The sequence below is a fragment of the Muntiacus reevesi genome, chromosome X (assembly GCF_963930625.1).
Source record: "Muntiacus reevesi chromosome X, mMunRee1.1, whole genome shotgun sequence".
NCBI classification, from domain to species: Eukaryota; Metazoa; Chordata; class Mammalia; order Artiodactyla; family Cervidae; genus Muntiacus; species Muntiacus reevesi.
The window spans coordinates 108,364,261-108,508,439 of record NC_089271.1 but is presented as its reverse complement, the minus strand read 5'-3'; positions in this window follow the sequence as shown (position 1 = coordinate 108,508,439).

The window sequence follows — 144,179 nt, the reverse complement described above, 5'->3', positions numbered from 1 at the left end:
GCGTGCTGCAGTCCATGGGGTTGCATGGGGTCACAAAGAGTCAGACAGGACTGAGGGACTGAATTGAACTGAAGAAATATACCACTAAATAACCAATAGGTCACTAAAGAAACATACAGTACTGTATGTTATACATGAAAATTGTTGAGAGTAAAGCCTAAGAGTTTTCATTACAAGGAAAATGTTTTTCTTATTTCTTTAATTTTGTATCTATATGAGATGATGGGTGCAGATGTGCACTAAACTTACTGTGGTAATGTATGTAGGTCAAATCAACATGTTGTACACTTAAACTTATACAATGCTGTATGTCAACTATATCTCAAGAAAACTGGAATTAAAAAAAAATTTAAGTATGCTTGTGTAACCACAAGGAACTACTAGCCGTTGAGAGTACTACCTCACCCCACACTGGCTAAGTGCATATGGGTCTTACTCTTAAAATAGCCAACTAGTACACCGAGTGATTTTAACTTTTGGCATAGGTCTTTGCAAATTTCTGTGCTTTGCATCAGAGATTCCTCTACTAAAAGATTATTTGATTAGCTCCATTGCTTCTGCCCTACCTCTTTAAAGTCACCTGGGATTTCCCGTCAAGACTGGTACACTTATCTCTTGGCAAGATACAATACCACTTAGCAGTTCTGTTTAGAGACATGAATATAAGGAAAGAACTGAACATGTCACATTATAATTTTGGAAACAACAGTACCAAAAATTGAATTGAAAAGCAATGCACACATCTCCAGATCACAACACAGGTAATTCTAATTTCTAGTGAGGTAAAAAGAAGACAGACTCTCAGCTCAGATTAATTTTACAACATTATCACTTCAACCTTTTCCTTTTCAGTGGCCCTGACCTTGACTGACTTTCCCAGTGGTGCACTGCCTGGTAGGACTATGAATCATGCCAGAAATCAGATGGATCAAAAGGCAGACCTGCCATTCCTCATAAAAGTAATTTGGGAAGCGTATGTACAATGACCATAACACTAATGCTAAGGGGTGTGAAACATTTTTTTTTACATTAACAGCGAGTTTCTTGATATACCATAAAAATCCCTCCAGTTATGTAAATGAAAATAGAACTTAAAAAAATGGCAGTCATAAAGGGAAAAGGAGAGTCGGGAAGAATATGATACATGCAGACATATAATGAATACATATGATTGAAAGAGAACTTTGTGTATGGTGTTAGAAACTGTTCTAGTTTCATTCTTTTACAAGTGGTTGACCAGTTTTCCCAGCACAACTTGTTAAAGAGGTTGTCTCTTTCCTCTTACACTGTTGGTGGGAATGCAATCTAGTACAGCCGCTATGGAGAACAGTGTGGAGATTCCTTAAAAAACTGGAAATAGAACTACCATATGACCCAGCAATCCCACTCCTGAGCATACACACCAAGGAAACTAGATCTGAAAGAGACACATACACCCCAATGTTCATCCCAGCACTGTTTATAATAGCCAGGACATGAAAGTAACCTAGATGCCCATCAGCAGAAGAATGGATAAGGAAGCTGTGGTACATATACACCATGGAATATTACTCAGCCATTAAAAAGAATTCATTTGAATCAGTTCTAATGAGATGGATGAAACTGGAGCCCATAATACAGAGTGAAGTAAGCCAGAAAGATAAAGACCAATACAGTATACTAACACATATATATGGAATTTTAAAAGATGGTAATGATAACCCTATATGCAAAACAGAAAAAGAGACACATATGTACAGAACAGACTTTTGGACTCTGTGGGAGAAGGCGAGGGTGGGATGTTCTGAGAGAATAGCATTGGAACAAGTATACTATCAAGGGTGAAACAAATCACCAGCCCAGGTTGGATGCATGAGACAAGTGCTCAGGGCTGGTGCACTGGGAAGACCCAGAGGGATGGGATGGGGAGCAAGGTAGGAGGGGGGATCGGGATGGGGATCACATGAAATCCATGGCTGATTCATGTCAATGTATGGCAAAACCCACTACAATATTTTAAAGTAATTAGCCCCCAACTAACAAAAATAAATGAAAAAAAAAAAAAAGTGACCTTTGATGGGTTTGCACTCTAACTACTTCAGCATCCTGATTTTCATACAGCACACACATTCCTGTCATTCATTATGGAGATTGAAAAAAAATCTTTTTTTTATTTCCAATATAAAAAGATTTCAATTTTTTGAGTTTTCATTTTAGAGCTTTATGTCTGCAGCTCCACCAGATTTTACCACTAGAAATTACCTCCAAATTCACATATCTGCCTAAACCGTAACCTATCCCCAACATCTGCCCATACTCAGCTATCCTTTCATTGAATTTCTAGAAGAGTTATAACCACTCCACTTAGTCATACCTTAGATGTTTTGCTTCAAATCTTTCATGACTCAACTCAAGCTTCTGGTAAGTTTTCCCTGATGCTAGAGTTATTATTTAGTTGTCCTTCTCCTATTTACATAGTACCCAATCTATGCTGTTATGCTAACATTTATCATATTGTAACTGGAACTTTGCAAATCTGTATCCAGAAACTGCTTCAGAAATTTATTATGGCAGTAAACTTCTTTTATCCATATGGTAGAGTAACTAGTATTTGGAAGAAATCAGGAAATGACTACATATTTTTTTTTTAAATAACAAAGATATAGACAAATCTTTGGGAAATGTAATGAAACCAAAACTGGCACAAAGACAGAAATATAGATCAATGGAACAGAATAGAAGGCCCAGAGATAAATCCACGAACCTATGGACACCTCATCTTTGACAAAGGAGGCAAGGATATACAATGGAAAAAAGACAATCTCTTTAACAAGTGGTGCTGGGAAAACTGGTCAACCACTTGTAAAAGAATGAAACTAGAACACTTCCTAACACCATACACAAAAATAAACTCAAAATGGATTAAAGATCTAAATGTAAGACCAGAAACTATAAAACTCCTAGAGGAGAACATAGGCAAAACACTCTCCGACATAAATCACAGCAAGATCTTCTATGACCCACCTCCCAGAATATTGGAAATAAAAGCAAAAATAAACAAATGGGACCTAATGAAAATTAAAAGCTTTTGCACAACAAAGGAAACTATAAGTAAGGTGAAAAGACAGCCCTCAGATTGGGAGAAAATAATAACAAATGAGGAAACAGACAAAGGATTAATCTCAAAAATATACAAGCAACTCCTGAAGCTCAATTCCAGAAAAATAAACGACCCAATCAAAAAATGGGCCAAAGAACTAAACAGACATTTCTCCAAAGAAGACATACAGATGGCTAACAAACACATGAAAAGATGCTCAACATCACTCATTATCAGAGAAATGCAAATCAAAACCACAGTGAGGTACCATTACACGCCAGTCAGGATGGCTGCTATCCAAAAGTCTACAAGCAATAAATGCTGGAGAGGGTGTGGAGAAAAGGGAACCCTCTTACACTGTTGGTGGGAATGCAAACTAGTACAGCCACTATGGAAAACAGTGTGGAGATTTCTTAAAAAACTGGAAATAGAACTGCCATATGACCCAGCAATCCCACTTCTGGGCATACACACTGAGGAATCCAGATCTGAAAGAGACACGTGCACCCCAATGTTCATCGCAGCACTGTTTATAATAGCCAGGACATGGAAGCAACCTAGATGCCCATCAGCAGATGAATGGATAAGGAAGCTGTGGTACATATACACCATGGAATATTATTCAGCCGTTAAAAAGAATTCATTTGAATCAGTTCTAATGAGATGGATGAAACTGGAGCCCATTATACAGAGTGAAGTAAGCCAGAAAGATAAAGAACATTACAGTATACTAACACATATATACGGAATTTAGATAGATGGTGGCGATAACCCTATATGCAAAACAGAAAAAGAGACACAGAAGTACAGAACAGACTTTTGAACTCTGGGGGAGAAGGCGAGGGTGGGATGTTTTGAAAGAACAGCATGTATATTATCTATGGTGAAACAGACCACCAGCCCAGGTGGGATGCATGAGTCAAGTGCTCGGGCCTGGTGCACTGGGAGGACCCTGAGGAGTCGGGTGGAGAGGGAGGTGGGAGGGGGGATCGGGATGGGGAATACGTGTAACTATATGGCTGATTCATGTCAATGTATGACAAAACCCACTGAAATGTTGTGAAGTGATTGGCCTCCAACTAATAAAATAATATTTAAAAAAAAATAAATTGAAAAAAAAATATATATATATTCTGATTTTCTTCTTTAATTAACAACACTACCAATTAACCACAAAGAAAACATCGAAGGCATCTTCAGCAACCCCATGCACATTACATGGTGTCAGCGAGGTTTGCTGATTCTGCTTCTCCAGTAACTCTTCTAAGTGGTCCTTTCTTTTCAGTCCATTGCTACTGCCTATGTTCATGCCCTGTAATCTCTCATCTGGACCACTGAAATTAACTTCTTAATGAGTCTTATGCCACCAATCCAGACATCATGCTGATTAGCATTATCTTCTTGAAATACATAAAAGGTACCCTGTTTCAAAAACTTCAATAACTAATACTTCACAAGAAAACCCAAGCTATTTGGACTCCCCTGGCGGTCCAGTGGTTAAGACCCTGTGCTCCCAATGTAGAGGGAATGGGTTCAATCCCTTGTCAAGGAACTAAGATCCTGCATGCTTCATCACGTGGTCAAAAAAAAAAAAAAAATATCAAGCTCTTGAACTTAACATACTAGGCCCTTCTTAACCCTTGCTTACCTGTGCAGCTCCACTTCCCCCATCACACCAAGGATGTGAATCTCTTCTCTGGACTAATTGTTAATTTTTCAAACACTTTCCACTGTTTCCTGCCTCTAGTCCTTTGCTTGTTTTGTTACCTTAATCTCTCTAGGACTGACTTTTGGACTGGCGATTTATGAAAGTGTCTTACCATTTTTCTAATTATCAAGGAGTTAGCAACTTTCAAATGTTCTCCAAAGAAGACCTGTTTCACACTCTGTTACAAAAAAAATCTGTTCTTAAATATGTTTAGAAAACACTAGGGTAAAGAAGATTGGCAGCTTTCTCAGCTGCAAAAACTTCAAAGATTCTAATATATATTGACAACATCAAGAAGGGTATTGAGCAGACAATTTTCTATTTAAACCATGAAACCGTTAAACTCATGAAACAATTTTTTAAATGAAATTTTATGTAGAACTAGTGTTTCATTGAATGTATTTGGTGAAATAGTGAAAATGTGATTTCTTCTTCTCTTAAATGAAGATTCTCTTATTCTCTTTGATTCTTTTAAAATGAATCGAAGTTTCCATAGATTTAAACCTACTTGATGAAATGATAAGCCTCAACAAAGCTACAACCGTCTCTAATATTTTTAAGTCACCAAAATTCATTCACATTTCATTTAAGAGAATTCCATTTTACAGCTCTCAGCAAGTTCAGTACAAAAGCAATCTCAGACAGTAATCATCTCTCAGATTAATCCAAAAACTTGGTAGAAGATACTTATAATGACATATATAATGTGTTAATGTTGCTACTGGGAGTAAGCTCAGAATTATAAAAACACAGTGCATGATTTCCATCCCTTATTTCATCAAATATATACAACAGCCCACTTCTGTTGGCTTTACTCACTCAGATGAGATTCTCAAAGCCATGTAAATTCATGCAGAGAGGAACAGAAGAATCAAATAAGATTAAATGAGGGATTGTTTGACCCCAACATATCCTTACATATGCTGATAAGCATCTCCAAACAAGAACAGGAACAAATTCCCTCCTAAGCTCTGTGTGCTTCTAAGTGTGTGTGTGTGTGTGTATGAAAATACATCTTGGTAGCTTTCCAACCCAACCTTTAAATAGCAGTCATTAAAATAAACTTTCCGGCTGGCTGAACCATTTCCTGTAAAGTCTCTTTGTACATGAGGACATGTCTTTCATCACTCTTTGTTCATAATAGACATGCACTCTGAACTCTGGTTAGCAATTTTGCTGATTTATACAAAACTCAGTACTCAATACTGTAATAACTTGTTTGGCTCCTTGCCAATGTCACTCCAGTGATCATTCTTGGGCAAAGTAATCCAGATCCTGAGACCAAACACTTTTCAGACAGGGAAAATATAAAGAAGGTTATATCCTGATCTTTTAAACTCAACTTAAAGTCAGCCATGTTGTACAAGGCCTTCTGATATTCATTCCCCCTTTCTTTGGCAAAGATTATGCAATGGCAATGTACAGGTCCCAGGCAGTGAACCATGATCTAAGACAATAAGTTAGCTCCCTACCTCTTTGATGGGGCTTCCCAGGTGGCACTAGTGGCAAAGAACCCACCTGACATTGCAAGAGACATAAGAGACATGGGTTCGATTCCTGAGTCACGAAGATCCCCTGGAGAAGGGTATGGCAACCCACTCCAATATTCTTGTCTGGAGAGTCCCATGGACAGAGGAGCCTGGTGGGCTACAGTCCATAGGGTCGCATAAAGTTGGACACCTCTGAAGCGACTTAGCATGCACACATGCATACCTCTTTAATAGTGATTAATGTTGAGGTTGGCACGTTCTGGCCAGTGAAATATAAGGAAAGTCTGCAGGAGCTGAAGGGTTAGGGAGTTCCAGAAAAAGAAAAATCTTCATAAGGATAGAGTAGTTCAGATTCAACTTCTTTCTTCTTGCTTTTGTATGTAACTGCAAAGACAGGATGCTTAGAGCTGTGGCAGGCATCTGTTGTGCATGAGGGGGAAAGCAAAGATATTCACAGAATAGAAGAGCCAGTTAACAGCCCTGAAATCATTTAACTGGATTAACCTGAAATTGCCTATCCCCCAATTCCAGTTATGAGATCAACAAACACTTATTGTTTAAGTTACTTTTAGCTGGGTATTCAATCACTTGCTGGACTAATAAATGGGGCTTCCACCTTGTTGTCATGCCAAGCCTTCTTCTAATACCTAGTTTGGAAACCAGGATGCAATATGATTCTTATATCAGAGCACCCTCTTCTGTTCACTATCAAGTATTTCAGTCCCTCCAGGTATGAGATTACACTGTTGTTCACTTATTTTACATTGTCTTCTTTATGCCAATATTTTTTCAAGTCCTTTAAGCATTTTCAGATCTGGGAATACTGATCTGATATCTGTATGCAAATATGGATCACCATAACTTGTGCCAGTCTACCCTGGTTTCAAACAAAACCTTGATTATACTTCCTACTGCTACAAGCTATCAGGGGCATGCTTGTCTATAGGAAAAATCCCAATCACTATCTTGCCAGGTGGAAGTCATGGATCACTGGTTTTCAATCTAGGGGAGTAGGTTTAAATTTTGGTTGAATATTACGATCACCTTGGGAGCTTAAAAATCATCCAGTATCTGGGTCACACCCAAGAAAAATTAAATGAGAACCTCTGGGGCGGGGACCCAGACATCATTCTCTTTTTAAACTACCCAAGTGATTCCACTGCAGCCAGCATTGAAATGCATGGATTTAGGAGGTGTGAGATGCATGTTAAATGCAACTGGGAAATTCATTTAAACTATAAAGCCTCTCCCCCCAGTTATGTTGAAAGCACTACCTTATATGTCTCTGTCCTCCAACCTATCCCTACAAACAACTTGAGAAAATTTGTTCTGCTACTTACTACGCCACACCTATCAAATGATCCAGAGCAGTGGCTGAAGAGTTCTGGGACTGTCTTTGGTCAGGCAAGAAACTGCCAGAAGTGAACAGCTAAAACTTCTCCTCTCTAGACTCAGGGAAACTCAAACTTTAAGGAGTCAAACTGAGGTCTACACTACAGAGAGGGTACTCATGACTACAACAGTGTTCTCCAAAATTGCTTGAAGATAAAAAATGACCTATTATACTTGTTATAGACTCCTAGGCCCCAACCCAGAACCTACAGAAGTAGAATTTCCTGGGGGAAAGGTCTAGTAACTTATGTAAGTTAACAAGTTGCCCCAGGTGATTCTTAGCAAACACATTTTAAAACACTACATTACTACATATTTTGCCAATTTTATCTGTTATAGATAACAGGGTTCAACTTATCAGGTATATGGTCAAACCCCAGAAGGTAGCACTGAATCCTGAGACTTGATGGAGGTCCTGAAAGCAATCAGAAAATTAAATCCCCTTATTTAGGAAAATGTGTGATCTCTGCCAGACCCAACAGAGCCTGACTCACTGCTGCCTGAGCTGTTTCTGAGTCTACACATACACCCCTGCTGCCCTTATACACAGCTTGCCTGGAAATATCCTGCTCAAACTGTGTCACAGAGCTAATGGGCCTTGCTGAAGCACTGAAAATCACTATGCCACTCTTTCCAGATCCCGTGCAATTGAAGAGGGCCAAGTGACCAGTTCCCTCATAGCTCAGTTGGTAAATCATCTGCCTGCAATGCAGGAGACCCAGGTTCAATTCCTGGGTTGGGAAGATCCCCTGGAGAAGGACATGGCAACCTGTTCCAGTATTCTTGCCTGGAGAATCCCACAGACTGTAGCCTGCCAGGCTCCTCTGTCCATGTGATCGCAAGAGCCAGACACAACTTGGCAACTAAACCACCAACCACCAAGTGACCAGTTCAGGTCAACCAACTGTGGGCCAGTCGTGTCTGACTCTTTACGACCCCATGAACTGTAGCCTACCAGGCTTCTTTGTCCATGGGATTTTCCAGGCAAGAATACTGGAGTGGGTTGCCATTTCCTTCTCCATGAGATCTTCCTGACCCAGGGATCCAACCTGGGTCTCCCACATTCTAGGCAGGCACTTTACCCTCTGAGCCACCAGGGAAATCCCTTTCACTTTCACTTTCACTTTCACTTTCATAGTGGTGGAAACAGTCACCTAGCGCACAGTGCTTAAAACCAACATATTACCTAATTTTAGCAATTCTAAAATACAGTCAGTAATGTATCATTCCTCCATGAGAAAATTGGCGACCCTAAAGTTGGAAATGTTTGCTGTGGTTTGTTGTTGTTGTTGAGTCTCTAGGTCTTGTCTGACTCTTTTGCATCTCCATGGACTGTAGACAGCCAGACTCCTCTGTCCATGGGATTTCCCAGGCAAGAGTACTGGAGCAAGACTGAACTAATAAAGACTTTTTCCCCTTCAAAAAAAAAAAAAAAGAGTACAGGAGTGGATTGCCATTTCCTTCTTCAGGAGATCTTCCCAACCCAGGGGTCAAATCCATGTCTCCTGCTTGGCAGGTAGATTCTTTACCACTGAGCCACCTGGGAAGCCCACATGCTGTGGTTACTGTTGAGTTTTAATAGTATATAGCTTAGTTTCAAGTCAGCACTTAGTTATTACTTACCCTTTAAGAAATATTATATTCTACATGGAAGTTATTTTGGAGAATTGTCTGGAATACAGTCGGCTCTGACACACAGACTCAGCTACACAAATTCCTCCTTTCAAGGAATTTGTCAGAGTCTGGAATCATCTGAGCTTCTCAGAGAACAGTTCTTGTCTCTTGTGGTATTATGCAATACATATCCCTGTGTTTAAGCAGTGGATACCAAATAAACCATTATAGCACAGTGATTGTGAAGACAGTCTTAGAAGCTGAGTTATCCCAAATCTTTCATTCTGTGTGACTATGGACATTTAAATTTTTGTTTAAAATTTTTTTGACTGCAGAAATACTGAAAGGCCCATGGAATCAATCCTAAAGGAACAAAGGCATGGATAGTATTATAATCTCCACAATTTACTGTGAAACTAGATTTTTAAAATCTGTACCAAACTTATCCTTACATTTAAGAAGCTTCCTGATTATGTGTAAACCTACCATTTATTATTTAAGTTTTAAAATTGAAGCTAACAAATGTTATTCTTGAATCAACTATGAGTAAACATAAATATGAGAAGACTGATTTTGATGAATCATTGACAAACTTGCAAAAATCAAAGTCACAAACTATAACACTATTTTTCGTTGTTATGTATTACTGGATCATACCAATATGTAGATGTAATTTCTCCCTCTTTTCAAAAGTTGCACTTGTATAAAAATGAAGTATTAATCCATGACCTTACAATAAGATATTTTACTTTTTATTTATTTATTTTGACTTGATATGAAAATCACACAAAAAAAACAAGTTCACTGATTGCTTTATTTTCTGGCCATTTAAAAAACTGGAAATAGAACTGCCATATGACCCAGCAATCCCACTTCTGGGCATACACACTGAGGAATCCAGATCTGAAAGAGACACGTGCACCCCAATGTTCATTTTCTTATTGTTTTTATGTAATGATTGTTACTGAAAATAATTTCAAAATTACCCAATTCAGGCATCAAAAATACTAGGTAAACCACTGCTGTGAGCAGGAGTAAAGTGCATTGTCCTTTTTGAGCTGGGAAGTGAAAAGCCTTTGCTTGGTTTTAACCCTCAGTGTGATCACAGAGGCTTCTTGTTGAGATGGCAGAGCCACAAGATGGAAACCAACTGGCTCTCTGAAGTACTTCTGGAATGGAACTGGTCTACAGAGTAGATGGAGCATATGTAAATGAGATGAACATATGTAAAAGTTTTGTATGTAAATAAGAATACATGTACGTATTAAGCCACTGAAATTTCAGGATTTATTATTACAGCAAAGCCCGGGCAATCCTGATAGATAGCTGAAGGACATCCCTTCCTCAAGTAGGAAGATATCGGCAGGTTGAGTGTGCCAAAGCAAGGAAAGCAACCCAACTTTTCATTTTCTTTGAGCAAGTCTGGAAGAGAAAATACTATGCAAAGAACATATTTACATTATGTAGGTATGTTTTAAGCATAAGAACTGCAAAGTCCTTGCTTATTATTACCCCTCAGTTTTGTGTTGGCCTGAGAAAATGATACCTCATCCATCCAGAATCATTCAGAATCATTCATTTAGAACCATTCTGAAAAGAGGATTCCCACATTGGGGGAGAGGATGTGCATCTATCTATAAAGACCAGGTTGGTGATCAACAAACTGTCATCCTCTCAAGTTTTTAACCACTCATTGTGTGACTTTGACCAAATCACATTCATGCCCTGAGGCTTTAAGGAGCTTTGGTGCAATTCATTTAAGCAGCTTTCCTGCAAACAAAACCAAATAGACTAACAACCAAACATGATTTTTTGGGAGGTACTGGGATAACTCACCAAATTAAAGGAAAAGAGATAATCCAATCTTGGGCAGGATGGGAATTAGAGTAGCAGTTTTTATTCCAATCCCAAAGAAAGACAATGCCAAAGAATGCTCAAACTCCGGCACAATTGCACTCATCTCACATACTAGTAAAATAATGCTCAAAATTCTCCAAGTCAGGCTTCAGCAATACATGAATCATGAACTTCTAGATGTCCAAGCTGGTTTTAGAAAAGGCAGAGGAACCAGAGATCAAATTGCCAACATCTGTTGGGTCATGGGAAAAGTGAGAGAGTTCCAGAAAAAGCATCTATTTCTGCTTTATTGACTATGCCAAAGCCTTTGACTGTGTGGATCACAACTAACTGGAAAATTCTGAAAGAGATGGGAATACCAGACCACCTGACTTGCATCTTGAGAAGCCTGTATGCAGGTCAGGAAGCAACAGTTAGAACTGGACATGGAACAGCAGACTGGTTCCAAATAGGAAAAGGAGTACATAAAGGCTGTATACTGCCACCCTGCTTATTTAACTTATACACAGAATACATCATGAGAAATGCTGGGCTTGAAGAAGCACAAGCTGGAATCAAGATTGCTGGGAGAAATATCAATAACTTCAGATATGCAGATGACACCACCCTTATGGCAGAAAGTGAAGAAGAACTAAAGAGCCTCTTGATGAAAGTGAAAGAGGAAAAGTTGACTTAAAGCTCAATATTCAGAAAACTAAGATCATGGCATCTGGTCCCATCACTTAATGGCAAATAGATGGGGAAACAGTGGAAACAGTGGCTGATTTTATTTTGGGGGGCTCCAAAATCACTGCGAATGATGACTGCAGCCATGAAATTAAAAGACACTTACTCCTTGGAAGGAAAGTTATGCTCAGCCTAGATAGCATATTAAAAAACAGATACATTACTTTGTCAATAAAGGTCTGTCTAGGTAAGACTCTGGCTTTTCCATAGTCATGTATGGATGTGAGAACTGGACTATAAAGAAAGCTGAGCATGGAATAATTGATGCTTTTTAACTGTAGTGTTGGAGAAGACTCTTGAGAGTCCCTTAGACTGCAAGGAGATCCAACCAGTCCATCCTAAAGCAGATCAGTCCTGGGTGTTCATTGGAAGGACTGATGTTGAAGCTGAAATTCCAATATTTTGGCCACCTGATGTGAAGAGCTGACTCATTTGAAAAGACCCTGATGCTGGGAAAGATTGAGGGCAGAAGGAGAAGGGGATGACAGAGGGTGAGATGGTTGGATGGCATCACTGACTCAATGGACATGAGTTTGGGTAAACTCTGGGAGTTGGTGATGGACAGGAGGCCTGGCCTGCTGCGGTTCATGGTTTGCATAGATAGGACACGACTGAGTGACTGAACTGAACTGAATGCACTTCCCCGGTGGCTCAGTGGTAAGGAATCTGCTTGCAGTGCAGGAGACCCAAGTTTCATCCCTGGGCTGGGAAGATCCCTTGAAGGAGGGCAAAGCTACCCACTCTCTATTCTTGCCTGGAGAACCCATGGACAAAGTGCCTATCAGGCTACAGTCCATAGGGTTGCAAAGAGTCGGACATGACTGAAGCGACTTCACATGCATGCACACATGGAGATTAGCTCAAAAGGAGCTCATGATGTTCCTCTCTAGGGTACTGCTATCTGATGACTTACTTCTACCCACTTTCTGTCTCTGTATAAGTGAAGTACCTCAGTCGTGTCCAACTCTTTGCGACCCCATGGACTGTAGTCTGCCAGGCTCCTCTGTCTATGGGATTCTTCAGGCAAGAATACGGAGTGGGTTGCCATTTCCTTCTCCATACCTCTATGCAAAATATAAATTCCTGAGATAGAGAATCTCCTTGACCCATCAAGTCATGTGATCAGCCTAGAGATCCTAGAAACTAGTCTAGTGGCCCAGCCTAGTCATCAAAGGGAAATAGGGAGCAGGGGAGGTTTTCAGGGCAACAGAAAGTGATTGAACCGTGTCAGTGCTTAAATAGATAGATAAATAGATAGCACATATGACATATGGCATACATACTGTATATTATATATGACAAATATTTATGTATGTATATACACACACACATACACTGTGTGTGTGTGTGCATGGAAGTATTTGGAACTTTTTTGTCAAATGAAAGCTTACATGGAAGCTGTAGTCAGTGGCCTCTCAGTCACTTTAAAAAAAAAAAGCAACTGAAAACTACTTGACTGGATTTGTTCAATATCCTTTCCAGTGTCATGTTATTTTAACCATTTTGATGAAAATCTTTCTGACTCCAAGTTTTCTGTTTTTTTAATATGCCCAACTCTATTTTTGGAAGACCCAGGGTCATGACTGTGAGCATAAGAGACTGTCATGGCCTATAAGAATGCAGTGTTTTTGCCTCCTCCTTTGAGCCCTGGAAGTCAACTGTCACTACTGCTGTCAGTATGTCTGACTCATGTACTGTTCAGCTTGCCTTCAATGTGCTGTTTCTGTGGACTCATGAGCTAAATAACAAACTGTTAAGAGTTTAGGGGAGGAAAAGGTGGAATTAATGTCATGAAAACTGCCTGAACTTATTAGACCATCTATATCTTAGTGCCACTGTCATTATGCATTAACCATGTGACTGTGAGCACACAACTTTCCCTCCTCGGCCTTGTCTCCTGCAGTGCAGGTTATATTATTCGTGCCTGGCACAGTGCCTGGCATATGATAGCTCCTCCAAGTATGTAACTGAGTAGAATCTCAAATCCTTCTAGTTCTATGAGTCGATGAGTTTATATGCCAAAATGTTTACCTTAGCTATTATGATTGCAATATGTCTAAAACTGACCATAAAGTTTACTAAATTCTTACTCTAAATTTCTATGGATGTGGGCAGCTAATATCTAATGATCACACACAACATGTAATACATTTTGTATATAAGATAGTAAATACATTGTAAATAGTAAATACATATATAAGATAGTAAATAAATCTAAAACTATGTGAGAAAGGTGGTATTATTCACATTACAAGATAAGAAGAGTGAGGTTCAGGGACCTGAACAGATTTTCTCTACATCCAAGGTCTTAGGAAGTACGGATAGACCTCATTCTTTAACTTGCAGAAAGTCTGCAGAAACAAAATTAAATAATATATGTGAAGGGGATTTCAAAAGTGAAAATGAAATAAAAGCAGAGGGTAATTACTCTTATTATATGTGAGATTGTAAATTAAGACAGGAAACTTTCCTGAGTGATGGCCTGAGGGACTCTACTATAAAATAAAGGGCATAGGACTATCTGAGAACTCTCTGACAACTAAGTTTTCTTACACTCTCATTTATTTATTTTTTGCATCTAAGGAAGCTGAATGACCCCTGAGAGGAACCTTTGAGTTTACAAAAGACCACATACAAATATGCAAGTCCTGCCTGCAGCCTACTTATTTCCATCATGCACACTACACCCTAGCAATAAGAAGAAAATGACAAATCATTCTCCATCCTCTGCCAACAGACTCTGACAGATATGGTGACACTGTGCTCAAATAATCAACTAATCAAATTCATTAGAACTGAGTTAATTTGAAGTTTGCAACAAAATCACCTCTGGCAAAAATTAATTTTGCAAAACTATTCCACATTAAAATTACTTGCAAGTAAGCCCTAACTTTGCCATTTTTGTCTACCTTGAGAGATCTCCCTAACATTTGAATCTTGGAGAGCAGAAGATGTACTAAAAATCTTTCCTTCACCAGCTGGCCTGGGCTCTTTATACAAATGAGTGCATGTCTCTAACAGGAGGGAAAGGGGCAGAGTACAACTTCTGAAAGAGTGACATAGCCCAGGGACACAACATAAACCGATTAGAATCAAATGCATACAAAATGGCAAGCCAGTACTTGATTCTCAATCAGCAAGCTAAATGACACACCCAGAGGCACCATGACAGTCTATAACTGTCAAAAGACCAAGGAGCTGGTTGTAGTTCAATTCCTGGAAATCTCCACCCCTTCTCAAAAATAGTTGGAATAACCCTCCCACTCATTAGCATATGAAACTACCCAGCCTACAAAAACTAACCACACCACATTTTGCAGCCACACTCACCCTCTGTGATGGCCCACACTCTGTGTGTGGAGTGTGCTTCTTTCCAAATCTGAATAAATCCACTTCTCACCTATCACTTTGTCTCTCACTGAATTCTTTCTGTGATGAGACATCAGGAACCTGAGCTTCATTAGGTTCTGAAAATAGGTATATTGGGTTTTGGCTGGGTTCAAGTCCTAGCCATGTGGGTTCAAATTACAATTTGAGGTAAAAAGTTTCACTGCCACCACTAGTGACCTGATGGCATGCAAAGGCTGGAGATAACTTTTGCTATGTCATTTTTTAAAACCATGCCGCAACCTTTTTCTAGACCTGTACTGTCCAATACGGCAACCCCAAACTCTCCAAATGTGGCTAATCCAAAGCAAAATGTGCTCTAAATATAAAATGCACATTAGATTTCAAAACTAAGTAAAAAAAAGAATGCAAGATATCTCACAGATACATTTTTTGATTATACTGATTACATGTTATAATGGCAATACTTTACAGATATTGTGTAAAATAAACTGTGTGTGTGTGTGTGTGTGTGTGTGTGTTAGTCATTCAGTCATGTGTGACTCTTTGCGATCCCATGGACTATAGCCTGCCAGGTTCTTCTGTCCATGGAATTCTTCATGCAAGAATACTGAAGTGGGTTTCCATTTCTACATCATTAAAATATTTCATTTATTTTATTTTATTTATTTTATTTCATTTTAATTTTTAATGTGGCTATCAGACAATTTAAAATTGCATACAGGGTTCACATTGTTTTTCTATTGGACAAGGCTGCTGCAGAATAATGTATACTTACTTGCCTTATTTCAACTTATTACTTTTGTAGGACAAACACAACCTTCTAAGAACAAAATCCAAAGTCAAACAAAACAGAAATATATCCCCAATTTATTGGTATACATAAAGGAGTTTTACAATGGATAAAACAAGCAAATAGGCTGGTGTATGAAAACCAAACCCTGCCACATAATATTTTGTATAATAAAGAGCATTTACTTATGAACCTGCTGTTAGTTTGGCCTTCCTCTTAATTGTGTTTATCCTTCTATTTAAATGTGTCCCAAAGAAAATAGAAAATAAATATTATTTGACCTAACTAGTATTGCCCATATAAAACTGTCTTTTAAATTGACTTTTACTTCAAGATTCTGGAATAGTTTTTACCTTAGTTTATAAAATAAGAAATGAGCTGGTGTCAACCCATTCATTTTTATATGATGAGATGGAGAAGTAGACAAAGTAAGCAAATGACACAATATCACCTAATTAATAAATGATAGAGACACAATCTCAATTAAGTTCTGTACCCAATCCGAATTTCTTCTTATCAACATGGCACACTTAAAAACTATTTTTCAGTTATTCTTTTTATTACCATTGAAACATAAGCTTAGTTGTTTCGAGAACATCAAACAGTTGAAAACGAACAACTAGTTAATTTTCTCTTATAAAAATTCATGTAAAAAAAGTCCTCTTCACTGTACAATATATGGATAGGACATGAAATACAAAGAATTTTCACACAATTAGACATAGATTTGGAAGTAGCCTGGATAGCATTCTTTCCTGCTGATTCATAGCCTGCAATTCTAATGGGAACAGTGCAAATGTAGTACATCTGCTTTGCTTGCCTTTTAAAATTTAAATGCATTTTTCTCCTCAAAATGCTGAGGTTGTCAAGGTGTATGACCCTTTTCTGCTTGACATTCAAATGAATTTAAAACTTCTGCACACATAAAAGCATGCATTTCTTGTTTCCAAATTACTTGAGTGGATCTAGGTTGCATTAATTCATTAATTTTAACATGGTAGCTCTACTGGTAAAGAACCCGTCTGCCAATGCAGGAGACATAAAAGAAGTGGTTCGATCCCTGGGTCAAGAAGATCCTCTGGAGGAGGAAATGGCAACCCACTCCAGTATTCTTGCCAGGAGAAGCCCATGAACAGAAGAGCCTGGCGGGGTATAGTCCATAGGGTCCCAAAGAGTCAGACACAACTGAAGCAACTTAGCATGCACAATGCAATTCATTGTGATATCATTGGTCAGTGAATTAATGAAGTCCCTATGCCCAGAAATCTTAAACTTTCCCAAATTGAATGCTTTTCCTTTCCAGTAGTGTATTTCTTTTATTCTTCTGAATAAATCTACCATTGATATCTATAATTTTGAAACATTTCAAGAATACAAAAAATACAAATTATATAGAACCCAAGTTATCATTATTGTTGTTCAGCTACTAGGCTGTGTCCAACTCTGCAATACCATGGACTGCAGCACACCAGGCTCCTCTGTCCTCCGCTACCTCTTGGAGTTTGGTCAAATTCATGTTAATTAAGTTGGTGATGCTATCTAACCATCTCATCCTCTGCCACCACTCCACCTTTTGCCTTCAGTCTTTCCCAGCATCAGGGTCCTTCCCAAGGAATCAGTTCTTCGCATCAGGTGGCCAAAGTATTGGAGCTTCAGCTTCAGCATCAGTGTGATGCTGAATGAAAATTCAGGACTCCTTTCCTTTAGGATTGACTGGTTTGATCCCCTTGCTGTCCAAAGGACTCTCAAGAGTCTTCTCCTACACCACAGCTCAAAAGCATTAGTTCTTCAGTGCTCAGCATTCTTTATGGTTCAATTCTCACACCCATACACGGCTACTGGAAAAACCATAGCTTTGACTAGGTGGACCTTCACTGGCAAAATGATATCTCTTCTTTGTAATATGCTATCTAGATTGGTCATAACTTTTCTTCCAAGGAGAAAGCATCTTTAATTTCATGGCTGCAGTCACCATCTGTGGTAACTTTGGAGCCCAAGAAAATAATGTTTTCAGTTAGGAGTGGAATTTATAGATCATATGGTAGTTCTATGTTTAATTTTTTTTTGAGGTTTTATTTTTTATTTTATGTTTTTTTGGCGATTTGTTTCACATATGATAATTTACATGATTCAATACCATTCTCCCATATCATCTCGCCCTCGCACTCTCCCACAGAGTCCAAGAGACTGTTCAAAAGACTGTTCAATACATCTAAGTGAAAGTGAAAGTGAAGTCACTCAGTCGTGTCCGACTCTTTGTGACCCCATGGACTGTAGTCTACCAGGCTACTCCATCCATGGAATTCCCCAGGCAAGAATAATAAAGTGGGTTGCCATTTCCTTCTCCAGGAGATCTTCCCAACCCAGGGAGCAAAGCTGGGTCTCCCGCATTGTAGCAGACGCTTTACCATCTGAGCCACCAGGGAAACTCTCAATACATCTAAGTAACCATCAACGTTGTTTTCCATAGTAGCCACTCCATTTTAAATTCTCACCAACAATGTACAAGGGTTCCAATTTTTCCACATCCTTGCCAATATTTGTGATTAATATTATAGTCATCCTAGTAGGTATGAAGATGCTTTAATTTGCATTGTTACTTTGATTTATATTTCCCTAATTACAAATGATATTATCTTTTTGTGTACTTGTCAACATGTATACCTCCTTTAAAGAAATATCTATATAAGCTCTTTGCCCATTTTTAAATTGAGTTGTTAGCCTTTTTGTTGTTGTGTTGCAGGAGTTTGCTTTGTATTTTTAATGAAATGAAATGTTAAAAATCTAGTTGAAACTTCCTTTCAGTTGAATTATAGTTGATTTTATCTAGTATAAATTCTTCCCTAATCCCATAATCTCACTCCCTAAACTCAACCAGAAGTGACCACCACAGTGGATCCTTGAATAGCATAGATGCAAACTGCATGAGTCCACTTATACAAAGATTTCTTTTACTAAATACATACTGCAGTCCTACACAATCCACAGTTGGTTGAATTCACAGGTGCAAAACCACAGTTTTATATCTTAATTTTATGTTTTAAGACCTGTATTAATATTTGTAGATCTACTTCATTAATTTAAATTTGCATGTGGTGTTCTATCATATGTTTAACAACTTAATCAGCCATTTTATACTAAAACATTTTGATAATTTTAATAACAATAGTTATTATTATCACTATCATTATTTTATTATTACCAACAATATTGAACATTTGTGTGTGAAAGATATCTGATAGTGCTAGCTAAGAATGCAGACTTTGGAGCCAGACTTCCTGTGTCTTAATTCAGGTATTAGCTAAGCATGCGTGTGTGCACGCTAAGTTGCTTAAGTCTTGTTCCACTCTTTGTAACTCTATGGACTGTAGCTCACCAGACTTCTCTGTACAAAGGATTCTCCAGGCAAGAATACTGGAAAGGGTTGCTATGCCCTACTCCAGGGATCTTCCTGATGCAGGGACTGAACTCACATCTCTTATGTCTCCTGCATTGACAGATGGATTCTTTACCACTAGTACCACTTGGGAAGCCCATTAGCTAAGCAAGTTACTTGATCTCTTACTTCCTTAGTTTGCTATCTGTAAAATAGGGACAATAACAGTGCCGATCTCATGCAGCTGTTGTGAAGGTTAAGTGAGAGAATTCACTAAGCATTCAGAACAGTTCTTCACACATAATCATCCCACTATAAATTTTACCTGCAAGAGATACCTAGAAAAAGAATTGCTGAGACAAATAGTATCTTTATCTTCAATTTAACAAGAAACTGGCTATTATCCTTCAAAGGAAGTATCAGGTCTTCTCATTTTACCAATCTGATGACTATGAATGCTACTGTATTGCTTTAATTTCCTTAGCATCTCCTCATAAACACCAACAAATACAGACCCACCACTGTTCTTTTATATAATGTCTAATTATATATTTTCCCCATATTTTCTTTGGGGTTGTCTAGTATTTTCTTAATTTTTTGTAGGAGTTTTTTATATATTGTGGTTACTAATATTTATCCATAATATGCTTCACACAGTTCTTTTCCAAGTTTGTGGTCTAACCTTTTATTTTCTCAAGATTTTTTTTTTAATTGTACAATGCTTTCAAATTCTCATGTAGTCAAATTACAAATCTTTTCCTTGGCAGTTTGTGCTTATTCTGCTTAAGAAATCCTTTCAGATGTGCAGATCATGGAGGCATTCTCTTATATTTTTATCTAAAGATTTTAAAGTTTGCTTTTTCTTTTTTTTTAGTTTGCTTCTTTTTAAACATTTCTATTTTTAATACATATGAAATTTATCTTTGAGTATGCTGTGATTTATTTTTGAGTATGCTATAGGTAGCATATGATTTTTTCCATATGGGAAGCAACTGCCCTAGCAGCATTTATTGACAATCTTATTTTTTCTCCACTGAGTTTTACTGCCACCTCTGCTATACACCAAGTTTCCCAGTGTTCAATTTCCTCCCTTCAGTTGCTGGGCTCTCTAACTCTATAATTGTCCTGTCTATCCCTGCATTGATAATACATTGTCTTAATTACTATAGTTTATTATAATTTGTGATACGTAATAGGACTCAATCATCTTCAAAATTATCTTGGATCTCATTGGTTCTTTTTATTTCCTGGGGCATTTGTGCTTTATGTTGGCTGGGGCATGTGGGATCTTAGTTCCCTGGCCAGGGATCAAACTTGTACTCCTGCAGTGGAAGCTTGGAGTCTTAAACACCAGATCACCAGGGAAGTTCACACTGGTTCGTTTTAAATTCAGATGTTAATATATGTTTAACAAATACAATGTATTTACTATGTGACAGGTTCTCTTCAATGTGCTTTAGAAACAGTAACTCATTTGTTTTTTGCAGCAAACAACACTATGTGGTACTATTATTATCATCTGCATTTTATAGATGAAGAGAATGAAAGCACAGAGATGTTAATTAATTGCCCAAGGTCACACATCTTTTAAGTGAGAGGCTGGATTTGTAGCTAGTCAGTTTGGCTCCAGAGTATGTGATCTTAATCACTATGCAGTGTTCTCTCTTATGTGGATTTTTCAATATCCATGACATGAATCCAATTATAAATTTAATTAAAATTGTACTGAATTCATATATTAATTAGGCCAGAATTAATATCATTTTGATAGTGAGTTATCACATGTACAAACTAGGAATAATTTTCCAGTTAACTGACTGGCATGTGCCACTGGTTCCTGTACAATATCCATACTACTTTCTTCCTAAGCAACAAAATTCCAATTTTGTTCAGGGTAGCAATACAGTTAGGGAAAAAAGTACATTCCACAGCCTCCTTGCAGGTAAGGAGAACCATGTAACATAGCTATGGCCAATAAAATATAAGTGCAAGTTGCTGGACAAGACTTCCAGGAAAGCTCTTTGAAAAAAGCCAGACTCTACTGGCACTGACTCTATGGACATGTTGAATAAGCTCTGGGAGTTGGTGATGGACAGGGAAGCTTGGCGTGCTGCAGTCCATGGGGTCACAAAGAGTCAGACATGACTGAGCGACTGAACTGAACTAGCACCAACTTCTGTTCTGCTTCATCCTTCCCTTTTTCAAGTTGATGCTATGCTGGATACTGAGCAGCCATCCTTTGAATATGAGGATGATAAAAGTCACACGCTAAGGATGGTAGAATGGAAAGCTCAAGGTAGCGTAGGTCCCAGAGAGCATTATGCAGTCAGCGTACCAGCCCTAATCAACCTCCTCCAGAGTTCATTTTATAGGAGAGGAGTAACAGATTTGCCTTCATTTTTTTTTTATTAGTTCACTCAATGTTTCCTGTCACTGAAAACCTGAACACAATCCCTAACTGATACAAAAAGTCTTCTTTTATGGCCTGTGAAGGTTAATTTCATGCATTAACTTGTCTGGGCTAAGGCATGCCCAGAGATCTGGTAAAAACGTTATTTCTCAGTGTGTCTGTAAGGGAGTTTTCCAAAGAGATTAGCATTTGAAACAGTAGTCTGAGTAAAGAAGAATGTCCTCAAACAAATGTGGTAATCTTCATCCAATACCTTGAAAGCCTGAAGAGAACAAAAAGATGAAGCAGACGTGAATTTGCTCTCTGCTTGAGATGGAACACGCATCTTCTCCTGTCTTCAGGCATTAATACTCTTAGTTTTCAAACTTCACGACTTGCACTGGGCTTAACACTGTAAGGTTCTCAGGACCTTAGGCCTGGGCTGAAACTATACCTTCAGCTCCTCTGAGCCTCCAGCTTACACGCCTCAGATAGTGGGACTTAGCCTCCATAATCATGTGAGCCAATCCCTCAAATCCTGGAGGAGGAAATGGTAATCCACTCCAGTATTCTTGCCTGGAGAATCCAATGGACAGAGGAGCCTAGGCGGCTACAGTCCCTGGGGTCACAAAGAGTCAAACACAAATGAGTGACTAACACAACAACAATCTCTCATAATAAATCTCTTTCTGTATGCATTCCATTACTTCTATTTCTCTGGAGAATCCTAATACACTGCCTTCAATCATGTTTGTAATTTTCTCAATAAAATCTTCCAAACTTTTGTTAGATTTATTACTAGGTGCTTATAATGTTTTGTTGTTACAAATAGGACCTTTTTATTATGAGAGCTTCAGATTGGCTGTTGCTAATTCAGTATACAGCAAAGTTATATATTATTTCAAATATTTTATCCCAAAACATTGCTACTTTCTATTTATTTCTAATAACTGGTAGAGGTCACCAAAATTTCTGTGTACAGAATTTTAACCTGTATGAATAAAGTCAATTTTATTTCTTCCTTTTTATTCTTTCTTCTCTCTTACATTTTAAAAACTTTTTCCTCCTCTTATTGGGATAGTTAGGCCTTCCATTACAATGTTGAATAACATTTTTTTTTTTTTGGTAGATTCCCTTTACTAGGTTAAGGCAATCTATTTGTAGTGTATTAAGAGGTTTTTTTTCTTAATCATGAATGGGCATTATGTTTGATCAGATGGTTTCCTATATGTACTACTGTTTTTCTTCTCTCTTAATCTTTTAATCTGTTAGCATGATGACTTAAAATGACATTTTAGAGGCTGAAATATACCAAAGGCTTTGGACAGATAGCAAGCTTCCTCCTGCTTTCACAATATCCTCAGGGCACTAGTGAAAGGTATTGGAGTCTATTTTATCAGATGGGAAAGTTCTTGAAGGCATTTTGCTTCATGGAAGAATTAAAGCTTCTCTCCCTCCTGTAGATTCTGGGTCACATGTCTTGTGCCCATATGTGTTAGAAACCTACCTTCCTACTAAAGCATACATGATCCAGAGAAATGGGATGGGGAGGGAGATGGGAGGGGGGTTCAGGATGGGGAGCACATGTAAATCCATGGCTGATTCATATCAGTGTATGGCAAAAACCACTACAGTATTGTAGAGTAATTAGCCTCCAGCTAATAAAAATAAATGGAAATAAATAAATAAAAACAACAACAAAAAAAGAAAGCATACATGGAACATGGAGAACTTTATAGGCCACTGCAGTATCAGCTCATATTTAATTTAATACCAAACTTTAAAAGTATCTCTAAATTTCTGGTGCTTGGAGTGTTTTTAACTTACCAAAAAATAAGTTTTTGTCGTGATATATTAATTTCATATTCCTATGTGTTTGCCTCAGGGCAAACTAAGCCCATGCACCACAACAACTGAACCCACATGCTGTGCTACTGAAGCCAGTGTGCCTAGAGCCTGTGCTCCACAAGAGAAGTCACCACAGTGAGGAGCCTGCACACCACAACCAGAGAGTAGCCCTTGCTCGTTACAATTAGAGTGAGCCCGTACACAGCAATGGAGACCCAGTGCAGCTAAAAATAAAATAAATAAATAAATTGAAAGAAATGTGTATGTCAAATCTTTTAAAAGCATTGCCTCTTTTTATTCTAATCAAAACTCAGTAAGATAGATATTGCCATCCTATGTGATAGAAAAAGAAGTTTTTCTTGAACCACCTGTTCTGTAAAACCAGATCTGTGTGTCTCCATAGCTGTATTCTTTTAATAAATCTATCTTCTAATATGAACATTTTATTTTATTTTCTGCCTAAAGTACCCAAGTGCTGTTATCAGTAACTCACTTTAAGTGGAGTTGGGAATCATTATTCCTGAGTTATATCTTCTGCTAAATTTCATCAAGTATTTTCATGATTAAAATTAATTAAATTAAGAAACTATATTCCTGGTGGTCTTTGATACCAAAAATTTCATCTCCTATCTTTCCATAAAGTAAAGGATTGGATGGGATGCAGATCATATTCCTGGATGTTCCTGGTAATAGTCAGGGTCTTACAGGAGGATTTGTAGTTTAATTCATAGTCCAGTTCTCCCACATCACTATCAGGTTTTTGTTTGAGGTCTGCCAGAATGAGTCTCTGGTACTAAAGCTGGAAGCACTGGGGAATGGTCCTCAGAGGGGAGCTTTGCCCTTTCACTGCTCAGAGCTAGATTCTTTCTGCAAAGTCAAACAAAAAGGCTGGAGGTAAAGAATACAGAGCAGCAAGATGGATGAAAAGTACTTTTCAGTTAAGATTCTGTCTCTTCAGAAACTTGAAACAAAAAATAACTTTTCAGGATTTTTTAGAAAGATATGACACTTAAGATGTATTTTTAATTACAGAACAGAACTATATAAAGCAAAGAATACCAAAATTAATTTAAGTTTTAGATAGAGAAGATAAGGAAAACTTTTAATCTGAAAAACAATAAAAAATGAAAAATGTCAATTTTTTAAAATAAACCTTAATAGAAATAAAATAAATTCAATCAAGAATATGACGCAATGGTTTGATTAATATTATAGCCATCCTAGTAGGTATGAAGATTGCTCAGATGATGGTAGAGTGAACTGGTACATAATGATTCAAGAATAAACCTAAATGTTGCCTCTTATACATGTCATCTATGACTTTTAGCTAGCTTCAGTAATCTCAGCTAAATCAATTGTTCAGTGGTTTACTAACACCAGCATCAAATCTAAAGGATCTTTGGAAGAATTAAATTGGATGATATATGCACAATGTTCTTGCTTACTCCACTGTAAGCAACTGATAAATGTTTTTCTTACACCCTTTCCCTCTCCTTAGTGTAAACAAATACTTTTACAAATAAGACAGCATAGTATAATTGACAAAACACCTGATTTGAATTTAGAAGAACTGATAAATGACCTTGGGAAAGTCAGTTCACCTCTTTGACCTCAGATTTGTACAATTCCATGGACTGAAGAACCTGGTGAGGTAGCAAAGAGTCAGAAACAACTGAATGACTAACACACACATATCTTAGGGGAACTGTTGGGAATATCAGATAAAAGAAAGCATACTCTCTAAACTCTAATTCTATCCCCAACTCCTTCCCACCTACCGTCATATAAAAGATGAAATATTATAGGATAGATCACAGCAGAAGCCTAGAAATACTTTTCTAAAATCCTTGCTATTTATTATCACTGGGTAAGGGTCATGAAGATCCATGAGTATTTTTCTATGAGCACCCATCCATACATACATGGTTTCTTTTCTTCAACAAATAGATTAAAGGTAAAAAAAAAAATGAAGATCTACATTAACAAGATGACAAGAAACCTTGAGGATTTGCAACCCAACTGCTGTGTAACCATAAGCAAGTCACTTTGCCACTTGGGCTCTGTTCCAGTTATCTATTGCTCCAAAATAAACCATTTCAAACTTCATGGTACAAAACAAGAACAATCCTTTATTATTATTTCTCATAATGCTGGAGATTCACTGTGCTCAGCTAGATGGTTCTTGCCTGGGATCTCTCACATAACTACAGTTAGATGAGCAGCATATTGAATTTGCCTTTAAGACTTCTTCACTCACATGTCTAGCAGTAGTATATAAAGGTTGTTGGTCAGTACCAAAAGGGAGTCCGTTAGCTGAAACTCCTTCAGGTATTTTCTATATGTGACCTGGGCTTCCTGTGAGTCTGGCAGCTGGGTTCCAAGGGTGAGCAGAGAGAGAGAAGTGAGAGCGAGAGAGAAGCAGCACCAGGTGGAAGATTTTTTCCATCTTTTATGACAGTTTCAGAAGTCACAGAGTATCACTTCTGTCATACTTGATTAGATGCAGCAGTCACAAAAGCAAACCTAGTTTCAGGATGGGTCACAGCTTTCACCTTTTCATGGAAGAGTGACAAGACTCTCTGAAGCTTATTGACCCTACTAATAAATATACTTACTACCCCTCATATAATCATACATACATATTAATACCATAATAAAAGGATACCTTTAGAAAGTATGCAATTGACTCTACCTTACTCTTGTTAAGAGAGTAAGCAAATACTCACCGCACACCTATATACCTGGTAATTTTGCAATGCCAACTAGGTAATAGTAGATTTTCAACCCCTCATGGCATGTTAATTTAAAAGACTATGATTCATTTTCTTCACTAATGATACAGCTCAAAAGCAGTGTTTATGCAGACCTCTCAGACAAAACAAAAGAGAACATGTTCATTTGTAACTGTCAAATTAATTGCAAATTATTTTTCATTCAACTGAGAAAAAAAGAATCTCCTAATGACAGCAAAAATATGCTACATTGCAAAGTCATGGTGAAAGAAAGGCAGGACTAGATAAATTGAACCACGTGCCACATCCTGACAAATTTAGCAAGAAAATGGGCAGGCTAGTTGGACTAATATTCTTTCTTTTTTATATACTTAATTTAATATTTTATTTTGAATAACATAACAACACAGAGTTGTTCTCAAAATATTTGCCTAAGAACAAACATCACCGTCATTGAAAGAAAATATATAATCTACTCATTGAACATAACAATCATCCATATGTGGTACTTTATGTGACTGAAGGAAATATCGTTATTCATGTATTACTCTTTTTTAATATGACAACTTTCATTTTGTGTCTGCTATTGCAGCAGCTGGAAGCTGGTCCTAGAATGGAAAAGGCACTGCTGTCATGCTTTTTCCCTAAACAATTTTATATATGTGACCTTCAAATATATATATATATATATATAAATATATATATATTATGTATAGTTTATATATATAAAGTTTATATATATAGTTTAGATATATATAGTTACTATATATATAAAGTAACTATGCATAATATATTCTTCATCTTGACTTGAGTTCATGTATTCATGCTATATTATATAAGGCAATGAATGTTGACTTGATCAGGTGGCCTAAGTTGATGTTTTCACATTTTCAGTAAGTATAAACTCATTAGCCATATCAACTAATACTCCTGTAGAAACAGTCCTACAATCACTGATTAATTATCTTTACTAATGATTTAACTGTTGGAAATTGTATCAGTCAGGCTGTATTAGGGTACTTTCCAGCAGAATAAGGAATGCCCCAGATCTCAGTGGTTTAAGGTAAGAAATACTTCTAAATGCCCATGACATGTCTAGTGTGGGGTAGCTGGACTCTATGTATGTTTTAGTTGCTCAGAGATTTAGGCAAAATTTGCTGGTTGTTGTGTCAGATGAAAAAAACAAAACAAAACAAAAAGCAACTTTGGAGGATCTCACACTTCCAAAGAAGGCTCAGACACATTGGCCAGTTCAGGTCAGTCCTGTCCAACCCAAAAGAAACCAGAAAATGGCTCTGTGTACCCAAAATGGGGAAGAACTAGAAACATTCGGCGAACACTGTTAATGAGTAGCATATTAAAAACTTAAAGATTAAGATCAAATAAATTAGATCAAAAGAGCCAGGGAAAGGAGAGCAGAGATGAATGACTGAAGCAGAGAATCAGAAGGAAATTTCTAGGTAAATTCATCAGATAGAAGCCCTATCCAAAGCTCTGTGCAGTATAATAAGTATGTCATGTACTCTTTATCGCATAGGCAGAGTAGAGCCTTTGGAGCACTGGGGACGGACCAGCATAAGCACTGAAAGGATAGCTAACCAGGTAGTGTGTCACTCTCCTATAGGGCCATATCATTCCCCACATTTGTAAAACAAATACCAAAATGATTCTATAATCAATAAAATATAAGCCATCATATTTTCATTGTGGAAATAATTCTTCAATGTTTCATATTTAACTAGTTTGCAACCTACTATTAGATACTATATTTGTTTTGCTTTTTTTTTGGACTTAAGTAAAGACAGTTGAGGTAGTAATCATATTAGACACAGCAAGACACTCCTTCTGGTTCATTTATTTTTCCATCTTATTTGTGTTTGTTTTCCATTCCCCTCCTCCACAGGAAAACTATTCAAATCTACCTAATAGAATCCTTTTTGTTTGTATGATTTTGCAAAAAAGGCATTTTTCTTCTCTGTGGATGAATTCTGGATTTATGAAAATTTTTACCATACTTTATTTTGTCTCTTTTTTCTCTCAGTGCTATGTTTTCTGAACCATCCATGTATCTATCTATATTTAGTGGAGATCTTACTACTGCATAGTATTACAGGCATGCCATGTTTTACCTATCAACTCACCCAGCAATAAATATGGAGACTGTCCCCTATCTCCTCACCCCCAAACATCACTACAATAGACATCCTTGCATGTATTTCCTTATGGACCTACATAAGCATTCTTTTGAATACACACACATGCAAGTGAGACTGCTAGGTCAAAATGGGAATATATACTTAATTTGACCAACTGCTGATCAAACTAACTGCAGATTTTTTTGTAGAATGGTTATACTTTAGTATATCTAATCTTCTCTCTTCTACCTTATTTTCTCCTTTCTCTCTCATATACATATATGATATATATATATATATCATATATATATGTGTATATATATATATATATATATATAGAATGTGTGTGTGTGTGTGAGAGAGAGAGAGAGAGAGAGAGTGCGCATCTGTTATTTAGGTACCCACATGCATATGAAAGTATCCAGTATATTGACTGTAATGTTTTATTTTATTTTTTTACAATACATGCTCATTGATTTTATTTTATTTTTATTTTTAGAATTACTTTGTTTTCCATTTATTTTTATTAGTTGGAGGCTAATTACTTTACAATATTGTAGTGTTTTCTGCCATACATTGACATGAATCAGCTGTGGATTTACATGTATTCCCCATCTTGATCCCCCCTTGACTGTAATGTTTTAGAAGCAGTATAGCCCTGTTGTGGGGGGCTAGAGTCATATTGCCTCCATTCAAATTTCCGTTATGTCAATTACTGATTGTATGACTTTGGGAAGTTACTTACCTAGTCTGTGTTTTAGTTTCTTCCTGTGTAAAATAATAACACCCAGCAGATAAGATGGTTGAGGAGGTTAATGGAATACTTAACAGAGCTTCTGGTCCATAGTAAGCACTCAATAAGTAAGTGCTTATTATTATTATCTCTACATACTAATAAAGCTCTGACTGTGATACTGAGTATGTTATTATCTTTCTGTTTCAACTCCAAGAAGTTTATGAGATATTCTTGCCCCTGCTAGCTACATACAATTGGTTAATGCATAGACTGCAAGCTCACCAAGTACTCTAGACTGTTTGGGCTTGCTGGGTGAGGAAAGAACTTTACAGACGTGTCTACTTTTAAGCCAGGTAAATAATATATTCTATTATAGGCCTGACTGGAAGGTGTTCCCTCAATCACCTAAATGTCCTATCATCTATGGACTTTCCTGAACTTTCACTACAAATATCCCAGATTGTGAAAATGCAAATAAATACCTTCTGAGGATCAAATGACATATATAACTCTGAGACTATAAGACTGTTAAAGACGTTTCACCACTGGGCTGGGGTTATACTTCTTACATGAATAACACATTAAGTAGAATCTTAGTTTCCATTAAGCACTAGGGACAATGAAGATAGTCAATAAAAGTCAGGCATTTGAATACTGTTAATTGAAAGATTGAGTTCACCTCTAAGAACTACCATGTTAAAAATTGTCTGGGTCACTGAGGAGAATTAAGATTCAAGATTACATCTGGATCCCATGTCTATTCTTTTATATTTAAAAGAATATTAAATGCTTATTCTTGAGCAGTGATTTTTCAGTTGGTGATTTGCTGACCAGGAAACATTTGGAAATGCCTGGAGATACTTTCAGTTGCCACAATTGGGAGATGCTATTGGCATATAATGTATACAGGCCAGAGAGGCTGCTCAACATCCTACCATGTACAAAACAGTATCCACAACAAAGAATTGTCTGGCCTTAAATGTCAGTAGTGCTAAAGATGAGAAACTTGGTTCTAGAGTCTGAGATGCCTGAGTTTAAAATCTAGTTACACTATTTATGAGCTGTGTGATCGTTGATGATTACTCAACTTTCTTCGCCTATACAGTTTGGTTCATCACTGTAATGTTTTATCTGGCATACTGATGGTATTCAGTGAATGCTAGTTTCTGTTTTACCATTATTATTAAAGTAATTCAAGCGTATAAATAATCTGTGAAGGCAATTAATTAAATATGCACAATGAAATACATAATGTTTTAACTACTATATGGGAATTATGAAAATTATTACTCTTTTCCTTTATTATCCTAACATATTCAATACATTAATGTTTTGGGTATTATGCTGTCAAACTTCCAGAGGACTTTAGTACTCTTGCTCTGAAATAACAAACAATCCTAACATTGAACAAAGATAAAAACTGGTCATAACATAGCATAGATGCCCTGGAAAACTTAGAAGTGAAAGGGTCAAAGTTTCCCATTAGCTTTCTCCGCAAATAGGATCATATTCTTGTTTTCATATTCAACTTTTTCTCATGAAAAGGAACTTTGAAATATGAACCTAAAACTATGGTTTCTTTTATCTTTTTGATCAGAAATATTCCAGCATTTTTGTGAGATAATTTCTTTCAGAATCACCAGTTAGTTTCATCTGCCATGTCACCTTACATTTTATCACAATAGCAAAGATCAATATGACAGAAGTAACCAACTCAAAATCACTTACTCTAAGGAGATTCCTCAAACCACAAGATCAATCCATCTTTTTTATTCCAATATGTGGCTCTGCTTTATTTTTTTTAAGGCAGCACTCTATTTCATTTACTATAATTTACAAAGCTGCCTCGGAAGTAATGAATGGCCAGCCAGGCATTTTTTCAAAGGGTGCAATTGCCTTGAATTGGAAAGCAATTTTTTTTCAAGGAATATGAAAGATCAGTGCCTTTCATTCACTTATCACCTCTTTTTTTTTAAATTTTTTTATTTTTCAGTGGATTTTGTCATACATTGATATGGATCAGCCATAGAGTTACACGTATTCCCCATCCCGGTCCCCCATCCCACCTCCCTCTCCACCCGATTCCTCTGGGTCTTCCCAGCCCACCAGGCCCGAGCACTTGACTCATGCATCCCACCTGGGCTGGTGGTCTGTTTCACCACAGATAATATATATGCTGTTCTTTCGAAACATCCCACCCTCACCTTCTACCACAGAGTTCAAAAGTCTGTTCTGTACTTCTGCGTCTCTTCTTCTGTCCTGCATATAGGGCCAGCGTTACCATCTTTCTAAATTCCATATATATGTGTTAGTATACTGTATTGGTCTTTATCTTTCTGGCTTACTTCACTCTGTATAATGGGCTCCAGTTTCATCCATCTCATTAGAACTGATTCAAATGAATTCTTTTTAACGGCTTAGTAATATTCCATGGTGTATATGTACCACAGCTTCCTTATCCATTCATCTGCTGATGGGCATCTAGGTTGCTTCCATGTCCTGGCTATTATAAACAGTGCTGTGATGAACATTGGGGTGCACGTGTCTCTTTCAGATCTGGATTCCTCAGTGTGTATGCCCAGAAGTGGTATTGCTGGGTCATATGGTAGACCAGAAACTATAAAACTCCTAGAGGAGAACATAGGCAAAACACTCTCTGACATAAATCACAGCAAGATCTCCTATGACCCACCTCCCAGAATATTGGAAATAAAAGCAAAAATAAACAAATGGGACCTAATGAAAATTAAAAGCTTTTGCACAACAAAGGAAACTATAAGTAAAGTGAAAAGACAGCCCTCAGATTGGGAGAAAATAATAGCAAATGAGGAAACAGACAAAGGATTAATCTCAAAAGTATACAAGCAACTCCTGAAGCTCAATTCCAGAAAAATAAATGATCCTATCAAAAAATGGGCCAAAGAACTAAACACACATTTCTCCAAAGAAGACATACAGATGGCTAACAAACACATGAAAAGATGCTCAACATCACTCATTATCAGAGAAATGCAAATCAAAACCACAATGAGGTTCCATTACATGCCAGTCAGGATGGCTGCTATCCAAAAGTCTACAAGCAATAAATGCTGGAGAGGGTGTGGAGAAAAGGGAACCCTCTTACACTGTTGGTGGGAATGCAAACTAGTACAGCCACTATGGAGAACAGTGTGGAGATTTCTTAAAACACTTATCACCTCTTTTAATTCCTGTTTATTGAGGGCCTATAAGGAGTTAAAGATGATGGTTTAAAAGAAACAGCCGAACTTCAAGGCACTCATTACCAAGGGAGGGAGGAAGGTACACAATTGCAATATGGTAAATTTAATACAAACATGTCACAGTGAAAATGATGAGGACTGGGTGCTGTGGTTGCACAGGACATCTAGATTTAAGGAGTCAGGTAAAGATTCCTGGAGGATGCTGTTCAATCAGCATTCACAAACGTGTAGCTTTCACTCCCCAAGTGCTTCTTAAGACATCTCTTATCATCATCACCAGCAAACGGTATATAGTTCTATGCAACTGGCCCATCAGTAACATATGCTTCAGTTGCTCCCTTCCTACTTCTTGAGGTACTTTCTTCACTTGCCTTTGAGAACACTAACTTGTCTCATTTTCTCATTTATTTTTTTCCTCTCATTTCACTTAACTGCTCCTTCTCAAGATCATTTGCAGATTTCTCTTTATCTCCTCAACCCAGAATGTAATTGAAGTGCCTCAGAATTCAGTCTTTAGATATCTTCTCTTTCTCCCTCCCTCTGTTGCCCCATTCACTGCCATACCATTGAATATCATCTATATGCTAATGATACTCAAACTCATGTGTCTAATCTGCATCTTTCCCTGATGCAACAATTACCAATTCACCATGTCCACCCAGATGTCTTAATAGGCATTTTGAATTTGCTATGTCCCAAACTAAACTCATAGTATCACTGTTCCTCCACCCACCCCCAACCTTCTCCTTTTGATGTATTCTCCAACTCACAAAGTGGCAACTTCATTCTTCAATTACTCAGGCCCAAAAGCTTGGAGTCATCCTTGACTCTCATCTCTTTCCCACAGATGATCTGTTACAAAATCCTTCCTGCTCTATCTTCAAAATAGATCACATCTCAAAATGTATCCACAAATGATCACTTCTTCTTACCACCTCCATTGTATCACCTTGTCCCAGCTCCTATCAACTCTGGCCTGGATAATTGCAACAGCCTTCTGATTGGGCTCTGATATCATCCTTATTCCCCTACAGACCAATTTTACCACAATGTGGTAGACAGAAGTCTAAGTTGGTCCCCAAGATCCCATGCCTTATATAAACCCCTCTCCCTCTGTGTATAGGAATAATCTCTCCTTTGATTAAATAATGTTCTATAAGATTCCATTAGAGTGTACTGAAGTGGAGCTTAAAAGTCAAAGATAAGAGTTTCTGCTGTCTTGGAAGATAGTAAATAACCCTGGTATGAAATACCTGTGGAGGTGTCAGTTGAAAAGGAACTTGAATGGTCTTTAGTTCCTGAGAGTGTTTCCTGGCTCCAACCTGTATAATTCAGAAAAATCTCTCCATCTCAAAATCCCTAACTTAATTGTATCTGCAAAGGACATTTTGGCATGTAGGGTAATATATCCACAGCTTCCGGGGATTCAGATTGCACCAGGGAAACCCATGTAATATAGTATTTTACTAAGTTAACATCTCTCTCTGCCACTGAAATATAAACCACTAAAATGAACCAGAATGGGTGAATTTAATTCAGATGAACATTGTATCTACTACTGAGGGCAAGAATCCCTTAGAAGAAATGGAGTAGCCCTTATAGTCAACAAAAAAGTCCAAAATGCAGTATTTGGGTGCGGTCTCACGAATAACAGTATGATCTCTGTTCATTTCCAAGGCAAACCATTCAATATCATAGTAATCCAAGACTATACCCCAAACACTAATGCTGAAGAAGCTAAAGTTGAATGGTGCTATGATGTCCTACAAGACCTTCTACAACATCAAAAAACGTACTTTTCATCATAGGGGACTGGAATGCAAAAGTAGGAAGTCAATAAATACCTGGAATATTTGTTTGGCCTTAGAGTAGAAAATGAAGCCGGACAAAGGCTAACAGAGTTTTGCCAAGAGAACGCACTGATCATAGCAAACACCCTCTTCCAACAACACAAGAGAAGACTCTACACATCGGGTCAACACTGAAATCAGATTGATTTTATTCTTTGCAGTTGAAGATGGAGAAGCACTATACAGTCAGCAGAAACAAGACCAGGAGCTGACTGTAGCTCAGATCATGAACTCCTTATTGCAAAACTCAGACCTAAATGGAAGAAAGTAGGGGAAAGCACTACACCATTCAGATATGACCTAAATCAAATCCCTTACGATTATACAGTGGAAGTGACACATATATTCAAAGGATTAGATCTGATAGACTGAGTGCCTGAAGAACTATGAACGGAGGTTCATAACATTGTACAGGAGGCAGTGATCAAAAGCATCCCCAAGAAAAAGAAATGCTAAAAGGCAAAATGGTTGACTGAGAAGACCTTACAAATAGCTGAGAAAAGAAGAGAAGCAAAACTCAAAAGAGAAAGGAAAGATATATCCATCTGAATGCAGAATTCCAAAGAATAGAAAGGAGAGATAAGAAAGCCCCCTTAAATGAACAATGCAAAGAAACAGAGGAAAACAATAGAATGGGAAAGACTAGAGATCTCTTCAAGAAAATTAGAGACACAGATGTACAGAACAGACTTTTGGACTCTGTGGGAGAAGGCGAGGGTGGGATGCTTTGAGAAAACAGCATCAAAATATGTATATTATCAAGGATGAAACAGATCACCAGCACAGGTTGGATACATGAGACAAGTGCTTGGGGCTGGTGCACTGGGAAGACCCAGAGGGATTGGGTGGGGAGGGAGGTGGGAGGGGGGATCGGGATGGGGAATACATGTAAATACATGGCTGATTCATGTGAATGTATGGCAAAAACCACTACAATATTGTAAATTAATTAGCTTCCAACAAACAAAAATAAATGGAAAAAAATAAATAAAAAAGAAAATTAGAGATACCAGGGGAACATTTCATGCAAAGATGAGCACAATAAAGGACAGAAGTGGTATGGACCTAATAGAAGCAGAAGATATTAAGAAGAGGTGGCAAGAATACATAGAAGAATTATACAAAAAAAAAAAAAATCCTAATGACCCAGGTAACCACAATGGTGTGATCACTCACCTAGAGCCAGACATCCTGCAGTCTGAAGTCAAGTGGGCCTTAGGAAGCATCACTATGAACAAAGCTAGTGGAGGTGATGGAATTCCAGATGACTGTTTCAAGTCCTAAGAGACGATGCCGTGAAAGTGCTGTACTCAATATTCAAGCAAACTTGGAAAACTCAGCAGTGGCCACAGGACTGGAAGGTCAGTTTTTATTCCATTCCAAAGAAAGGCAATGCCAAAGAATGTTCAAGCTACCACACAATTGCATTCATTGCACATGCTAGCAACGTAATGCTCAAAATTCTCCAAGCGAGTCTCCAATAGTACGTGAACTGAGAACTTCCAGATGTTCAAGCTGGATTTAGAAAAGACTGAAGAACCAGAGATCAAATTGCTAACATCCGTTGAATCATAGTTAAAGCAAGAGAATTCCAGAGAAACATCTACTTCTTTATTGACTATGCCAAAGCCTTTGACTGTGTGGATCACAACAAACTGGAAAATTCTAAAGAGATGGAGTATCGAACCACTTCACCTGCCTCCTGAAAAATCTGTATGCAGGTCAAGAAGCAACAGTTAGAACTGGACAAGGAACAACAGACTGGTTCCAAACTGGGAAAGGAGCACATCAAGGCTGTATATTGGCACCTTGCTTATTTAACTTATATGAGGAGTTCAGTTCAGTTCAGTTCAGTTTCTCAGTCATGTCCGACTGCGACCCCATGGACTGCAGCATGCCAAGCCTCCCTGTCCATCACCAACTCCCAGAGTTTACTCAAACTCATGTCCATTGAGTCGGTGATGCCATCCAACCACCTCATTCTCTGTCGTCCCCTTCTCCTCCCACCTTCAATCTTTCCCATCAACAGGGTCTCTTCAAATGAGTCAGCTCTTTGCATCAGGTGGCTAAAGTATTGGAGTTTCATATGCAGAGTATATCATGCAAAATGCTGGACTGGATGAAGCACAAGCTGGAATCAAGTTGCCAGGAGAAATATCAATAACATCAGTTGTGCATGTGACACCACCTTTATGGCAGAAAGTGAAGAGGTACTAGAGAACCTTTTGATGAAAGTGAAAGAGGAGGGTGAAAAAAAACCGGCTTGAAGTTCAACATTTAAAAAACTAAGATCATGGCCTCCAGTCCCATCACTTCATAGCAAATACATGGGGAAACAATGGAAACAGTGACAGTCTTTATTTTCTTGGGCTCCAAAATCACTGCAGATGGTGACTGAAGCCATGAAATTAAATGGTGTTTGCTCCTTAGAAGAAAAGCTATGATCAACCTAGACAGCATATTAAAAAGCAGAGACATTACTTTGCCAACAAAGGTCTGTCTAGTCAAAGCTATGGTTTTTCCAGTATTCATGTATAGATGTGAGAGCTGGACCATAAAGAAAGCTGAGCACTTTAGAATTGATGCTTCTGAACTGTGGTGTTGGAGAAGACTCTTGAGAGTTCCTTGGACTGCAAGGAGATCCAACCAGTCAATCCTCAAGGAAATCAGTGCTGAATATTCATTGGAAGGCCTGATGCTGAAGCTGAATTTCCAATACTTTGGCCACCTAATGTGAAGAACTGACAAAGACCCATTGGAAAAGACCCTGATGCTCGCAAAGATGGAAGGCAGAAGGAGAAGGGGACAACAGAGGAAAAGATGATTGAATAGCATCACCTACTTAATGGACATGAGTTTGAGCAAGTCTGGGAGTTGCTGATGGACATGAAGGCCTGGCATGCTGCAGTCCATGGGGTCGCAAAAAGTCGGACATGACTGAGCAACTGAATTGAACTGTTGTTTTAAACTGAACAGTTGAACTGATTGTGTTGTTGTCAATTTCTCCCTTTAGTCCCATCCAGTCACTTTGTGTCTTTTGATTGGTGAAATCAATCCATTTAAAATTAAGGTGATTATTGATAGATAAGGACTTAGTATTTCCATTTTATATTTTGCTTTCTGATTGCTCTATATCGCCACTGTTTCTTTTCCCCTGTGTTTCTGTCTGCCATTTTTGTTTTATTGTTTTCTATATTTTTCTGTTTCCTCTGTTTTATGTTTTGTGTCTCTGCTCTACATTTATATTTTATGGTAAGTTTGAGTTTTGTATAAAATATCTCACAGATAAAAGTCCTTTTTTCTGCTGATACCATCTTGTCTCCATTTACCCATATGAATTTCATCCTATTCTTCTTCCCTTTAATGTTTTTGCTGTCTTAAATTATCCCTTTATACATTGTGAGTTTATTAACAAACTTACATAGCTTTTTCTGCTCTCTTTAACCTTCATAGTAAAATAACATGTTTAAAAAGCTATTTTGATGAAGAGTTGCAAATTCCTGATTCTCTGTATCACCTTGCTCAAAGTTTTATGTATTTTTGCTGTTTTGTTTCAGGTAGAAGAGCTCCTTTCAATACTTCCTGTAACTCAGGTCTAGTGGAGATGAATTCCCTCAGCTTTTGTCTGGGAATGCCTTTATTTCTCTATCATATATAGAGGACAGCTTTCCTGAAGAGAGTTTTCTTGACTGACAGCTTTATCACTCATTATTTTGAGAATGTCGTTCCACTCCCTCCTATCTTGTGGGGTTTCTCTTGAGAAATCTGCCAACAGCCTAATGCGGGTTCCTTTGTAGTTTAACCATTCTTTTTTTCTTGGCTGTCTTTACAACTGTTTCTTTGACACTGACTTTTGAAATGTCACTATGATGAGTCTCAAAGAAGGTATTTTTGCATTGAGATAATTTAGGTTTTCTCTTAGCATCATGGACTTGTATATCCAGTTCCTTCCTCAAGTTTTGGAAGTTCTCACTTCTTATTTCTTTAAATTATCTTTCTGTTCCCTTCTCCCTCTCTTTTCTTTCTTGGATACCAATTATCCTAATGTTGTCCTTCTTAAAAGGTCAGATAGCTCTCAAAAGATTCTCTCATTTTTTAAAATGTATTTTGGTCTTTTTTCTTGTGCTTATATCATTTCCAGATTTCTGTCTTTAGGTTAACTAATTCTCTCTTCCATATGGGCTGCTCTATTCCCAATGGTTTCTAATGCACTTTTTTATCCAGCCTTTCTTTTTTTTTTTTTTTTTCGCTTTCAATCTCCTTGGTAAAGTAATCTTTTTGTTCATTAATTTTATTGTTGAGTTCATTAAACTGACTTTCTGCTTTCTCTTGTATCTCACTGAATTTCTTCAGGACAGCTATTTTTAATTATCTATTGACTAGATTGCAACATTCTGTGATTTTAAGTGTGGTTTCTGGAGAACTGTCATTTTCTTTCTTTCTTTTTTTATTTTGGTGTACTGTACTATGGATCTTCATGTTGCCTGATGAATGGGTCCTCTGTAGGCACTTCAAAGTTAAATGACACATTAGGAGTTAAGAGTCCTTTCTTCTGTTTTCCAGTAGGAGGTACTATCACAGAAGTTGGGTTTTTTTTTTCCTCGCTCTCTTACTTGAGCTGCTTCTGATTATATTTGCGAGTTGGCACTTTCTAGCCTCTACAATGTCCATAGTGTGGCTCTGTGCCTTCCTTGTTGCTTCTTGTGCCTTCAGGGTCATTGCTGCCTTGCTTCTGCCAGAGTCCCTGTCATCACTGGGATGGTGACCTCTTCCCTCATGTCCTGGATCCCCTGAGACAAGGGTTCCAGTGTGCGGGGAGGGGGACAGTGGTGGGGTAGCCAGGGACACACAGACACGTCTGTCACGTCAAGTTTTGTAAGGTTTACAGGTTCCAACATGGTGGCTTGAGGGAAAGGATTCCAAGCCTCAGTGCAGCTACTGCTCAGTTGCCTGGGACTGTGGGTGCTTCTGCAGTCAGGAGGGCAGAGTCACATGTACTGCTTCCCCTGCTGTTACTAGGTTCTCTGAAGCTGTTGACTCAGCAGCAGTGGTCAGAGGCCCTGGATTGCAGGCACCAATTCTGCTGTTCCCTTAGTTCTACCTTCTCTATGTTTCCTCAGTTTTAGTCCACTAATCTTTAGATGTACAGATGTGTGGAATTTTCCAGCATCCTGTTGTGCTGGGAGAGGCACACTTGTTGAGTTGTAGATGCTTTGCTGGCTGCAGACTGAAGGAGAAACAAAAGTAACTTTTCACTCTGTCATGTTTCTGACATCACTTCTCTTTTTATTTATTTTTTCTTATTGTCTAGTTTTTATAATAAGCATATATCAAGCTAAAATAGAATCAAACAAACATTTAAAAAATGAACCAACTCTATGCAATTGGAAAAAAAAGTAACAGATAAAACCTAGATAAGGAAAAATAAAATAGAAAGATAAAGATAGAAACTAAGAAAAATGATAAATAAAAAGTGATAAAAAAGATTAACAACAGATAAAAGTGGTTCTCTGAAAAAAAATTAATTGGGTAGATTTCTGGTAAGACTGATTACCACAAAAATGATAAAATATAGATAAATAATGTAAAAGGAAAAGCATATATAAGCTTTTAAAAATAATGATAAAATATTTAAGAACCTAGAGTAAACATATAAATCATTGCAAAAAGTATAAAAAAGTATAAAATATCAATGTACTGTAAGAGGAAAGAAAAAACTAAATAGATCAATATCCACTAAATTAATAGAAATGGTAGTCAAAGAACTCCCTTCAAAATTAATTCCCTGGGTAAGAGTAAGATAATTTTATAGGTGAATTGTATTGAAGTATAAAAGAATAGCTTGCTCTAATCATCTACATTTTTTTTTCCCCGCAGAGAATAGCAAGTTGACAAATTATACTGGGAATCTCTAACCTTGATTCTAAAACCAGGTGATGATAGAAGGACAACCTAAGCCCAATTCAGACAGGAATGCAGATGCAAAAACCCTAAATAAAATATTAACTAAACAAGTTTAACAGTGTAAGGTGGATGCAACACATAATGATTGACTAGGATTTTCCCCCTGGGAATAAAATGATGATATCAACATCAAAATAACTGCAAATAAAAGCATTAATAAACTGAATGGAAAATATATATATATTCATCCATGGGCAAATAGTTTCAAAATCTATCTAGGATAAAAACAAAATTCTCAGCAATGTGGTAAATCATAGAAACCTCCTAACTTGGTAAAATTTACATGGAAATTGCCTATATCAAATATTAAATTTAATGGAGAAATATTATATATAACCCATTAAGATCAGAGACAAGATATATGTTCACTATCAGTATTAATGCTTAAAATATCAATTGAAGTATTGGCAAATTTTATAAGAAAACAAATAAAAAGTATAAGAACTGAAGGGAAGAAATACAACTGTCAAAAATTTAAATCTTTGAAAAAAGATTAGAAAAAAATTTACTTAGAAATAAAAAATTACCAGGTACAAGGTATACTAAATACAAGACCATAGTTAAAAAAATCCCAGATCTCAACACTCATGGAATTTACTATAAATGAAGAAGACTGTCTAATGCCCTGTGGTGGAACATGACATAAAAAGTAAAGCAGAGTAAGGAGGTACAAAAAATGAAGTGGATCTTATTTATAAAAGAGTGGCCAGAGAAGATGATATGTGAAGAAAGACTTGAAGGAGGTATAGACTTAGGGCAGAAAAGGGGCATTTCAGGCAGAGTGAACAGCCAATATAAAGGCCCTAAGCTGGAATCTTGCCTGATGTGTTCCGGGAATAGCAAAACAGCAAGTAAGTCTGGGCTAGAATAACTGAAGATTGAGTACTAGGAGATAAAGTTGGAGATTTGGAATGTACTTTTAAACTAGAGCTTATAGATTTAATGACATATTTGATATAGAGTATAAAAGAAGTTATCAAGGATAGTTTCAAATTTTGTGGTCCTAGTAAGGGTGAATGTGGTGGTTTCACTTACCAAAACTGGTAACAGCGAGGTTTAGAGACCAAAGAATTATGCTTTAAACAAGTTAAAATTGAGACACTTACTATAATTCTAAGAAAATAAGTCAACTAGTCAGGTACATATAGCAATCTGGAGTTTAGGGAAACTTGGAGTTATAATAACTGGAGTTATTGGTAAACTTGATAAGAGCTGTTTTGATAAAGTGGTGGAGTTAGAAGCCTGAGAAGAATGTATTCATAAAAGAATAATAGGAGAAGGGGCCAAGAAATATTAGAAATAGTGGGAGGGGTCAAAGGAAGATTTTTGTTTAGTTCACATTTGATGAGTTTTAATGTGAATATTGTGTTATGTGGGTATTGCCTAATAAAGGAGGGCCATTGGTGAAGACTGATAAATTAGTAACTCCTTTGCTTATTATATGACTGTATTCTACACATTATGACCAAGTGCACATATATATACACTTTTTCTACTTTATATATATATATATATGTATGTGTGTATATATATATATATAATTTCAATTTGTCCACTTACCTCTCCAACTTCCCTGTTCAATTCATTTTGATTCTTTGAGTATCAGCTTGCTGAATTCTCATTCCTATTAAATTTTTTAATGAGCGATGCTTTTCAAGAGCATTCTTTTATTGGAAAGTGAGTGTTTTGCATATTCAGGTGGTTTCTACTTCATGGTTTTTGAGAATATGTGTTCATCTAGTTCACACATTGGCAACTCTGTCCAGACTTTGTATTATTTGTAATACATTTTCTTTACTTCTCCTTCAAATATTGCATTGTACATATGTATTATCTACATAGCTCCTGAAGGCATTTGAATTTGCTAATCCTGGCATAATGTGCTAGTTCAAATGGATAGAGCTGCTTCAAGATAATTTATTGAATAATCTATCAAAACAATATAAAATGCTACCTTCATCTAGATGAAATCCTTATATACTTGGGTCTTTCTGTATTTGTTACTCTTTTCAGGAGATTTCTCTGCATTTCCTAATCTAGTATCAAACCTTCAGAATGGTTTTATGACTAAATTATTTTAAAATATCTGCTAATGTAAGTCATCATTTATTGCTGCTCAATTTTAAGATTTTATTGATTAATTCACATGAGTATTTTTCTAGGGGACTCTGACATCATTTTGTCAAATTTTAAAAATACTTTTGGAATTTTAATTGGAATTTCATAAAATCTTGAGTTAATTGAAGAGATCTGACACCTTATTAATTCTTATTCTTGGAGTTGTTTTTGCTTCTTTTTTTTTAAGAGTTACTAGAGATTTTATAGTCTGTCTTTAAAGAAAAAAACAGGTCATATATCCCTTTATCAGTCTACTGAATTTTTTATATTATTGTTTTATTTGACATTTAATATCTTTATCTAGATTTTCCCAGTTTTATCTTTTTGCAACTTTTTTTTAGAATTAAATGATTAATTTGTTTCCATATTATGTTCAATATTAAACTATATAAGAATATAAGATTCCCTCTGAGTACTTTTCTTTTTCAATTCATCACTATACAGGAGACCTAGAAAACTAATGTGGAGGGTATGACCACCTGTTTTGCTAGAAAATGTGTATTTCCAAGGAAACAGTAACATGAGAGGACTTAAAACAAGGGACCAAGAAATCCAGGTTATGTTCAGTTTAAAATGATATCTTGCAAACAAATGAAGAGACAGTCTCTCCTAGTCATTTAGTAAAGTAACAAGGAAAAAAATATAAAAATTAATAGTCCTGAAAACCAAAACTGACTCACCACTATCAGTATCTATAAGGAATTTCCAACTGAGTTGGAAAGGGAGGGAGGTGAAAACCTAGTGGTCTTTCCATGGGGAACCAAGGTAGAACATCACACCTCAAAGAAGAAAGTAATTTCACATCATTATGCTATGTACTCTGTTTCTCAAACCTGGAGCTTCTGCTTTTATGAAAGACATTAAGTTTGGGAGTGTATCTGGCTTTAGTACTATAAAAACATTTGAACTTAAGAACTATGAAGAGAAGGTTCCTATATTCTTGTATAGAAGAGAAGTAAGGGGAAAATAAGAAACAAACAAACACAAATTAATTTCTTATGAGCAACATATGCTATAAATTCAAACAATGGAATGCTACAAAGTGACAGTAATAAATGAACCATAACTACACACCTCTGTGGATACATCTCAAAGCCATAATGTTAACTAACACAACATTATGACTCAACCATACACCAGTAGAATTTTTTAAGCTATAATGTGTAGCAAAAGAAGTCACACAAAGAAAATATGCCATATACATTTATGCAATGTGCAAAGAGAGGCAAACTAATCTATGCTGTTAGAGGCCAGGACAGTGTGCACAAGTGACTGAAAGGGAGTACAAGAGGGGCTCCTAGGGTATTGATCTAAAAATTATTCTTCTAGTTCCTTTTATAGACTGTTATCAAATTTAGTCATTTCCTGAATCTTTAGGACCATGATCCCATTTTATTTCAAAATTATATGCTTTAAAAACCAAGACCAACTGTTTAGTTTTCTGGTTGGTATGGATCCTAGGTTTGGGAATCAGAGTACATACCATGATGAAGATGTGAAATTGCTTTCTTTCTTGAGATGTGATGTGTGCCTGGTTGCTTTTTATATAATTATGTTTCACTTGTAAAACTTATTTGGATATATAATTATGTACTGTACATTTTTTCTGTGTTTATATTGTACTTTAACTTTAAAAGCTTAACAGCAAAAATAGTGTGTATTCATTAAAACTCAGAGAATTCAGAAGATACACAGGGAGGAATTTTAATTTTAAAAAGCCATAATCCTGCCACTAAGGACAACTACTGAGATATTTTTATTTAATTCCTTCCAAGTATCCTTTCCATGTGTACATACACATGCTCAAATGTATGTGCGTGTATGTGTACTATATATGCATATAAACTAATTCAAAAAAACATGTTTTGAGCGTCAGACCAGGTCTTGGCAAACTACAGCCCATACGCCAAATTCAGCTACTTCCTATTTTGTAAATAAAGTTTTATTGAAACACAGACTTCTCAATTTCACACTCATTCACTTACATATTTTTATGACTATTTTTGTGCTATAATGGATGAGTTATTAGCTGTGGCAGGGACTGTATAGCCCATAGTCTAAAATATTTAATATCCTACTCTTTACTATATATATATATATATATATATATATATATATACTGATTTAGACTCTAAAGACCTAATTGTGAACAAAGCAAAGTCTTGACTTTCTAGGACTTAATTGTTTGATGAGGAATACAGACATATCCAAGTAGGTTTAAAATATAATGTCTGTTTGTGATATGTACTATGAAGAAAGACAAACAAGAGTATAGGGAGTGCTGAAGGTCACAGTTTTAGACATGATGGTCAAAGGAAAAGTGGAGCAGGTCCCTAAAGAAAGTGAAAGATCGAGGCTTGCAAATATATAGCATAAAAACAATTGAGGCAAACGAGAAAGCACATGAATTGTCCATAAGATCTACATGCACCTCGTGTGTTTAGGGTAGAACAAGGATGCACATGGAGTTAGAGTACAACAAAGAGAAGAAAAGCAGGAGATGAGGATAGAGAAGCAGGCAGCTGCCAGGACATGAGTCAGGACTTCATTCCAAATACAGTATATAGGTTAATATTGTGCACTAGTAGTACATAAAGTGAAAATATGAGGTGTTGGAGTGTAACATATCCGATTCAAATCCTAACTTTGATATTTGCTATATGAATGATCATGAACATGTTATATAAACTCTTTAGGTCTCCTTTTCCTTCAAATGAATAATGCAATTAATAATATCCACTTCATATGATTGCTATAAAGTATGAATGGCCTCAATATTTAGCACAAAACAATCATTCTGATATGCAGATGACACCACCTTTAAGGCAGAAAGTGAAGAGGAACTAAAAAGCCTCTTGATGAAAGTGAAAGAGGAGAGTGAAAAAGTTGGATTAAAGCTCAACATTCAGAAAACTCATGGGGAATAGATGGGGAAACAGTGGAAACAGTGTCAGACTTTATTTTCTTCAGCTCCATCACTGCAGCTGGTGATTGCAACCATGAAATTAAAAGATGCTTACTCCTTGGAAGGAAAATTATGACCAACCTAGATAGCATATTAAAAAGCAGAGACATTACATTGCCAACAAAGGCCCGTCTAGTCAAGGCTATGGTTTTTCCAGTAGTCATGTATGTATGTGAGAGTTGGACTGTGAAGAAAACTGAGCGCCAAAGAATTGATGCTTTTGAACTGTGGAGTTGGAGAAGACTCTTGAGAGTCCCTTGAACTGCAAGGAGATCCAACCAGTCCATCCTAAAGGAGATCAGTCCTGGGTGTTCATTGGAAGGACTGATGCTGAAGTTGAAACTCCAATACTTTGGCCACCTCATGCGAAGAGTTGACTCATTGGAAAAGACCCTGATGCTGAGAGGGACTGGGGGCAGGAGGAGAAGGGGACGAGAGGATGAGATGGTTGGATGGCATCACTAACTCAATGGACATAAGTTTGAGTAAACTCTGGGAGCTGTTGATGGACAGGGAGACCTGGCTTGCTGCGATTCATGGGGTCGCAAAGAGTCGGACACAACTGAGCAACTGAACTGAACGTAACTGAATCATTGTATAAATAGCAATGAACTTATCTATATCAATGAAGTATAATGAAAACATAGACACACACTCTCAGAACTACAAATACATAAGGAAGTAGAGCACAGTAAAAGGGAAGACATTAAACTATTAAGAATCCAACTTTGACTCCACCTTTCATAAGTTGTGTGATCATTTGTAAGCTATTTAATATTTCTGAGCTGCAGTTTCTTCATCTGTAACATACTGAAAATTACGGTATTTGCCTCAAAGAGTATGCTCCGAAGATTAAAGGAATGAGCACATGGCAAGTTCTTAGGACATTATCTGGCATATAAGAAGTGCTATGCACAGGGGAGGCACTAGCAAATACCGTGCCTTGGTGCAAACTAGGAAAAAGTCCTCTTCATACAGGACATTTTTCTCTCATCTGTTAGCAAATCATTTTAATATGTTGACTTGGCTAGAATAAGACATTTTACTATTGTTGTTTTTTAAAATTATTTGAAATAAAGTGTAACATGGCATTTTAATTTGCATTTCTTTAACTATTCATGAAATTATTTTTATTTATAACCTGGCTGTTTATGAATAATTTGTTGTCACATCTGCTAATTATTTTTTCATGTTTTTTTGTACATTATTCTACTGTGGTTTCTCTTACATTTCCTACTAATTTGTAGTGACTCTATTAGGGTATTAACTCTTTGTCATGTTCCTAACAAATATTTTCTCCAGATTCCTTATAAGTTTATGTGTTAATCTCTGCATAATAATTAAAGCATGAATCATTCCAAGCAGAGGTAAAAACAAGTATTTTGGCAGGGCTAAAGCAAAGAGTTTTGCAAAGGGGCGTGGGGTTGGGGAGTGGTAGGAAAGGAGAGAGGAAATTATGAAAAAACACTGTAATGTGTTGAGCCTTGTATGCTTGAAGTGTTTGGATTTTATGCTACAGAGAACAAGAGACCAAGAAGAATGTTAAACTGGGAAGTGACAAGCTCAGATTGAGTTCATCTTGCCAGCTAGTGTGAAAAATAGATTGGTAGGGAGGCTAGAATATTCACAGCATAGGTAAAGCTGTCTCTCAGTGTAGCAGCTGTTCACAGTAGCAAAAACAACCAATAAACAACAGAGCATCCCCCAGGCTGCAGCTAATGAATGGAATAGGGCCAGAGGAGAACTCTGCTTTCCATCAGACACCATATTCAGTAGCACCTGTGGTACCTCTAGCAACAACTACGGTAACATAGGTGACATCTGTACCAAGAACAGCAACCACAGCAACAAGCAGTCAGGCAAATGTAACATGAGGTCACCTCTGTACATTAGCCAGTGCTTGCAGAGGAAGTGCCAAAGCAAATAGCAAATTCTTGTTAGGCTCTTAAAGACAGTTGCGATTTTGACATCAAATGACTTTGGTGAACTCTCCTAACACAACCTCCGATATAACTTTGGCCTCCTATGAATTCATCTATGTACTGATCTCAATAGTATTATCTTATAAATGGTTTGCATTGAGTCTCATTTTTCCCATTATTGTCTCATAATTACCTTAGAAATGCATTTAAATTTTTTGTTAATGTTGGTGAAAAAATGTTACTTGCTATATCAGCAAAAAATGGATGCTGTGGCCATTAAGCCATAGTCACTATCCCCACCCTGATGGTGAGTCCCGAGGGAACTGAGGAAGGAGAAAAATGGGCTAAATTTTGTCTTGGCCACTGCAGCCACCCCTCAGGGAGCATCCTGAGGGACTCAGGATGGGAAACGACAGGATACTGACCACAGAAAGCTAAGATGTACATCCAAGGAAAGGCATCAATGAGCCCAAGTGCTAATTTCATTAACTCGACATGTATGGCTTTCTTTAATTAACAGTAATATTTTGTTGTTCTGACTACCTGGCTTTTGTGGCAGCCAAAACTCCTATATATACTGGCTCCTCCCTTACCTCTTTGGAGCAGTCCCTCAGAAATACCTGAGAGATTGTCTTCTAGGCTTAAATCTTCAGTTTTGTTCAGTGAATAAAGCATAATTCTCAACTTTTAACTTGTACAAGTTTTTTCAGTTGATATTATTAATATTCACTTTCATAATCTATTATATTGTTGATAAAGAATGTAGTCTATACTATTTCTAAATTTTTTTTTCTTGTGCCTTCATAAATGATCAATTTTGTCAAGATTACATGGTTGTTTGAGAAGAAAAGATGTTTTCTACTTGCCAGAGGTCTTCTGTGACTAACATCAATATAGTGAATCCCATGATTCTTTTATTTTAAAACAGTTAAATGTTCTTTTTTATTTTGCTTTTAATTTTCATGAGTCATTTTGTTTGTAGTATGCCCTTGTAGACAGCATACTGTACCTGGAATTTATATCCACTTAGTCTGATAAACTATTATTTTAATTGCTGAATGCATCAATGTATATATATTATAAAGTGTTTCCTGTTTTTCAGAGCTTTTCTTGATCACCCTTTTGTCTTCAATCTTTTGCTTTTATGTGATGTTTTCACTTGCAGTCCTCTCCACTTTCAAGTTAATTTGGAAGGTAGACAGTAAACATTTAGTTTAGCTGGGTCTTATTTTAGCTTTGAAAATGCATACTTAAGCCTCCATTTCTCTAATTATAAAATAAACTATTTCTAATGATGCCCCCTAGGTAAGTTGAGGAAATGAGCACATTCAATTTTTAGCCCCTCATGCCACCCAAGATCTGACACTTTCCAGTTTTTGTTACTGTGATATGGACAGTTTGTCCCAGTTATATGTTATAATTATATTATTTTTTCATTATCTATTTTCTAACAAGAATTATATTTGCATTATTTTGTAACCATATTTACATATTAATTTGAGTTTAAACCTATTCTTTTAATCATTTTTCGGTTGGTTGGTTGATTTTTTTTTAAATATTTTTCTAGGAAGCACACATTCTGACTTTCCCCATCTATAGAAAACCTGATTTTTGCTTAGCTGCTTACATGACTCTTCCTTTATCCTCAAATATGAGAGTGTCCACCAAAAACATGGTAGATATTGATTGTACTTTACTAATTATACCTCATCTAAAGTGAGCCCTTTTGATATCTAGATGCGGTTCTTCTGTTCAATAGAAATGTCTTCAATTGGATCCTTACAACATAACTCAGATGTCCCCAAGTTTTATCTTCTTGCAGTTATGAAAGGTCACATTCAAGTCTTACCACCAAAAATAGGCCTATGCTTCCTCCCTCTGAATTGTGATCAGTCTGCCGGAGGTTCCCGTAGCAGTGTTCTTAAGACTCTAAAGTATTAATGCTTACTAAGGCAGAGCTGCTAGTTGACGTAAAGCCCCATTTTTCTTTTTCACAACGACAAACTTGATGCTAGGGGTGTTTGCTGGTCACCAGAGCAGCTCTGAGATAAACTTCCAGACCTGCTTCTTAATTCTGCATGAATTTAGGCACAGAATTGATAGCTCTAAGTTTCAGTGTCTTCAATTGTAAAATTGGACTAATTATGATACCATAGCCATAGGGTCATCATCTAAAGGCATAATGAGTTAATACATACATCATACCTAACACTATGCCTGGTGAATTACAGGCAGAAGCATGGCCGAGAGGAGCTACCCCATGTCCAGGGAGCAGCGGCTGTGTGGGGGCAGGAGGACCGAGAGGAGATACTCCATGTTCAAGGTCAGGAGGGGCAGCCTTGAAGAGATACCCCTCGTCCAAGGTAAGGAGCAGTGGCTGCGCTTTGCTGGGGCAGCCATAAAGAGATAGCCAACATCCAAGGTCAGAGAAACCCAAGTAAGACAGTAGGTGTTGCGAGAGGGCATCAAAGGGCAGACACACTGAAACCACAATCACAGAAACCTAGCCAATCTGATCACATGGACCACAACCTCGTCTAACTCAATGAAACTAAGCCATGCCGTGTGAGACCATCCAAGATGGACGGGTCATGGTGGAGAGTTCTGAGAGAATGTGGTCCACTGGAGAAGGGAATGGCAAACCACTTCAGTATTCTTGCCTTGAGAACCCCATGAACAGTATGAAAAGGCAAAATGATAGGATACTGAAAGAGGAACTCCCCAGGTCAGTAGGTGCCCAATATGCTACTGGAGATCAATGGAGAAATAACTCCAGAAAGAATGAAGGGATGGAGCCAAAGCAAAAACAGTACCCAGTTGTGGATACGACTGGTGATAGAAGCAAGGTCCGATTCTGTAAAAAGCAATATTGTATAGGAACCTGGAATGTTAGGTCCATGAATCAAGGCAAATTGAAAGTGGACAAACAGGAGATGGCAAAAGTAAATGTCGACATTCTAGGAATCAGCGAACTAAAATGGATTGGAATGGGTGAATTTAACTCAGATGACCATTATATCTACTACTGTGAGCAGGAATCCCTTAGAAGAAATGGAGTAGCCATCATGGTCAACAAAAGAGTCTGAAATGCAGTCTTGGGTGCAATCTCAAAAACGACAGAATGATCTCTGTTCATTTCCAAGGCAAACCATTCAATATCACGGTAATCCAAGCCTATGCCCCAATCATTAATGCTGAAGAAGCTGAAGTTGAACGGTTCTATGAAGACCTAGAAGACCTTTTAGAACTAACACCAAATAAAGATATCCATTTCATTATAGGGGACTGGAATGCAAAAGTAGGAAGTCAAGAAACACCTGGAGTAACAGGCAAAATTGCCCTTGGAGTACAGAATGAAGCAGGGCACAGGCTAATAGAGTTTTGCCAAGAGAATGCACTGGTCATAGCAAACACCCTCTTCCAACAACACAAGGGAAGACTCTACACATGGACATTGCCAGATGATCAACACTGAAATCAGGTTGATTATATTCTTTGCAGCCAAAGATGGAGAAGCTCTATACAGTCAGCAAAAACAAGACTGGGAGCTGACTGTGGCTCAGACCATGAACTCCTTATTGCCAAATTCAAACTTAAAGTGAAGAAAGTAGGGAAAACCAGTAGACCATTCAGGTATGACCTAAATCAAATCCCTTATGACTATAGAGTGAAAGTAAGAAACAGATTTAAGGGACTAGATACACAGAGTGCCTGATGAACTATGGATGGAGGTTTGTGATATTGTACAGGAGACAGGGATCAAGACCATCCCCATGGAAAAGAAATGCACAAAGGCAAAATGATTGTCTGAGGAAGCATGACAAATAGCTGGGGAAAGAAGAGAAGCAAAAAACAAAGGAGAAAAGGAAAGAAACTCCCATTTGAATGCAGACTTCCAAAGACTAGCAAGGAGAGATAAGAAAGCCTTCCTCAGCAATCAGTGCAAAGAAATAGAGGATAAAAACAGAATGGGAAAGACTAGAGATCTCTTCAATTAGAGATACCAAGGGAATATTCCATGCAGACATGGACTCAATAAAAGACAGAAATTGTATAGACCTAATAGAAGCAGGAGATATTAAGAAGAGGCGGCAAGAATACACAGAAGAACTGTACAAAAAAGATCTTCACGAGCCAGATGATGATCTTCACACACAATGGTGTGATCACTCACCTACAGCCAGACATCCTGGAATGTGAAATCAAGTGGGCCTTAGAAAGCATCACGATGAACAAAGCTAGTGGAGGTGATGGAATTTCAGTTGAGCTATTTCAAATCCTGAATGATGATGCTGTGAAAGTGATGCACTCAATATGTCAGCAAATTTGGAAAACTCAGCAGTGGCCACAGGACTGTAAAAGGTCAGTTTTCATTCCAATCCCAAAGAATGCTCAAACTACCACACAATTGTAATCATCTCACATGCTAGTAAATTAATGCTCAAAATTCTCCAAGCCAGGCTTCAGCAATACATGAACCGAGAACTTCCAGATGTTCAAGCTGGTTTTAGCAAAGGCAGAGGAACCAGAGATCAAATTGCCAACATCCGCTGCATCATCAAAAAAGTAAGAGAGTTCCAGAAAAGCATCTATTTCTGTTTCATTGACTATGCCAAAGCCTTTGCCTTTGTGGATCACAATAAACTGTGGAAAATTCTGAAAGAGATGGGAATACCAGACCACCTAACCTGCCTCTCAAGAAACCTATATGCAGGTCAGGAATCAACAGTTAGAACTGGACATGGAACAACAGACTGGTTCCAAATAGGAAAAGGAGTACATAAAGTCTGTATGTTGCTACCCTGCTTGTTTAACTTCTATGCAGAGTACATCATGAGAAACACTGGGCTGGAGGAAGCACAAGCTGGAATCAAGATTGCTGGGAGAAATATCAATAACCTTAGATATGCAGATGACACAACCCTTATGGCAGAAAGTGAAGAGGAACTAAAAACCCTCTTGATGAAATTGAAAGAGGAAAGTCAAAAAGTTGGCTTAAAATGCAACATTCAGAAAACTAAGATCATGACATCTGGTCCCATCACTTCCTGGCAAATAGATGGGGAAACAGTGGAAACAATGTCAGACTTTATTTTCTTGGGCTCCAAAATCACTGCAGATCATGATTGCAGCCATGAAATTAAAAGACGTTTACTCCTTGGAAGGAAAGTTATGCCCAACCTAGATAGCATATTAAAAAGTAGAAACATTACTTTGCCAACAAAGTTCAACTAGTCAAGGCTATGGTTTTTCCAGTGGTCATGTATGGATGTGAGAGTTGGACTGTGAAGAAAACTGAGAACTGAAAAATTGATGGTTTTGAACTGTGCTGTTGGAGAAGACTCTTGAGAGTCCCTTGGATTACAAGGAAATCCAACCAGTCCATCCTGAAGGAGATCAGTCTTGTGTGTTCATTGGAGGGACTGATGCTGAAGCTGAGACTGCAATACTTTGTGAAGAGCTGACTCATTGGAAAGGACCCTGATGCTGGGAGGGATTGGGGGCAGGAGGAGAAGGGGACGACAGAGGATGATGAGATGGCTGGATGGTATCACCAACTCGATGGACATGAGTTTGAGTAAACTCCGGGAGTTGGTGTTGGACAGAGAGGCCTGGTGTGCTGCGATTCAAGGGGTTCCAACGAGTCGGACACAACTGAGCAAATGAACTGAACCATAAACATTGGTTTTACTTAAAATTATTACAAGGTACTCTAACTTGAACTACTTCTTTCCTTTGTTCAGTCTTGTATAACCAGGCCAGGCTCTATCTTCTCTATGGTAAATTCATTCTTAGAAATTCAACTGTACTTCCCACAATGTTGCTTTTGTTCAGTAGTCTTCCCCACAGCTCACCACTCAGGGCCTGAGTCCTTTAGAAGTGCCTGTATGTATCTAACCCATCCTGTTCATGTGTTCATTTGCATTCAAAGACTACAAATGTGTAACTCTAGACTGGACTTCTTTTCAGAACTCCAGATGTCGATATCTAGCTGCATACTTGATATCTCCATTTGATATCTACAAATAGGTATCTCAGGTTTAACATGACCAACCCCAAATATTGGTTTCCACCCACCCACAAATTTGCTCCTACCCCTTATTTCTCCATCATGTTCCCCATATCAGTATACACCGTCAGCTAATGTTTTTGTTGATTTTATATAAGTACTCCTTCCCAACTATAGCTCGTCTTTTAACTTCATTTATGGTGCCTCTTTTTCACATAATTTTGTAACTGTAAACTGTATTGTTACTTGATGGCTTTCTGGGTAGCTTTCCAGCTCTTTTAGTTCATTAACTCTTCATCTCTATCTTATCTATTGAGGTTTCTAATTTCATTGGCAATATATTTTTCCTTTAAGATGTACAATTTGACTCTATAGTTTCTCATTCATAAAGGATTATCAAGTCAGGCATAGTCTGCTTTCATCCTGGGATTTAAAATTCCTCTAAAAGTGGCTTTACACTTGATCATGTGAGGTACCAGATGTCAGTATTCCTAACCAATTTTTGTTAATAATGTCTTAGATTGTAAAACTAACACTATAACAATGAGTTCAATTGTGTTGCCACATGTAAAGGGCACAGTTCGGGAAGAGAGCACAAAGATTGATATACCTGGAAAGAAAAAGGGGAAGGTGAATCTTCTCAATGGCTGTGGGGAAATATGACTTGCCACAAAGCAAACCTATTATTTTAAGTACCATGGAATCTAAGAATACAAAGCTGAAAGTATACTAGAGATTAATTACTTTTACACAAAAATAACCTTCAGTTAGATGGATGAAGAAACATTTTTCAAGTTAACATGCATGAAATTTGAAAAATATGAGAGGGATATAAAATATTCTTTAGGACCCCAGGTCTTACTAGCCAAGTTTCATGCTAGTTCCATCCATAATTCTTATAGAAGAATGCTGTTCCTCAGCAAGGAGTTTCTACCTCCTTTTCAAGCATTCACTTTAAAGGATGCATCTACCATTCTGCTAACCCATATTGCCTGACATACATACACAGCAAGTTGACCTTTATGCCTATGAAGATCTTAGAGAAATCAAGTAGAAGAATCATTTTAAAAAGACATAAGAAAAAAGAGTACATATACTTGCTGTAAGTCTAGAAAATGGTCCCCAAAGATATGGTTCCTTATGCCTGGATCTACAAATGTTATCTTACTTTCTTGTGTGCATGCATGCTAAGTCACTATAGTTGTGTCTGACTCTTTGAAACCCTATGGACTGTAGCTCACCAGGCTCCTTTGTCCATGGGATTCTCCAGGCATGAATACTTGAATGGATTGCCATGCCCTCCTCCAGGGGGTCTTCCCGACCCGGTGATCAAATCTGCATCTTTTATGTCTCCTGCATTGGCAGGCAAATTCTTTACCACTAGCACTACCTGTGAAGTCCATCTTAGTTGCAAAAGGGTCTTTTCAGATGTGTTTAAGTTAAATATCTTATCCTGATATTATCTAGGCAAATTATAAATACAATTACATCAGTTTTTATGAGAGAGGCAGAGAGAGATTTGCCTCAGAGAGAAGAAAAGGTAATGTGAAGAAGGCAGAGAATGGAGTGATGGCTACAAGCCAAGGAGTGCTGGCAGCCACCAGAAGCTATAAGATAAAAGAAACATTTTCCTCTGAAGCCTCTGAAGAGAACATAGCCCTGCTGACATCTTAATTTCTGACCACTGAAAATGAGTTCATATTTATGACCTCTAGAACAGTGAGAAAATACATTTATTCTTTTAAGTCACTAATTTTGTGGTAGTTTGTCAAACAATCCTAGGAAACTACAATACCTGCACAAAACCTATTAACATAGAGCAGGAAGCAATAAAACCAGTGAAAGTGTTAGTCGCTCAGTCATGTCCAACCCTTTGCAACCCTATGGACTGTAGCCAGTCAGGCTCCTCTGTCAATGGCATTCTCCAGGCAAGAATACTGGAGTGGGTAGCCATTCCCTTCTCCAGGGCATCTTCCTGACCCAGGGATCAAACCTGCATCTCCTGCCTCTCCTGCACTGCAGGCAGATTCTTTATTGCTGAGTCACTGGGGAAGCCCCTCAATGTTGTAAGGATACAATAAGAAGAGGGCCATCTGTAAAGTAAGATGTGGGCCCTTACCAGACACTGGATCTGCCTACACACTGATCTTGGACTTTTCAGCATCTAGGATTGTGAGAAATAAATGTTTGCTGTTTAAGTCACATGCCACACAGTCTATGGTAATTTGTTATAGCAGCTTGAACTAAGACAACAACCAATGACCATATGCGAGAGTACCAGTGAAGAAACAGGCAGCAGGAAATGAGGTTGCTGAACATCAAATTTTGGAAAAAATATAGAAATAGTTCTTGGGAAATTCGGATTCATTGAATCTTCTGGTCAGAATAATTCTGCTGCAGTATGTACTAGTTTACACTTTGGAAGTCAAAAGTGATTTTTTTATAAGGAACCTAAAATCTAACTGATACAGAATGTTAGCATGTTGGCTCACGAAAGCACTGTTGGAGATCATTCAGTTTACCATGCCATTTTAGAAACTGGGAAACTAATGTGCATAAGGGCAAGCCAATTTGTCTAATATCACCTAGTTAGCTAGTTTCAGATCTGGAGATAGTAATTTACATTTCCTGACTCTTTAGTTCAGTACTTTGCTGACATATTAAAATGTGGAACGATGAGGAATATGAGAAATAGTCTCAGAAATATTCTATTAGATATTGTTATGACTCTCTTGCTATAGTCATCTTAATTTTAATTCCATTTCCTTATTTTGTTTTGAATATGTACAGTTCTGTGGGCTCCCATCCCACATGGGGGTAGAAGGAGAAGAATAAGGAGTCAGAGGACAGTCAATCCTGTAACCCCTTATTCACAGTTTGCTGATTCAGCTATTTATTTGTTTTTGCAGCTAATATATATATATATATATATATATATATATATATATATATATATATTTATATATCACTGATAGAGTAGTATTTATTTGAGGAAAACAAGGTATTATTAAAAATATGATCTTGCTTTCCCTAGAAGATACACCAGAGGTAAAATGTCCAGATTTTACAAAGCAATGCCATAATTTTATAGCAATTAATGCCACAAAGAGACAAGTAGAAATTTTGCCATTAAATGATCAGTCCTTTGGAGTACTCATGCAATAAACTGATTATATAATCCCAAGATGAAAAGTGGATTAAATGAATCTAGAAAAAGGTTGTACAGCAAAAATAATTGTTTTACTCAATAATAGAACACATTTATTTGTCAAGAAAAACTATGCTGTCTCTGACTCCTGACATCTGTGTGACTAAGTTTTGAATGCCATTATCTATATCAACCATCCAGGGGTGGCAGTAACACTCAGATTAAATTCTCTATGTCTCCCTAGAGTGACTACTTCCTAAAGAAACCCATTGTCCTTTATTTTCCTCTTTACCTTGCTCAGGACTGGAGTGAGACATGACTGGAGGAAGGACTGATCATGAAATAAGGAAAGTGATGACTACAGATGCCACTCTCTAGTCTAAAATCAGAAGCAGCTCCGTCTGAGCCCCAACTCTTCATTACTATCCTATCCCTCACCTCCTGACAAACAGTTACACTCAAGTACAATCATGCTGCTCATCTCAGAACCCAAATTCCTTTTCTAAAAATGTCCCCAAATAATTAGATCCAGTTTTATCAATAAAACTGTGTGTGTGCTCAGTCGCTTCAGTCATGTCCAACTCTTTGCAACTCCTTGAACTATAGCCCACCAGGCTCCTCTGTTCATAGAATTCTCCAGGCAAGAATTCTGGAGTGGGTTGCCATTTCCTTCTCCAGGGGATCTTCCTGACCCAGGGATCAAACCTGGGTCTCCTGCACTACAGGCAGATTCTTTACCCACTGAGCTACGAGGGAAGCCAACAGAATATTGTTGATCAACTATAGTTCAATGAAAAGGAAATTTATATATATGTGTGTGTGTGTGTGTGTGTGTGTGTGTGTGTGTGTATAACTTGATTTAATCCTTACCATGATACACTGAAGTAGATTTTATCATCCTTATTTGATATTATTAAGTCATGTGTTTTACTTTTTTGTGTATCTTGTCATAAATTACCAAAAATGTTGTGGCTCAAAACAACAGAACTTTATTCTCTCACAATTCTGGATGCCAGAAGCCTGAAATTATTTTCAGTGGTCAGAAATGAAGATGTCAACAGGACCATGCTCTCTCCAGAGGCTCCAGAAGAAAATGTTTCTTTTCTTCTTCAGCCTTTGGTGGCTGCCAGCACTCCTTGGCTGTGGCCACATCACTCCAGTCTCTACCTCCATGGTCACCTCTACTTCTCCTCTTCTGTCATTAAATATCCCTCTGCTTTTTATAAGAATGCATGTGTCATATTTAGGGTCTACCTGGATAATCCAGAATAATCATTTCACCTCAAGACCTTTTACTTAATCACATTTGCAAAATTAGTACTTATGGGAAAGGAAGAAAGTAGTAAAGTTCCTGGGGTCAATAGCACATACAAAAAAGAGACATATATATTGATACTTCGAAGTATGAGTCAAGAAATAGAAGGTGCCATCCTTCTTAAGCCTCTTAGAATCTTTCTTATACTTGCTCCTAGCTTTCACCCTGCTGCAGCCTATGCCATAAGACCTGGAGACATGTCCAACTGTTTATATCTAGAGGTATACTCCCCACCATAACTGAATTGCAAGAAGATTTTACTTAGTGTTATAGGTTTGTATTCCCATAAATTCTAAGTTGAAGTCCCTAATATCCTAGAATCTGACCTTATTTTGAAAGAGTTGAATATGTAATTAGTTAAGATGAGTAGGATAGCCCTAATCCAATGGACTGTTGTCCTTATAAAAAGAAAGTCAGGTGAAGAGAAAGAGACAGAAACAGAGGGAAGATGATGTGAATACATACGAAGGCATACATACATCTGTAAGGCAATGAATGCTAAAGATTGCAAGCAAACTCCCAGAAGCTAGGAGAGAGGCATGGAAAAGATTTTCCTTCACAGCCCTCAGAAGCTCTGTGATCTCAGATTTCTAGCCCACAGAACAGTGAAACAATAAATTTCTGTTGTTTAAGCCACTCAGTTTATGATACTTTGTTATGGTAGCTCTAGGAAACTAACACAGTTAGTGTAGGTTTAACTTCTATAGAAAATAGACCCTCAAACATATAAACACAATAAAAATTTATTTCTCATTCATGTGACATTCCCAGGTGAGTATTTCTGGTTTGAGGCTGTCTCTCTTCCACTTGATATTTTAAGGACCCAGAGACCTTTAATTTTCTCATTATGTCTCATTATCGTCTACATATAGCTACCCAAAACGGAAAGAGCATGGAGGGGAAAAACCACTTCTTAAAAATGGTGGCCCCAAAATGTCATGCATCATTTCTGTTCACATTCCAAAGGTGAGAACTCAGTCACATAATAATATTTAACTGCAAGGAAGGCTGGAAAAGCAGTTTATCTGTGTGTATAGGATGAGGAAGAGACTGATTTTTGGTGAAAAGTTAGTCTCTTGCTACATGTTTCATCAGGAAATTGGGAGATTACAGTCCAAAGAAGATTCTGGGGTTGGCCTCAGAAACTCATTAACATAGTTTACTTCCCTTTTATATGACTGATATACAGAATTTGGGGAAGCAAGCCTCAAAACAGCTCCCTAAAGAAAATTTTCTTTAAGAATTTTGCTACTTGATTCATTCTTTTAAGACTTTTGAGCATCTACTATGGTCAGGCAATACAGAAACAGCCGAGAACAAGGTAAAGTTCTTGACTCTGTAGTCTTTACTTTCTAATGGCAGGAGAAATTTAATAAACCAACAGATACAGAATATATCGGGTGCAGATAAGTACTGTGTGGAAGAATAAAAACAGCAAGCTATGAATACAGGAAATGATGGAAGTAGAATGCTGTTTTATATATGTTGGTCATAGAAGCTGTCTCTGTCAAAGTGATAGATGTCTGAACAAAAACAGAGTTAGCTATACGGATGCCTTGGAGAATATTCCAGGCTGAAATAAAACTATTTCCAAAACCATGATATGTGAGTGTGTTTAGGATATGTGAGGCCTAGAAAGAACAAAGGAATGGAATGAACAAGAGGAAGAGTCATAAGAGGTGAGGTCAGATAAATACGTAAGGAATAGACCAAAGAGGGCCATAGAGGTCATGTTAAGAGTTATGCAAATTAGTCTATGTGTGAAATGGAAACTACTTGTGAGCTTTGAGCTGAAAAGTGGCAAGCTCTGACATTTTAAAAGGATATTTCAAGGTACTGTGTGGAGAAGAAATAGAGGCACTAGGATGCAAGCAGAAAAACCAGTTAGAAGGCTATGGGAATAAGCCAGGGGAGATATGACAATGGGTTAAGCCAGGATGGTAGTAGGGGACCTGGTAAGAAGTGATTACATTTTGGATATGTTGTCAAAAGTATAGTGTAATACATACAAAATTATTTTACCTAGATCCCCTCTGCAACCCAATGCACTCATTTCCCAGCTACTGAGAAAGAATACTGATGACTGAAGGCTCATATTAGCATTACCTAGAGACTCATGAAAGTGGGCTTCCCAGTTGGTGCTAGTGGTAAAGAGCCCACTTGCCAACGCAGGAGAAGTAAGAGATGCAGGTTCAATACCTGGGTCAGGAAGATTCATTGTGGGTGGGGGGGGATGCATGACAACCCACTCCAGTATTCTTGCCTGGGGAATTCTATAGACAGAGGAGCCTGGTGGGCTATAGTCCATAGGGTCACAAAGAGTGGGACAAGACTGAAGCAATTTAGCATGCACACACACAGAGACTCATGAAACTCCTTTTCTCAGAGTCACACCCCCTCCTAGGTGCTGGTCTGCAGACAGTGCCTGGGCAATGCAGGGGTACAAGGCCCCTGACTCCCTTTATATCTACTACATTTCACCTATTCAATCTCCAACTGATGAATATCCACATTGCTTCAAACTCTTCGCTTGTATATAAGTACCACAGTGGACTGCCTTGTATGTGCCCTTTGAAGAGCCTGTATAGGGAATATTTTGGGATTATATCCCATAGTTGAATTTCTATATTAGCATAGACTTCCTTTAAATTATGTCAGGCTTCTGTACAGAATGACTACAATAAATTATTTGTACATCAGTAATGCCTGAGGGTTCCTATATTTACTTATTTCTGTCAATACAAAAGTGACAATCCACTCCAGTATTCTTGCCTGGAAAATTCCATGGACAGAGGAGCCTGGTGGGCCCCAGTCCATGGAGTTGAAAAAAGCTGGACACAACTGAGCAACTGAGCACAACAGAAAGTGACACATCCTTGTCCTTTCATGTTCTTTAATTATTACAAGGTTTTTCAAGAAGTTCAAAATGGATTTTAATTAGGTTTGAAATTTATAGATTGAGGATTGATTAGTCAATACTATCCCATGCCACAAAGTCTATAAAAATAGTTGAAAACTAAGACATGAGCACTGGCTTTGGTAATTATAAGATAATTATAATAAGCAATTACAATAAAACATTGACAAATCTATCCAGATTTCAAAATTGAAAGGTAAAAAATTCCTGAAGTACTAACATTTTCAAAAGTTATAGAATAAAGGTACAGAAGCCTCAGCTAAGTGAAAAAGTCACAGAATTTTTAATGAAGAGAATTACACTGTCTAGTAAAAATAAAGGAGAGCACAAATCTTTGAAGAATCTAAATTTATCAATGGTTTGTTAATAGTAGAAGGGGAAAATGGGCACTTGATTTCATCTTATGAAAGGAAAAAATGAAAAGGGTATCTGAGAAAACAGGACATGCTAACTGGTGGAAACATTTTACATTTGGATGTGTCAATTTAAGTCAAAGTCAAATGGCTGAGAACCATTTAAAATGAAAGAAAATGTGCCTTTGCTTTTTAGCATAAATAATATAGGATTTGTTTTTATCGTGAGTCCACCTCTACTACCAGTCTCACTGTGGTTCCATCTTTATGTCTTTAACTATACAGTATCTTTTCTGGTAGGTCTCAGTCTTTTTCAGTGATGGTTGTTCTGCAGATTGTCATTAAAGGAGATGAGCTTAGGCCCCCTCTACTCTGCCATCTTGGCCACTCTCCAGAACAAATATTATGGATTGGCTGCATTGCATTCATTTTCAACATGGATTTAAGGCTTCATAATAATATTTCAATAAAATCATAGCATTATTGTGTCAAGGAGACCAAGATATTAAAATTTATATAATATTCTTGTATCAGACTCATTACTGTGACTCTCAAATAGGTACTCTGGCCTCTTCTGATCAAGATCGTGTAGAAGGCAGGAAAATACCATTAGTACAGTCAAATAAGTTCTTGCCATTTCTATGTTATTTAGATCTTCTGTATGAAAAATTCCTGTAGACTTCTGAGAGTCATACAGAAAATTTGCAGGAAAGCATATGGCACTGTCCACTGAAATAAACCTTCCCAATTTTAAGTACCCTTGGGGATAGCTATATTTTTTGCTACATTTTTTGTGATTATTTTCTAAATAGGAGAATGCTACCACTCTTGTAATTTTCATAACTAGTAAGTCATATTCTTTGATATTCTAAACCTTTTCAGTGTAAATATCATGAGTCAAAATGAATGCTATTCTGGAGAAAAATTGGAAATTTCATTGCATTCCTTTTCTAAAATCTACTTTTTAAACAATATTAATTTTTGCTAATGAAAGGAAACACTCATAGGCAAATTAAGGCTATAAATATGTATATATTCTAAGTCTAAAATACACCTTGATTAATGAAAGGAGGCCTAAAATTATTCATGAGAGCATGACTATTTCAAGTAGCAAAATCTCTTTCCTGGGATTTTTTTAAATTATTATTATTATTATCAAAACTCTGTGCTCAGGACCAAGGAGAAAAATCCAAATATGCTCTCCAAACGAATCATATATGACATCCCACTTTTAATTAGCCTGCTTCCAGCTTCCCTATGCCAACAGTCTCTGATCAAAATATAGGTGAAGGTTTATTTTCCCCCCACTCTGTAAAGATGTTCCACTCCTGACTACTTTTGGATCTCTGTCAAATATAAGTGATGGTGGCTGACTCCCTTGTTATGGTCATCTCTGAATAAGTATTCTCTGCTTATTCTCATTTGGGTGGTCTCAGTTATTTCCACAAAGAAATGAGTCTTGATTTGATCCCCCATATCAAATGGAGCATTTTTAATTTAATGCCTTTTATCCCAAGGGAAAAGAAATTCTATACATAGCAGTCTGCTCCCAGATCCAGATGCTTGGTTTCAAGTTTCACTTACAGAGAGATATTTATCTTATTTCTCAATACAGTTATATTGTTCTCATTTTTCTCTTTTATATATTCTATCTATGTATCTGGAATAGAGGAGCCCAAAGCCTGAGCATGTGATACCATCTTAACTAGAACTTCTACCCTTTACTCCAAAATTTTGGGGGGAGGGATATCTGACAGTAATGGACAATAGCAGAGTGCATGGCTGCCTCATTTATGAGATGACATACAGATAATAATCATATTTATGAAGGTACAAGATGCTGCCTTTTTAAAGTAACTGTTACACTGGTGATAATCACCATGAAATAATGGCTAATAGTGTGTGTTCAATAACCACTTAAATAAAGTGGAAGATGATTTATTTTTTGCTAATTGATTAATCAGAAAAATGATTAAGATACAGAGTTGTTAATAGTCAATGCAAAATAGTTAACATGTAAAAGTCAATATAAAACCTACTAGCAATCAGTTTTAACCACAAAACATGGTTGACAGTTTCAACACAAAGAAATTCATATAAGGACCCTGAAGACCTCTTGACTATAGCAAAGAAGCAAGCAGAATACTCTGATGTTACAAGATACCCAGTGGGAGCGATATTAGAACTTTATGTCAATTCCTTATAAAAATTAATGAAAAGAAAATATCTCATAACATTCCAAATAAAGCACTCTTGTAGATCAATGTTAGCTAAACACACACACACACTCAAAACCATGTTTATGTGTGTGAGTTCTTGTGCAAGTGTGGACATGAGGAGGGTGGAGTCAGGGGGAGAACAAACACCAACAGATGAAACTATTAAAACAGGGATTCAGTATACATTAATGATTTTTCTTTCAAACCTCTCTGAGCTCTTCTACCACAAAAGCAATCAGTTGTTTAATGTGACAATCACTTTTCCTGCCAGTTCACTGAAGCCTGAAAATCACAACAGAAATGAATTCCTATCTCCTAAAGGCTTTCTTCACTGTTAAAATGCAAGCCCCAGGAAATCTTACCACTGTAAAGGTAGTGGGAAGAACTTAGGCAAGTTACTTAACTTCTCTGAGCCTCAGTTTATTAAAATATAAAATAGAAATTATGCTATCTGCCTAATAAAGAAGTTGTAAGGATTGAATGAAATAATGCACGTGTATCTTTAGGCATATATATGCTAGAGACTGAACATTTGTTAGTTCAGTTCAGTTCAGTCATGTCCAACTGTTTGCAACCTCCATAGACTGCAGCATGCCGGGCTTCCCTGTCCATCACCAACTCTCGGAGCTTGCTCAGAATCACATCCATTGAGTCAGTGAATATTTCTACCCCTTCCCCCAAATTCACATGTTGAAACCTAAAACCCAGTGTGATGGTATCTGGAGATGGTGCCTTAAAAAGGCAATCAGGTCATATAAATCATTAAGTCAGATAAGGCCCTTATAAAATAGAGCCCAGGGGGTCCTTTGTCCCTTCTATCATGTGAGGTCCGTTTCCATTTATGAACAAGGAAATGGGCCTTCATCAGACACAGAATTTGATGGTGCCTTGATCTCAGACTTCCAGCCTCCAGAACTATGAGAAATACTCTTGTTTATAAGCCACCCAATTGGTGGTATTGTTACAGAACCCTGAATGGACTAAAATAGTGTGAATCACTATTGGCAGAGTGTATGCTCAGTAAATGGTGATCTCAAATGGTGCAATTTAACTAAGCTGTTTACCCTTCTCAAGCAGCTTCAGATATGTAAATACTCTTAAATTTTGCATACAACAAGCTTTTAACTTGCTCCTGCCTTCTCTCCTCTGTTATTACCCCTTATTGTATATGAGTTCAAATATTTTTCTAAGAGGCTATACTGATGAGGGATTAAGACTGTGAGAATATGGAATGTCTTCAGGGCAGAATTGCTACTAAGGGAAAGGCCAGGACACATAAAGTTTACATGGACTTAAAAAGTTTGCCTTTTTAAATAAAAATATCCTCAGATTTTCTTTTTTTTTTTATCCTATACAACTGCTTTCTAATGACTTGCTTTGTATATTCTATAACAGAAATTGTAATAGGTTCAAGATAACTGTCATTCCACTATAAATGTGGTTAGTTAGCTTATGATATACCTTAACCATGAATTCACACTCCAGAGGAAGTTATTTAAGCATCTCCAAAATGGATATAAATATCTATATCCTGAGGGTATGTTAACCAACATAAGGAACATTGACAGATTTTTTTTTTATTGATGAAATAAATGCTGTTCAAGATATGTAAGTGGTTAGGACATTGCTTAGGTCCCACTGCCCCTGCAGAAACAAGACTTCAAAATCTGGCAAGCTCAGCAACCTAATAGTTTTGATGCTATCCTTAAGGAGTAAAGTTCCAAACATTGGTTCTGTGTCACTTTATTTCATGTAAGACTCTTCCCTGAGCTATCTACAAAGCTGGCTGATCTAACCATCATGTAATAGCCAGAGGAACTAACAGCAGAGAGTGGGACTCCCCCTGAACTACAAGAACAGGTAAAATAATTGTTTCTGCCTGCTCTTGTTGACAAGTGTATCTTTGGCAAAATTGGATCTGAGATTTGCTTTCATATCACCTGACAGAAAGATTGTGGGGAAGCAAACATATAAAGCACCAACTACTTCTAATTTCCAAAGGCCAATGGAAAATGACAAAAGAACCTAACGATTGCTGAATGAATAAGTTAACTTAGGTCAGTTTGTAATACCTGGTACAACCAAGTAGGTAGTTTTTACCTAGGTATAGATCAAAAGGAGGAAACAAATTGCTTCCTAAAGGAGATAAAATCTGGAAGCTATTAAGGGTGAATGAGCTTAATGACATTTCTAAGTTTCCACATTATATAAAGGGGAAAAGAAAGCATTTGGAGGGTATTAAGTTAGTCCACAAGATCACACTGTTAAAAGCAGGAAGAAGAATGGAGACCACAAAGTCAGCCTAACATATGGGGACAGTTATGACCATTCTGCTGAAGGTTTTGGCTTGACTTTCAGATTTTTAAGAGGTAGGAAATAGGGGTTTATACCCTGCTCAAGGTAAAAATCATAGGAAATAATTTGACAAAGTGATAGAAAAAGGAACTGTGAGTCAGTTAATAGACACTAAATGGGTAGACATCATTATGTATCAAAAATAAAACTTGAAATTCAGGCAGTCTCCCCAGGAAGTAAGGCTTAGAACACACTTAAAGCAGGCTAGAGTCCCCTTCAAGGATGAAGAAGCTCTCTCCTGCTCTCCATGAAGTGTTAATAGATTTTACAATCTGTTGAAAGAGGTGGCTCACAATTAATATAATGGATTTGATGGTAAATGAGAGAAATTATTCTTGAAGCTAAAGATGAAGCTGGCTAGCCATTACTAGATGGGTTTGTAAAGATGCATCAAACCCCACTGAAACTACAGTAGAGTCAGAATACCATAGCAAATGGAACTCATAAGCACCTCTCACTAAAAGGACTGCTCTGGCTGACATATTAGGGAAATTAGAAAGCAGGAAGGGATAGTAGATGCTCTAAACTTAGTAGATAAATGCTCATGTTACAATAGGTTTTTTTAGTCACTCAAGTGTAGAAAATGGGGCAATATATTAGCTAGAAGAAAGCAGGAACAAGTTTTGAGAGAAAAAAATAGGTCTTGAAGGATAAAACTAGCAGGCAGTCAGATGAGATAGTTAAGAAAGTACCAAGAAAACAACCTAAGATTCCAGAGGCAATCCCTGACAGGACAATCATAGAAGGCAGTGAGGCTTAGAGATAAGGTCCCTCAAGGTCAAATAAACCAAGCTGAGCTTGTCCCTAAATATTTAATGCTGAAAGGTATCAGCCACCTAAAATTACAGAATTGGCAGTCTGGGAGTGAAGTAGGACCTGATTACCCTGTGAAATTCAAAAGGTCAGGAGAGGAAATTAGTTTACTTGTGGCTCCAAAGTGATGACTACTCTGCAAAAGACAGACATGTTTAAAGATTTGGGTAATATGGATGCAATGGTAATGAAAACTAACATTAAACTGGAAACAAGTAGCCAAGCAGGGAAATTGAACTGGTAGAAGCCAGAACTTTAGAATGAATAACTGTATTGGATAGATTAAAAAATACCTTCCACTATCCTAATCTGATAAATAAGTTCAATATTTTTATGATTATGATCAGATGACTAAATGCCAACACGTCAAACTGCCTACTTCAAAGCATATATGCAATGTAACTGCTATGGAAAGTGATATGGCAGGTCCTGGAAAAAATTAAATACAGAATTATCATATGATCCAGCAATCTCACTTCTGGGTAATCATCCATAAGAATTTAAACCAGAGTCTTCAAGAAATATTTGCCCATCCATATCCATAGAAGCATTATTCATGATAGCTAAATGGTGGAAGCAATTCAAGTGTCCATCAAAGGATAAATGGATAAATAAAATGTGGTCAATCCAAACAAAGGAATAGTATCCAACCTTAAAAAGGAAGGATATTTCAATGTATGCTACAACATGTATGAACCTTGAGGGTATTACGTTAGGTGAAAAAGCCAATCACACCTACAGATGGCTAGTAAACACAAGACAAAAATGCTCAACACCATTTATTAGAGAAATGAAAATTGAAACTGCAGTGAGGTATCACCTCACACCGATCAGAATGGCCACCATCAAAAAACTTACAGATAATAGTTGCTGGAGATGATGTGGAGAAAAGGGAACCCTCTTACACTATTGGTGACAATATAAATTGATACAGGCACTATGGAGAACAGTACAGAGATTTCTTAAAAAGTTATGAATCAAATTACCATACTACCCAGCAATTCCACTACTGGGTATATACCCTAATAAAACCACAATTCTAAAAGACACATGTACCCCGATGATCACTGCAGGAATATTTACAATAGCTGGGACATGAAAGCAACCTAGATGTCCATTGACAAATGAATGGATAAAGAAGGTGTTGTACATATGTAACAATGAAATATTGTTGTTGTTCAGCTGCCCAGTCAGGTCTGACTTTTTGTGACCCCATGGACTGCAGCATGCCAGGCCTCTCTGTCCCTCACCATCTCCTGGAGTTTGCCCAAGTTCATGTTCATTGCATCGCTGATCTTGTCCAGCCATCTCATCCTCTGACACTCTCTTCTTCTGCCCTCAATCTTTCCCAGAATCCATCTCAGACTTTTCCAATGAGTCATCTGTTTACATCAGATGACCAAAATACTGGAGCTTCAGCTTCAGCATCAGTCCTTCCAGTGAATATTTAGGGTTGATCTCTCTTAAGAGTGACTGGTTTGATCTCCTTGCTGTCCAAGGGACTTTCAGGAGTCTTCTCCAGCACCACAGTGTGAAGGCACCAATTCTTTGGCATTCTGCCTTCTTTACAGTCCAGCTCTCAGAACTGCGTGATCACTGGGAAGACCATAGTCTTGACTATACGGACCTTTGTCAGCAGAGTGATGTCTCTGCTTTTTCCATTTATTTTTATTAGTTGGAGACTAATTACTTTACAATATTGTAGTGGGTTTTGTCATACATTGACATGTCTCTGCTTTTAAACCTAGACAAATCTGCTTAGGTTTGTCATCACTTTCCTGCCAAGAAGCAATCATCTTCTGATTTCATGGCTTCAATCACAGTGATCTTGGAGCCCAGGAAGAGGAAATCTGTCACTACTTCCATATTTTTCTTTTCTATTTGGCATGCAGTAAAGGGGACAGATGTCATGACCTTGTTTTTTTTTAAATATTTAGTCTTAAGCCAGCTCTTTCACTCACCTCCTTCACCCTCATCAAGAGGCTCTTCAGTTCCTCTTTGCTTTCTGCCATTAAAAAGGTATCATCCACATATCTGAGGTTGTTGATGTTTCTCCCACCTATCTTGATTCCAGCTTGTAACTCATCCAACCTGGCATTTCTCATGATGTGCTCAGCATACAGATTAAACAAACAGGGTGACAGCAGAGAGCCCTGGCATACTCCTTTCTCAATCTTGAACCAATTAGTTGTTCTATACAGGGTTCTAACTATTCTTGACACACATATAGTAAGTTTCTCAGGAGATAGGTAAGGTGGTCTGGTCTTCCGATCTCTCCAAGAGCTTTTCACAGTTTGTCATGATCCACACAGTCAAAGGCTTTAGCATAGTCAATGAAACAGAGTTAGATGTTTTTCTGGAATTCCCTAGTTTCTCTATAATCCAGAGAATGTTGGCAATTTGATCTCTAGTTCCGCTTCCTTTTCGAAATCCAACTTGGACATCTGGAAGTTCTTGGTTCACATAATGCTGAAGCCTAGCATGCAAGATTTTAAACATGACCTTGCAGATGACATGATCCTCTACATAGAAAACCCTAAAGACTCTTCCAGAAAATTATTAGAGCTAATCAATGAATATAGTAAAATTGCAGGATATAAAATTAACACACAGAAATTCCTCGCATTCCTATACATTAACAATGAAAAAACAGAAAGAGAAATTAAGGAAACAATACCATTCACCATTGCAACAAAAAGAATAAAATACTTAGGAGTATATCTACCCAAAGAAACAAAAGACCTATACATAGAAAACTAAAAAACACTGATAAAAGAAATCAAAGAGGACACAGATGGAGAAACATACCTTGCTCATGGATTGGAAGAATCAATATTGTCAAAATGGCTATACTACCCAAAGCAATCTATAGATTCAATGCAATCCCTATCAAGCTACCAACGGTATTTTTCACAGAACTAGAACAAATAATTTCACAATTTGTATGGAAATACAAAAAACCTCGAATAGCCAAAGTAATCTTGAGAAAGAAGAATGGAACTGGAGGAATCAACCTGCCTGACTTCAGACTCTACTACAAAGCCACAGTCATCAAGAAAGTATGGTAGTGCCACAAAGACAGAAAAATAGATCAATGGACGAAAATAGAAAGCCCAGAGATAAATCCACGAACCTATGGACACCTTATCTTCAACAAAGGAGACAAGGATATACAATGGGAAAAAAGACAACCTCTTTAACAAGTGGTGCTGGGAAACCTGGTCAACCACTTGTAAAAGAATGAAACTAGAACACTTTCTAACACCATACACAAAAATAAACTCAAAATGGATTAAAGATCTAAATGTAAGAACAGAAACTATAAAACTTCTAGAGGAGAACATAGGCAAAACACTCTCCGACATGAATCACAGGAGGATCCTCTATGACCCACCTCCCAGAATATTGGAAATAAAAGCAAAAATAAATAAATGGGACCTAATGAAACTTAAAAGTTTTTGCACAACAAAGTAAACTATAAGCAAGGTGAAAAGACAGCCCTCAGATTGGGAGAAAATAATAGCGAATGAAGCAACAGACAAAGGATTAATCTCAAAAATATATAAGCAACTTCTGCAGCTCAATTCCAGAAGAATAAATGACCCAATCAAAAAATGGGCCAAAGAACTAAACAGACATTTCTCCAAAGAATACATACAGATGGCTAACAAACACATGAAAAGATACTCAACATCACTCATTGTCAGAGAAATGCAAATCAAAACCACAGTGAGGTACCATTACACGCCAGTCAGGATGGCTGCTATCCAAAAGTCTACAAGCAATAAATGCTGGAGAGGGTGTGGAGAAAAGGGAACCCTCTTACACTGTTGGTGGGTATGCAAACTAGTACAGTCACTATGGAAAACAGTGTGGAGATTTCTTAAAAAACTGGAAATAGAACTGCCATATGACCCCAGCAATCCCACTTCTGGGCATACACACTGAGGAAACCAGATCTGAAAGAGACACGTGCACCCCAAAGTTCATCACAGCACTGTTTATAATAGCCAGGACATGGAAGCAACCTAGATGCCCACCAGCAGACAAATGGATAAGGAAGCTGTGGTACGTATACACCATGGAATATTAGTCAGCTGTTAAAAAGGATTCATTTGAATCAGTTCTAATGAAATGGATGAAACTGGAGCCCATTATACAGAGTGAACTAAGCCAGAAAGATAAAGATCATTACAGCATACTAACACATATATATGGAATTTAGATAGATGGTAACAATAACCCTATATGCAAAACAGAAAAAGAGACACAGATATACAGAACAGACTTTTGGACTCTGTGGAAGAAGGTGAGGATGGGATGTTTCAAGATAGCAGCATGTATATTATCAAGGGTGAAACCGATCACCAGCCGAGGTTGGATGCATGAGACAAGTGCTCGGGCCTGGTGCACTGGGAAGACCCAGAGGAATCGGGTGGAGAGGGAGGTGGGAGGGGTGATTGGAATGGGGAATACATGTAACTCCATGGCTGATTCATGTCAATGTATGACAAAACCCACTACAATATTGTAAAGTAATTAGCCTCCAACTAATAAAAATAAATGAAAAAAATAAAAAAATAAACATGACCTTACTAGCATGGGAGATGAGTGCAATTGTCTGATGGTTAGCACATTCTTTGGTACTACCCTTTTGGGGAATTAGGATGAAGATTGATCTTTTCCAGTTCTGTGGCCACTGCTGGGTCTTCCAGATTTGCTGACATAATGTATGCAAAGCCTTGACAGCATCATCCTTTAGGCATTTGAATAGTTCTGCTGAAATTTTGATCATATCCACTAGCTTTATTAACAGCAGTGCTTCTTAATACCCCCTTGACTTCACACTCCAGAATGTCTGGTTCTGGGTGACTAAGCACACCATTGTGTAATCTGGTTCATTAGGATCTTTCTTCCATACAGTTCTTCTGTGTATTCTTTCCATCTCTTCTTGATTTCTTCAATGTCTACTAGTCTCTACCATTTTTATGCTTTATTGTGCCCATCTTTGGACAGAATGCTCCCTTGATATTTCCAATTTTCCTGAAGAGATAACTAGTCTTGCCCCTTTTGTTTTCTTCTTCTATTATTAAGCATTGTTCATTGAAGGCCTTCTTGTCTCTTCTAGATATTATTATTTTTTTTTGGAACTCTGTGCTTAATTGGTTGCCTCTCTCCCTTGCTTTTCACTTCTCTTCATTCTTCCACTATTTGTAAAGCCTTCTCAGATAACCACTTTGCCTTGTTGCTATTCAACCATAAAAAGGAAAGAATTTGAGTCAGTTTTAGTGAGGTGGATAAACCCAGACCCTGTTATACTGAGCGAAGTAAGTCAGAAAGAGAAAAACAAACCATATATTAATAAAAAAAACATGTATTAATGTGTGTGTGTGTGTGTGTGTGTGTGTGTATGGAATCTAGAAAGATCGTACTGATGAACCTATTTGCAGGGAAGCAATGGAAATGCAGATATAGAGAGCAGACTTGTGGATATGGAGAGGGGCAAGGCAATGGAGGGACAAATGGAGAGAGTAGCATGGAAACATATATATTAACTTGTACAATAGATAGCCAGTGGGAATTTGTTGTATGATGCAGGGAGCTCAACTCAGTGCTCCGTGACAACCTAGAGGGGTGGGATAGGGCAGGAGGTTCAAGAGGGAGTGGACATATGTATACCTATTGCTGATTCATGCTGATGTAAGGCAGAAACCAACACATTGTAAAGCAATTACCTTCCAATTAAAAATATTTATTTAAAAAATAGTGAAACCCAATCACAAAAGAATAAATAATATGATTCCATTTGTGAGCCACCTAAAGTAGTTAAATTCACAGTAACAAAATGTACAATGCTAGTTGCCAGGGGTCAAGGAGTGCGGGACATGGGGATTTATTTAATTTGTACAAAGTATTATTTTGCAAGATGTAAACTTCCTGCAGGTCTGGTGCACAGCAATATGAATGTACTTAACAATGCAGAATTGTATACTTAAAATGGTTAAAGTAGTAAGTTTTATGTTATGTGCATTTGATCACAATTAAAATGAACCTCAAGGGGTAATTATCAGTGAACATCTGTGTATTTACATATGTGTGTGCAAATTAAGAAATAAAAAATGTTGCTATCAGAGAGTGAGAAAAAGATAAATGCATATATCTAATAATCTACAAAAATGAATTATATGGGAAAAAACCTGAAACCTCTCAAAATATAATATATTTTAAAGAGATAGAAGTGAACTGTAAAGCTATATCTCCATTTAATTCTCTAGGACATATGTTTTAAAAAACTTGCATTAATTTTTAATTGTTAAAGCAGTGGGTGTGCTGGCTACACTGTCCAAATCACTAATGAATTAATTAAAGCTTCTGAAAAATATTTAGCTGTAATTGACTTGCCTATATGTTTCTCAACATACCAACTGAAAAAGAAAGTGAATTAACCTGACATCATTTTTGAAGGAATGTGATATGCTTTCGTCTTCTTCCAGTAGGTTTATCAACTTTAAAAGGCAAGTATTTTATTGGAGAGAATGAATAAGGAAGGAGGCAACAACAGTCTACATTAATTTAAAATAGCTGTCAAGCACAGTATACAATCAGTGACAGCCTAGTAGCCCAAAATTTACTTTATTTTATTTTTAATATAAATTTATTTATTTTAATTGGAGGCTAATTATTTTACAATATTGTATTGGTTTTGCCATACATTGACATGAATCTCCCATGGGTGTACATGTGTTCCCCATCCTGAATCCCCTCTCCCACCTCCCTCCCCATCCCATCCCTCTGGGTCATCCCAGTGCAACAGCCCCGAGATTCCTGTATCATGCATTGAACCTGGACTGGTGATTCATTTCACATATGATAATATACATGTTTCAATGCCATTCTCCCAAATCATCCCACACTCATCCTCTCCCACAGAGTCCAAAAGACTGTTCTATACATCTATGTCTCTTTGCTATCTCATATACAGGGTTATTGTTACCATCTTCCTAAATTCCATATATAAGTTTTAGCATAATATATTGGTGTTTTTCTTTCTGGCTTACTTCACTCTGTATAATAGGTTCCAGTTTCATTCACCTTATGAGAACTGATTCAAATGTATTATTTTTAATGGCAGAGTAGTATTACATTATGTATATGTACCACGACTTTCTTATCCTTTCATCTGCTGATGGACATCTAGGTTGTTTCCATGTCCTGGCTATCATAAACAGTGTTGCAATGAACATTGGGGTACACGTGTCTCTTTCAATTCTGGTTTCCTCGGTGTGTATGCACAGCAGTGGGATTGCTCAGCCATATGGCAGTTCTAGTTCCAATTTTTTAAGAAATCTCCACACTGTTCTCCAGAGTGGCTGTACTAGTGTGCATTCCCACCAACAGTGCAAGAAGGTTCCCTTTTCTCCACACCCTCTCCAGCATTTATTGCTTGTAGACATTTTGATAGGAGCCATTCTGACCAACGTGAAATGGTACCTCACTGTGGTTTTGATTTGCATTTCTCTGATAATGAGTGATGTTGAACATCTTTTCATGTGTTTGTTAGTCGTCTGTATGTCTTCTTGGGAGAAATGCTTGTTTAGATCTTTGGCCTATTTTTTCATTGGGCCTTTTATTTTTCTGGAATTGAACTGCAGGAGCTGTTTGTGTATTTTCTATATTCTTTGTCAGTTGCTTCATTTGCTATTATTTTCACTCATCCTGATGGCTGTCTTTGCATCTTGCTTGAGAAATGCTGGGTTGGAAGAAGACCAAGCTAGAATCAAGATTGCTGGGAGAAATATCAATAACCTCAGATATGCAGATGTCACCACCCTTAAGGCAGAAAGTGAAGAGGAACTAAAAAGCCTCTTGATAAACATGAAAGAGGAGAGTGAAAAAGTTGGCTTAAAGCTCAACATTCAGAAAACTAAGATGATGGCATCTGGTCCCATCACTTCATGGGAAATAGATGGGGAAACAGTGGAAACACTGTCACACTTTATTTTCTTGGGCTCCAAAATCACTGCAGATGGTGATTGCAGTCATGAAATTAAAAGCGCTTACTCCTTGGAAGGAAAGTGATGACCAACCTAGATAGCATATTAAAAAGCAGAGACCTTTGTTTGCCAACAAAGGTCCGTCTAGTCAAGGCTATGGTTTTTCCAGTGGCCATGTATGAATGTGATAGTTGGACTGTGAAGAAAGTTGAGAGCCGAAGAATTGATGCTTTTGAACTGTGGTGTTGGAGAAGACTCTTGAGAGTCCCTTGGACTACAAGGAGATCCAACCAGTCCACCCTAAAGGAGATCAGTCCTGGGTGTTTATTGGAAGGACTGATGCTGAAGCTGAAACTCCAGTACTTTGGCCACCTCATGTGAAGAGTTGGCTCATTGGAAAAGACTGTGATGCTGGGAGGGATTGGGGGCAGGAGCAGAAGGGGACGACAGAGGATGAGATGGCTGGATGGCATCACCGACCCGATGGGCATGAGTTTGAGTGAACTCCAGGAGTTGCTGATGGATAGGAAGGCCTGGCATGCTGTGATTCATGGGGTTGCAAAGAGTCAAAGACAACTGAGCAGCTGGACTGAATTGAACTGACTTATATTTTCCTTTGTTGTGCAAAAGCTTTTAATTTTAATTAGGTCCATTTCTTTATTTTTTCATTTATTTCCAATATTCTGGGAGGTGGGTCATAGAGGATCCTCCTGTGATTCATGCCGGAGAGTGTTTTGCCTATGTTTTCCTCTAGGAGTTTTATAGTTTCTGGTCTTATGCTTAGATCTTTAACCCATTTTGAGTTTATTTTTGTGTATGGTGTTAGAAAGTGTTCTAGTTTCATTCTTTTACAAGTGGTTGACTAGTTTTCCCAGCAACACTGTTAAAGAGATTGTCTTTTCCCCGTTGTATATTCTTGCCTACTTTGTTAAAGATAAGGTGTCCATAGGTACGTGGTTTTATCTCTGGGCTTTCTATTTTCGTCCATTGATCTATATTTCTGTCTTTGTGGCAGTACCATACTTTCTTGATGACTGTAGCTTTGTAGTAGAGCCTGAAGTCAGGCAGGCTGTTTCCTCCAGTTCCATTATTCTTTCTCAAGATTGCTTTGGCCATTCGAGGTTTTTTTTTTTTTTTTAAATTTCCATACAAATTGTGAAATTATTTGTTCTAGTTCTGTGAAAAATACCGTTGGTAGCTTGATAGGGATTGGATTGAATCTATAGATTGCTTTGCATAGTATACTCATTTTCACTATATTGATTTTTCTGATCCATGAACACGGTATGTTTCTCCATCTATTTGCCTCCTCTTTGATTTCTTTCACCAGTGTTTTATAGTTTTCTATATATAGGTCTTTTGCTTCTTTAGATAGATATATTCCTCTGTATTTTATTTTTTTTTTGTTGCAATGGTGAATGGATTGTTTCCTTAATTTCTCTTTTTGTTATCTCATTGTTAGTGTATAGGAATGCAAGGGATTTCTGTATGTTAATTTTATATCTTGCAACTTTACTATATTGATTGATTAGCTCTAGTAAATTTCTTGTGGTGTCTTTAGGGTTTTCTATGTAGAGGATCATGTCATCTGCAAACAGTGAGAGTTTTACTTCTTCATTTCCTAACTGGTTTCCTTTTATTTCTTTTTCTGCTCTGATTGTTGTGGCTAAAACTTCCAAAACTATGTTAAATAGTAGAGGTGAGAGTGGGCACCCTTGTCTTTCCTGACTTTAGGGGAAAACTTTCCATTTTTCACCATTGAGGATAATGTATGCTGTGGGTTTGTCATATATAGCTTTCATTATGTTGAGGGATGTTCCTTCTATGCCTGCTTTCTGGAGGGTTTTTTATCATAAATGGATGTTGAATTTTGTCAAAGGCTTTGTCTGCATCTATTGAGATAGTCATATGGTTTTTATCTTTCAATTTCTTAAGGTGGTGTATTACATTGATTAATTTATGGATATTGAAGAATCCTTGCATCCCTTGGATAAAGCCCACTTGGTCATGATGTATGATCTTTTTAATGTGTTGTTAGACTCTGTTTGCTAGAACTTTGTAAGGATTTTTGCATCTATGTTCATCAGTGATATTGGTTTGTGGTTTTCTTTTTTGTGTGGCATGTTTGTCAGGTTTTGGTATTAGGGTGATGGTAGCCTCATAGAATGAGTTTGGAAGTTTACCTTCCTCTGAAATTTTCTGGAAGAGTTTAAGTAGGATAGGTTTTAGCTCTTCTCTAAATTTTTCGTAGAATTCAGGTGTGAAGCCATCTGGTCCTGGGCTTTTGTTTGCTGGAAGATTTCTGATTCCAGTTTCAATTTCTGTGCTTGTGATGGGTCTGTTCAGATTTTCTATTTCTTCCTGGTTCAGTTTTGGAAAGTTATACTTTCCTACGAATCTGTCCATTTCTTCCAAGTTGTCCCTTTTTTGGCTTATAATTGCTGATAGTAGTCTCTTATCATCCTTTGTATTTCTGTGTTGTCTTCTGTGATCTCTACATTTTCATTTCTAATTTTGTTGATTTGATTCTTCTTTTTTTCTCAATGAATCTGGCTAGTAGCTTGTCTATTTTATTTATCTTCTCAAAGAACCAGCTTTTGGTTGTGTTGATTTTTTATCTAGTCTCTTTTGTTTCTTTTTCATTTACTTCTGCCATAATATTTATGACTTCTTTCCTTCTACTAACACTGGAGTTCTTAATTTCTTCTTTTCTAGTTGCTTTAGGTTTAAAGTTAGGTTACTTATTTGATTTTTCTCTTGTTTCTTGAGGTAAGCTTGCATTGCTATGAACCTTCCCCTTAGCACTGCTTTTACTGACTCCCATAGGTTTTGGGTTGTTGTGTTTTTATTTTCATTCGTTTCTATGCATATTTTGATTTCTTCTGTGATTTGTTGGTTATTCAGAAGTGTGTTGTTTAGCCTCCATATGTTTGTATTTTTAAGTTTTTTTTTCCTTTAGTTGACCTCTAATCTTACTGCATTATGTTCAGAAAAGATGCTTGAAATGATTTTTTTTTAATTTACCAAGGCTAGATTTATGACCCAGGATGTGATCTACCCTGGAGAAGATTCCATGTGGATTGAGAAATAGGTGAAATTCATTGTTTTGGGGTTAAATGTCCTATAGATATCAGTTAGGTCTAATTGGTCTATTGTATCATTTTAATGTGTGTTTCCTTGTTAATTTTCTGTTTAGTTGATCTATCCATAGGTGTGAGTGGAGTATTAAAGTCTCCCACTATTATTGTGTTGTTGTTAATTTCCCCTTTCATACTTGTTAGCATTTGTCTTACATATTGCAGTGCTCCTATGTTGGGTACATATATATTTATAATTGTTATATCTTCTTCTTGTATTGATCCTTTGATCATTATGTAGTACCCTTCATCTCTATTCACAGTCTTTGTTTTAAAGTCTATTTTATCCGATATGAGTATTGCTACTCCTGCTTTCTTTTGGTCTCTATATCCGTGGAATATCTTTTTCCAGCCCTTCACTTTCAGTCTGTATGTGTCCCTTGTTTCGAGGTGGGTCTCTTGTAGACAACATATATAGGGATCTTGTTTTTGTATCCATTCAGCCAGTCATTCTTCTAGACCCTTGTTAAACCTTTCTTGCATCTTCTTGATCCTTGTCTCCAGGCTATTTATCATTAACTCTATTTTGTTTTCAAGATTTTGGATGATTTTCAGTATCATTATTCGAAATTCTTTATCAGGTAGATTCCCTATCTCTTCCTCTTTTGTTTTGTTTTGTCAGCATTTATCCTGTTCCTTTACCTGCTGGGTATTTCTATGCCTTTTCACCTTGTTTATATTGCTGTATTTGGGGTGGCCTTTCTGTATTCTGGCAGTTTGTGGTTCCTTTTTATTGTGGAGATTCCTCACTGTGGGTGGGGTTAGATGGGTGGCTTGCCAAGGTCACCTGGTTAGGGAAGCTTGTGTTGGTGTTCTGGTGGGTGGAGCTATATTTTTTCTGTCTGGAGTGCAGTGAAGTGTCCAGTAGTGAGTTTTGAGATGTCAGTGGATTTGGTGTGACTTTGGGCAACCTGTATATTGAAGCTCAAGGCTATGTTCCTATGTTGCTGGAGAATTTGCGTAGCATGTCTTCCTCTGAAACTTGTTGGCCCTTGGGTGGTGCTTAGTTTCAGTGTAGGTGTGGAGGCATTTGATGAGCTCCTATCAATTAATGTTCCCTGGAGTCAGAAGTTCTCTGGTGTTCTCAGAATTTGGACTTAAGCCTCCTGCCTCTGGTTTTCAGTCTTATTCTTACAGTAACCTCAAAACTTCTCCATCTATATAACACCAATGATAAAACATCTAGGTTAATGGTGAAATGTTTCTCCACAGTGAGGGACACCTGGAGAGGTACACAGAGTTACCTGAAGAAGAGAACATGGAGGAGGGAGATAGAGGTGACCAGGAGGAGAAGAGGAAGAATCAAAAGGGGAGAGAGCAAGCTAGCCAGTAATCACTTCCCTATGGGCTCTCCACAGTCTGGACCCCTCAGAGATGTTCACAGAGCTACACACAGAAGAGAAGAGTGAGGAAGGAGACAGAGGTGGCCAGGAGGATAAAAGGGGGAATCAAAAGGAGAGAGACAGATCTCGCCAGTAATCAGTACGCTAAGTGTTCTCCACAACCCAGAACACACAAAGAGATTCACACAATTAGTTAGAGAAGAGAAGGGGGAGGGATGAGATAGAGTTGATCTGGTGGAGAAAAAGGAGAGTCCAAAGGGGGAGAGAGCAATCAAGCCAGTAATCTCGCTCCCAAGTAAAATTAGGTACTGAAGAGTGGGTTCTTAAAGGTACAAAATTGATAACAAATACAAAAAAGCAAACATTAAAAATCTAGAGTAGAGTTTAGATTCTCAAAAATATTAAAGAAAAAAACAAAGTCACAAAAATTATATAATATATATATGTGTGTGTGTGTATATATATATATATATATATATATATATATATATATATGAAGTTTGCTTTAAAAATAGGGTCTTTTTTGCAAAGTAGTAATAGGTTATAAAAATAAAAATTGAAGGAGCAATATAGGACTTAAAAATTTTAAAAATTAATTTAAAAAATAATAGTAAAAATATATCTAGGACTTTGGTGTTTTTGTGGACAGTGTGGGGTCAGTTCATTTTCAGATAGTTCCTTGATCTGGCTTATAATTCTCAAGATCTATAGGCCCCTTCCTATGTAGTCAGTGCTAACTTCAGGGTTTTAATCTATTGCACCTGTCACTTCCAAAACGGTTCCTTCTATTTATTTTAGCTTCTTCTGTTTGCCGGTCTCTTCAGTGTCTAATTTCTGCTCTGACACAAAGGGGCGATGGTGGTCATTTTCTTAGGTTTTCTTGTTCAGTCCTGCTGTGGGGAGGGAGGAACACTGCAAACATATCACTGGCGTGTATGGGGAGTGCTCGCAATGTCTCGGCCACACTGGGTTTGCCCCCGCTCATGGCATGTGTGCTTTCCCAGTCTACACTGTTGAGGCTCTAGGTTGCTCTGCTGGGAGCTGTCTGAGGCGGGCTCTGGGTTGCATGCACTTCTCAGGTCTAAGTCACTCAGGTTCAGGTTCTCAGGTACTCCACAAAGGCACAGACTTGGTTGGGCCTGCGTTTTGTGCCCTTCCCAGGTCGGAGCAGCTTAGGTGACCAGGTGCTTGGCGAGCACAGTCGCCCCCACTTGGGGGCTGCGTCTTATCACCTCCCCCATCCCAGCTGCTCGGTTTTCTGGGTGTACAACTGGTGTGCCTTCTCAGGTGTGCCATGTGCCTCTTCTGGGGAGCTGATCTCTGGCTGAGATCTGATCTCCACCTCCTGGTGTATGTTGACCATCCAGAATCCCAAGAAGTCTTGGTTAGCAACGAAGCCTGCTTGCAATTTGGTATAGGATGCCTCTCTGGGGCTATGATAGCACTCTTCCAGCTCTGGCTGCCCTCGCCTACCTGTCTCTGGAGGGGGATGGGCTGGTACCCAGTCGGCTAGCTCTGCTCAATCCTTTGTTTTGTGAGCGGGCCTGGCGGTGTCTTAGGTTAGGGCTTTTCATGGGAAAGCTATCCCACAGTCTGTGTTGCTATCTCAAGTTAGTTCCCTCAGATTGCCCTCGGGGCATTCATGCCCAGTCCTTACCCTCAGCAAAGCAGCCCGCTCCTCCCTGTCCAGTCCCCGCTTGCTAGTGGCGGATGCAAGTGTCTGCGCTGCTTCTCCACTGGGAGTTGCCATTAGGCACATAATCTGTGGGTTTTAATTGTTTATTTTTCCTCCCAGTTATCTTGTCCTCTGAGGTTCCAAGGCACAGACTCACCTGTGAGTGTGTTTCCTGGTGTTTGGAAACTTCTTTTTTAAGACTCCCTTCCCAGGACGGATCTCCATCCCTACCTCTTTTGTATCTCTTTTTATCTTTTATATTTTGTCCTATCTCCTTTTGAAGACAATGGGCTGCCTTTCTGGGTACCTGATGTCCTCTGCCAGCATTCAGAAGTTGTTTTGTGGAATTTGCTCAGTGTTCAAATTTTCTTTCGATGAATTTGTGGGAGAGAAATTGTTCTCCCTGTCCTATTCCTCCGTCATCTTAGGAACGCCCACCCCCCCAAGCATTTAGTTTAGACATGTCAATACCAGGCATCAGAAACTCTGTATTTTAGTGTCTGGAAGGGGTTCCTGCAGAGCCAAGAAAGAACCGGCTGTGTATCAGTCATGATTTAACTATAGATGAACAGAAATCTCTCAAGCTATTTAAAGCAAAAAATGTATCTAATGCAGAAAATTAAGTGTTTACAGAGTTGTGGGAAGTCTAAAGAAGCAGGGCTTAGGCTGTATCTTGTATTAATTCCCAGAACACCACCATGGAACCAACGTGTCAAGGAAACTGCTATCCTTGGTCAGTTGGAAAGATGGCAAATCAAGAAGCTGATATAGGAGGCTGCTGTCTAAACTGCTGGATCCAAGGGCACACCCCCATCATCCATGAATTAAAAGTTGCTGGTGCAAATGTGGCTTTCAGTTGTGCCTTGGCTGTGACTGGAGGATTACGAAGGCAATTATAAGCCACTCCACATCTGCTGGATCTGTATCAGCAAACTGGATGCATCACTGACCACAGCCTCTCTCCCACTTCAATCAATTTCTAATTAAGATTTAATCTGAAAAATCTAAATCTCATCCAAAACAAGGGAGTTTAGAAAGCATAGGTTTTGGCTTTCTAGCTGCTATAGATAGAAAGGACATTAGGGTCAATGTGGGATGAACCCGCCTCTAGTATCCTCCAGAAGCCAGCAAGAGTTAAGTGCAAAAAATTCCAAGAGTTAGAGGAGACTCATACCCTCGTGCATGCATGAGTGCATGCTCAGTCATGGCTGACTCGTGCAACCCTCTGGACAGTAGTCCGCCTGGTGCCCCTGGCCATGGAATTTCCCAGGCAAGATTACTGGAGTGGGTTGTCATTTCCTTCTCCAGGGAATCTTCCCAACCAAGCGACAGAATCCACATCTCCTGCTTGGCAGGCAGATTCTTTACCACTGAGCCACCAAGGAAGCCATTAGACAAAATAAAGGATTAAGGTAATTTCAGATATCCTGGGGACTTGTACTAAAAACAAGAGACAAATAAATAAAGAAATAAAACTTAACTATTATTCCTAGAGAGCACTGATTTCCTGGTATAGTGGGAATATTTACTGTGTATAGACTGTGGGAACACTGAAATCTACCCAAGCCTTGTGATTACAGTGCTCTCCTCCCCAATTTAACTAGGACAAGGTCACATACAATCTCTCCAAGTTCCCATTTTTTACCTCATAAGCAATTCATTGTACTGTTCTATCCCCACTGATCAACTGGAACAAAACTTTGATTATCATTCTCCCATCCTTCCAGGTCCTTGAACTTTGACCCACCCTGAGTCTGAGCCAGCATACAACCTTAACAGCCCTTCTGAGGATAGGCAGGCCTCGGTGTAAAATGTTCTTTGATCTACTGTCTGATCAAGTCAGTCACATTCATCCCACTTCCGTGCACCTGGTTGTTTCTAGACTTGTTTATTCATCCCTATAAAAGAGAATCTCTTCTCTGCCTGATCATTTAGACATCTGCAAACCTCATGGTTGCAGCCTTCTTCCTATTGTAATAGTCCTCTTTTGCCCTCTTACAATAATCCTTTCAAATAAAGTGTCCCCTAATTCTAAGTCCAGATTTTTTTTTAAACTTAAAAAATTCCCCACCCCTGGAGCAGGAGGAACTGGTATCAGTTGCTCAGTTGGATTTCAGAACTTCTATGACAGTGAATTCTTGGTACTTTCTGCCTCATATCCCATCCCCTTTTGGAAGACAGTTTTCCTGTTGCAGTTATCACAATCCTGTCTTGCCACAGTATACTGCGTATGTGATGGGAAGGATACTTGTTTTCTTAGTTCACAGGTCTCTGAATTTGAGGAGTTATATCAAAGTCTCTTCATCTGCACCTGCACATTATTTACATAACAAGACTCCAGATTCAAATCTAAGCCCAGTGACTTGATGGGATAATATGTATGTACGGGGACATGAATTACAAAGAGAAAGATGGCAATCTTATAGACATAAGTTGGTGGCCTCCTATCAACTTTGGTATCCACACCCTTTTCTAGCCTCTTCCCATACTGACTCTGGGCTTGGTCATGAAACTTACTTTGGTTATTAGGAGATGTACTACTTTCCTAGGACTGCTGTAACAAAGTATACAAATTGGTTGGCTTAAAAAAGAAATTTATTCTCTCCCAGTTCTTGACTTAAAAGTCTGAATTTATGGTGTCAATAGGGACATGCTCCCTTTGAAGATTCTAGAGAAGAATTCTTTCCTGCCTCTTCCTAGCTCCTTGTGGCTCCCTGTAGGCCTTGAGTATGTTAAAACATAATCTTGGGATTCTTCCAGCTCTATAATTCTATGATTCAATAAATGAGGGTTTGTTAAACAAGCAAACAAACAAAATTAAATGGCAATATCCTGTCAAGCTTGGATTTCTCTTGGAAATGAAATAAGACTATATGAGGATAGGTCATGTGTAATAGCTCCAAGAGCAGACTATTTGTATGACATATTATTTCTTCAAATGGGGTAATATTTTTCACTTATACTCACAGGTATATGAAAAGTCAGAAAAAAGTAATTCTAAAAAAACAAAAACAGTCTCCCTCTCTGTTAGTTTCCCCCTTTTCTAGAGTGACTCCAAATCAAATCCTAATATAACAAAAAGTATTATAATGTCACTCTATAGCAAAGCCTATAACAAGGGCCTCCCTGATACCTCAGTTGGTAAAGAATCCACCTGCAATGCAGGAGACCCTAGTTCCATTTCTGAGTCGGGAAGATCCCCTGGAGAAGTGATAGACTACTCACTCTAGTATTCTTGGACTTCCCTGGTGGCTCAGCTGGTAAAGAATCTGCCTGCAATGTGGGAGATCTGGGTTCAATCCTTGGGTTGGGAAGATCCCCTGGAGAATGGAAAGGCTACCCACTCCAGTATTCTGGCCTGGAGAATTCCATGGACTGTATAGTACATGGGGTCGCAGAGAGTCAGACATGACTGAGTGACTTCACTTCACTATAACAAAACAAATGCCAACGTTCCCATTGACATGACACTAATATCAAACGATTTTGAGTATAAGATCCCAGTATACAACAGGAGAACAGACAATCTCTTGGAGTTATTTCCAACAAAATTTGACCAATAGATAGATATGTTCCCCAGCATGCCACAAATCAAAGCAATAAGGATAATAATTAAATTTTAGTCATTACTAGGAGGACCTAAAATTAATGGTAAAACAACTATTAAATCATAGCTATCTACCATTCAAGATTGCCTGTGAATTTCAGAGAATCATCTATAACCAAATCGAATTATAGCACCTGATCCCTATGAATACCACCTGAAAGTTTCAGAAAGAATATGTTGAATTAGAAGAAATTCTTTCTCTTCATTAGTGTTGAAGAGTCCTGTTCCAGGCCAAAATTCTAAATCTGACATTTCAGAACTGACCACAGGCAATTAAAAAGCTTTGCCTCACAATTCTCATGGGGAAAAGCTGCCCTTCCTATACCAGAAAAGGTGCAGATACTGCTTTGCAGTGTTCTGTAGGGAACTGCAGTCAAGGACTCAGGACAACCTGGTATACTATGCTCATACACATATCTGCATCCCTCACCCAGGTACTTCCATTCAGAGGCCTCCTTTTCAGAAGCCTCAAATGACGCCTTTCCCAGGTGCATCCACTAAGCCATGGTTAATTGGGGGTGCCTTGGGTAAAACGTTTTTTCCCACTCTGACTTAATACTTCCACTCCTGCCCCTCCCTCTCTCCCTGACCCCAGCAACCTACATCCATACAAAGAAAAGGGCAACCTACATCCACAGGAGGGGTTTGTCAGCAATGGTAGGGTCACCCCTGTTTGCACTGAATGTCACCTAATCCTCATACAGTGTCACTCTGGGGAAAGGTGAAACACTTCAGAGTTGGCACATTTTAAATCCTTTTTCTCTCAACTGTTCTGTTTCAATAAATGAATAAAAGCTTGTTTGTTATTTTCAGTTTGGCCTGTTACCCTAATTGACCACTGATATCTTCAGCACTGGGCAGGCTGACAAATTTTTGCAGTGAGCATGGTGGTCATCTGAGCACAATGCTGTTCTGAAAGAGAGAAAGGCCTAAGGGTCCCACAAGATCCTTGAGATGTGCTGGAGAATCGTTTGCAAGACACTGAAGTACTTCACCAATGGGTCTTGAGGAGAACTAGTGTATTGTTCACAGAAACTTTTTGGTTTTGAGGGTGATCCTTCTCTTTGGCCCTTGATAGATAAGCTCATCCAGTGGGTGGGTGAACTTAGCAATCCAACAAAAGAGCTCTAAACAAGCTAGGGAAACAGTTCCCTAGCCACAGCCCAAGTCTTCCAGAAATGAGATAAGAGTGTCAGATGGCCTGGGAGCTGAGTTGTGTGCAATAACTATTGTTAACTAGAAGGTCTCTGAGGTGAATAAATGTAACATTTTGTAAGTTTAAAATATACAACATGATGGTTTTTGATACCTTTATTTATTATAAAATAATTACCACAAAAGAGTTGGTAAGTAAGTAAATCACCTCAAAATCATTAATTCTTCTTCTTCTTTTTTTTTTTTTTTTTGTAGTGAGAACATTAAAGATCTACTCTCTTAGTAATTTTGAAGGGTACAATTTTCTTAACTATATGGTCACTATGTTGTACATTTCAGCTCCAGAGTTTATTTCTGTTATAAATGGAAGTTTGTGTTTTTTACACACACTCTCCTATTTCCCCCAATCCCAGCTTCTTGTGACCACCATTCTATCAATACTTTGTTTCTATGAGTTCAGCCTTTTTGGATTTCATATGTAAGTGAGATGATACACTATTTGTCTTTCCCTGTTTGACTATTACACTTAGCAAAACATCCTCAAGATTTACCCATGTTATAACAAATAGCAGGATTTTCTTCTTTCTCATGGCTGAACACTGTTCATACACACACACACACGCACACACACACACACACACACACATATATATGTATGTATATGCACACACACATACACACACACACACACACACACACACACACCCATATACCACATTTTCTTTCTTCACTGACAGACACTTGGATTGTTTTCATGTCCTAAAAGTTGTGAATGCTGCTGCAGTAAACATGGGAGTGCAGGTATCTCTTAAAGATCCTGATTCTATTTCCTTTACATATGTACCCAGATTGCTGGATCATATGGTAGCCATATTTTTTAACTTTTTGAAGAACCTCTATACTGTTTTCCATATTGGCTGTACCATTAGGCTATCAAGAGGTACAAACTTTCAGTTATAAGATAAATAAGTCACAGGGATGTGATGTACAGTACAGAAAATATAGCAAATAATATTACAATAACTTTTTATGAAGATAGATGGTTACTAGACATGGTGATCAATTGATCATACACAGAAATATTGAATCATTGAGTTGTACACCTAAAACTAATATAACATTGCATGTCAAATATATTTCAATTTAAAAACTGTACTTGAATTTAAAAACCAGAAAGGAGAAAAAGAAAATTGGTCAAAAATGCAAGAGTGCAAACAGTAAGAAAATGAATCAATTTCTAGCTACAGGTACCACTTAAGAAAGATTATTCAGGTCTAACCTTAGATGACTACTTGGTATCTACTTTATTAATCAATTTTGTTAATGGGTTAGTGGGTTCTGTGTACTGAGACTATTCAAAGACACCATATTCACTGGCAAAATACCCCTCTCTCTGAGACACATTCTTTAGCATAAAACCATGAAGATATACAGACTGATACAGCTAACTCTACATAACAAAAACTGATAGCTCTCCAACTGAAACATCTTGATCAAAATCATCCTAAGACCTTCGAGACACCCTAAAAACTTACAGGAATTCCCTAAAAACTCCTATAGACTAGCACTCCTACAGATATTGTAGAGAAAAGCTACACTGAACTAAAGTTGGTCCAAAAAGAAAAATAATCCAACTAACTGAAGATCATAATGACTTCCTTCCAGGGATCTGCTCTAACCTGTTCTCAAATAATCTTAAACACACTGGGTGAAATAATATTCCTAGTCAATGGGCACCCTACCACCCTTGATGCTTCACATTTTCCTGCTGTAGTCCTTTAGAGTAGTCAAATAATCTTAGTGGTGAAACCAGATGATTTACCACATACTTTCCCCCTTTCTAAACCCCTATTATTTAAGGACTTCTTTAAAAAGAATCTACCTTCCCATTCTCCCTGTTCAGAAGCCTAAGGGGAAAGTATCAATTAATCCAAGATCTCTAGGCCACAACTAAAATGGTTAAATCTAGGTTTCCTTTGTGTACTAAGTTGCTTCAGTCATGTCCAACTCTTTGTGACCCTATGGACTGTAGCCCTCCATGCTCTCCTGTTTGTGGGATTCTCTAGGCAAGAATACTGGAGTAGGTTGCTATTTCCTCCTCCAGGGGTATCCTGACCCAGGGATCAAATCCATGTTTCTTACACCTCCTGCATTGGCAGGCAAGTTCTAAAGAACCAATGAAGGAGGCATAAGAGATGCAGATTCAATCCCTGGGTTGAGAAGATCCCATGGAGGAGGAAAAGGCAACCCACTCCAGTATTCTTGCCTTGAGAATCCCATGGCAGGGGACCCTTGTGGGTTATGGCCCATGGGGTTGCAAAGAGTCAGACATGACTGAAGTGACATAGCACACACGTGCACACACACACACACACACACACACACACACACAACCAACACATAGGATTCAACAGGGACATAAGGTTTCCAGAGAAAAAAATACAACTATTTTGTCCTCAGGTTCATTATCTAAGACCTAACATCTCCCTTGAGGAAAAAACTTTATCTCCAGAGAACATCAAGACTTTCCTCAATGACCTTATACCTGAAGTGAAGAGACAATTCCAGGGTTTTCTAGAATTGGTGGTTATTGCAGGATGTGGATTCCTAAATTTCTCTGCTATAACATCACCTTTATGCAGTGTGACTAAGGAAACTGTGTCTAACTCCTACAGGACTTATCCTATTCAACATTATCTAAATCCTTACAAATTTCCCTTTCTTCCACCCTACCTTGGAACTCCCAAATTATTCTTGCCCTTCTTGTTATTCAAAAGTGGCTTGTTAGTGCCAGGTTGAGAGATAAGAATATTGTTCTATAAGACCCAGAGGGATGGGATGGGGAGGGAGGCGGGAGGGGGGATCGGGATGGGGAACACATGTAAATTCATGGCTGATTCATGTCAATGTATGGCAAAAACCACTACAATATTGTAAAGTAATTAGCCTCCAACTAATAAAAATAAATGAAAAAAACAAAACAAGACAAAACAACTTGGGGTCATGTTTTCAGTAGGTCTGGTGGTTCCCTGAAGGACTGGTTCTGATGCTCGCCTTTGTATTGACACTTGGACTGCAATGGGTTCCCATGGACATTTAGAATGTGAATGTTCTAAATGCCATTAAGTGTACACTTACAGCATTTAAAATTATAACTCTTACATTTATTTTACCACAAAATGGCTCTTGTTTTGGGTACTTTATTATAGCCATGTAATGATGTACTTCTATTTTTATTCAACAAAAGCTCCCTTAATTTCAAGTACACTGCAAGTTGTTTTTTTTGTTTGTTTGTTTGCTTGTTTTTTTTTTTTTTTTTTTTTTTTAAGAGGATATATAGCAAAATGCAGGTAGCGGCCTGAACCAAAAGGCTGGCTCTGGGAGCTGCCTCGATCCTCAAGGGTCTGTTCGCAGACATAGCTCTCTGTCCCGCCACCCCTCTCTGGAATTTATTATCCAAGTTAAATCTTAACAGAACATTAGCAAGCCTTGAATGCACACGTGGCGCAGATGGATAGCCTTTCACGACCACCCTTAAGATAAACGGGATGCCTTTCTTATCCCTTGACGTTATCAGAGAGTTCTGGTGATTGTTATCTCAAAGTGATGTATATGGAAAAATATTTTAAATACTTTCTCTTCTGAAGATTCTCTTCTTGGTTTAGTATAAATGTAACCCTGAGAAATAAAGAATCATCGCTGACTGCAGCGATCCTCTCGACCCCATCTGTTTTGTGTCTTTATTTCTCAGCCTAAAGGAATGCTTCGTGTTGCTCGCTGAAATCTTCCGGCTGGCCCGGCAGCAAAACAGTACAGAGAAGGCAATGGCAAGCCACTCCAGTACTCTTGGCTAGAAAATCCCATGGAAGGAGGGGCCTGGTAAGCTGCAGTCCATCGGGTCGCTATGAGTCAGACACAAATGAGCAACTTCACTTTCACTTTTCACTTTCATGCATTGGAGAAGGAAATGGCAACCCACTCCAGTGTTCTTGCCTGGATAATCCCAGGGGTGGGGGAGCCTGGTGGGCTGCAGTCTATGGGGTCGCACAGAGTTGGACACGACTGAAGTGACTTAGCAGCAGCAGCAGCAAAACAGTATGGGCAGGTTACACAATTCCTCAGAAAATTTTGCTTTGCCTCAATTTCCCAGCATATTCAATCATAACTTTCCCTCATCTGAGCCATCCAAATTAAGCCAAATTCAGTAATAATTTCCAAGTGCCCCCTAGTATATAGCTATGATCTGTGGTGCCACAGAAAACAGGTAGTACACATGACACATACACATATTTTATGAGTAGAGAAACAATGAGAAATCACGATCACTCAGACTCTCTTTGCACAAGTCTAGGTTGATCTATTTGGGAGTCCTTCAAAGAAACTAACATATGCAGACAAATTCTTAATGCTAAAACATTGAATATCAAATTCAAGAGAAAATTATGACAGAACTAAGACCTTTGAAACATTTATGAGAATCAGGTAGCCAGGAAGCAATCAGAATTGGTGTGACTAGAGTATTTTTAAATAGCACAAAAATTATGTTATTAAAATACAGATTAAACTTTTGCATTGGTTTCTGTGGAGAAAAATGTATCAATTACTGTTCAAGGTACACTGCTGGCACATAGAAATATATATTACACTAATGGTTCAGAAGAAAAGGAACTTAATTCATTTCTACTATTACAAATAAAACTTCAGATAATTCTTAAATGAAATCCAGAGTTCATAGGAATAAAAGTAGGGGAAATATACAGAAGAAAAATTAGGAATGATAAATTAGCTAATCCCTTGGTTTTCAACCTTCAAACCACCTTTCATAATGTTTGCTTCCTCCCTGGGCCCTCTGCTGAAATTATTTTTCCTACTAAACTACATTTAGCAAGTCATAATTAATTCATGTCATCTGCATTATTACTATTTTCCAGGTTCACAGTTGATTCAGATTTTGACCAACAATCCATAATTATGAAGGTTTTGTAATAATATTATAGAATCACATAAATCACTGTCATGCTTGTGATAAGCTATAAAGTCAAGCAAGTCTGCAGAAACTTATGTACTGCTCACTGATACCAATCATTTAAATGTGACCATCAATCTATGCTCAAGTGCAAGATTAGTCACACACTGGGCATCTTTAATTTGAGTACTGTGCCTACCTCACAAGGGGCTCTGCTCTCCATGATTGGTGCATCAACTACATGCCCAGAAATGTCCATGATGTCATCAAGAGCCAATCAGGTGTTCTTTTGCTGATACCAATTTGATATAAACCAGACAAAAAACAGATACCTGATGTGTTAAGCTTTATGATGGAAACATGCACAACAATCATTGGAATTTTAAAATACTGGAAATAGCTGCTTATTCTTTTCTTTCTATACACAAGTAAAAATAAGGATATTGAATAAGAAAGATTTTTAGTTAAAAGGAAAGCACCAGGATTATATGGCAGTACTGGCATTTAAAGCTAGAACACACACAAATGGTATTAGACTTAAATTTAAGTAAAATACATTCAAAGCTGTCACTCAATTCACTGTGTTCTTACAGCACTTAGTACTGTTATTATGAGTGTCATTATATTCTAATAATTTTCTTATCTTTGTGATCCCAATACATACTGCAGTGCCAAGTAGGCAGTAGGTGGTTAATGCATATTTGTTGAATAGAGGGCTTTGTTTTGCCCAGCCTGAAGAGCGTCAGTCTTTAAACTTGACTTTGTTCCACCAAAAAAAAGGGTGGGGAGGGGACAAAACAAAAGTATTTGTGAACGACATGAGAACGGGAATGTCAAAGGAGCAAAAGTAAACCTCAGTTCTAGATCTAGATCGACCCCTGCCCAATAATGACACAGTTCAGTTCAGTCGCTCAGTCATGTCCGACTCTTTGCGACCCCATGAATCACAGTATGCCAGGCCTCCCTGTCCATCACAAACTCCCGGAGTGTACTCAAACTCATGTCCATCGAGTCAGTGATGCCATCCAGCCATCTCATCCTCTGTCGTCCCCTTCTCCTCCTGCCCCCAATCCCTCCCAGCATCACAGTCTTTTCCAATGAGTCAACTCTTTGCATGAGGTGGCCAAAGTATTGGAGTTTCAGCTTCAGCATCAGCCCTTCCAATGATCACCCAGGACTGATCTCCTTCAGGATGGGCTGGTTGGATCTCCTTGCAGTCCAAGGGACTCTCAAGAGTCTTCTCCAACACCACAGTTCAAAAGCATCAATTTTTCAGCGCTCAGCTTTCTTCACAGTCCAACTCTCACATCCATACATGACCACTGAAAAAACCATAGCCTCTTCCCAACCCAGGAATCAAACCCAGGTCTCCCGTTTTGCAGGCAGATTCTTTACCAGCTGAGTCACAAGGGAAGCCCAATAATAACACACTATCCTGCAATTTAAGCTAGTGATTACAAGGGAGACTGAAATCACACAGACCTGGGTCCATAGCCTGGCAGTGCTACCTACTGTGTGTTATGGGGCAAGTTGCTTACTATCACTAAACTTGATTTCTCTCATCTGTAAAATGGCATAAAAATACTACCCTCAAAGATCTTAGTGAATGTATTTATGACTAAATAAAATATTTTTTTTTGTTTTTAATCCAAAGGAGATGGATTCGTATCCTTCTGACTTCTTAGTTCTTTCTTGTACCTCTCTTAGCATCACTCCCTAGCCTATAGTCATTGTAATGCATAGAGACCTGTAAACAAATATGTTGATTTGCTATATAGCTCATGGATAGCTCTTTATTATCCCGCTCATGTACCATTTTTCCTTTCAAGAGAAGGAACTTCCAGGGAACTGCCTGGCAGTCTGGTGGTTAGGACTTGCTTTCATTGCCAGGCATGGGTTCATTTCCTGGTGGGGAACTAAGATCCTGAACCTGTGAAGCAGGACCAAAATTTAAAAAAAAAAAAAACCAAAAAAAGGAGGAGCTTCCTTCAAAATTATAAATAGGTTCTGATAGCAAAATTGAAGCATATAATGCATCAACAGCTCTCAGTCAATAATGATGATACATAGACACACTGCAATATATACAGCTTTTCCCACAATCACCTCATTAAATTCTCATTCTCTGTCTCCCCCCCCCCACACACACACACTAAGCATTTGAGCACCTCAGGCATTATTGTTTTTGTCCTCTGGATGACAAATGAGAAAGCAGAATGTTGTATTAGAGAAAAGCATAGATTTCATAGTCAGACCTGATATTAAATCTAGGCTGTTTATGACCTCAAGCAGATTACCTAAATTGTCTGAATTTCAGTTTTCTAATCTGTAAAATGGGTACTATAATTCTGCCTATCATAAAGACCTATTTGAGTTATAAAATGAGATGACAGAAGGCATTTAACACATGGTCAAAATTATTATCATCAAATCCCAGCAAAGTAAAAGCACTTGTCTCAGTTTATCTTCTAAAGGCAGGACTTAATCTAGAATGTAGGAGGCCTGATTCCTAATGTAGTAGATCTTCTAGAAATAGCTAATACTAGACTTTCATATTTTTAAAAAACTGTGTCTCTGCTTGTCTCCTATAGTAACTAAACAGCTATTGGATTTTATTCATTTGTTCAAATCCTTAGAAATACATCATATCTACACAGTACCAAACCAATCAGTATAACAGTGACATATTCAGTCAATCAATGTGTGATATTGTTCTTATGACACCACTTTGAATTTTTTGTCATGGAGTTGCTTTTACATTCAGTAAATATAATGCCAACAGAATAGCACCACCCACATAAAAGATCTGCCCACAAAGAAATTCTCTGTCATTAAAGGAACTATATTAACTCTCTCTCAAGCAGCACAGTTTTATAAACAAAAGGCTAAAATGAGAATTTGGATGTATTTATAAATGAACAAGTATATTAACTGTGCAAATATTCTTTACAAAAGGGAAATAAAACATCAGAAAATCAAATGTCACTGCTTAGCACTATGTGAAGTGTAAATGGATATACTTAACACTTGAAAAGACTAAGTAAGAATGGGAAGTACTCTACTCAATACAATCTGGTTAAAAATGACAGGTATTGGGAGAACAAGATGGCAGAGGAGTAGGTGGATGTGGAGTACATCTCTCTCCATGGATACATCAGGAATACATCTTCAGACACAGAAATGCATGCAGAAAACCAGCTGAGAGTGGACAGGAGTACCTGACCAGTGGAAAAAAATATATAGAACCACACAAAACTTAGTAGGACGAAGGAACAAGGGGTAAAACAAGAGTGTTAGTAGGACTGTACCTGCCCTCAGCGAGTGGGGAAGCTGAAGCAGGTGTCTGATCCCCACATTGGGGCAATTGTCTGAGTCAGAGGAGAAACATGTAAGGCTGAGAGTGAAAGAGCTGATCTGTGGCAGCCTAAATGGAATGAGAATCAGTCAGTCCTTGCTGCAGCCATACAAACCCCAGACAAGGATGCAGGTCCCCTGGACGGGGCAGTGGCTGGGAGCTGGAGTTTAGGGATTATGGAGCAATCCCAGGGTGAGGGCTGCTGTTGACTGTGGAGAGATGAATCGAGGGGATGTGAAGGAGGAGATTATGGTGGGAAATGCCTGTGGAGGAAAGCTGAGCAGCTATGGAAGCAAGGTGATACTGCTGAGCCAAGCATAGGGGGTGGAACAATCACCATAGTCTCTCCCACCACAGTCCAGAAATGGCAGCTGAACAATAGAGAGGCTGGCCCATCAAATGCCTGATGCACTGAACTACAGAGTAGGACCCAACTCAGGTGCCCCTTTAAGTCCTTGACATGCCAATCTACAGAGTAGGGCCCCAGCCAGGGGGGCCCCTCTATGTGCCTGAACCAGCACAGTTATGGAGAAAGACTGGCCAAAGAGGCCTTCTGATTGCCAACTACAAGAGACTCGAAAAAAGACTCTGATAGGGCCATAATTCCTGCGGCAGAGGCAGCCCATGTCCCTGCACACTTAGCACTGCCAGGGTCTCCACAGCCAAGCAGCTGTGCCACCTTCACGTTCAACTCTTACTAGGGCAGAGCTGCCACAGGCCAAAAAAGTCTTGCGTCTATGCACACAGAGTCGCATCGGTCATGTCTGACTCTTTGTGACCCTGTAGATTGTGGGCTCCTAGGCTTCTCTGTCAGAGAGGGGATTCTCCAGGCAAGAATACTGGAGCAAATTGGCCAATACTGGTTGTCATATCCTTCTAGAGCACTATATTTCCTGCTGCCCTAGCCATCAATCCCCCTGAGTACCTGGTGCTGCCAGAACCCCTGCGACCCAAGCAGATACATCACCTCCACACCTGGCCCTCACAGGGGCAAACTCAAGCTCTCTAGGGCAGCCTCAGAAGCTATATCCCAGTGGACGAACCACATATAGAGGTGGAAATAAAACCACAACTGAAGCCCAGGGGCAGTAAGGCTAAGGAAGAAGGCCCAAAACCTTCCCATCATCTTCACAAACTACAGGTTAAATCCATACAATCAACTAAGCAGACTCTGTGTCGATGGAATATATAAAAGGTCATTGAGAGCTCCCGCAAAAGAAAACACACTAGCTCTGATAACTGTGGACATTTGAGGCAAGGACATACAGGAGTAGGACCAGATTAGAATCTGAGCTGCCCTCATAACATGCCAAGAGGTCAGCACAGTGTTGGAGGGCATCCTAGGGAGGTAAGGTGGACTGTGACTCCCAGTGAGAGAAAGGACTCTGGCAGCAGCAATTCAAGAAAGCATTTATGATTCTTATTTTTTGACTTCTTCTGTAGATTCTTTTGAATGTTTCTTTTCCCCCCTTTTTTCCCCTCTGTTGTAGTTGTTGATTTTATTGGCACTAAGAAATTCAATTAAGCTTTTGAGATTTTTCTTTTCCCTCAGTCAAATTTTTTATTGTTGTCATAAACCTCTGCCTTTATATTGGGCTTTGCAGTTTTGTGGAGTTGTCCTCTTTTTTGTTTGTTTCTTTTCTCTTTTTTAATGTTCTAAACCTTCCTTTTTATACATTTATTCATTTGTTTGCCTTTCCTACTGTTCTTTTCCCCTTGCAGTTGATCTTTAAATATATAAATCTTTAACTGCCTCTATTTAACTTTGCATATCTATTCTTTCTTTCTTTTCTTTCTCTCCTTTCCTCTATATTTCTTAGTTTTATTTTCATTGCTTTATTCCCCAATTGGCACCATGCTTTATATGTTTTCCAGTTTGTGCTTTAATTAGTTTTGTTCTGGTAGATATATTTTTTTGGTTTCTTTTGTTCTCTGGATCAATGTACTGTACTTTATTTTTGTTGGACTGATTTGATTTTGATTATGGGTGAATATGTACATGTGAATATTCAGTCACACTTTCAATTGTTGTTATAAACCTCTGCCTCTATTTTGGGCTTTTGCAGTTCTGTGGAATTTTCCTTTTTTTTTTTTTTTTCTTTCTTTTATCCTTTTTATAACTTTAATTTTTAATTTTTAAACCTATTATAGTTTTTCTACATTTAGCTCTTTGTCTACCTTTCCTACTGTTCTTTTCCCCCTTGCAGTTGGTCTTTAAACATATACAAATCTTCATCTAGCTCTATTTAACTTTGCATATCTATTCTTTCTTTGTTTTCTTTCTTGCCTTTCCTCTCAACATATTTCTTGGTTATGTTTTTATTGCTTTATTCCCACTTGGTACATTGCTTTAATTTTGTTTTCCAGTTTGTGCTAAAGTTAGTTTTGTTCTTAACTGGTAAATATAATGATTTCCTTTGTTCACCAGGTCAATCTACTGTATTTTATTTTTGTGGGCTGTTTTCACTTTGTTCATGGGTGTATATGTATGTGTGTATATTCCATTGTTTTAATTATTTCCCTGATTTGTAACTGCCATTTGTCTGGGGTTCATCTTTGGTTTCTCATTTTTGGATATTCTTTTTAATCTCAGTTAATGCCATAACAAAACACTTGTGGAAGCTTTGTTCCTGACCAGAGATCAAGCCGTGAGCCTTTGGATAAGGAGCACTTACTCCAAGACCCTAGACTACCAGAGAACTAACCCTATGGAGTATCACATAGTGAGAACTCACACAAAAGAAACCACTTAACTACAAGATCCTGCATTACCAAGCCACCAGTAGCACCCTGTGCAGGACACCTCATCTAAACAACAAACAAAAAAGCAAACCAAATCATCAGCAGACAGGATTACCACCTCACTCAGCCTTGCCCATTAGAGGAAAATCAAAGAAACAAAAATTCAGCACAAATCCTACCCTATACAAATCTCACGCAAACCACTGGATCAATCTTAGGAGGGCAGAAACCAAAAGGAAGAAAGAATTCAACCTTCTTCAAGGAAAGAATTCAACTTTCCTTGAAGCCTGGGAAAGGATGCCTCAAACATAATAGCTTAAAAAAAAATGAAAAATCAGAGAAATACTATGCAATTGAAGGAACAAACTAGAAACACAAAAGTCCAAATAAATGAAGAGGAAATAGGTAAACTACCTGAAAAAAAAATTCAGAATAATGAAAGCAAAGATGAACAAAAGCCTTGAAAACAAAAATGGAGAAAATGAAAGAATCAATTAAAAAAGACCTAGAAGAATTAAAGAATAAACACACAGAGATAAACACAAATTACTGAAATTAAACATACTCTAGAAGGAATCATTAACAGAATATCTGAAGCTGAAGAATGAATCAGTGATCTGGAAGATAAAATGGTGGAAATAATTTATGAAGAGCAGAATAAAGCAAAAATAATGAAAAGAACTGAGGATAGTCTCAGAGACCTCTGAGACAATATCAAATACACCATTTGAATTATAGGGGCCCCAGAAAAAGAAGAGAAAAAGAAAGGGTATGAGAAGATTTTTTAAGAGATTATAGTTGAAAATTTCCCCAACATGGAAAAGGAAATAGTCAAGTCCAAGGGGCACAAAGAGTCCCATAAAGAATAAAATCAAGGGGAACCATGCCACAACACATACTAATCAAATTAACAAAGACTGAACACAAAGAAAGAACATTAAAAGCAGCAAGGGAAAAGCCACAAGTAACATACAAGGGAAACCCCATACACTTAACAGCTGATCTTTCAGCAGAAATTCTGCAAGCCAGAATGGAATGGCAGGGTGTATTTTAAAGTACTGAAAGGGAAAAATCTACAACCAAGATTACTGTACCCAGCAAGGATCTCATTCAAAATTTATGGAGAAATAAAAAGCTTTTCAGAAGAGACTTCAGGACCACCAAACTAACTTTACAACAAATGTTAAAGGGACTTATATAGTCAAGAAATACAAGAAAAGAAAAAAGATATGCAAAATCAACCACAAACAATTAAGAAAATGGCAATAGGAACACACACACGCGCACATGCACGTGCGCACACACACACACATACACACACACACATATATATATATATATTTACTTTAAATGTAAATGGATTAAATGCTCCAACCAAAAGACACAGACTGGCCGAATGGAAACAAAAACAAGACCATGTATATGCTGTCTACAAGAAACCCACTTCAGAGCTAAAGACATATATAGACTGAAAGTGAGAGTATGGAAAAATATATTCCATGCAAATGGTAAGCAAAAGAAAGCTGGATAGTAATCCTCATATCAGTTAAAATAGACCTTAAATTAAGGAAGATGACAAAAGATAAGGAAGGACAGTACATAATGATCAAGGGATCAATCTAAAAGGAAGACATAACAATTGTAAACATCTATGCACCCAACATGGAAGCACCTCAATACATAAGACAAACACTAACAGACTTAAAAGGAGAAACTGACAGTAACACAACAATAGTAGGAGACTTTGACACCCCACTCACACCAATAGACAGATTATCAAAACAGGAAATTAATAAGGAAATACCCATCTTAAGTGATACATTAGATGAGATGGATCTCATTGATATCTTCAGGACATTCCATCCAAATTCAGAAGAATACACCTTCTTCTCAAGTGCACATGTAACATTCTCCAGGATAGACCACATCTTGGTTCACAAATCAAACCTCAGCAACTTTAAGAAAATTTAAATCATATCAAGCATCTTCTCTGATTACAATACTATGAGATTAAATATCAATTACAAGAAAAAAAAATGGTAAAAATACAAACACATGGAGATTAAGCAACACATTTCTAAGTAACCAACAGGTTACTGAAGAAACCAGAAGGGAAATAAAATTTTTTTCTAGAAAGAAATGACAATAAAAACATGACAATTCAAAACCTATGGGATGCAGCAAAAACAGTATAAGAGGGAAGTTTATAGCAATACTATCTTCCTCAATAAATAAGAAAAATATCAAATAGGAAACCTAACTTTACACCTAAAACAATTGGAAAAAGAAGAAGAAGAACAACAACAACAACAACAAAAAACTCCAAAATTAGTAGAAGGAAAGAAATCATAAAGATGTGAGCAGAAATAATTGAAAAAGAAATGAAAGAAACAATAGTAGAGATTAATAAAACTAAAGGCTGGTTCTTTGAGAAGATAAACAAAACTTCCAGAATCATCAAGAAAAAAAAAAAAAGAGAAGAATCAAATCAACAAAATTAGAAATGCAAAAGGAGAGGTTACAACAGGCAATGCAGAAATGCAAAGGATTATAACAGACTATTATGAACAACTATATGGCAATAAAATAGATAACCTGGAGGAATTGGACATATTCTTAGAAAAGTTCAATCTTCCAAGACTGAACCAGGAAGAAATAGAAATTATGAACAACCCAATTACAAGCACTGAAGTTTAAGCTGTGATAAAAAAATATCTCCCCAAAAACAAAAGCCTAGGACCAGATGGCTTCACAGGAGAATTCTATCAAATATTTAGAGAAGAGCTAATGCCTATTCTTCTAAAACTCTTTCAAAAAATTTCAGAGGAAGGAACACATCCAAATTCATTCTTCAAGGCCACCATCATCCTGATACCAAAACCAGACAAAGACAACACAAAACAAAAAAACTGCAGGCCAATATCACCGATGAACATAGATGAAAAATCCTCAAAAAAATTTAGCAAACAGAATTCAGCAACACATCAAAAATCTCATACACCATGATCAAGTTGGGTTTATTCCAGGGATGCAAGGATTCTTCAATATATGCAAATCAATCAATGTGATATACCATATTAATAAACTGAAAGATAAAAATCATATGATCATCTCAATAGCTGCAGAAAAGGCCTTTGACAAAATTCAGTATCCATTTATGACTAAAATTCTTTAAAAAATGGACATAGAAGGAACCTACCTCCACATAGTAAAGGCCATATATGATAAACCCATAGCGAACATTATTCTCAATGGTGAAACACTGAAAACATTCCCCCTAAGATCTAGAACAAGACAAGGTTGTCCACTTTCACCACTGTTATTCAAAATAATTTTGGAAATCCTATCTACAGCAACCAGATAAGAAAAGAAATAAAAGGAATCCAGATCGGAAAAGAAGAAGTAAAGCTCTCACCATTTGCAGATGACATGACACTGTACATAGAAAACCCTAAAGATAATATCAGAAAATTACTGGAGCTAATTAGTGAGTTTAGCAAAGTTGCAGGATACAAAATCAATACACAGAAATAACTTGCATTTCTATATACTAGCAATGAAAAAGCAGAAAGATCAATTAAGGTATCAATTCCATTCACCAGTGCAACAAAAAGAATTAAATATCTAGAAATAAACCTACCTAAGGAGACAAAAGAACTGTACACAGAAAATTATAAAACACTAATGAAATAAATCAAAGATGACATAAACAGATGGAGAGATATTCCATGTTCCTGGGTAGGAAGAATCAATATTGTGAAAATGACTATACTACAAAATGCAATCTACAGATTCAATGCAATCAAATTACCAATGGCATTTTTCACAGAACTAGAGCAAAAAAAAAAAAAAAAAAAAAAAAAAGACAATTCATATGGAAACACAAAAGACCCTGAATAGCCAAAGCAGTCTGGAGAAAGACTTTCTGACTTCATAAGATACTACAAAGCTACAGCCATCAAGGTAGTATGGTACTGGCACAAAACAGAACCATAGACCAATGGAACAAGATAGAAAGCACAGAAATAAACCCATACACCTATGGGTACCTTATTTTTGACAAAGGAGGCAAGAATATGTAATGGGGCAAACGCAGCCTCTTCAATAAAGGGTGCTGTGCAAACTGCACAGCTACATGTAAAGAATGAAATTAGAACACTTCCTAACACCATACACAAAGATAAACTCAAAGTGGATTAAAGACCTAAATGTAAGACCAGAAACTATAAAACTTTTAGAGGAAAACATAGGCAGAACACTCGATGACATAAATCAAAGCAAGATCCCCTATGACCCACCTCCTAGAGTAATGGAAATTAAAGCAAAAGTAAGCAAGTGGGACCTGATTAAGCTTAAAAACTTTTGTGCAGAAAAGGAAACTATAAGCAAGGTGAAAAGACAACACTCAGAATGGGAGAAAATAATAGCAAATGAAACAATTGACAAAGGATTAATTTCCAAAACATCCAAGCAGCTCATACAACTCAATACCAGAAAAACAAACAATCCAATCAAAAAGTGGGATAAAAGACCTAAACGGACATTTCTCCAAGGAAGACATACAGATGGCTAATAAACACATGAAAAGTTACTCAACATCGCTCATTGTTAGAGAAATGTAGATCAAAACTATAGTGAGATATTGCCTCCCACTGGTCAGAATGGCCCTCATCAGAAAGTCTACAAATGCTGAATGCTGGAGAGGGTTTGGAGAAGGGGGAGTGCTCTTGCACTGTTGGTGGGAATGTGAATTGATACAGCCGCTACGGAAGACGATATGGAGATTCCTTAAAGGACTACAAATGGAACCACCATATGGCCCAGAAATCCCACTCCTGGGCATATACCCTGAGGAAACCAGAATTGAAACAGACACATGTATCCCATTGTTCATTGAAGCACTATTTACAATAGCTAGAACACGGAGGCAACTTGGATGTCCATAGACAGTTGAATGGATAAAGAAGCTCTGGTATATATTAACAATAGAATATTACTAAGCCATAAAAAGGAATGCATTTGAGTCTGTTCTAATGAGGTGAATGAACCTAGAACCTATTATACAAAGTGAAGTGAGTCAGAAAGAGAAAGATAAATACCACATTCTAACACTTATATACAGAATCTAGAAATATGGTGCTGAAGAATTTATTTACAGGGCAACAATGGAGAAACAGACATAGAGAATAGACATATGGACATGGGGAGAGGGGAGGAGAGGATGAGATGTATGGAAAGAGTAGTATGAAATCTTATGTTACCATATGTAAAATAGATAGCCAACGGGAACTTGCTGTATGGCTTATGAAACTCAAACAGGGACTCTGTGTCAACCTAGAGAGGTGAGATGGGGATGGAGATGGGAAGGAGCTTCAAAAGAGAGGGGATACATGTATACCTATGGTTGATTCATGTTGAGGTTTGACAGAAAACAGCAAAAGTCTGTAAAGCAATTATCCTTCAATAAAAAATAAATTTAAACAAATGGCAGGTATCCATTAGACCTAGTAAGTAATTTTTATTATCAAAGATCCATCATTTAGAATAATGTTACTTATCTTTTGAAAAGCTCAAGGCTGTTGCCTATGATCTTATGATTATTTCTCTTTAGACATGTACCAAGATTTAGCAAATTTTATAAAATATTAAGGCTTAAAAACTAATTTAATTGTATTCATTAAATTATCCGTGTTGGTGTCAGTCACTCAGTTGTGTCTGATTCCTTGCAACACCATGGACCCCACCAGGTTCCTCTGTCCATGGGATTCTCCAGGCAAGAATACTGGAGTGAGTTGCCATTCCCTTCTCTGGGGGATCTTTCTAACCCAGGGATCGGACCCAAGTCTCCTGCATTGCAGGCAGATTCTTTACTGTCTGAGCCACCAGGGAAGTCCAAATAATTCATAAGTTTTATTAAATTAATTATAAAGTGTTCTCAGTAATCTTATGTAATTAATGGTAGTAATCACTGCCCACCCCGACCTGCACCACAAAATTCTAAGATTTATACATTTACTTGCCAAAGTATAGGGCTTCCCTGGTAGCTCAGAGGGTATAGCATCTACTTACAATGCAGGAGACCTGGGTTTGATCCTTGGAGCCAAAGTAAAAATCTTTGGAAGAAAATTGAATATTTGCTGAGGTAATACAAGAGGAATTTTGGGAAGCCCTGTTCATACCTTCATAATACCTAACTCTTCTATTATACTTACACTGATTTAGAACCAGCTAGAATAATTTTCCTTAAAAAGCCTTCAATTAGAGCAAATTCTAAAAAACGTATATATAAATTATCCTACCACTCACCAAAAGCCTATTAAACCCCTTGTTCACTTACATGTCAATCCAACTCTATGCTGAAATTTAATATCCCAGACTGAAAACATCCGGTGATGTCATAGGGGCTGGTAGTGTTTTTCAGTTGATAAAACACTCTGCCAGGTGTGGATAACATACCGAAAAAGCAGATGCTCCCTACTTACAAGTGGCAAAGCATGTAAATGAGGAAAGACCTACATAAATCGGTGCAAATGCTATCTACTGTGGGTTACACTGAAAGAAATGGAGGGATGAAGGAAGCTTTGACATGTGTCAGGGGGCCTGTGAACCAGATTCGGATACCGAGATCGGCAGTACATTTGCTGGGAGTGCTCTCAGAAGCAACAACTACGGGGAATTATGAAGCAGGGTTAGGAGGAGGAAGCTGATCTGTGATACAGGTAGGCAAAAGCCTCAGCTCATCTCTCATGGAGCACCAGGGATGGAATGGCCCTTAAGAATTCTCTCAAAGTGAGTCAGGAGTCTGGGCTTATGTATCCCTGCCTCAGCCAGTTATTGGATACAGGCTCCCTCTCCCTGCAGCCATGCAGAGTAGACAAAACCTTAGGAAGAGTGACTCCCTTCAGGCCAGGACAACCCTGGAGGAGGAACTCAGCTAAGAGCTGCCAGCCACCTATACTGTCAAGAGCTGGGGTTAGGACTGTTTCCATTTTGGAGGTTTTGGAAGGAAGGGGAATTGAGCAGTATACCACACCATCCATTACCATCCACACTTTGTTCCACCATCATCTATGAGTTTTGTATAACTTTTGGAAGTAGATCCTTCAGGAATCTGGTAGGCTTTTCCTGAGGGAAATATCTATGAAGAAAATCACAAGGATGAACCACGGACCCCATGCTGAAGCTGGCTGGTCTCCAGGCCCCACCTGATACCCATCAGCTTCCTCCTACTTGTATCCATTCCAGGTAAACTTTGAGATTCTTGTTGTGCTTCCTGTAGAATCATCCCCTCTCTGGAGGATCTAGACAAATTCTGAAAGTGGGTCACTGGAAGTGATGGTGATTGAGACCACTCATTTGTATCTCTTGTTTCCTGTATGCATGTTTTCTTATTACAGGGAACCACACAATATGCTGACTGCTATGGTGTAAATGTTTATACTACTCCCTCAAATTCATATACCAAAATCCTAACGCCCAATATGATGGTATTGGTAGGTGGGGCGTTAGGGAGGTACTTAGGCCATGAGATCAGAGCCCTGTAAATGGACTAGTGCTCTTGTAAAAGATACCCCAGAGAGATCCCTTGCCATTTTCTCCATGTGAGGACACAGTGAGAAGATACTGGTTTCAAATCACGAAGTGGACCCTCACTAGATGGCAACCATGGTGGTACCTTGATGATGGACTTCCAGTATCCAGAGTAGTGAGAAATAAAACTCTGCCATTTATAAGCTACCCAATCTGTGACATTGTGTCACAGTGGCCTGAATGGACAAAGTCACTGGTGCTTAATGTCAAGAGTATTCTGGGTCCTTTAGGATGATGCCCCACCCAGCAGAGTATCATTGTTGAGCTGCTACCTCAGCTGGGACTGTTTATTTCATCACCCTCAGGCTGAGAGCATCTTAGTCACACGATATGTGATAGGACCAGTGGTTCGCATGACTGTGTACCTACTGTCATACCTCCTTTAGTGTAAACAAGTCTCATGGTGAGGGTTCTGCTAATGTGAGGGTTCTACTAATGACCAGGTGAGTCTATACCAATTACACACTCAGTGACTCAGGAAATAACCATCTAGGGTGGGAAGGAAGATATTTCATAGAGAAGGAAAAATATGTACAAATGTATGATTTCCTGAAGCACCTGCTAGGTTTAAGGTAATTATAAGCATGTCAGTAGAGCTTCAGTATAAGGGTGAAAAGGAAGACTGAAGTAAGAGGTAAGAGGGGGCATGTCATATATACCACTGAATGGCAGGTTAAAGAAGGCAGACATTTTCAACAGCAAAATACTTCAATGAAATCTATATTTTCTACAGCTTTACTCTGTAAGAGTCTGGATGTTAGATTAAAAAGAGTAAGACTAGTTAAGAATATTTGTAAGACAATATGTGTGATGTGAGAAAAAGCGGGTATTAAAAAAATCACTACAGGTTTTTGGCTTGAGAAAGGAGAAAGGCAGACTCACCATTAACTTAGATGGAGAAAACCATAGGAGGAGCTTGACTAGGGGAGAAGATCAGCAGTTTAGTTGGACATATTACATTTCTAAGTGGAGATATCAAGAAGGCAGTTGGCTGTATTAATATGGAATTTAAGGGATAGCTCCAGGCTGGGGGTATAAATCTGGGAAACACCAGCAAAAAGAATTTAAAATTAAGCTACTAAGAGAAATCTCCACTGGAAAGAGTGTAAATAACAACAAAGGTCCAAGACTGAACCTTGTACTTTCAAAAATTCAGAAGTAAGGAGGGTGAGGAGGAATCAGAAGGATTACTTTGTGGAGTTAACTTCAGCTTATAATACACAATCAAGAATTTTCCAGAGGAATTACCCTTCTTGAATTGGAGCTTTCCATAAGGCATGGTATTTGACCCAGTTCTGCGACATTTCTTCTACCTTGCACTGCTAGCTTCACTGCAGTATTCATGGTTTTGGCCTTGGGCTGTAGGAGTCTTTCCAGTTCTCAGGGTCCACATTAAAGAAGATCCTACACCAACTGCTTTCATCTTCAAGATAAGAGAAATAGTATCTTAAAAGCAGTGGATGAAAAAGCCTTAGAGCAGTGGTTCTCAAGTTTGGCTGATCTCTGTACTCATCTGAATCACTTTTCTAAAAATATACACTCCAAGGTCTCTCTCTCAAGCATGGATTAAAGCAAGCCCAAGTAGGGTCCAAATATGATATTACTTAAACTCATGCAACCTTGGTGGACTCATCAGTAACGGTGGAGTTAAAACACCTTTCTGTTTCTAGTACAGCACCCCAAATGCTGCAGAAATGCAAAGAAGACTTAAAACACGCTATCCTATTACCCTTAGTATCCCTCTCCCTGAGCATGCCTACTCTTCTACCTGACTTTTTTGTTGTGATAAAATACGCATAACATAGAATTTACCATTTTTAAGTATTCAATGACATTGAGAATTTTCACATGATTGTGCAACTACTCCCTATTTTTTAAATGTAAGTTTTTTGTTGGAATACATTTATATTCACAGAAAGTTGCAGAAATAGTGCAGACTTTCATATACTCCTTGTCCAGTTTCCCCTATTGTTAACATCTTACAACATGATGGAACATTTGTTAAAACTATGAAGCCAACATTGATTCTAGACTTCAGGTTTCACCAGTTTTTTTCCCCCCCATTTAAATGTCTTTTATGCTGCTGCTGCTAAGTTACGTCAGTCGTGTCCAACTCTGGGCAACCCGGTAGACGGCAGCCCACCAGGCTCCCCCACCCCTGGGATTCTCCAGGCAAGAACACTGGAGTGGGTTTCCATTTCCTTCCCCAGTGCATGAAAGTGAAAATTGAAAGTGAAGTCGCTCAGTTGTGTCTGACTCTTCGCGACCCCATGGACTATATAGCCTACCAGGCTCCTCCGTCCATGGGTTTTCCCAGGCAAGTTCTTTTATACCCCTGGATCAAATCCAGGATACTCCCCTTCCTATTTAAAAAAATGCATTTAAGTTTATATAAAGGGCTTTCTGAGACCACGCTTTATTTTGCTATCAACAAACTGACTGTTTCCCTTTTTTATGTATTAAGGTAGAAACAAGTCATACTTTCTAGGCAACAGGAAAATATATTCCTCCTTGTGGACAAATAGTGTATCTTCCGGATGCCACTGCAGCTGGGTTGCCAGCTGTAGACTCAGCTTTGGAAGCAACTTCCACACCTTGACTTCAGTTTATAGCGAGGGAGCCAGCAATGGTATCTAATGAAGCTACACTACATAAAATACTCTAAGCATCATGACCAAGATGGTCCTACTTCTCAGCATGGAAAATCAAGCTCAGGCTCATTGAATGATCGTGTATTCATTCAAGATTCATTGTGATCTTACTGTACACTGGCATAATGGTAAGCACTGAAATGCAAAGATCGAGAAGGCAAAGTCTATGTCCTCAATGTGCTCAGTTTAATGGAAGATATAGACATATAAGAAAGATATCATAATACACTGACTGGAGAAAGAAATGGCAACCCACTCCAGTATTCTTGCCTGGAGAATCCCATGGACAGAGGAGCCTGCTGGGCTACAGTCCACGGGGTCACAAAGAGTCTGACATGACTGAGCGACTTCGCAACTCACAACAATACACTGAAATAAAGGCTAGTGAAAGTAAAAGTCACTCAGTCATACCCAACTCTTTGCGACCCCATGGACTATACAGTCCATGGAATTCTCTAGGTGAGAATACTGGAATGGGTAGCTTTTCCCTTCTCCAGGGGATCTTCCGAACCCAGAGATCAAACCCAGGTCTCTCACATTCTTTACTGGCTGAGTCACAAGGGAAGTCCAAGAATACTGGAATGGGTAGCCTATCCCTTCTCCAGATGTTCTTCCAAACCCAGGAATTGAACTGTGGTCTCCTGCATTGCAGGCGAATTCCTTACCAACTGAGCTGATTAAGGTAAATGTAGATTACAATGAGTGTGATGAGGTCAAGTAAGGCTTTTCCTAGAAGACACAATGGCTAGGTTGAAAGAAGAGAAAGCTCATCAGGGATGGAAGTACAGAATGTTACAAGTATAGTGAACATGAATAAAAGGAACAGAGACATGAGAAAATGTGGCAAATCTGGTCCTTTAAGTAGTTTGTTATGGCTAAAGTGTTAGTGTGTGTGTGTATGAGAGGAGATGGTGTCTGGTTAAAAAAGGATAAGCCTGTTTATGTGGGAAAGCCTGAATGTGATATGAGATGTTCATGCATTCAGACTTAATTCTGAATGGGATGTAGATTCTTCAAAGAGGTGATCAACTCATATTTCTACTAATTCATACATGTATTAATGCAAAACTAAACCAATGCCAAGAATTGCCTACCACCATGCTTCTCATTTTGTAAGAAAATCTAACTGCTGTTTGTTTAAGCTACTGTAAATACTTTATACTTATGAATTATTTAGCCTTATGAATTCTTTACTTATAACCCACATCTTCCACTATTGCCTTGTATTCCAATCTCTCTTTGAGATTATGTCTTTATGACACCTAGGAATGCTATTCATTCCCAGAGTTATCCCCAGTAGAACCAATGCTGTCAGGTAAAGACAAAGTAGGCACAGGTGGAGAGTATATTTGAGTGCTACAGAAAGTATACAGTCATTATAATGCTGTAAGAAGGAAGATAAGTGAAACTAAGGGGTGCATAATAATCAGGTGACATGAGTCCTGCAACAGCCTCGTGTGTGAGCTATGCTCAATGACTTGCTGACGGTTCTGCCTCTGAAACAACACTAACTGGAAAAGTTAGAATCAGAGGTATATGCTTTTAGAATGAGAGTACCAACGTCTCTCTGCATTGGGTAAGCTGACTGCAGATAGTATTTGGCTGGTTAGTCAGGATATAACTACAGCTGACCCTCTGAGCAAGGGATTGAAACACATGCGTCCATTTTTTTTTTTTTTCAAAAGTCAATACCACAGTACCACACACCCTGTGGTTGGATAAATCCATGCTTGGTTGAATCCTCAGATGCAGAATCATGGTTGTGAAGGAACCTCGAATATGGAGAAACCAAAGATACAGAGGGCTGACTATAAATTGTACATGGATTTTTGACTACACAGAGGATCACTATCCCTAACTCCCAGGTTGTTCAAGTGTCAGCTGTATTGACTGAGATGTGAAGATGTAAGTATATTAAGGGTGTGAGCAGGAGTCTAATCTTCTGTTGGTCAGTGTGAACACTTCACACATACTCATTTAATAATTCAGCTCTATTAACTCTATAGCATAAAAGTAAAAGGCATTAAACTGGAAATAATAATCTCACTGTAATGAAGTGCTGTGTTTTCAATTATCTGAACTGCTATATTTCACTAAAATGTTTAAAAGTGTAGTAACAAGCATGTCTTGTGTTTTTTACTGTTCAACTAAAAGAAAAAAATAAGATAATCAAGGTTATATTCAATGCCACCATTCTAGATGAAATAGTATCAATAAATTTTGAATTATTGGGTACATTTTCTTCATTCCATTAATTATACTCCTCATTGCAATCTTGGGCTATTAGAAAAGAAGTATACTTAGTGATACCAAAGAGACAAATAAAAATCTTTTGAAAGGATTATCACTATAGGTGTTTAGACCACAAAAACTAATCAGTTTTATGAATGTTTGTTCTAAATCATGGTATTATCAATCAATTATTTAAGTGTCATAAGAGTACACTTTTTAAAGATGTGTTATCTGCTTCCTTTGCATTTAATTATAAAACAACTTCTCTTGCTAACTTGGTACTAACAATACTGTCTCTGAGTCTTACTTTTTCTAGCTGTTAAATGGTTAGAATTCTTGCTGTGTTAGGTGTTATGAGGGTTAATAAGAAATTTATCATTAAATGGCTTGAGCTTCTGGGAACAATGATCTTCTTTATTCTGTCTTTAGGGAGACATCATGGTATGGTGAAAAATCACAGGTTTTGAAAGAAGAGAGACTTTGGTTTAAAAACTCTTCTTGGACAAATCATTACATCTCTCTGACTCTCAGTTTTCTCACTTTTAAAATGGAGACAAATAATCACTGTTAGATTGGCTTTTACATAAAAAGAAATAAGACTTGAAATGTTTAAATATGTTGAAATCCTTTAAGTATTAGGTACCAGGTTGCAAAATAGGTGTGTACAGAATTTGCTTATTTATATTCCTATAAAAAGCAAAACCAGAAAATACTCAAAATGAGCATGTGAGAAGCTGAGCAAGACACTTGGGAACACACAGGACCAAGATCAGTTTAGGATTACAGCAGGCCAAGGAGTTTCAGGATACAGAGACAAAAAATATCCTATTTCTTATCCCCAATCAAGAGGCAGTATGAACCTCTTACAAGCTACTACCTAGAAGCAGGGGAGCTGAAACAGAAGAGGCTCACATTTGGACAAAAAATCATACACTCCACATGGAGCATCACTGTTCTGCCTTAAGCAACTTTGGTAACTTGCACTTTTTAACAGATATTTAGAACTGTAAAACTGGATAGAAGTGACGTTTTCCCTATTAATACAATTTCCAAAACAAAATGAAAACTCCATCAAGTTCTCTTTGGTTTCAAAAATGTTTCCATATTGCAGATGCAGTATTGCATATTGCATATTTCTCTTTTTTTAACTGAGGTGACAATTGTTTATAATACTATATAAGTTTCAAGTGTAGTACAACATTGTATTTCAACTTCTGTATATGCTACAGTGTGCTCATCATCAGAGTTCATACTCCAGCATCACCACACAATTGAGCACCTTTATCCATACCCACACCCTACAAGAGCTTTCCCCTCTGGTAGTCACTACTCTGCTTTCTGTATCTATATTTTAATTTTTCTTTGGTTTTTCATTTATTTTACTTCATTATTTCTATATTCCACATATGGGTGAAATCAGACACTATTTGTCTCTCTCCATTTGGCTTATTTCAACTAGCATGGTATTCAAGGACTATCCATGTTGTTGCAAGTGGCAAAAGACTTCATCCTTTGATAGTTAAGTGATATTCCATTATATATATATATATACACACACACACACACACACACACACACACACACACCTGATACATATACTGTATATCAGATTTTTTTCATCCATTAATCCATCAATGATCATTTAGATTGTTTCTATTTCTCAGTTTAGTTCAGTTCAGTCACTCAGCCATGTCTGACTCTTTGTGACCCCATGGACTGCAGTATGCCAGGCCTCCCTGTCCATCACCAACTCCTGGAGTTTGCTTAAACACATGTCCATCAAGTCAGTGATTCCATCCAACCATCTCATCCTCTGTCATCCCGTTCTATTCCTGCCTTCAATCCTTCCCAGCATCAGGGTCTTTTCAAATAAGTCAGTTCTTAGCATCAGGTAGCCAAAGTATTGGAGTTTCAGCTTTAGCATCAGTCCACCCAATGAATATACAGGACTGATTCCCTTTAGGATGGACTGGTTGGATCTCCTTGCAGTCCAAGAGACTCTCAAGAGTCTTCTCCAACACCATAGTTCAAAAGCATCAATTCTTTGGCGCTCAGATTTCTTTATGGTCCAATTCTCACAACCATACACAACTACTGGAAAAACCATAGCTTTGACTAGATGGGCCTTTGTTGGCAAAGTAATGTCTCTACTTTTTAATACACAGTATAGGCATGTCATAGCTTTCCTTCCAAAAAGCAAGTGTCTTTTTTTTTTTCCACGTCTGGGCTGTTATAAATAATGCTCTGATGAAAACAGAGGTGCATATATCTTTTCAAATTAGTGTTTTCATATTCTTGGATAAATACCCAAAAGGGAAATTCAAGATGGATTCTGTTGTAGTTATACTTTTAATCATTTGAGAAACCTCCATACTATTGTTTTCCATAGCAGTTGAACAAATATACATTCCCATCAACAGTGTACAAGGGTTTCCTTTTCTCCACATCTTCTCTAACACTTATTTCTTGCATATTTGATAACAGCCATTCTATTGGGCTTGAGGTAATATCTCATTGTGGTTTTGATTTGCATGTTCTTAGGGAAACAACAGAATGGGAAAGACTAGAGATCTCTTCAAGAAAATTAGAGATACCAAGGGAACATTCCATGCAAAAATGGGCTCAATAAAGGACAGAAATGGTATGAACCTAATGGAAGCAGAAGATATTAAGAAGAGGTGGCAAGAATACACAGAAGAACTGTACAAAAAAGATCTTCACGATCCAGATAATCACAATGGTATGATCACTCACCTAGAGCCAGACATCCTGGAATGTGAAGTCAAGTGGGCCTTAGAAAGCATCACTATGAACAAAATTAGTGGATGTGATGGAATTCCAGTTGAGCCATTTCAAATCCTGAAATATAATGGTGTGAAAGTGTTGCACTCAGTATGTCAGCAAATTTGGAAAACTCAGCAGTGGTCACAGGACTGGAAAAGTTCAGTTTTCATTCCAATCCCTAAGAAAGGCAATCCCCCAAAATGCTCAAACTACCACACAATTGCACTCATCTCACACACTAGTAAGGTAATGCTCAAAATTCTCCAAGCCAGGCTTCAGCAATACGTGAACCAAGAACTTCCACATGTTCAAGCTGGTTTTAGAAAAGACAGAGGAACCAGAGATCAAATTGCCAATATCCACTGGATCATCAAAAAAGTAAGAGGGTTCCAGAAAAACATCTATTTCTGCTTTATTGACTACACCAAAGCCTTCGACTGTGTGGATCACAATAAACTGTGGGAAATTCTGAAGGAGATGGGAATACCAGACCACCTGAACTGCCTCTTGAGAAACCTGTATGCAGGTCAGGAAGCAACCACTAAAACTGGACATGGAACAACAGACTGGTTTCAAATAGGAAAAGGATTGCGTCAGGGCTGTAAATTGTCACCCTGCTTATTTAACTTCTATGCAGAGTACATCATGATAAATGCTGGGCTGGAAGAAGCACAAGCTGGAATCAAGATTGCCAGGAGAAATATCAATAACCTCAGATACGCAGATGACATCACCCTTATGGCAGAAAGTGAAGAGGAAATAAAAAGCCTCTTGATAAAAGTGAAAGAGGAGAGTGAAAAAATTGGCTTAAAGTTTAACATTCAGAAATCTAAGATCATGGCATCTGGTCCCATTTCCTCATGGGAAATACATGGAGAGACAGTGGGAATAGTGTCAGACTTCATTTTTTTGGGCTCCAAAATTACTGCAGGTTGTGACTGCAGCCATGAAATTAAAAGACACTCCTTGGCAGGAAAGCTATGACAAACCTAGATAGCATGTTAAAAAGCAGAGACATTACTTTGCCAACAAAGGTTCGTCTGGTCAAGGCTATGGTTTTTCCAGTGGTCATGTATGGATGTGAGAGTTGGACTATAAAGAAAGCTGAATGCGGAAAAATTGATGCTTTTGAACTGTAGGGTTGAAGAAGACTCTTGAGAGTCCCTTGAACTGCAAGGAGATCCAACCAGTCCATCCTGAAGGAGATCAGTCCTGGGTGTTCATTGGAAGGACTGATGCTGAAGCTGAAACTCCAATACTTTGGCTACCTCATGAAAAGAGTTGACTATTTGCAAAAGACCATAATGCTGGGAGGGATTGGGGGCAGGAGGAGAAGGGGTGACAGAGGATGAGATGGCTGGATGGCATCACCGACTCGATGGGCATGAGTTTGAGTAAACTCCGAGAGTTGGTGATGGACAGGGAGGCCTGGCTTGCTGCGATTCATGGGGTCACAAAGAGTCTGACACGACTGAGCAACTGAACTGAACTGAACTGAACTGGTGATCCCATTGTCATTTACATTGTTGTTTTGGGTTCGAGTTTATAAACCTTTTCTGTGTTTCCTGTCTGGAGAAGATCTTTTAGAATTTGTTGAAGAGCTGGTTTGGTGTTGCTGAATTCTCTGAGCTGTTGTTTCTCTGTAAAACTTTTGATTTCTCCTTCATATTTGAATGAGATACTTGCTGAGTATAGTAATCTGGGTTGTAGGTTTTTCTGTCTCATCACTTTAAGTATGTCCTGCCATTCCCTTCTGGCCTGAAGAGTTTACATTGAAAGATCAGCTGTTATCCTTATGGGAACCCCCTTCTGTGTTATTTGTTGCTTTTTCCTTTCTTCTTTTGATATTTGCTCTTTGTGTTTGTTCTTGGTTAATTTGATTAATATGTGTCTTGTATTGTTTTTCCTTGGGTTTACTTTATCCTGTTTGGGGCTCTGTGGGTTTCTTGGACTTGGGTGGCTATTTCCTTCCCCATTTTAGGGAAGTTTTCAACTATTATCTCCCCAAGTATTTTCTCATGGCCTTTTTTTTTTCTTCTTCTGGGACTCCTATGATTCGAATGTTGGGGTGTTTTTCATTGTCCCAAAGGTCTCTGAACTTGTCATCATTTCTTGTAATTTTTTTTTTCTTTTTTTACTCTCTGATTCATTTATTTCCACCATGATATCTTCCACCTCACTTATCCTATCTTCTCCCTCAGTTATTCTACTGTTTGTTCCCTCCAGAGTGCCTCTGATCTCAGTTATTGCATTATTCATTATTGATTGACTCTTTTTAATTTCTTCTAGGTCCTTGTTAAACATGTCTTGCATCTTTTCTATCCTTCTCTCCAAGCTATTTATCTGTCACTCCATTTTTGTTTTAAATATTTTTGGATCATCTTTTCTATCATTATTCTGAATTCCTTTTCAGGTAGACTCCCTATCTCCTGTTCTTTTGTTTGGTTTAGTGGGCATTTATCATGTTCCTTTACCTGATGAATATTTCTCTGCCCCTTCATTTTGTTTAGACTACTATGTCTGGGGTGGCCTTTCTGTATGCTGGAAGTTTGTGGTTCCTCTTTATTTTGGAGGTTACTCCCTATGGGTGGGGTTGGATGAGTGGCTTGTCAGGCTTTCCTGGTTAGGGAAGCTTGTGTCAGTGTTCTGGTGGGTGAAGCTGGATCTCTTCTCTCTGGAATGCAATCAAGTGTCCAGCAGCGAGTTTTGAGGTGTCTACGGGTTTGGTGTGACTTTTTGCAGCCTGTATGTAATGCTCAGGGTTATGTTCTTGTGTGCTGGAGAATAGCATGGTATGTCTTGCTCTGAACCTTGTTGGCTCTTGGGTGGAGCTTGGTTTCAATGTAGGTATGGAGGGGTTTTTTTGTTTGTTTGTTTGTTTGTTTTGTATGGAGGCTTTTGGATGAGCTTTTGTCACTCATTGTTCCCTGGAGTCAGAGGAGTTTTCTGGTGTTCTCAAGTTTTGGATTTAAGCATCCTGCATCTGGCTTTCAGTCTTATTCTTGCAGTATTCTCAAGACTTCTCAATCCATACAGCACAGATGATAAAACATCTAGGTTAATGGTGAAAAGATTCTCCATAGTGAGGGACACCAGAGAAGTTCACCAAGTTACATGGAGAAGAAAAGGGGGGAGGAGGGAGGTAGAGATGACCAGGAGGAGAAGAGGGGAATCAAAAAGGGAGAGAGCAATTTAGAAAGTAATTAATTCTCTTTTTGCTTTCTACAGTCTGGAACACCCAGAGAGGTTCATGGAGTTACATAGAGAAGAATAGAGGGAGGAGGGTGATAGAGGTGACCAGGAGGAGAAGAGGGGGAGTCAAGAGGAGAGAGATCAATCTAGCCAGTAATCAGTTCCCTAAGTGTTCTCCACAGTCTGGAACACCCAGAGAGATTCACAGAATTAAGTAGAGAAGAGAAGGGGGAGGGAGAAGACAGAGGTGATCTAGGGGAGAAAAAGGAGAGTTAAAGGGGAGAAAACTATCAAGTCAGTAATCACACCCTTAAGTAAAAATGAGTACTGAAGATTAGATTCTTAAAGGTACAAAATTGATAAGAAATACCAAAAAGCAAAAGTTAAAAATCTAGAGGTTAGACTCTCATAAGTACAATGTTAAAAATGCAAAACAAAATCAGCCACAAAAATCATAAAAAAATATGTTTATATGAAATTTGCTTTAAATATAGGGTCTTTTTTTTCAAGGTATTAGTAGATTATAAAAATTAAAATTAAAGGAGTAATAAAGAACTTTAAAATAAAAAAAATTAAAAATGGTAATAGTAAAAATATATCTAAGAATTTCTCTGGAGCTGTTGAGGGCAGTGTGGGGTCAGTTCAGTTTCAGATAGTTCCTTGTTCCAGCTTATACTTCTTCTCAAGGTCTATAGGCCCCTTCCAATGCTTAGTCAATGCTAAGTACAGGATTTTAATCTGTTGCACCTGTCACTTTCAGAGTGGTTCCCTCTTCTTTGTTTATTTTGGCTTCCTCTGTTTGCAAGTCTCTTCAGTGTCTAATTTCTGCCCTGACATAAGGGGGCAAAGGTGGTCACTTATTTAGGCTCACTTGTTCAATTATTCTGTAGGGAGGGAGGAACACTGCAAACAAATATCACTGGTGTGTGTGGGGAGTGCTCGCAGTGTATGGGCCATACTAGGTTTGCCCCAGCTCACGGTGCATGTGCTTTCCCAGTCTACACTGCTCAGGCTCTAGGTTGCTCTGCAGGGGAACTGTCCAAAGTGGGCCCTGGGTTTCATGCACTTCCCAGGTCTAAGCTGCTCAGGTTCAGGTTCTCGGGTACTCCACAAAGGCATAGACTCAGTGGGGCGCATTTTGTACCATTTCCATGTCTGAGCTAGCTCAGGTGACCAGGTGTTTGGTGAGCACACTGTCCCAGGGTGGCTATGCATCTTAATCACCTCCCTGGTCCCAGCCGCTGGGTTTCCTGGGTGCGTGGCTAGAGCACCGTCTAAGGCGTGCTGTGTGTCTCCTCTGGGGAGCTGATCTCTGGTTGTGACCCTGCTGGCAGCTGTCAACTGTCCAAGATCTCAGGAAGACTTGGTTAGCAGCTGGGAGCCTGCTCACAGTTTGCTGGAGGATGCCATCTCTGGGACTGAGATTACCCCTTGTCTTCTGGCTCTGGCTGTCACCTGCCTGCCTTTCTGCCTCCAACAGGGTGAGGGGCCAGTCCACAGCTGGCTAGCTCTCCTTTGGTATTTATTTAATCCTTTGTTCTGTGAGCAGGCCAGGCTGTGCCTTAGGTTAGTGCTTTTCATGGGAAAGTTCTCCCTCTCCTTTTTTTTCTCTCTCTGACTATCCCACAGTTTGGGTTGCTGTCTCATGTTAGCTCCCTCAGATTGTCCTCAGGGTATTCAGGCCTGGTCCTTACCCTAAGAATGCAATCCATACCTCCCTGTTCAGCCCCTGCTCGCTGATGGTAGATGTGAACATCTGGAGTAATTCTCCACTGGGCATTGCCGTTAGGTGCATATTCTGTGGGTGTTTTTTTTTTTTTTTCCCTCCAAGTTATGTTGCCCTCTGAGATTCCAAAACTCCCCACAGACCCGGCGGTGAGAGGGTTTCCTGGTATTTAGAAACTTCTCCTCCTTCACGACTCCCTCCCCGGGACCAGTCTCCATCCCTAACTCTTCTCTCTCTTTTTGTCTTTTATATTTTGTCCTACCTCCTTTTGAAGAGAATGGGTTGCCTTTCTGGGTGCCTTGTGTCCTCTGCCAGCATTCAGAATTTGTTTTGTGGAAGTTACTGAACATTCAAATGTGTTTGAGTTCTTTTTTTCTTTTTTTTTTTGTTCCACATAAGTTTTAAGATTTTTTGTTCTATTTCTGTGAAAAATGTCACTGAAATTTTGATAAGGATGGCATTGAATCTATAGATTGCTTTAGGTATCATGGACATTTCAACAATGTTAATTCTTCCAATCCATGAATACAGAATGTCTTTCCATTTAATTATATCTTCTTTAATTTCTTTCAAGATTATCTTATAGTTTTCAGTGTACATGTCTTTCACCTCCTTGCTTAAATTTATTCCTAGCTTTTTTACTCTACTTTTTACAATTCCAAATACAATTGTTGTCTTAATTTCTATTTCTGTTAGTTCATTGTTAGTGCATAGAAATGGAATAGGTTTCTGTATATTGATTTTTGCTCTGCATCTTTAGTGTATTTACTTATTATTTATAATGCTTGTTTAGTGGAGTCTTTAGGATTTTCTATAGTTTAGATTATATCATCCACAAATACTGATAGCTTTACTTCTTCCTTTCCAGTTTTGATGCCTTTTATCTCTTTTTCTTGCCTAACTGCTCTGGCTAAGACTTACAATAACATGTTGAGCAAGATTGGTGAGAATAGGCATCCTTGTCTTGTTCCTAATCTTAGGAGGATAACTTTCACTTTTTCACTGTTTGAGTATAATGTTAGTTGTGAACCTTTATTGTGTGGAGGCACGTTTATACTACATTCATTTTATCAAGATTTGTAAATCATAAATGGGTGCTAAATTTTGTAATATGCTTTTTCTGCATCTATCAAGATGATCATACGATTTTTATCACTGACTTTGTTAATGGCATGTATCACTTTGATTGACTTGCAGATGCTGAACCTTCCTTGCATCCCTGGAAAAAAATGCTACTTGATCATGGTGTATTATCTTTTTAATGCAGTGTTATATTCAGTTTGCAAATACTTCGTTGAATATTTTTGCATCTATGTTCATCAAAGATATTGCCCTGCATTTACTTTTTGTGCAGTCCTTGTTTGGTTTTGGTATCAGAGTAATGCTAGCCTTATAAAATGAGTTAGAAAGCATTCCCACATCTTCAATTTTTTGGAAGATTTGCCAAGTATAGGTATTAATCTTCTTTGAATGTTTCGTAAAATTCACCTGTGAAGCCATCTGGTTCTGGACTTCTGTTTCTTAGGAGTTTCTCTATCACTAGTGATCAGTCTATTAAGATTTTCCTTTTCTTGATGATTCAGTCTTGGAAGGTTGTGTAATCCTAAGAATTTATCTTTCTTCTAGGTTGTTCAATTTGTTGGCATATAGCTGTTAACAGTATTCTTTTATAATCTTTTGTACTTGTGTGGTAACCATTATAATTTCTCTTTTTTTTTGTTTCTGATTTTATTTATCTGAGCCTTTTCACTTTCTTTCTCAGCGAGTCTAGCTGAAGGTTTGTCATTTTTGTTTATCTTTCAAAGAACCAGCTCTTAATTTCATTCATCTTTCCTGTTGTCTTTTTAGCCTCTGTGCTGTGCTTAGTTGTTCAGTCATGTCCAACTCTTTGAGACCCCATGATTGTAGCCCACCAAGCTTTTCTGTCCATGGGGATTCTCCAAGCAAGAATACTGGAGTGGGTTGCCAAGCCCTCTTCCAGGGAATCTTACCAACAACCCAGGGATCGAACCCAGGCCTCCCATATTGCAGGCAGATTCTTTACCATCTGAGCCACTAGGGAAGCCCATGAATACTGGAGTGGGTAACCTATCGCTTCTCCAGGGGATATTCCTGACCCAGGAATTGAACCGGGGTCTCTTGCATTGCAGGTGGATCCTTTACCAACTGAGCTACCAGGGAAGCCCTCTTTCTGAGATGCCCATTATTCTATGTTGCCTTTCCTAAGAGTCAGATAGTTCTTGTAGGATTTCCTCATTTTTCAAATATCTTACTATTCTTTCCTCTTCTACTTGTATTATTTCTAAATTTCTATTATTGACCTCATAATTTTCCTTCCATAAGATTGCTACTTCCAATGCCTTCCAATTTTTCTTCATCTCATTCATTGAGTTCTCCAGCTTCAGAAATTTTTTGGTACTTTTTTAGAGTTTCAATCTCTTTGCTATTCTTTCTACTCATCAGCTTTATTCCTGAGCTCACTGAACTGCCTTTCTAAGTTTTCTTGCAACTCACTGAGTTTCTTCATGACATCTCTGTTGGATTCTCTATCAGTTAGATCATAATATTATGTGACTCTAAGTCTGGTTCCTGGAGAACTGTCATTTCCTTTTCGTGATATCATGTTACCATGGTTCTTCATGGTGCTTGATGAGTTGTTTCTCTGCTGGCACATTTGAAGTAGCAAACATATTTTTTCTTTAAGTATAACTCCCCTCCCGCTTAATTCTAAGAAGTCAACATGCTAGTAATTAGAGGCCTTTGTTTTTCAGTAGGTGGTGCTATAGCACAAGTATTGGGTTTCTTTTATATGAGCTGCTTTTGGTTGTATTAAAGAATTAGCACTATTCACTTTACCACCTCTGCTAGAAGTGTCACCAGGTATCGTCATTGCCATTTCTTGTGCCTCTGGGGTTGCTGCTGCCACTGTCACTGCTGTCACTGGCATCACTGCTTGGGACACCAGGATGACAGGCACCACTGTCGTGTTTAGAGTCACCTGGGTCATGGGCTTTGCTGCCATGGGAAGAGGGGGTTTGGGAGATGCTAAGGTCACAGTTCCCTTTGCCACATTTGGGTTTGTTCAGTTTACAAGTTACTCCTCCCCTGCTGCTGGCAGGATCTGTGGAGCTGCAGGCTTAGCCCCCAAGACTGGGGGTCCAGAACCATGGATACTACCTTTGCTATTTCCCAAGTTCCACCTCCTCTGAGTGTTCCCCTCCACTCATTTAGATATACAGATTTGTGGAAGTAAGTCTCCAGCATCTTCGTGTGTTGGGCAGAGGAACCTCTGTTAAGTCATGGGTGTTTTACTGGCTATACATTGAAGGGAAGAGACAAAGGGAGTACTTCATGTTACCGCAATACTGACATCAGCCTTCTTTACTGCATACTTCTTTAGAAACAAATGTATCGGGGTAGAGTTGATTTACAATTGCTGTAATAGTTTCAGGTGTACAGCAAAGTTGATCAGTTTTACATAGCGTATATCCACTCTTTTTTAGATTATTTTCCCATATAGGACATTATAGTGTTTTGAGTAGAGTTCCCTGTGCTATAAACAAGTCTTTATTAGTTATCTATTTGATATAGTGTAGTATGTATATGTAAATCCCAATCTCCCAATTTATCCCTCCCCCACCTTATCCCTTAGTGGATAAGTTTGTTTTCTACATCTGTAGCTCTATTTCTGTTTTGCAGATATGTTCATTTGTAGCCTATTTTTAAGATTCCACATAAAAGTAATACATATGATGTTTATCTTTCTCTGACTCACTTCGCTCAGTATGACAATCTTTAGCTCCATCCATGTTGCTGCAAATGGCATTATTTTGTTCTTTTTAATGGCTGACTAACACTCCATTGCATATATGTACCACGTCTTCTTTATCCATTCCTCTGTTGATGAACATTTAGATTGCTTCCATGTCTTGGCTTTTGTGAATAGTGTTGGGATGAACATTGGGGTGCATGCACCTTTTCAAATTATGGTTTTCTCGATGTACATGCCCAGGAGTGGGATTGCTGGATCATATGGAAATTCTATTTTTGGTTTTTGAAGGAACCTCTATACTTTTATCCATAGTGACTGTACCAGGTTGCATTCCCACCAATAGTATAGGAGAAATCCTCCCCACCTTCTGCATACTTTTTAAAAACTAAATAAAATCAGTCTCATTTTCCAATTTAAGGTAACTGGGGAGCCTGGAAGTGAACATTTTAACTGTTCATAGTGACTTGGAAGGAAGTTGCCAATATTTTCTGAATGGGGAAAAATTGAAAAACTGGAAATTTGATCCCTGGATCAATGTGACTTTATCTAGGCTGTAAGACTGTCCTAGAGGAAAATTATTCCCTAGTGCCCATAGTAGTAATATTTGAGATGCTCCAAATATATATCTTGAGAAATATTATGTCTTAAATTATGAAGCCTTCAAAATCTGTACCCTTCACCTATTTTTAGTTTACTTTATTCTTTTAACAACTTCAAACTGGATTATAAAAGATGCTCACTAATTTACATATGTCAGCATGGTACTGTTTAAAATGTTTAACTTGACACCTAAAGCACAAGGAAGAAGATCAAGAATAAACAAGTAGGACTATATTAAACTAAAAAAGTTTCTACACAACAAAAGAAATCATCAACAAAGTGAAAAGATAACCAAGAGAATGGAAAAATATTTGCTTACCATATATCTGATAAAGGTTTAATATCCAAATATATAAAGAAATAATGCAACTTCATAGCAAACAATAATAATAATAATAATACAATTTTTTTTTAAATGGGCAAACGACCTGAATAGACATTTCTCCAAAGAAAATAAGTGAAAGACCAACAGGTACATGGAAAGATGATCAACGTCATTAATCATCAGAGAAATGCAAATTAAAACCACTGTGACATATCACCTCATACCTGTTAGAATGGCTATCATCAAAAAGACAAGACTTAACAAGTGCTGGCCTAGAGAAGGAAACCTTTCTGCACTGTTGGTGGGATTGTAGATTTGAACAGCCACTATATACTTCCCTGGTAGCTCAGTGGTAAAGAATCCATCTACCAGTGCAGGAGACACAGGATTGATCCCTGGGTTGGGAAGATTCCTTGGAGGAGGAAATGGCAACCCACTTCAGTATTCTTGCCTTGGGACGCAAAGAGTCAGACATGACTGAGCAACTAAAGAAAAACAACACTATGGAAAACAGTATAAAATATTCTCAAAAATTTAAAAATAGAACCAAAGCACTGGAAAAGATCATTTTCATTTCAAATTCAAAGAAGGACAATGCCGAAGAATGTTCTAACTGCTGCACAACTGCACTCATTACACATGTAGCAAAGTAATGCTCAAAATTTTTCCAGACAGGCTTTAAGAGGACGTGAACCAATAATTTCCAGATGTACAAGCTGGATTTAGAAAAGGAGGACGAATCAGAGATCAAATTGCCAACATATTTTGGATCTTAAAAAAAGTAAGAGAATTCCATAACAACATCTACTTCTGCTTCACTAATTATACTAAAGCCTTTGACTGTGTGCATCACAACAAACTGTGGAAAATTCTTAAAGAGATGAGAACACCAGACCACCTTACCTGTCTCCTGAAAAACCTGTATGCAGGTCAAGAAGCAATAGAATCAGATATGGAACAATTGACTGGTTCCAAATTGGGAAAGGAGTACCTCAAGGCTGTATTTTGTCACCCTGTTTATTTAACTTATATGCAGAGTACATCATGCAAAATGTCAGGCTGGATGAAGCAAAGCTGAAATTAAGACTACTGAGAGAATTGTCAACAACCTCAGATATGCAGATGACACAACTCTAATGGCAGAAAGTGAAGAGGAACTAAAGTGCCTCTTGATAAAGGTGAAAGAGGAGAGCGAAAAACCTGGCTTAAAACTTAGCATTCAAAAAACTAAGATCATGGCATCCAGTCCCATCACTTCATGGCAAATAGATAGGGAAAAGTGGAAAGAGTGACACATTTTATTTTCTTTAGCTCCAAAATCACTGTGGACAGTGATTGCAGCCATGAAATTAAAAGACACCTGCTCCTTGGAAGAAAAACTATGACAAACCTAGACAGCATATTGAAACACAGAGACATCACTTTGCTGACAAAGGTCTGGATAGTCAAAGCTATGGTTTTCCAGTAGTCATGTATAAATGTGAGATTTGGACCATAGGGAAGGCTGAGTGCTGAAGAATTGATGCTTTTGAACTGTGGTGTTGAAGAGTCTTGAGAGTCTCTTGGGTGGCAAGGAGATCAAACCTGTCAATGCTAAGGGAAATCAACCCTGAATAGTCTTTGGAAGCACTGATACTGAAGCTGAAGCTCCAATATTTTGGTTAGCTGATGCAATGAGCTGACTCATTGGTAAAGACTCTGCTGCTGGGAAAGATTGAGGGCAGGAGAAGGGGATGACTGAGGATGAGATGGCTGGATGGCATCACCGACTCAATAGGCATGAATTTGAGCAAGTTCCAGGAGATAGTTATGGACAGGGAAGCCTGGTGTGATGCAGTCCATGGGGTCACAAAGAGTCAGACATGACTTAGGGACTGAACAACAACAACAAATGTAAGCAAAAGCTACATATTTCACTGTTGAGCAGAATGGAAGCTTTGAGAGCCTTTGCACACACTTTTTCCCTTTGCCACACCATTCTGCAACATTCTAGATCATGGCTGTTTTAACAGCTGGAATTTTAGAGAGAAGACAATATAGGAACAGAGCGTTGAGCCAACCCATGGAGGATTTGTAGTATGAGTGAGGCATGACATTTCTTCCTTTGAGTCAGTAAGCTTTGGGGGCCATGTGTTTCTGCAGCATACTCTAGCTCATCCTAACACAGTAGTTTCTTGAGTTACTATGATTATTTGGATCCTTGCATTCAGAATCTGAAATACTATGACAATGAAATCACTACTCACAAAGGTTGTCGTTACTAGCTAGCTGGTGAAACTATGTCAGTCAATGTTTATTAAATGAGCTATCTCTCAATCCAATCTTTCTGAGTCCATGAAAGGATCTAAGTCAGTTATCAAAATACTTGCACACCTTTCCTAACCTGACAGCATTCATCAAAAGACTGAAAACACTTACAGTTCAACATTTTCTTTTTCAATTCTGTCTTTTGACTGAGATGATAGAAAACATGTATTTCTTTCTTCCAACTGTGTCCAAGCTTTGAATTCAAAGGATTACATAGTATCTGGTTTAAATTGTCAGTTTGTACAAGCTCAAGTTAAGAAACGGAAAAGTGTTCTTCAGTGTCTGAAAAAGTATAGTCCACTAAATATAGAGTCAGGGGATCGTTAAACATTGTAGAGGGTGGTAGTGTGAAGGAAGACAAAAAACATAAATCTCAAAAATCGACTAGCCCCAAAAACATATGAGGAATATGGGACTGAAGTATTATCAAGATGGCAATATCTAGAATATGCAAAGGAAGAGCATGAAATTTCTATATAATCATTTCCAAACAATTTGGGGGTGTTAAATAAATGTAAACAATGTGACAAAGTACCTTAATTAGAACCAAAGAGTCATCATGATATACCTATCAGAGAGAAATATCAATACATTCACAGTAAATATAACTAAAGCAGCATTTTCAAAACTGTCCTACAGAATACTCCCTTATTTCCCATATCCTCCCTAATTATCCCCTTTAATAACTTGAGACCTTTAGAACAATTGTATGTTCTTCACTTTTTCTAGCTATTCTCACAGCAATACCACCACCACAATCACAAAAAAGAACTTTGAGAGATATTTATTTTGTCCTTTCCCTATTCCCAGATTCTGTTTTGTTAAACTAGTTTGGCAGTTATTCAAATTTCCCTTACATTATAGCATATTTCTAGAGTCGTTATTTTGCCCTTAAGGAACATATTCCAAACTTCCTAACTGCCTAACCTACTCCATTTGTTCCTATAAAGGCTTACTCGACATGGTGTTCTCTCTCATCTCTCCTCTCTTGAGGTGTTTTTTCAGTTCATTTAATGTTTGGTTATTAATTTCTTTCATTCGAGTATTTTTCCCACATGAGGTTCACAGATGATATAGTCTCTAAATTCTCACACATTTCCAAGTAGCTTTGTTTTATTATATCTTTGACATATCATTGGTTCTTGGGTTATGGTCAGACATTCTTCTAACATTTGTGGGGATAGGAACAAAGATAAAAACAGATGTCTACATACCATATACCCATGGTATAAACCAAACTAATAAATTATTAAATATGATCTATATCCTACCTTAATAAGCATATCTTTCTAATAGCCTGTAGGAAGCACTCCAAACAATGCACAGACTCCAGTTCTGTCCCAAAAGTGGTGGCACAGCACAGGCACTTGATTAGCTGGATTCATTGCCCTGTGAGGGGGCGTCATTGCTGTAGGGAGGCTTGAGTGTCTATTTTAAAGACTTAGGTTTGTGGCAAAGGATCCTTTTACTGCAGTCTAAGAATGTTACTCACAGTGGTACTTTTTGATCAGTAGTCTGTAGATGTTTTTCAAAAGCTTTCCCATTTCAGCATTGCCAATGAGAAATCCAATTCCAATCTGATTATTTTTTTTCCTTCCTAGGTAATTTATTCTTTCTGTATTAACGTTGCTTGGAGTTTCTCTTTATTTTTGCAGAGTTGGCAAACTACAATCCTACTTTTTCACAGGCTGTTAACTATGAATGGCTTTTAGCTATTTTAAAGGGTTGTCAAAATTAAAGAATATGCAACCGACATCTTTTGTGAACTACAAAGCCCAGAATATTTACTCTCTGACTCTTTACAGAAATTTTTTACTAACTCCTGGAGGAAAGGAAAGTAAAAGTGAAAGTGGCTCAGTCGTGTCCGACTCTTTGTGATCCCATGGAGTATACAGTCCATGGAATTATCTAGACCAGAATACGGGATCTTGCTGACCCAGGAATTGAACCAGAGTCTCCCACATTGCAGGCAGATTCTTTACCAGCTGAGCTACCGGGGAGGCCCTGGAGTAAAGGAATATTACCAGAAAATGCTAAGGTGTGTGTATTTCTCACCAATCTGACTTTAAACTCCGTGTCTGGTAAGAACCATTCTTCCTGGCTCATAGATGACCATCGTCTTCTTGCTACACTCTCATATGGCAGAAGGGCAATGACTCTCTCTGGGGTCTCTTTTACAAAGGCACTAATCTCATTCATGAGGGGTCTACCTTCATGAAGAACCACTTCTCAAAGTTCACACCTCCAAATATCACATTTGGAATTAAGTTTCAACATATGAGCTTTTAAAGGACACAAATAGTAAGTCGATAGCACATTCTATGGTCTGTGTAGCTAATAAAAATGCCTGTGAGAAAAAACCTGTAAAAAAGCTTTCAAAATTTATTCTGAATATAAACTTAGTGCTAACTAATGTCCCTAAGTTAACACATGAATCTAGGTCTTTTGAACTCCAGAATAAAAACTCTTACCCACTATACTATGGCATCTATATAGACAGATGAACAAACTAATATTTCATTTGTTTTTCAGTTATACAGAACTTAGTCACAATAGTTTTATCATTATTCCTCCAGGCTCTAGAAACCCTAGGCCTATTCCAACTATCATACATGCTAAGCAGCTTTCCCTTACTAGTACAAATAACCCTTTAACACGGTGTTAGTCACTGAGGCCCAAAGCTGAGTATGAACAAATTCTAAGTGACTAGGTAGCAACTGGTGACAGATAACCTCACTCCTCCTCAGGTTATATAAGGAGTGTGAAGGGTAGAATCAGTAGTTTTGTGAGTTGCATAGTGTTTCATTTGGAAACCACTTCTTCTCCCCATGGGAGAGTGACTGGTGTGCTTTTTGTCATTAACACAGGCTGAGTGAGGCCAAGGGACAGCTTCAAGAGAATCATTCAGAGAGATTAGGGTTGCCTACAAGAAGATGAGATGTTTCTCACTTCCTGGATGAATCTGCAGTCTCATCTTGATAATGCCATGAGTCAGGAATGGCGAGAGAGTTCTTGGGAGAGCTTGATATGTTTTGGAAAGCATATAAAAACATAGAAACATATCTGTTTCTGGTATAGGTATTTCTAAAGGGAGGAGCCCTGCTGGAGTTGCCTACACAAGCAGAACAAAATTAAATTATGGCAAGGTATGCTTTCGAAGAATATGGGAGAAACTCTCTCAGTGATTGGGGTAGGAGAACTCAGAAGAGAACCTTAGTACAAAGAGCAAAAATTGTAGGATTATCTAGAGAGATGTTGAGTAAATAAGATGCCTGTCTACCTGGAGAAGGTGAAGAATGACACAAGTGCTCCTTTCTGAGCAGTCAGTAATATTCAGTTATAGAAGTAGCTGGCATGAAGTTAAACAGTATCTCAAGAATTCTACACACTTCACATGTGCAAAGATCACATAGCAGCAGAGGCACTGCACCCACCTAGCACTCGCTACTGCCAAGACCGGTTTCCAAACAGCCAGGGTCATGGTTCCTATCTGCACTGGAGCAGAAGATGGGAAAGGTTTTTGAATTTTTATACTGAGCTGAGCAAAATTGGAATAAATGAAAATGGTGACAAATTAATGGAGTCTACTACAGATGTTGAGGAGGGACAAAATGAGGGATAGAAAGAGCATAGTTAAAAAGCAGTGCTTGAAAAACAAACAGTTATTTTATGTTTATATTACTTAGAATTCTCCCACCATTGGCAAAAGATGGTTGCGGTTCTATCTTAAAACATTTCTTGTGGCAAATACAACATTTTGTCTTGGATTATTATTTGAGCACTTATCTTATCCTTTGTGAACGTAAGCCCTCTGCTGTCAATATCTGCATTTGACCACACTTCTATTTTTTAATATAATTAACAGACTTTGTCATAATAACTGTTCTCATGTAAGGGTATGATGGAGTGCACATAAGTTTTAGAATCAGAAAGACAGGGTCAAACCTTGCTTTTGCTATGTATTTAACATATCTAACTTATGAAATATAGTTCATATATAATATTAGATTCATAATACTGTGAGGTTTAAAGTAAGATATTTTGTATAAAGTGCTTAGCCTAATGCCAGTCACATAGTAGGTAATTATACAATATTAGTTTCCTTTTGTCCGCTCCCTTCCTTAGGAAGAATCACTATGAAAATAGCTAGCAGAGGAGATGGAATTCCAGCTGAGCTATTTCAAGTTCTAAAGGCAATGATGTTAAAGTGTTGCACTCAATATGCAAGCAAATTGGGAAAGCTTAGCAGTGGTCAAAGGACTGGAAAAGGTCAATTTTCATTCCAATCCCAAAGAAAGGTAATCTCAAAGAATGTTCAAACTATTGCACAGTTGCACTCATCTCACACTCTAGCAAGTAATGTTCAAAATTCTCCAAGAGAGGTTTCAACAGTACACGAACCAAGAATATCCAGATATTCAAGCTGGATTTAGAAAAGACAGAGGAGCCAGAGATCAAATTGCCAACATTCATTGGATCATAGAAAAAGCAAGAGAATTCCAGAAAAACAACTACTTCTGCTTCATTGACTATTTTAAAGCCTTTGACTATGTGGATCACAATAAACTGTGGAAAATTATTAAAGAGACAAGAATACCAAACCACCTTATCTGCCTCCTGAGAAACCTGTATGCAGGCCAAGAAGCAACAGTTAGAACCATCCATGGAACAACGCACTGGTTCCAAATTGGAAAAAGAGTACATCAAAGCTGTATATTGTCACCATGCTTATTTAACTTATATGCAGAGTACATCATGCAAAATGCCATACTGGATGAAGTACAACCTGGAATCGAGATTGCCAGGAGAAATATCAACAACCTGATACACAGATGATTTCTCCCTTATGGGAGAAAGCAGAGAGGAACTGAGGATCTTTTTGATGAAAGTGAAAGAGGAGAGTGAGAAAGCTGGTTTAAACTCAACATTCAGAAAGCCAAGATCGTGGCATCTGGTCCCATCACTTCATGGCAAATAGATGGGGAAACAATGGAAACAGTGACAGACTTTATTTTCTTGGGCTCCAAAATCACTGCAGATGGTGAGTGAAGCCACAAAATCAAAAGACACTCACTCCTTGGAAGAAAAGCTATGACCAACCTAGATAGCATATTAAAAAGCAGAGACATTACTTTGCCAAAAAAGGACCATCTAGTCAAAGCTATGGTTTTTCCAGTAGTCATGTATGGATGTGAGAGTTGGACTATAAAGAAAGCTGAGTGCCAAAGAATTGATGCTCTCAAATTGTGGTGTTGGAGAATACTCTCGAGAGCCCCTTGGACTGCAAGGATATCAAACCAGTCCATCCTAAAGGAATCAGTTCTGAATATTCTTTGGAAGGATTTATGCTGAAGCTGAAACTCCAATAATTTGGTGACCTGATGCGAAGAACTGACTCATCGGAAAAGACCCTGATGCTGGGAAAGATTGAAGGCGGGAGGAAAAGGGGACGACAGAGGATGAGATGATTGGATGACATCACCGACTCGATGGACATGAGTTTGAGCAAGCCCCGGGAGTTGGTGATGGACAGGGAAGCCTGGGGTGCTGCAGTTCATGGGGTCTCAAATAGTCAAAGTCGACTGAGTGACTGAACTGAACTTCCCTGTGCAATGGAAAATAATTATGTAGCTAATTTGTCTGTTATGGATTTCAGAGGTGGGTCACAGTAAAGTTAAAGAAGCTTCGTAACCTTCAGGACTTCACATGTAAATAGGCCTTTTAGAATATTCTTTCTTGCCCTTAATTTTGTATTTTGATGGCCTAATTCTATGAACTTTAGGCCCACAAAATCTAGATTCCCCTCTGATAGTGTTTGTGTGTGTGTGTGTGTGTGTGTGTGTGTGTGTGTGCATGTGTGTGAGTGTGAGTGCATTCAGTCATTTCTAATTTTCTGTGACCCCATGTACTGTAGCCCTCCAGCCTTCTCTGTACATGGGATTCTCCAGGCAAGAATACTGGAGTGTGTTGCCATTTCCTTCTTCAGAGGATATTCCTGACCCAGGGATCAAACCTGTGTCTCCTGCATTGGCAGGCAGATTCTTTACTGCTGAGCCACCAGGGAAGCCCTGTTATTTTTCTAACAGTTTTATTAATTACAATGTTCAGTTTTTTTAATTGCTTCTAGTTTAGACTAAACATCTTCAATTAAAGTCTAGAGCTCATTCTAACCCAGTTCCTTCATCACCCACTCTGACATATCTGTTACTATCTATGGATACCAGTCTAAAAGCACAATTTTAATTTTTTGCTTTTTTAAATTTTAAGAGTCAAATGTACAGTGGTTTACTACATCATAAAATTCTCTTCTGATGCTTTTGAAGCCCAAAGAGGAGCAACCTGCTTCATCCCTGATTGAAACTAAAGAACTTAAGTATTCACTCTTAAACAAAGGTCTTTTTATACAACATTGTGCATCAACTATATGGCAATAGAATACATTTTTAAAAGTCTTTAAAATATATATGTTTGTAAAGAAAGATGTATGTATGGATAGATATGTGATAAATCAAGTATAGTAAAATATTAGTATTAGACTTTAAGTGTTGGGTATATACACATTGATTGTATAAATGTTTCCAACTTTCCTTATATTTAAAATAATTCATAATGAAATGGAAATTTTTAAAAATCTCTTTATTAACAAACATAGCCAGTTTTCAATAGCGTGTGTGTATGTGTGTGTGTGTGTAGTCATAGAGCAACCTGTAATTCAGACAAAACATAAAGCAAGCAAACAACATAGGAAATTGCTCTAGCACATTGAAATTATTGGGTTGGTGCAAAAGTAATTGCGGTTTTTCATTAACTTGGCCGTTTGCTATTGGAATTTGCTCAGTCATGTTCGACTCTGCGACCCCAGGTTCCTCTGTCCATGGGGATTCTATAGGCAAGAATACTAGAGTGGGCTGCAATAATATGTGACTGTGTTATACATTATTTTAATGCAGATATCTCACTTTATGGTTTTTTGCTAATGACATTACTGCTTATTTTATGTTTATTTTAGATTAGGGAAATGATGTTAGACAAAAAGCAAATTTGAGCAATTTTCTTATTCAAGGTCTCAACAGGTCATAAAGCATCAAAGACAATTTGCAGCATCAACAACACATTTGGCCCAGGAACTGCTAATGAACATACACTGCAGTGGTGGCTCAAGAAGTTTTGCAAAGAAGAGGAGAGCCTTGAAGATGAGGAGCACAGTGGCCAGCCATCAGAAGTTGACAATGACGGACTGAGAGCAATCATCAAAGGTGATCCTCTTACAACTATACGAGAAGTAGCTGAAGAACCTGACGTCAGCCATTCTACAGTCATTTGACATTTTAATCAAATTGAAAAGGTGAGAAAGCTCAATAACTGGGTGCCTCATGAACTGACTGAAAATCAAAAAAAAATGTCATTTTGAAGTGTCATCTTCTTTTATTCTATGCAACAATAACAAACCATTTCTCGATGGGATTGTGATGTGCGGCAAAAAGTGGTTTTTATATGGCAACTGGTGACAACCAGCTCAGTGGTTGGAGAAACTCCAAAGCACTCCCCAAAGCCAAACGTGCACCAAAAAAAGGTCCTGGTCACTGTTTGGTGGTCTACTGCCCATCTGATCCACTAGAGCTTTCTGAATCCTGGTGAAACCATTACATCTGAGAAATACGCTCAGTAAATTGATGAGATGCACAGAAAACTGCAATGCCTGCAGCTGGCATTGGTCAACAGAAAGGGCCCAATTAATCTCCACAACAATTCCTAACTGCACGTTGCACAAGCAATGCTTCAAATGTTGAACGAATTGGACTATGAAGGTTTGCCTCACCCTCCATATTCACCTGACCTCTCACAAACCATTACTTCTTCAAGCACCTCAACAACTTTTTGCAGGGAAAATGCTTCCACAACCAGCAAGAGGCAGAAAATGCATTCTAAGAGTTCGTCAAATCCTAAGCATGGATTTTTATGCTACAGAAATAAGCATATTTCTCACTGGCAAAAACATGTTGATTGTAATGTTTCCTATTTTGATTAATAAAGATGTTTTTGAGTCTAGTTATAATGATTTAAAACTCACGGTCTGAAACCACAGTTACTTTTGCACGATTATCAACAAAATTTTAAGCATCTGTGGAGCATTAAAAAAACATGTTACCTTTGAACAGATAAAATGAACAAATGCAGACCAAATTTTGGGAAATATTTTAACATATTGCATGAAATTTAAATCAAACTGTAAGATACCTGGAATTTGGTTATATCTCTTCATAAAAAAATGAAAAACTCAAATAGCTTGAAAATCATGCAAAATTAAAGTGAAAATGTGTTAGTCACTCAGTCGTGTCTAACTTTTTGCAACCCTGTGGACTGGAGCCCGCCAGGTTCTTCTGTCCATGGAATTCTCCAGGCAAGAATACTAGAGTGGGTTGCCATTTCCTTCTCCAGGGAATCTTCCCAACTCAGGAATCAAACCTAGGTCTCTCACATTTCACACAGATTCTTCACAGCCTGAGCCACCAGGGAAGCCCATGTTTCAATGCAAAATTAAATCATATAGCAACTATTATTCACTAACTTTAACCAGACACTGTTTTAGGTCAAGGGAAAGAGTGATATCCCCTTTTCATGGACCTTAGTGGGTTTCAATAGGCATTTTAGAAAATATACAAATAACTAAGATAATTTCAGAGATGAGTGCTGGGAAGAATTTTTTTTTTTTTAAGTAACAGCATAATATGATAAAGAGTAACAGGTAAGAGAAATGCAGCTTCACAAAGTGCTGGGGCTAAGATGATAAGAGGGAAGAAGGAAGCCTAATAAAACCTTCAGGAAAGTAATTCCCAGAAAAGCATACAGGAAGCACAAAAATCTGAGGTAGAATGTAGCTTAATAGGTTGGAGAAATGAAAGGAAGACCAGCATGCCAATGTGCTATAGGCATGGGAAGCCACTAGAGTGTTTTAAGCAGAAAAGTCTCACTACCTGTTTTGATGTTCTACGAAGATCACTTTGACTATGAAGAGAAACAAGGCAACCAGTTAAACTCGAAATATAAATTATGGTGATTTGGAACTAGAGTGACAAACAGTAGAAATGGAGAGAACGGGACAAGTTTGAAAGATTACATACATAGATAGATCGAGATAGAGAGAGGCAAAAGAGAACCTGCAGGACTTGCTATGGATTGGATATAGGGGATGAGGGAAGGAGAGTAACCAAGGATGACACCTAATATTTTGGTTTGAGCAACTGTATAAATGGCTGTGCTTATTATTGAAATGACTAAGAATAGGTCAGGAGTAGTTGTGGGGTGACAGTGAAAGGTCAGGGATCGAAACTTTCTTTTTGGCCATGTTAAATCTAAGAAATCTCTCCATGTAGAGATGACATGTAGGCAGCTTAAAATATGAGTGGAATTTGGAAATAATTCAAGTTAAAATTATAAGTTAGCAAATGGCAACAATATAAATAGAAGGTAGTTATAGAACTGAAATTGGAGGAGGACACAGCAACCCACTCCAGCATTCTTGCCTGGAGAATCCTATGGACAGAGGAGACTGGCAGGCTATAGTCTATAGAGTCACAAAGAGTTGGACACAATTGAAGAGACTTATCATGCATGCATAGAACTGAAGAGTGAATGTAGTTGAGATGGGAAGAGACCCAAGATGAAGCCTTGTACACTCCAAACTGTACAAATTAGAAAGAGAAAGAAGAGCACAAAAGGAGACTGAGAGACAGTGGCCAATGAGGTAAGGGTAAAAGCTGGATAGTGTGATGTCACAGAAAGCAAGAGGTGATGAGTTTTACAGAGGGCTTGGCAAACTCTGAAGAATAACTGAACGGTAACCATTGCATTTGGCACCATGGAGGTTGCTGAGGACTTTGAGTAGTGGGAACACGAGGGTAAATGTGTGGCAGCTAAAGAGATAATAATGAATATGGAGGCAAATACAAACATGCAAATTTTGATATTAAGGAAAGACAGAACTTAGAAGCAAGGGATGAAGAGCTTAATTTTAAAATGGGAGATGTCAGAGCATATTTGTTTGCTGCTGAGAACAATCCAACAGAGAATGATAAATTGATGATGCAGGAGAGAGAGGAGTTGGTTGGGTGTCAAACTATTCTTGAACATGCAGGAAGGGATGGGATACAGGGTTTAAGTGGAACAGAGGATCTTTGATAGAAATGATGGTATTTTTATTATACTTGGACAGAAGATAGGGAATATGTGAATATTCCCTGTTGCCTGGATGATTAGGTGGTAAGAAGACAGAGGAGTTCCCTACTGAATGCTTTTATTTATTCAGTTGATATTAAAAATAAACAATCATGAATGGTCAAAATCCTAATGTTTATTAGGCTAACTAGAAATGAAATGTTTACAAAATTAAATTTCAGGTCTGTTACAGCGAGGACATGTAATTGCATTTACATTAAGTCCTACAGTGTCTATGCCTCTTTCCACTGGAAAATACTTTGTAGATCAGATTCCACTATAGATGTCAAGCTACTCACAAAAATCAAAGGACTATAACCATCCAATCAAATGTCTCAGTAGGGAGAACTCACTAGCAGTAGAGGAAAAGTTCAGAGAAGGAGAAATCTGCAGATTCACACAAATACAGAAATGAGCCATTTCCTGGGTAATGAGAAGTTATCTTGCAGATCCAATTTAGAGTAAAACAGCCTTCTTTAGAATCAATTGAGGAAGAGTTGTTATTTAAAAATCTGAACTTTAAACAATTCCAGATGCTAAAGAGACCAATACTCCTCTGTAATTAGTAATTAAGGCCCTACTACAAGAAAGAGATCATTCCAGGATAGCCAGTGAGATTACCTGAAAGTGTGACATTCAAAAGGATGCTAAGCAGTACCTGGATAAAGAATTTGAAAAAGAGTTAAGGAGCAAAGAAAGGAGCCATATTTTCCTTGGGGTTTCAGTACTGTTGAATGGGAATTATAAACTAATACCTGAACACTGCTTTATTCTCAATCATTTTTATTAGCTTTATAAATTACAAGTTAAAGATCCCCTTCAAATTTTCCTATTACATATATGTCTAGATGAGTAATATGTAACTGGGGCTCCCCTGGTGGTGCTAGTGGTAAAGAATTCACCTACCAATGCAGGAGACACAGGAGATGCGTGTTCAATCCCTGGGTCAGGAAGATCCCCTGACATAGGGTCTGGCAACCCACTTTAGTATTCCTGCCTGGAAAATTCCATGGACAGAGAAGCCTGGTGGGCTACAGTCCATGGGGCCCCAAAGAGTTGGACATGACTGAGTGACTGAGCACACAATATGTAACTAGTGATTCTAATTCAGGTTTGGGGGCAGGATCATCAAAGTCATGTAAGGAGTGTCTCTTATGAAATGGTGCTGTAATGTTTACTCTTATGCATGTATGCTACACATTGCACACATATCAGCAATTTAAAGTTTCTTTATGGATAAATTTTCACATCTGAGAAAGGAAGGAGTTAGAGTAAATAAACTTTATGATCTACATCAGGTCTAACAATCTATCATTCTAAGCACTGAAAAACAATTTACAATATTTATAAACAATGGTTACCTTACAGCCCCCATGATCTTCAGGGATTTGCAATCACCAGTTATTAATCTTAACTCTTAATTCAATCCATTCTACTAAAATTATCATTGTAGGTGATCTTTGGTAATGTAAAGGCATAAATGAAGGTGGAGCTAAATTTGTCTGGTTTTTTTTTTAAATAAAAATAACTGCAAATGTTTATCCTCTCAGATGTCCCTAGCACTCCTCTGTGAAGTAGATAAGGCAGGATGAACTGATCATAGAAAAACGAAGGCCAAATACTAATTCCTTGGTTCTTTAGCCAGAAATGTTCTTTACATGTCTTTCTATATGATGATTCAACTAAGCCTACACAACCAGAACGCATGCTGGGGAGCCAGAACTGCTTTAGGAGTTGAGCAAGGTAGCCTCTTAAAATACATTAGTCTGCAGAAGTGATTTTTTGCAAGAAAAAGAAGATATCGAAGTGGTAAAATTGTTATTCTCAAAGAAAAACTGAGACTCTTTTAAATTAACTGTCGTGACACTAAAACAGACACACAGAATGGGATCATAAAATCTGTTTTCAACTGGTACTTATTACTTCTCACACAAAATATATGTCATATATGGTATAGGCATATAGGTTACCGTAATGAAAAGAACATGTGCATTTGAATTCTCATTAGTCATTTGGTAACTGGCAGTCATTGTGCAAACTACCGAGATTCAATTTCCTTACCTGCAAAAATGAGATTCTGTTGCAAGGTTAAATGAGATTTAATATAAGCTCTTAGCATGGTGCCTGTCATTGAGTAACAATCAATAAATAGTTTTTGTTACCATCATTTCAGTATATCACCTGCTTAAGTATATAGCCATAATGGTATGCTAACAGTATATCTCTCTGGCTATCTATGGTGTATATATATATATATGCCTGCCTGTTCACATGTACATGTATACATACATAGGAAAGGTTTATTGATATATAGAGAATTATTTAACAAGTCACTTAGAGGAATCACATTGTGAGTTAAAATCATAAAAGGACTGTAGATGAGAACACTGACACAAGACAGGAAAGCAGTAATTAGCCTCCACATGAGGATTCAATGGATACTCTGGCTCCTACACCTAAAGAGACACCTCAGAATGATATAACTTACACGGTGAAATCTTGGTTGGCTTCATTTCCTTTTGGCTTTGATAATTACATTAAACTGCAACTAGGTAAGGCCTTATCATTTCTTATTTTACACTGCCCCCTAAAGTCAAGAATTAATATAACATTTTTTTGTTCTGAAATAATGGGGTTTATTCAAGAGTGAAAATGCAAATTGATAACTCTACATTTTACCCTTTGGTCAGATATATATATATAGATCACATGCCTAACTTATATGTGTTGAGTAAAATAAATATAGGACAGCTGCAACTGAAATGAGAAATAACTGCAGTATGGTGTTAATTTAACACTCTATCAAAATGTGTCTTAAATTTTACATAAACTCTTCAACTTGTAATCACATTGGTGTAAAATAATAGTGCAGTCTTTAATTTATAATAACAGAGAAAGAGAAATGGATTATCTTTAACAAAATATAAAAGACAAATTATGATGTGAAAACCACTTAAAAGTAGGCAAGATCCACTCCATAATATTGGCATTAAGCAAAGAAAGAATACAGATTATGAGCAATTAGACCTAAGGAGTAAATTGACAATCAACTGCATATAAGCAAGCCTTCAATTTTTTTTTTTTTTAGGTTAGAAAATAAAATTTACTACTATACAATAAAACATTCATCTGAAAGGCATTTCTTTGAAATATTCCCTTTAACAGCCTCTTAATTATATCCTCATTGCTAATCACTTCATTTGAAACTCTTCTGAGACTTCTAACTTTTCACTCACTTTAATATTTTTCCAGAGTACATGGGTTCTCAAGTAAATGGATTCCAATTATGTTTAGATAAAATGTATATACAATTATTCTAATAAGTGTTATTATACCAAAGGAAGCATCTTGTTCCTGTTAACTTTATTTAAATGAGTCTGTCAGAATACTCATTAGTGTAAAAACTCATTTTAGGTCTATTCTTGTTAGTCAAGTAGTAAGAAAGTAAGAAACTACAAATATCTTCTAAGGTTCTCTGCTTCACAGTTAACAATGTGTAATGTTAGAAGGTGAGACAACTTTTCAGATCAAATATTTTGACTCAAGTTTTTTGTTTTCTTTAAATTTGCATTCCTCTAAAACTCAATGAAAAACACTCTGAGAGGTTCAGCAAATATTTTGCTAGTCACTAGGCTCACAGAAATAATATACAGACTCTGTTTCCAAGAAACTAAAAGCATTCTAGGGAAAAAAGATATGTTTAATTCCTCCCCTGACCTCTTCCCCTGCCACAAACAAAGAGTACAATGTATTCAATGGTAAAATTATGCATAACATAAACAATCTAGAGGAAAGGAGTCCCACCTTTGTTTTTAGGGTGAGATATCACAGAAATCACCTGACTTTAGACTGAAGTGGAGGCCTCTGTGACTGGGTGGAGATAACTGTTGGAGGGAAAATGTTCAGTTCAGTTCAGTCGCTCAGTTGTGTCTGACTCTTTGTGACCCCCTGAACCTCAGTACGCCAGGCCTCCCTGTCCATCACCAACTCCCGGAGTCCACCCAAACCCATGTCCATTGAGTCAGTGATGCCATTCAACCATCTCATCCTCTGTCGTCCCCTTCTCCTCCTGCCCTCAATGTTTCCCAGCATCAGGGACTTTTCAAATGAGTCAGCTCTTCGCATCAGGTGGCCAAAGTATTGGAGTTTCAGCTTCAACATCAGTCCTTCCAATGAACACCCAGGGCTGATCTCCTTTAGGATGGACTGGTTGGATCTCCTTGCAGTCCAAGGGACTCTCAAGAGTCTTCTCCAACACCACAGTTCAAAAGCATCAATTTTTCGGTGCTCAGCTTTCTTTATAGTCAAACTCACATCCATACATGACCACTGGGAAAACCATAGCCTTGACTAGATGGATCTTTGTTGTCAAAGTAATGTCTCTGCTTTTTAATATGCTGTCTAAGTTGGTCATAACTTTCCTTCCAAGGAGTAAGCATCTTTTAATTTCATGGCTGCAATCACCATCTGCAGTGATTTTTGAGCCCCCCAAAATAAAGTCAGCCACTGTTTCCCCATCTATTTGCCATGAAGTGATGGGACCGGATGTCATTCCCCTTAAAGAGAAACCAAAGTCAGAAATACTTAAGACATATACAGATAAGACTAATCAATAACATCAACCATTTGAACTTGAATTTACTCCAGATGAAATTAGCTGTAGAGCACAGTCACTCTAGTGGCCCTCATGCTACATTTATATGCCTGTTGCTGTAAATAAAGTTTATTGGAACACAGACATGCTCATTCATGTATGTAAGATCTCTGGATCCTCTTGAATTACTATGGCAGTTACAGTACTTGTAAAAGAGTCTGTTCCACAAATCCTATAATATTTACTATCTGGTCTTTTACAGAAAAAGTTTGCTGATCCCTGATTTAGGGAAGGACTTTAAAGCAAGTGTTTTTATGGTGACGAAAAAGACAGAGCAATTACATCCAGTAAAAAAAAAGAAATTACTGAGAATGGGATAAGTGAAATAAGAGTAGATGTATATGAAAAAGAAAAAATTTTAAAATCTTGTAAAATAGAAAAAAATGGGCAAAGGACAGGAATAGAGGACACACACGTGGTGAAACTCAAATGGTCAATAAATATAAAATATATGTTAAGCCTCATAAGTAATAATGAAAATGTAAAGTCAAATGAAATATTGCATAACTGTCAGAACAGTAAATAAATAAAGCTTGAGAGCTACTCATTGTTCTTGAGGGGGTGGAGAAACAAACAAGAAAACAGTTCATTTGCAGAGAAAACCAGCACTGTGCCTTTAGGGCAATTCAAGGCTTGTGTGGACTTACCATGCAGCCCCTGAGCTTCTCAGTTCCTTTATCTCTTAATCTTCATTGACCTTCACTGCTATATATCCACAGCCATCTATATCTAGGACTTCACTCAGAAACACTGAAATAGACTCATCTGCTGAAAAGAATATAGAAAAAAAAAACCCACACACTAAGATTCTTCACAGTTCTTATACACCCAACCCAACTCCAGCCATCTCTCTTCTTCAGCTTCACTGAAACCCCCTACTGTCTCCCTTGATTTTACCATTTCTCCACAGTCAATTATCACCATACTGGCCTCTCTTGTTTCTACAATATACCTGGCACCTAATGTTTACCACCTGGATTCTGCTTTCATTTATTTTTCAGGTTTTTTTTTAAAATTTATCTATTTACATTTTGCTTTACAATATTGTATTGGTTTTGCCATACATTGACTTGAATCCTCCATGGGTGTACATGTGTTCCCCATCCTGAACCTCCCTCCCAACTTCCTCCCCATCCCATCCCTCTGGGTCATCCCAGTGCACCAGCCCTGAGCACCCTGTCTCATACATCGAACCTGGACTGGTGATTCATTTCACATATGATAACTTACATGTTTCAATGCCATTCTCCCATATCATCCTGCCTTCACCCTCTCCCACAGAGTCCAAGAGACTGTTCAATACATCTGTGTCTCTTTTGCTGTCTCACATACAGGGTTATCATTACCATCTTTCTAAATTCCATATATATGCATTAGCTCTGTATAATAGGCTCCAGTTTCATCCACCTCAGTAGAACTGATACATATGCATTTTTTTAAAGGCTGAGTAGTATTCCATCATGTATATGTACCACGGCTTTCTTATCCATTTATCTGCTGATGGGCATCTAGGTTGCTTCCATGTCCTGGCTATTATAAACAGTGCTGCAATGAACATTGGGGTACACGTGTCTCTTTCAATTCTGGTTTCCTTGGTGTGTATGCCCAGCAGTGGGATTTCTGGGTCATATGGCAGTTCTATTTCCAGTTTTTTAAGAAATCTCCACACTGTTCTCCATAGTGGCTGTACTAGTTTGCATTCCCACCAACAGTGTAAGAGGGTTCCCTTTTCTCCACACCCTTTCCAGCATTTACTGCTTGTAGACTTTTGGATAGCAGCCATTCTGACTGGCGTGAAGTGGTACGTCATTGTGGTTTTGATTTGCATTTCTCTGATAATGAGTGACGTTGAGCATCTTTTCATGTGTGTGTTAGCCATCTGTGTGTCTTTTTTGGAGAAATGTCTGTTTAGTTCTTTGCCCCTTTTTTTGATTGCATCATTTATTTTTCTGGACTTGAGCTGCAGGAGTTGCTTGTATATTTTTGAGATTAATCTTTTGTCCGTTACTTTGTTTGCTATTATTTTCTCCCATTCTGAAGGCTGTCTTTTCACCTTGCTTATAGTTCCCTTTGTTGTGCAGAAACTTTTAATTTTAATTAGATTCCATTTCTTTATTTTTGCTTTTATTTCCAATATTCTTGGAGGTGGGTCATAGAGGATCCTGCTGTGATATATGTCAGAGAGTGTTTTGCCTGTATTTTCCTCTAAGAGTTTAATAGTTTCTGGTCTTATGTTTAGATCTTTAATCCATTTTGAGTTTATGTTTGTGTATGATGTTAGAAAGTGTTCTAATTTCATTCTTTTACAAGTGGTTGACCAGTTTTCCCAGCACCACTTGTTAAAGAGATTGTCTTTTTTCCATTGTATATTCTTGCCTCCTTTGCTAAAGACATGGTGTCCATAGGTGCATGGATTTATCTGTGGGCTTTCTATTTTGTTCCATTGATCTATATTTCTGTCTTTGTGCCAGTACCATACTGTCTTGATGACTGTGGCTTTGTAGTAGAGCCTGAATCAACCAGGAATCAACCAGGCGGGTTGATTCCTCCAGTTCCACTCTTCTTTCTCAAGATTGCTTTGGCTATTTGAGGTGGGTTTTTTTGTTTTTTTTTTTTTTTTTTTTTTTTTTTTTTTTTTTGTATTTCCATACAAATTGTGAAATTATTTGTTCTAGTTCTCTGAAAAATACCATCAGTAGCTTGATGGGAATTGCATTGAATCTATAGATTGCTCTGGCTAGTATACTCATTTTCACTATATTGATTCTTCCCATCCATGAACACTACATATTTCTCCATCTATTTATGTCTTCTTTGATTTCTTTCACCAGTGTTTTATAGTTTTCTATATATAAGTATTTTGTTTCTTTAGGTAGATATATTCCTAAGTCCGCTTTCATTTTAACTCCTATCCATCATCATACTCTGTAACACATCTCTCCTGCACTGGTGCTATAGCATGCCTCAGCCACTCATGAACACAGGCAGCTGTACACAAGTGGAGATAACCAATGATACTAATTTTCAGCCTTAACAAAGGCCTGCCTGTCAGTACCCCTCTTTTGCCAGCATTCTCTAAATATTTACAACTCTCACACTTCAAACTTATTTTAAGCTGTTGAATTTTTTTCCTAGTTCATCATCAAGAAACATCAAACTATCCAACCTGTTCTCTGTTAACTTCCTGTGCACTATTCCATTATATGCACACATCTCCAATAATCAGAAGTGAATCTGATTGTCATCGTTCTTCCAGTCTCAGAAGATGTCATACCTTTGTTCTTTTCTCAGAACCAGTGACTCCTCTCTGCTTTCAATATCAGGCCCTTCAGCAGGACAAGGACTAGGATAAGGCAAGAGAGGTGCCCAGGGCACAAGACTTAAGCAGCATTCACTTTCAGATGCCAACTCTTTACTTGAATGACACCAAGAATGAGTGTGTCCTTAAACTCTTTGCCCTGGACCCTTCACTTGTTTCATGCCATTCCAGTCCCTGTCCACCTCCCTCCTCCAAAACCTTGATTCATCATTCATCCCATTTATATTATCTTCACCTTCTCCCTTCTACATAGTCTTTCCACTCACCCTGCACCATTTCAAGTCTTGTTCTGTTTCTTAGCATGTGTTGTAAACATCTCCAAAGACTTCTCCTTCATGAGACCATAAGTGGTCTATAACCTTTTTTAACTAGGCAAGTAAATATGACTAATTCCGGTATTCAATAACAGGAAGTGAATTTGACTCACACATATGCAACATTCTCCAGTAACAACTTTGTCATTAATAAATGACACTTTTGAATTATTCCTACTGTTTTTTCTCCTGAACTTACTCAAAACCTAGAGAGTGAAAAGGGTTACTATTTATTGGGTTCTTCTCAAAGATTCCAATGACTATATTTCCCCCTAAGTAGACTATGTCTTCTGCCAGGAATCAGTCTATGGCCCAACATAAACCAATGAACTCCTATTCATCCTTTAGATGAATACTTTTTGAGGGAAGTGTTCCCCCAACCTAACTTGAAACTAGAACAAATATGCCTTTAGGAGCTCTCCAAGTGCTAGGTATCTCTCCTTTTCCATCAATTACCATGGTGGTAATTTTATATTTATTGGAGCAATTATTGGATTGTTTGTCTCTTGTGGTAGAATATAAGTGCTTAAGGGCTGGAGCAATCCCACATTTGCTCACCATATATCTTAAGTGCTTATAACTGTAGGGTATCAATGCACATTTGCTGAATGAATGAATGATGACTTCAGACCTTACCTTCTCCAGGAAGCTTTCCCTAACCAGCCTAGGTTGAGTGTTTTAGGCATCTGTTTTTCCACAGTAACAGTGTGACTTACTTTCATTTCCCTGAACACAATGCATTACAATCGTTTATGACTTTATCTCAATGACTATAACCCTGACTTTTTAAAAACAAGTATTTTATTATATTCACCTTTGAAATTTTAGTACATAGCACATTTTTTCCCAGGATAGGTGAGCAATAAATTTGCATGAAATGAATAAAAGTATGCAGGTTTTGTTCCAGAACGAAAATAACAATCTTTGATAGATAGCAAAAATTAAAGTAGGTGAAAACAGGTCAGTAGGTCTGGTGCACAGCTGGGGAAAGTTAGCAAAGCTAGTCCTTGGAAAAGTCTTTTCCAAATTTGAAAGTTTACAACCACATATAGTAAAGAAAGTCTAAATACTATTTATCAGAGCACTGAAAATTTACAGATGCATAGTACTTTATAAAACTGTTGCATATACATCTTATTATTTATGTTACAAAATCCCTAGAGAAGAATCATTATTGCTCCCATTTAATAATCAACAAAAGAAGGTATAGAATTCTGAAGTGACTTAAGATAACATTGGTTACTAAGTTTCAGGTTCAAGATTTGTTGTACTGTATGATTCAGCATCCTTAGCAGGGAGTGCAACTCAACGCATCTTCATCTTTGGCCTGAAATTCGTAAGGCCACAGTGTAAATTCTAATAGCTAACACATCTTAATATGACGTTTCCATTAGTATGATTCAGTATTTTGGATAAAAATAGTTATAAATGGCCTTTATGTGTTTGCTGAGACCCTGGAAAAATCTGCACTTTGATTTATAGCTGGGATTCTGTTGAAGGCTTTTTATGGCCAAATACTTTTCTTTCAGTCTTGGGTGTCGGTATCCTTGTTGTTATTTTCAGTTGCACAAGAAAATCTACTCTGTAATAACACTTTTTCCTTTCAACTCCAAATATCAACTTTGCATATTTTTAAAGCCTTAAAAAATCTGATATCTGATCCTTTTCTTTTAATGCTTCAGAAGCAATAAACTGAGGCTTCCCTGGTGGTTCAGTATTAAAGAATTTGGCTGCAATGCAGGAGACAAAGGAGACATGAGTTGAACCCTGTGTCTGGAAGATTCCCTGGAGAAGGAAATGGCAACCCACTCCAGTATTCTTGCCTGGGAAATCCCATGAACATAGAAGCCTGGAGGGCTAGAGTTCATAGGGTCGCAAAGAGTCTGAACAACTGAGCACACACACACACCTAGCCTCTACCTGCAAATTCATTTACATATGAAGTTCTCCTTCCCTTTTTCCTTCTAAGCACAATTCTTACTCCTCCTCGTCTGGTCAGAATCCTACCCTTGTGAGCTTTTCACAGAGATCTCTTTGTTAACTCTTCAACCTTGTAATATCATTTGACCATCTCTATTTTAACTGAGGTCTCCCTACTGACATTTAAACAGATTCAATGAAAAATAAATAA